General features: G+C 31.2%; 4 protein-coding genes, 1 long non-coding RNA gene and 1 pseudogene across 7 annotated transcripts; 2 read left to right on the forward strand and 4 right to left on the reverse strand.

Moving 5' to 3' along the window:
• Nucleotides 1–7,716: 7,716 nt before the first annotated feature.
• Nucleotides 7,717–13,421, reverse strand: LOC110652834 (transcription initiation factor IIB-2). Its single transcript, XM_058143882.1, has 7 exons — nucleotides 12,900–13,421; nucleotides 12,261–12,285; nucleotides 10,760–10,889; nucleotides 10,537–10,667; nucleotides 10,294–10,382; nucleotides 8,383–8,462; nucleotides 7,717–8,119 (listed from the first exon to the last, which is right to left on the reverse strand). Exons 1-7 carry the CDS (start codon nucleotides 13,250–13,252, stop codon nucleotides 7,986–7,988), a joined length of 942 nt encoding a protein of 313 aa, XP_057999865.1. The 5' UTR covers nucleotides 13,253–13,421; the 3' UTR covers nucleotides 7,717–7,985.
• Nucleotides 13,422–36,909: 23,488 nt separating this feature from the next.
• Nucleotides 36,910–50,355, reverse strand: LOC110655386 (kinesin-like protein KIN-14L; annotated as a pseudogene).
• A 6,889-nt stretch (nucleotides 50,356–57,244) lies between these two features.
• On the forward strand, nucleotides 57,245–59,444 carry LOC131178309 (uncharacterized). Its single transcript, XM_058143259.1, has 5 exons — nucleotides 57,245–57,875; nucleotides 57,993–58,150; nucleotides 58,294–58,535; nucleotides 58,601–58,682; nucleotides 58,806–59,444. Exons 1-5 carry the CDS (start codon nucleotides 57,245–57,247, stop codon nucleotides 59,442–59,444), a joined length of 1,752 nt encoding a protein of 583 aa, XP_057999242.1.
• Nucleotides 59,445–60,877: 1,433 nt separating this feature from the next.
• Nucleotides 60,878–75,707, reverse strand: LOC110637554 (chromatin-remodeling ATPase INO80). 2 transcript variants are annotated; one of them, XM_021787730.2, is made up of 23 exons: nucleotides 75,325–75,707; nucleotides 74,984–75,071; nucleotides 74,370–74,754; nucleotides 73,835–74,267; nucleotides 73,494–73,694; nucleotides 73,244–73,354; nucleotides 72,317–72,732; nucleotides 72,094–72,202; nucleotides 71,933–72,013; nucleotides 71,676–71,848; nucleotides 70,990–71,115; nucleotides 70,050–70,211; nucleotides 69,914–69,971; nucleotides 68,275–68,505; nucleotides 67,971–68,117; nucleotides 67,259–67,813; nucleotides 66,899–67,156; nucleotides 66,520–66,627; nucleotides 65,272–65,366; nucleotides 64,994–65,150; nucleotides 64,565–64,762; nucleotides 64,189–64,341; nucleotides 60,878–61,573 (listed from the first exon to the last, which is right to left on the reverse strand). In XM_021787730.2, the coding sequence occupies exons 1-23, from the start codon at nucleotides 75,382–75,384 to the stop codon at nucleotides 61,304–61,306; spliced, it is 4,575 nt and encodes a 1,524-aa protein (XP_021643422.2). In that variant the 5' UTR covers nucleotides 75,385–75,707; the 3' UTR covers nucleotides 60,878–61,303. The 2 variants fall into 2 exon arrangements, with proteins under 2 accessions (XP_021643422.2, XP_021643423.2); XM_021787731.2 differs by lacking the exon at nucleotides 74,984–75,071 and having other exon boundaries at nucleotides 75,325–75,696.
• Nucleotides 75,708–118,966: 43,259 nt separating this feature from the next.
• LOC110650002 (calcium-binding protein CBP) lies at nucleotides 118,967–121,125 on the forward strand. Of its 2 annotated transcripts, XM_021804779.2 has the most exons (5): nucleotides 118,967–119,490; nucleotides 119,730–119,776; nucleotides 120,270–120,445; nucleotides 120,537–120,555; nucleotides 120,785–121,125. In XM_021804779.2, the coding sequence occupies exons 1-5, from the start codon at nucleotides 119,052–119,054 to the stop codon at nucleotides 120,887–120,889; spliced, it is 786 nt and encodes a 261-aa protein (XP_021660471.2). In that variant the 5' UTR covers nucleotides 118,967–119,051; the 3' UTR covers nucleotides 120,890–121,125. The 2 variants fall into 2 exon arrangements, with proteins under 2 accessions (XP_021660471.2, XP_057999867.1); XM_058143884.1 differs by lacking the exon at nucleotides 120,537–120,555 and having other exon boundaries at nucleotides 120,785–120,927.
• Nucleotides 120,471–120,914, reverse strand: LOC131178631 (uncharacterized). The gene is made up of 2 exons (XR_009147570.1): nucleotides 120,774–120,914; nucleotides 120,471–120,631 (listed from the first exon to the last, which is right to left on the reverse strand). It is a non-coding gene; the product is annotated as an uncharacterized LOC131178631 (long non-coding RNA).
• Nucleotides 121,126–144,179: the final 23,054 nt, after the last annotated feature.

Raw genomic sequence — 144,179 nt, forward strand, 5'->3', positions numbered from 1 at the left:
TGTTTGCAGATGACACTCTTTTGTTTGGGATTACTTCTAGAGAGGAAGCTGTTACTATTCAATCTGTTATTCATAAATATACAGCTGCCTCAGGACAATAAGTCAACACTCAAAAGTCCAGCATCTTTTTTAGCAAACACACTCCACGGAATTTGAAGGCCACAATTCTGGATTTTTTTAGGATAAAAGGAAATGAAGATCTCAGATAAATACTTGGGCTTACCGACTATATGGGGAAAATCAAAATCTAAGGCTCTTAATTTTATCAAAGAGCACATTCATACAAAAGCTCAATCTTGGAAGCAGAATTTGCTTTCGCAAGCTGGGAGGGAAACATTGATAAAATCTGTTCTGAGTGCTATCCCTGTGCACTCTATGGCTATTTTCAGATTCCCAAAAGCTTTTTGTAACCATCTTAATAATTTAATGTCCAGCTTTTGGTGGGGTAGCAAAGAAAAGAAAAAAAAAAGCTGTGTTGGGTCAGTTGGGATAAAGCCTGCTCTTCCAAGTTTCATGGAGGTATGGCATTCAGAGATTTTGAGAAGTTTAATTTAGCCTGTTTGGGTAAGCAATTCTAGCTCTTGGTAAACAATCCTCAAAGTTTATGGGCAAATATCATAAAGAGTCTGTATTTTCCCCGATCTTTTTTCTTGCAAGCATTAAAGAAGTCTCACAGTTCCTAGGCCTGGCAAGGTCTCCTTGCAGGAAGAGATGTATTACGGGAAGGTTTTAGAATAAAAATTGGTAATGGCTATCAAACTTTGGCGTGGTGTAACCCTTGGATTCCAGCAACTCCAAATTTCATGGCCCAACATCCTGTGAATTGTCCTATTAATATCAATTGGGTGGCTGATTTAATTGATCATGACAAAATTCAATGGAGAATAAATCTGGTGCATAGTCTATTCTCTCCTATTTTGGCTGCTTCTATCTTGGCAATTCCTATTGCTCTTAGAGGAAATGAAGACATACTATATGGCAATTTGAGAAATCTGGGGTATACTCTATTAAGTCAGGATATGGGGTCCTTGTTAATCAAGGTAGCAAATCTTCAAGCTCTTACTAAATTCCTTCCAATATATGGATCAAGACATGGCATTTGCATATTCAACCAAAAATCAAAGTTTTCCTTTGGAAAGCCATTCTTAATGCAATTCCAGTCAAGGTAAATTTAAATATCAGAAGGATTCATGTGGATCCTTTGTGCTCTATCTGCTCCAAAGAGCTAGAATCTTTAGAACATGCTCTGTTTTGGTGTGACCACGCTAAAGCCACATGGTTCTCTACTCTATGTTCTTATAAACCAAGCAGTATTACTTGTTCTTCTTATGTGCAGTGGTGGCAATCACTTTGGGTTGCTTTTGGTAATGAGCCTCACTGTCAAGATCTAATGTGTGCTATAGCTATTACGCTCTGGGCAATATGGAAGGAAAGAAATAGAGCAGTATTTTATCATAGTTGTCCAGATCCTATTGCAAACTCTATGAGAATCAAACGAAATCTTGATGAGTTGCAACATTTAAAGAGTCTCTCGGAAGAGGCTTATTTTATTTCTTTAAGTTTGGATCCTCATCCTAGGTGATCTCCCCCTCCCATGGGGACTTTTAAAGTAAATTGCAATTCAGCTTGGACCTCAAAAGATAAGAGTTCAGTGGCTGTTGTTATGCGAAATCACTAGGGCCATGTTATTGATGGCTTGGCAAGAATCTAAAAATGCTCTTCTTCAATTGCGTCCAAAAATAAATCTTTACACTTAATATAATAGATAATTATCAATTGCGTCCAAAAAAATTAAAACTACGTGTTAGTTGTGGAAATTAAGTAAGCCCACTTAGCCAACCATACATTAATGACCTTTTTGATGGGTTCAATTTAATTCATTCCTCTCACGTATGGTCAATTAGATGTAATAAATTATCTTTAATAGGATGGCAACAGAGCAAATAAAAAGCAGAAATAGCTTCTCTTCGTTATTTTATGTAAGGTTGGGGTTAGAGTGGAGATTTCCTTAGTTAACGGGACGATATGAGTTTTTTAATAAGATTTTTTTATTTTAATTTATTTATATGATATAAATTTATTTAAATTATAATTTAAAAATAAGTCTTGAATATAATATTATATGTATAATATTTAAATATATAAAAATAAATTACTTTTAATAAAAAATAATATATTATTATTGAAATAGATTATGAGAATTTGTGGAAAAACTTTCTCCTTATTCTCATCCCACATAATATCAAAATTAGATCAGTATAAGGTCAATGAGATTGGATTCCAAAATAATTGCCTTCCCTATTCTTTATCAATGAAATTAGTTTTTCATTAAAAAAAAAAAAATCTTTGAAATAAATTAGTTTATCCAATTTTGGATATTATTTGAGATGATTACAGTGAATATAATAATTAATGAATATAATAATGTTAGTGTATGGTGTGATGAAAAACAAACAAACATACACACACATATATATATATATATATATATATATATATATAAGAAAAACAGATAAAACACATAATATTATAATAAATTCTTTTCAATATCAAATTACTAGTTTTAAAAATAAAATAAAAATTATTCTAAAAATTAAATAAATATCATATTCAATGATTAAAATTAATCTTAATAACTAAAAACTTAAGTTCGGTTATGATAAACTTCATTGATAATTTATCAATAAATTTCAAATTCATTACTACATTATAAAAAAAAAAATTTTAAAAAAGGTATTTGAGCATCAAATATTACAAATTCATTAGTAAATTATAATGAAAATTAAAAAAAAATTAAAAAATATATTAGTTAACGTAATTTTTTTTAACAAATTATATCGCTCTAAAAAAAAGGAAAAATGAGAAAAAGATGTGAAAGAAATCGAAAATAAGAAGAAAATTGAAGATAGCAGAAAATAAAGAGTGAAATTAGAGAGAAAGAAAAGAAGAAAAATGACGAAGATGAGAAAAAGAAACTGAAAAAAATGAAAAAATAATGAGAAAAAAAAAATATAAATGTGAGAAAAATGAATATAAGGAAAGAGAAGAGAAGAAAAGAAAAATGAAAATGATAAAGATAAGAAAAATGAATGTGAGAAAGAAAAAAATAAATAAAATAGAAAAAAGTGAATTTATATAGCATAATTTACAAACGAATTTAAAATCTATTATTTCCATTAGTAATTTATCAATGAATTTTAAAATTTATTGGTAATTTGTAAACCTAATCTTTTATGTCAAACATATTTCGTTGATACCTAATTCAACTGAATCTTAATAGGATAAATTTAATTAATATATAATCGAATTTGAAATAAGTTTGAGTTTGAAAAATAATATCATGAAGGGTTCAGATTTTATATATTAGATATCCGTTGCTCGAACTCATTTATATAAATATTTAACTAAATATATAATATATGTTTTTGCTATTAATATTTATAAGTTTTACATTTTTATTTTAAATAAAATAAAATTTAAATATTTTATGAAATTACTAAATTTTTAAACATAAAATATTAATAAAATAAATTTTTATATAAATTATTAATTAAAATATATCAAATTAAATGAGTTCAAATATTTTTTAGGTAATAATAATTAGATTTGGTACGAGTTTAAATAATTAATAATAAATTTTAATTAAATTTATAATATTAAAAATATTAATCAAAATTTAAGTATAATAATTTTTGGGAGTTCCTCGTTTGTTGCCATCTCAAACACTACCAATATGTTAATAAATTGTTGACTCAAATCTCTTGGTAAAATTCATTACGATTTATTCTTGTAGTGATAAATTAGACTAATAGTTACTTTTAACTTTTTAGGATTATTTCATTTCAATCTTTTAATTTTTATTTATTAAAATAATATCATTCTACTTTAATTTACATTAAAAAAAAAATCATTGTGACCTACTATAATAAATTTCTAATTATTAAAATAAAATTATTATTTTATCTTATTTTTTCCTTCTCTTTCTCTCTAAATCAAAATAAAAATTAATAAAAAATTAAAACAAACCACCAAAATACAAAAATACTTTTAAAATAATAATTTTATCAAATAAAATTATGAAAATTTTAATTTTTAGCTTATTTTCGGTATTTATAATTTTTTATTATTTAAAATATTAAAACTTTGCTATTATTAAAAATAAAAATCATGCTTTTTTTTTTGAAAAACAAAATTCAGTTAGTGTTAAATTAAAAATTATTGATTTATTTGATTGAAATTGTGATATTTAATATTTAATTATGTTTATTGTTTGGGCAGAGAATATCTCTGGCCCAAGGTGAGTTTGATTGGGTTTTTTTTATTTTTTATATTTTTTTAATTAAATTAAAATTTTTTATTAATAAAAATATGTTTATGAATATATATAGGCTAAAGATAAAATTTTTGTATTTAATATTTTTTATTTTAACACTAATTGAATCCAATTTTTGACAAAAAAAATGATTTTCATTTTTAATAATAATAAAACTATTTCATATTTTTTTAATATAATTAAAAAATTTTTAAGTAATAAAAGAAACTGAAAGCTGTTATTTAATAAAAAACAACTAAATTTTCCACAATCTTATTCAGAAAATTTATTGTCTTTTGAAAGTAACGTTGCATTTTAATGGTTAGTTTTAATTAATTTTTATTTTAATTAAGAGAGGGATAAAATTATAATTTTATTTCATCTTCGTCAAAGAGTTGGAGCCTTCTTCAACGACGACTCGGACGGTGTCGATTTGGGTTAGGGTTTTTAGGCGAAGTGATGTGGAGGGTTGGGTATCTAGTATGCTATTTGTGATGAAGGGATTATAGGAAGGGGAAGAAAAGAGGGGACGGCTGCGAGGCTTGCTTCTTTATGGCTCCGAATCGAGAAGGAAGATAGCGAGAGGCCATAGAAACCAATGGAAATCCACAGCTGAAACCTGAAGCGACAGTGAGAATTGGAGATGGCAGTGGGTCATTAAAACGCATATTAAGGTTTACGCTTTGTTTGGATGGGCGAGGAAAGGGTAAATAAAGGCATAAAAGGGTAAGTAACTATTATATCCTTTTCTTGAAAAAATGTGAGTTAGTAAAAGGTAAAGGTAAGTAAGAAAAAGGCTTATCATCTCTTATCATTCAAATCTCAATTTTTCTTACACCCCAAGCAAGAGAAGGTTTTTTTATTAAAAATCTAATTATACCCATTAAAAATAAATCTAATTTACCAATATAAACAAATATCTTTTTCTCTCAAGTGACTGTACCTAATCTTTCCGTTCTCTCTCGGAAACAATGTTAGTTTTATCTTTCTATTTAATTTCAGTTATTAAATCATTTGCTCTTTTAATAGTTTGTTGTAATTATTATTTTTTAATTATCAATTTTTTTTTCTAAATTATCAATTCTACAGAATAAATTTTTATCTAATAGGAAAGGATAATTTTATTTTTCTAATAATTATTTACTATTTTTTCACCTCTTTTTCAAACACAAAGAATATATGTTATCTCTCCTTATCTTTTTATTAATTCACTCATTTTCAAATATGAGGATTTTTTTATTGTAATCCTTCTTACTCTCACATTAATTACCCTTCCCTCACCCTACCCAAACAAAGCCTTAGGGGGAATGGAGGAGGACTTGGCACGTTCAGGGATTTCATTTCTAAGAGGGAAAAGGCTTTATTCATTTTGGGGAGAGAAAAGGGCTAGGCTTGGGGGAGGGAAAAGGACGTAGATAATGGGCTAGATGGTTGGATCTAGGTTATATATAAGCCTTATACAGAAATGGAGATTGTTTAGTTGGGGATAAGAAAGGCAACGGTGGCTTGCGGTGAGAACTTTCTTGTTAGGAAAGGGGGAAAAGGGAGAGAATTTTCAAATATGATGATTTTTTTATTGTAATCCTTCTTACTCTCACATTAATTACCCTTCCCTCACCCTACCCAAACAAAGCCTTAGGGGGAATGGAGGAGGACTTGGCAGGTTTAGGGATTTCATTTCTAAGAGGGAAAAGGCTTTATTCATTTTGGGGAGAGAAAAGGGCTAGGCCTGGGGGAGGGAAAAGGACGTAGATAATGGGCTAGATGGTTGGATCTAGGCTATATATAAGCCTTATACAGAAATGGAGATTGTTTGGTTGGGGATAAGAAAGGCAACGGTGGCTTGCGGTGAGAACTTTCTTGTTAGGAAAGGGGGAAAAGGGAGAGAATTTTTCTGTGGGGATTTTTTTTTAATTTTAATATATCATTATAAAATATAAATTTATTTATTAAAAAATAAATTATAAGTTAAAAATATAAGTTTTAAATATAATTTTAATTACATACATTAAAATTGTAATATTTAAACATTTGAATATGTAAAAATAAATTAATTTTTTAATAAAAAATAATAATATATTATTATCAAAGGTTATAGGGATGAAAAATAATAATATATTAATAATATATTTTATTTATTTATTATTAATTTTTTTTCTTACTCTACTTATTATTAGTTTATTTATTTATTCATAAATGCCATCCTTCTTTTCTTTTTCAATTTATAAATTATCTTTTTCAATCAAAAGATATTAACTGTTAAAAAAAATAAATGACATTGTAATAATTTTCAATAATTGAGTATATGTTTTATAATTATTGAAAATTGAAATTTTAAATTTTTGTAACTTTATACTCAACATTTTGAATAAAGAATAAAAATGAAGTGGATAAAAGTGATATCTCAATTTATACATATTATTAATTTAGCATGTAATTATTTAATTTATCATTAAATTTTAATGCAATCACTTTATTTTAATTTATTATGACATAAAATTATTTAATTTTTATTTTTATTTGATGAAATCAATAAATTTTTTTAATTATAAAATAGATTTTAAAAAATAATGTCAAAAATTCAATTAAATTATTAATATATTACTATATTAAAAGAGAGGGTACTTTCATTGTTTTTTTAGAACACTAAAACCCTTCATTATCTTGATGTAATCACTCCATTCTTATTCTTCACTGTTTTTTTTATTATTGTTTAATATGAAATATTTTATTATGCAATTAATATAATTAAACAATTTATCTTAATTATGCCTTTAAATTGATTTTTAAATAAAATATCTTTAAGATTTTTATGTGAATGAAATTGAAATATTTTCTTAATTTTTTTTAATGTAAAGAAAACTTCTCAAATATTGAAATGGCTTATTATAATGATCTTTAAAATAAAATTAAGAATTTATTTACACCAACTTTAATTTAATGATAATAAAGCTGATAATTATCAAATAAAATATAGAATTAAACATACTTATTTATATTATTGAAGAATATTGTGCCAACCTGCAAGTAATCATGCTTGTAAAATCTAATTCAATCCTAACTTAATATGAATATTATTTCCTAAACCTAAACTTCTCCCCAGCCCAATTATATGTTATCTGATTGGCATTGTAATGATCTCCATCAGTCAATATCCTTGAACAAATTAGAATACAATTGGAAGCCTGGCAATCTTTATTCAAAAACTACAGAAATTTTACCCCTTATGAAGAGAGAAGATTTAGGATTCAAGGCAGAAAGGATATAAATGAGCAGATAGACATGCAGTAAATAGAACAAATTCTACCAAGTAAGAGCCCACAATCAGGCAAGTTAAAGGATCCAGCCCAAATTTCATGCGATAGCTGACATAATTTCCTTGGCCAAATCTCATGAAAATGAAATGGTTCAAAAGTGGGCTTTGATTGCATAATACACATCAATATCCATTGACATGTTGGATGTTAATGCTCCTTCAAGCGTGAGTTAGAATTGAATGGCTTACATACTGTTGCTTTCCTATGTGTCTCAACTAAATCAGTTGTCCAGGAAAATTGAAAACAGAAGGGCCTTATACAATGATTCATGTCTCAACGGTTTCTAACATATTGATGGAAGGTTTCAAAACCAATTCAAATCGTGTAGGCATTCCCATTATTGTCAACTTTATAATTCAAGGACTGCAAAGATTCTTGAGATCCTCTTCTTTGGCAAACCAACTTGGTATTATCTTCAACACGTGAGGATAGAGGTCCTTGTAAGAATTTCTAATTGTTCCCTCGGCAACTCCTGTAGCACCTGAAATATCTGCATCAACAACAATATTATCAAATAACACGAATGTATCTGGATTCAGGTGCCAAAGATAATAACAGACGTTAAAAAAATCATGTCCAGTAATACTGTAAAATCGCGCATTGCAAGTAAATAAGTAACAACCATAGATTATCAGAACCAAATGGCAAAATCAGGCGACTTGGAAACATATGACTAAATCCAGTAATATAGTACATAAATATTTACATCAACCTCCTGTTCTCATTTGAAATAAAGGCATAAGATCATCAAACCTTTGAGACTAGGCTTCTTCTCTTCAGAAAGCTGAGTTATGATATAAATGACTGCTGCTGCAATTGATATAGGACTCCTCCTGCAAGCATTATAAGCAAATACAAAATATCAATAAGAAACCAAAGAAAGCATACACGCATGTGCGTAAGGAACTAAGCAAGGACAATCAGTTGAACAGAAATGAAAATACTGCATCCCCAGACAACATGACCCTCAAAGCTTTGCAAACAAAGCTTCAATTATTCTCCTTTTCTTTTAAATCAAGGAAGGAAAAATACATGGAAGATAAGAAAAAACACAAATTAATATATATATATATACACACACACACACACACACACATACATATCAATTGTGGCCCTCCTAAAATTAATGGGTAATATTTAAACCTTAACTAATTAAAAGTTTATTTTAAAGCAAAAAAAAATTATTCATTGATTAGAAACAACCAATTAAAAAAACAAAAAATATAGTGCACCATTAGAATTTACAAATCCACTTTCGCACTTTCTCTCTCCATCTAATTCTTAATTGTAGCAGAAAACATCCTCCAAAAAAGAAAAAAGAAGTCTTTTGGTCTTCTTTCTCCTTCAAATTAAAATCTATTGGCCTCTCTTTAACTCACATTTTTCAATCTCCAGTTTTTTAAAGGAAGAGTGGTTTATCTACACTATTACTCCGATTCAGAATTCCTTCTTGAATTTTACATAGATTGAACCCATTCCTCAAGCTTTGTTTTCTAAATTTTATAGGTAAATTTGTTTTCCTCTAACTAAATACTCTTCATTCCTTTTTTTTTCCCTCATTATTTTAGAAATTAGGATTTTCAATTTCTCATTTATAAGATTGTGTGATTAATGTATTATTATGTAATAGAATAAAAATTTGTTTTTTTTAATTTCACATTATTTTTTCCCCTCATAATGTGAGTTGATAAATTTTCATCATTCAATTATGCAAGCAACAAGAATTTAATATTTGAAGAATAATCAATAGAAGTTGAAATCATCATTTGATTGAATAGGTTTAGATTTTTATTTTACATAGTTTATTTATTTGGTTATTTGTTTCTTTTTATCAAGTTAAAATATATTGAAATCTACAACTATTGATTCATTTTTTTTTTGAAGGAAAAAGATTAAAATACCTCCCAGTCAAATGAAGAAAAAACTATTTCAATGATATCATTTGTTTTGAGCCCCGTAAAAGATTTTCTAGCTCAATCCTAGGAATGCACTCCTATCATGTTAACAGCAAAAACAGAAGACCAAAAATGAAGCAAAGGAAATCACCTAGCCTCACAGAACCCCACAGACCCCCATAGCAAGCTGGGAAGAAAAAAGAAAACTGAATTTTCAAAATCAGTATCTCATTCACTCCTACCCAAGAATGAAACTAAAATAGGATCCTAGCCTTTCCTTCATATAATTGCATTAGCTTTATGAAATTTGAGGAAATACAATCCTGAAATCAGACTTTTGTTAAATGGAGACCGCTTGGACATAATTCTATCAAAGACTGCTTTTAAAACTTTAGGCCAATGTCTGAGATGAAATGGATAGAGATGGAAGGGGCACTAAAAATAAAAAGGCCTTTAACAATTTATAAACATGCTCGAGCTTGGAGACAAAAACAATAACGTGCAGCCTCATAATGAACCTGAAGTAAATATTTCAATTTTTTTCCTTTGAAATCTGAAACTATTCATTTCATATCATCTTAACCCTAGAGTTCTACCAATTATACTAAAGCATTTCTACTTGTCCACCAAAAAGGGTTCTACAGGCTATGCACTACAGTAAACCAAGAGAAAACAGCCTGAAAGGGAAACTTCCTTCACTGATTAATTAAAGCACCATTGACTTTCTCGTTAATAATAAGCTACAGTAACACTGGAAGATTATGAGTACCTTATGTCGAACTCTTCCGACTTCTGCACAGCTTCTTGGGCAGCTTTCACTGCTTGATTATTCATACCAAGATTGGAACAAAAACGCCTCTGCATATCAAGTTGAGGTTAAAATTAGCAACAGTGCTAACAAAGCACTGAAACAACCAATACAGATCAATATGAAACATTGCACATGAACAAATAGCGAAACTAAGAGCACTCAAGCTATTCAATATAAAAAAATTATAAAAAAGGAACCCACCATAAAATCCCCGGCATGTATTGTTCCCATCTCCACCGACTGACCTGTCTCCAACCCCAGCTGTTTCACTATGTATTCTTTTGCTCGGCCAATTTCCTTCTTTGTGGCTCCATTGGCGACAGAGCAAATTTCTAGTTGAAATCCACAGGTTCAGGGAAGCTCAAACACATATAGAAAGATAAATCAGGAAGCATCCAGATGTTAAAAGGATCTTAGGCTGTACCCTTTACAGTTCGTGGCTTGTCTTCTTGTCGACAAGCAATGTAGAGGCAAGCAGCCAATAAGGCATCCTGATTTCTTCCTCTACTGGACTTTTGATCTTCCACCCGTTTATAGATCTCATTAGCCCGATCCTTCAGATTGTGACAAATTTATCATTAAAGGTACAAAAGAATCATCAAGGAAATCAATTCTCTAACTCGTATAAACAACAAAACTAAATAATACAAACCAAGCAGCAAGGGATCAAAATTGACAATTTCAAAAATATTTCTAGGGTTATAATCAGGGTTTTAAATAATGGAATTGGTTGCAGTCACAATGTCACTGTATCGGACTATAACAGTCCATCTCAAACTGTATTGGCCATTGCTAACAATTTTTTTTTTCAAATAAGCAACATTACTCAAATTTATAGTTTTACATCGATTTAACTAAATACTCACATATTCTCATCTAAAATAAATTATGTTTTACTCTTTTGTTCTCCACTTAACTTAATTCAACCAAGTCTAAATCCCAAATTAGTTGTGGTCGGCTAAAAATTTAATTTGGGCCTCATTCTACAAGGTGAAAACCCTACAAAATTGGGCATATGCTGCTGTCAGGAGCAAGCATACAGATTTCTATTCATAATTGATTAACTATGGCGACATTTTCTAGTGGAACTAACAATGTTTAAATTGAATTTTCAGTCTACATTACAAAATGGAAAAATTAAATAAAAAATAAAAAGAAAGTGATAAAATCAATTATAAAATGATCTTGTCAGACAAAATGTTACTTTTATCTATATTTAAAAATATAAAAGGTAAAAATATAGCCTCCATACGACTTCCAAAGAAAGCCCACTATTATGATTTTATAAAGAGGCCCAAATAAAAGCTATGGCTTTCGAAGAAGAGTTAAAATTTAAAACTAAGAAACTAAAGAAATAAATTAAAAGAAAAGAAGAAAGGGGGGGGGGGGGGCGCGGGCGGGGAAGCACTTGACTATATATTATAGATTCAGCAAAATCTACCACAAACATTACATTGCAGGATCAAATTACTTTTGCACTGGAATTATCACTCCCTATCCCATAACTATTGGAACAGAAGGCAAAGGTGGATTATAAGATTAAAATTTAATGGTAATTGTTGACACTAAGCCTGCAGTTAAATAGCATTGTTATACTGGATTTGTTCAAATTCTATTCCAATAAGTAAATGTGAGCTAACATATGACGCATCCCACATTGCAAGATCTAGAAAGGAATTAAAAAATATGCAGCCTTCTCTTGTATTTATGAGGAGAATGCTTTTGTAGTTCAAATCAGCATGAACTTCCAGTCATCTTGGAACCAGCTCCAAGGCCCACCCCCAATGAATAATACTCCATAAATAACAACAAAGTGAAGTTTGCAGCAAGTTACTAATTCCCAGTCAAATGGGTGGATATTTGCATTAAAGAGACGGTTAACACAATAGGCAGAAACATAAATATTGAATCGTTGAGTAGAATACCTTTATAGTTGCAACGAGTCCCAACCTGAAACAAAAATTTATTCACATTAGCAATGATTTTGCAATAGTTCATTTCTTTAACTAATTACTGAAATACAATATGATACCAATAATTTACAAAAAAAAAAAAAAAAACTTGTAAACAAAGCAAAGAATGGATTCTAACTATTCCTTCAATCCATAATCTTTCTTAAAAAAGGAAAAAAAAAAAGGCACTTTCTCACCATCATTATTAAGGAGATGAATTTCAATATCGTGAACTACAGACTTGAGAAATCAATTAATTTCATACAATTATAAGCAATCAAAAACCCTACCAAATTCAAGATCCAAATATAATTCCGCTACCCCTCTACCGAATTGCCCAAGTACAGAACAATTTCACATACTAAAGAAAACCCAAAACTGAGAACTCCATTGATTTACTTTTGCAAATTCAAAACGACAAGAAGCAATGCACTAGACTCGGTCATTTAAACTACATTAAGTCGCAATACTTAAAACTCAATCAACAGCCTTCCTTCAATATCTTAATACATGATCCAAAAGAACCTATCATAAGCAAACATTAAAAACGGCAATCCAGCATAATTAAATAAATCCAAAAGAAATTCCATTTCTTTAAGAGAGATTTGATACCTATCCGACATAGTAGCAATAGTTTTAAACGCCAAAATCAACCCCCGATCCGGATTGGAGCCTCTATTCTGCCAACGACCCAATGAAGATGAAAGGAACTCGCCGGAAGCGCCATTAGGCTTTGCTATCACGGTGGAAAGGCCACCGTCAGCCAAGAGAGGATTGGTAGGGCCACCTACACGGACGGGATCATTATCAGCAGACTCATTAGCAAAAGTTCTCCACTCGGAGGTCTCATCGATCGAGTGCGATTCCAACACCAATCCACATTCCGAACACACCGTGTCCCCCGCTGAATGGTCGAACACCACCTCCGTCTGCCGCTTGCAGTCGGAGCAGTACGCGTCCCCCATTAAAAAATTAAATTATGATTAATTTAAAAAAAAAAAGTTTTTTAGATTGTTTTTTGCTCTGTTACTGTTTCAATTTCCCATCATTTTTGTTTGATCGCATTCCTGTGAGAACTGAAATTGGGAGGAAGGAAAAGGAAGCGGAAGAACAGAAATGAAAGACCAGAACTTAACGGAAACAAACAGCGGTTATTTGTAGCCAGGGTTAGGAACTAGGAAATGATCAGGTGTGCTGTGGTTTATTTTTGTTATTTATTTTCTCAGAAAATAAAATATACTTTATTATTGTTTTTTTGCCAGGAATAAAATATACTTTATTAAGTGAGAGTAGAATATAAAATTAAATATAAATTAATATATTATATTTTATTATGTAGAAGGAGAATTCAATATTAAAAAAATAATAATTTAGTCTCACTTGATTTAACGACAAAAGATATATTACTCATTTGGGGAATCAACAAATTAAATTAGTAAGATAAAAAAAAATTATTTTACTTTATTTAGAGAAAAAAATATTATAAAATAAATATAATAATGTATGTAAATATGTAACAGCAATTGAATAAGAAAAAAAAATAATTTTATAAAATAATAAATTTTCTTTTAATCTTAAATCTAATATTATTTTCAATGAATTTTTTATTTTTTAAAAATGTTGCGTAGTTAAATAATTATTTAATGACTTGATCTCTCAGTTTATTCCACAATTGAGTATCTATAATATTTATTGCAGAAAATACTCTTTAATATTTACAATCGTAATAAATAATATTAACATCAATTTACTGAGTAAATGAACTAATAAGTACACCAATTTTTTATATACTACATGTCAGTTATCAAAATAATTAGTGTAACAATTATTAATTTAAATATTAATTATTATATAATAATAATTGTCAAAATAATAACTCTAAATTTATTATCATAATATTTTAAATATTTTAATAAAATAAAAATTATTTTAATAATTAAATGGATAATTTAATATATATATATATATATATATATATATATATATATATATATATAAAACTTAAAAAAAAATTGAGTGGGTCAATTGATTCTACTTCATATATCATAAATTCACCATTATTTGTTATATATAGCTTTGAATTCTTATTTTCTTAATTTTTATTAAAAAATAGTAATAATAATAGTAAAAATTTGAAAAATTCAGTAACATTTATAAAGCACATTAATTGAATAATAAGTGAACTAACGTGCTTCAATCTTCAATTTCATAATCTTTTTACAAAGTTAATCGTTCAACTCTAAATTTAATTCTTTTATTGAAGAAAATATATGTATTTATCAGTGATTTATTTTATATTTTAACAAACGTTATTATATAAAATAATTTTTTAATGAATATTATTATATAAGATACATATTACTTTCGTTCCATTTCAATGATATTTAAAAAAATAAAAATCCCACTTATTTATTTTTTTTAAAAAAATTAAGAAAGTACTATTTTTTATTTTATTTTTATTTATTATTATTTTTATACATTTATTTTTTCTTATTTTTTATATTTTAATTAAATATAAAAATATTTTAATTTATTAATTTTTTTCATAAAAATAAAATGTTAAAAACTTGAAGTGAGATGAAGGAAATATAAAAACTCTACGATAAAAAAGAAATAATTTCATTAAAAGAGAAAAATACAACACATATACACTCACATGTACCGTTGATCAATGTGATTTTTTATTTTTAACCGTTGACTGATGGGACCCACCGGTTCTGTCGTTTATCTATGTCGCACGTAGTTGTAGGGCTCGAAGCTCCGCTTGGTTTCGTGGTTGGCTCGTTACTGTTGAAATTAATTACAAAAACTAGCATCACAAATTAATGGGTATCTTTATTTGTATTTTTATTTTTTAAAATATTTTTAATATTTATGAAAAAATTAATGATATGTTAAAAATAAAAGAGAAATAAATATATTATTTTTTATGATTTATTGTATTACTATAAATAAAAGATAATAGCCAAATATCATTATAAATGTATTTTATCATTGACTCAATATGAATTTAAATTTTTAAGTTTTTAAATATTAAGATTATGATATTTTTGAAAATTTCAATTTAAAAATTATGAACCAACTATCAATGATCAACAGCTACATCATTTTTTTTTTCTTTAGCCCTTTCTTTATTTAATTTAATTGAAAATTCAGATTTATTTTTTTTTATATAAATTATCTGTTCAATTTTAAGTTCGGGTCTCCTTATTTTCTTACTAAAAATAAAAATGATTGTAATGTTTATTAACTTTATGCAATGCACCAAAACTTGGCAAGAGTAACCCAAATAGAACAAATGTCAAGTCTAATCCTATATGAAATTAGGCCTTAATTAGATTGAGATATAATTCAAATTGAGTAACATGAGCTAATTTGATGCCTAGTTGGAAAATGAGGGAGTGTGTTTTGGATGTTATGTGCTTGGTGTGTCTACCCATAGACTAGATTTTGTTTTGTAGTTTCTTTTTTCCAAAGGGGTAAAGCATCAAAATTGATGGGCTCTTATGAGGGAAAGGAAAAGGTTCACATGAAGAATCATGATGTAATGCTTCATTGTAGGTAGGTGCTAGAGGAGGATCTTGACCAAGAAAATTAAAACAATGCCTTTGTTTGGATTGCTTTCATCTTGAATTTATTATTTAATGCCTTTTATATTATTTTTTAATTATTTAAAAGTTAAATATTTATACTTATTATTTTTTAAAATATTATTAATTCAGTGATACTATAATTATCTTTAAAACTATAAAATTTTAAGTTTATGTCCCAATTAGAATTTATTTTATATATATAAAGACTATTCGGTGATATAGACTCTATAAGATTTAAATTTAAATTTAAATAATTAATGCAATAATGAGATTTGGAAAATAATAAAAGGTGTAGCAATTATAAACTCGATTTTATATGAAAATAAATTTACTAATTAAATATTTATATTTAGATTTGAATACTCATTATGCATAATTTAAATAATTTTATATAAAATTTAATATTTTATAAAAAATTAATATATAAGTATTTAATTTAATTACTAACCTCATTTTTATATAAAGTCGAGACATTCAGTAATAGCACATTTAATGGAAAATAAATGAAATGTGTGATGTTGCTATTTTTATTTTACAAGTGAAGAGACTTATTATTTAAAGGCCATTTAAATAAATCCTAATGCATATTTCAGTATATAAAAATTAGAAATTTGTGTTTATAAAAAATATATATTATATCTAAAAATTAATTTATAATATGGCTTTATTGTGGTTTAAAAATTATTGAAATGAAATATCATAAGGAAAAATAGTTAGTGATTACTAAGTTCATTATTTCTTCAATTATGATTTTTTTTTTTATTATAGAGTTGTTAGATATTTTATTTTGTTATTTGGACAATAGTACAATAATAAAAAGTATAATTTTTTTTATGAAAATATAAAAAATTTTAATAATTTTCAAATTGAGTCTATAAAAAGTTCATGAATAAACAATTTAAATGTTCTACTGGTTAAATTTTTTAAATTAAAATAATTACTATTATATTTTGTATAAAAAATTTATCTTAAATTTTCTTATAAAATATTGTACCTCAGATTTATATTCTTCCTCCATTTAAAAAAAAAATCTTCTATTTTCTAAAAAAAAATTATAAGTGATCAATTATTTCTTAAAAATTTATTTTATTAACATTTTGTTCACTTTGTAAACATTTTTTTATTACTCAAAACAATTCTAGATTAAAAATATTATAAATTTTATAAACATCCTCAACAAATCACCTTTGAAAAATTTTTTTCTGTCAATAATTTTGTTGGAAGAAACATTTTCAAAGTAGAAACTCTTTCAAAGAAAAAATTAAAAAAAAAAGAAGAGTATATTTCTAATGTTTTTCCAAAAAAAAATCCTAAAGGAAAAAAAATTATCTTGAATATAACAAAAAATATTTTATCCACCTTTTAAATGTCCATGCGTTTTTGTAAAAACTTTATTCTTAAAAAACTTTTTTTGAAAAAGCATTATAAAAATATTTTTTTGAAAATTCTTTTCTGGTGAAAACATTTTTTCTTTGAAATTAATTTTTTTGGAAAAAAAAATTGTTTAAAAAAATGTTATCTTAAAAGAAATTCACGAAAAAAATATTTTTATTAATGAAGGATGTTTATAAAATTTGAAATATTTTTGGATATTTAATTGATGAAAAAGTGGACAAAAAGATTAAAGGTCTGTTTGGTTTAACCGTTGAATACAGCTGATAGCTGATAGCTGATTATAACTGTTTTATGTTAACTGTTTGGTAAAATTATATTTAGTTGTTGCTGTTGATATGTGAAATGACTAATAAGGGTATATATCATATAATTTATTATATTATTTAAATAAATATAAAATTATAAATTTATTACATTACATTATTTATTTTATTATTAAATTAAATATATAATTATTAAATTAATAGATTATATTATTTAAATAAATATATAATTATTAATCTTTTATATTATATCATTTATTTTGTAACAACCCATATAAAAAAAAAAAAATTGCTGATGGGATTTTTGGCGTGTGGCAGTGGGTTTCCCACTGTCACAGCCAACTTTTCTTTTTAAAAAAAAAAAAAAAAAAATTCAAAATCAAAAACGGGAGGAGGAAGCCCCCCCCCCCCCCATTTTCTCTTCTCTCCCTTTCCTTCCCTCTCTTCTTCTTCTTCCTTTCTCCGGTGACCGGCCGGCGACGTCCCAAGCAGCTCCCCACCGGCCGGCGACCCTCCGGCGACCACCAGAAACGGCGGCAAGAGAGGGAGAGGAGAGAGAAAACGCGCGCACAGTGGGCAGCGGCTTTCCGGCGCGATTCCGGCTTCATCCGACGTCCGATCGAGGCGATTCCGGTGGCGTTGGAAAGCTTGTTCCGAGAGCTTTCTTTTGACACCAATTTTGAAGCAAATGGAGGTCGGATGAGTGAGATATGGAGGAGAGAAGTTTCGGGTTTTTCAAGCTTTTTCGTCAGATCTACGACGATCCGACCGTTGGATCGACGATCCGAGACCACATATGGACTGAGGAAGAGGAGAGGAACATGGTGGTATGATCAGATCCGGCAAATGTCGCCGGTGACCGGCGGCCGGCCACCGTGCGCGGTGGTGCCGGCGGTGGCCCGGTGAGCTATGGAGATGGTTCAACTTCCAGAGGCTTCCTCATAAATTTTTGGAATTTTTGAGACACAGATAAACTTCGAGTAAGACAATTTCTATTATTTCTCTGTCTGTGGAGCATAAATAAAGTGTTTCTTAAACAGGAAAAATTGGAGAAAAATTCTAAGAAAAATATATGATGAAAGTAAAATTATTTGGAGATATTCTATGGTGTTAGTTGAATTTTTGAGTGATTATAGAATATTTTTGAGAAATATGGATGGATTTTAATTAGATTTTTAGCATATGGGCATATAAGATTGTTTGAAATTTAGATAATTAAATTTTATATAATTGGTTAAAGCTTGAGGATGGAGGTTTAAATATGTGAATATTTAATCGGGTTGAATTAAGAATATATTAGCTGTTGGAAACTTATGGCATTGAGTAAAATTCTTGAATAAAATATTCATGGGTGACAAGAAAATTACAATTCATTTTGCAATAGTCTTATAATATTATTAAGGACCGCAGGGCAAAATTTTAGAATTTTTAGAGCTTGTTTGAGTAGATTTTTGAAAAATGTCAATTATATGGACTAAAACGTAATTTTTGATATTTTGAGTATTGTCGATTTGGAGGGCGGAGGGGCCATGTGATATTGATGAGATGTGGTTGGAAATTGAGAATTTAGAAGTGCTATTTGAGCCTTTTGCAGTTGGGTAGGTCCTAGGTATAGGGGAGACTGCCGGATTTTCGGCACGACTTAGGACGTATTTGGTCTTTTTCTTTGTTTGTATTGAGTCAAATTTATTAAATGATTGTAATAAAATTGTCAGGTGAGTCGATGACCTTCTTCCTCCGCCCAGCCACCACAGTGATTGTCGTCAAGTCTGTGAGTAGAATATTAATTTTAATTGTAATTTCGATATTATTATATGTTCAAGCATGCCCATGCATCACTTATATGCATATATTTATGTAGTTAAACTCTAGGCACGATTTATGTTGCATTCATAATTGTTGATGTGCCATGGATGTTGTTGTGGTAATTTGGAGCAGTGTGCGTGCGTTGGCGTGCTTGTGATGTGGTGTGGACTATGGATAGGACGGGGTAGTCACGGCTTGAGTAATTCGCTGGGACCCGATCCTTCGAGGGGTAGTCACGGCTTGAGTAATTACTGGGACCTCGATTTGGTTATTAAGTGGAAGTCCGAGCTTGAGTAATTCGCTGGCACCAGGTTGGATTTAAGAGAGCTGTATAGGGGATCAGCTCCCATATGTTATGATTGATACTACAGGGTGTGTGAGTGCTCCAAATTACCTTTTTGATGTTATGATGTGAAAATGATGTTGATGTTGCATTTCACTCTACAGGGTGCATTAGTTTTAGATAGTTATAGAGATTATGGTTAATATTGATTTTTTACTCTGTGAGTCGAACGCTCACTCCTGTTCACCACATTTTTCCAGGCTACAGGAGGAGACATTTTTCAGAATAACCTGTCCCTTTCCTCTCAGGTTATGAAAAGATTACTTAATTGTATTATTATTCTCTAAATTTGTAATTTAGGACTCCGCATGTGCTAGTAGTAGCATTAAGCCTATCAGAGACTGTATGAATTCAAGTTTTCATATTAATAAATGAAAAGAAAAAAAAAATTTATGAGTTTTAAATGGTTATAAATGAGGTAATAGGGTTGAACTGGGCTCTCGATTTTAGTTTCGAAAAGTTATGGTCTAATTTGGCCAAAAATGAAATTATTACAGTTTTATTTAAATTATATTATATGCATATTGGGTCTAAATTGTGGGCCTAGTTATGGATTTGAGGAATAGTTAGGCTTACTACGGCCTCGGGGCTTTAAGTCGCCTGTGTCCTAGTGGGTCGGCCCATAGGTTGGGTCGTGACAAATGTGGTATCAGAGCTTAGGCTCTAGATTCATGGGAAAGAATATACTTGGGAGTGTAAAAGGAGTCTTGTTAGGATGTTACATGCGGAGTATAGGATTCTGTTTTGTCTTTTTCTGTAATTCTTTACTTCTAGATTCTGCGTTATACCTCGGGAAATGTAAAAGTGCCTCAATTAGTGTCTTGATTTTCGTGGAGTACATAGAAATGTGAAAGAGAGTTAGTAGACATGTGAGGTCCCTCATGAGGATACGTACTCCAAGAAATGCTATGTTTTTGTCAGTATGGGTTTAAATGGTGTGCCCATTTCGTGCAAGGCACGAGTACATAAAGGTGAGTCTTGAAAGTACAGTTGCCCTAGATAAGGATGAGGATACCACTGCTGGCAGTCATCAGTGGATGACCCAGTCAGAATAAGTTTATGATAATAGAAGATTAAAGAGAGATAAGAAATTAGGAGACCTAGTCGGTCAGGACGTATCGTAGTAACTATACAATGTTCTCGATGTCCGCCTGTAGCTGCAGACATCTGATCGACATGAGATTATTGTGTAGAGCCGCGTACCTCCTGTAGTGCTTATGATGAGGATGTTTGCAGCAGTCTGCTTTGGTACAAGAATACTGCAATGCAGTTCTATATCTGCAGAGGAGTTGGAAACTCTTGATTAGGGGTCTAGAGTTAGAATATTGAAAGGTCACAGTTGGGTGATAACTAGAGTCAGTGACTCAGTTACCCCAGCATGAGCTAGAGTTACAGTAAAAGTTGCCATCAGACCAGAGGTTTCGGACTAGTTGCAAAGTAAAGGTGACACCTATAGAGTGAGACCGTCTAGTCTTCGGTATGGACTTTTGGATGGTTTTGCGAGCGATAGACGTTTTGCTTAGAACTTAGTGAGAATAGTATACCTTGTGTGTATTAGTAAGGAATAAAGTACAACCCTACTACCTAGGGAAGTTTGGAACTATGAATTGATGATTTACAAGCTATGATATGATAAGAGAGTCATTAATTTGACGTGGTTTTGGCAAGGTAGTAAATGTAGTACCTTTGTTGCAACAAGTTAGGGTATAGTCCTATCTTTTCAGAAGGGATCGAAAGTTATTATTAATAATAGTGACGAACAAAAATAGTGTCCCAGATGGGATGTAAAGTGTGGTAGAGAGTAGTTGGCTTGGGTATCCTGCAGAGGATACAAGTTCCATTATAGGAACCATATATAATCAGATCATGATGGATGTAAATCCTTTGAAGTGGATGACGGGTTTGGGTGCCCGGAACCTTAAGTTTTGGCTAATTGAGTAAACATGGATAATAATAATAATAATAATAATAACAAATAAATAAAATTACTGCAGAATCAGTTCTCGAGGTAGTAAGGGTATTATGTAAGCTAAAGGATAAGAATAGAAATCATACGATAAAGGTATGACTGCAATTTCCTGAGTTCCTTTCTAACTTCATATTGTTCAAAATAATAGTATAATCTAATTATAATAGTATTAAGAGTAATAAATTAGCAAAGATAAATCATAGAAGGCCAATGGATAAAGGAAGTGCAGAATGAAAGTTTGAAAAATTGATTGCCGATGCAATATAATCTAAGTGCTAGTGGAAGTACTAGCTAGAGTGGTCAAAGGACCAAATCTGAGTAACACAGATATGTGATAACGTGGTAGAGACTCTGGAAGATATAGTTAGCAGGTACAATTGTCATGTTAGGAAGAAGAATGGAACCAGGGATAGAATAGTCAAGTCTATTTTGGGTAAGACAAAGAAAATAAATGAAAGGACAATTCGAAGGGCGCATAATAAAAGGAACAAAGTTAAGATATAGGGTAGGCTAAGTGTTATTTTTGGCAAGGTGAATGACAAGGATGGAGAACCCAAAATGGGACCATATTAGCAAGAATAGTGATGGAGGTATGGAATACAATAATAATGAGTAAAAAGTAGAAGGTGTGCGATGATATTGCGGACTATCTAATTAGGCAGAGAAAGAGAAGTTAGTAAGCAGTAAGTTGAATAAAAGTCAATCTAAGAGATCAAATAGGTATGATGAGAGGAAAAGAATGATAGATAATGACACAGAGGCTTTAGGTTAGACTTTTGAGATAGTGAGAAGGTAGTTAGAGGTTCGTTATGAATGTCAGGCAAACATTTTTAGTGTGATCAACAGAATCACTTTGCAGTGAAGCAATAACGACAGAACAACAGTAGGGGTAGAATGAAAAGTGACAAGTATGGATGGTAATAAATCACTAGAAAGTTCAAGGATCAAATTAATGACCATATATAAGGGTGGAATTAGTGTTGGAAGAATCTATTAGTGAGAGAAATTTTTCAGAATTCAACAAAAGTTAAGGGCACAATATAAACGATGATAGATATGAATCAGAGGTCGAGTATAAGTAAAGTTAATAAATTATAAAATATTATGTCAGGAAGGACAATGGTACGGTAAAGGGTTCATGCAGATGATACACTTGGCCCTTGGAGGAGACTCTACCTGACTAGTTACATAAGATTGATAGAGGTTGGTCTAAGTACCTTAGTAATGACACAAGAGAGATTAAAAATTTAAAGTATAATGGGAGTGAGAAGATTTATAGGTATTAACCACTGAAGTCATAAGAAGAGTGAAGATCTCGAACAAGATGCCTAGATTAGGTGCTACAGGAAAGCTACTCATAGGATATCATGGAATAAGGAACATAAGTTATGTCATTGGGGAAAACAGAGATTATTAAAACAAAGGAATGATGACTGAAGTCACCAAGAGACATGTTGGGGCGTAATAAAAGTGAGGTAAGCACTAAAGTTGATTAAAGTTATGAGACATCAAGTCAAGAACGGTGAGGTATAGCGAATACTTAAAATGTCAGAAAATGGTCAATGAATAGTTACAAGAGTTTGAAGAATAAATGTTTTACCAATCCCTGCATAGCTGGAGGAGTAATGATTTCACTTGTTCCGATAATCTTCTTTTCCATATCTCTTGTTTCTTCGAAAATTCGAGGACGAATTTTTCTTAAGGGGGGAAGAATGTAACAACCCATATAAAAAAAAAAAAAAAAAAATTGCTGATGGGATTTTTGGCGTGTGGCAGTGGGTTTCCCACTGTCACAGCCAACTTTTCTTTTAAAAAAAAAAAAAAAAAAAAAATTCAAAATCAAAAACGGGCGGAGGAAGCCCCCCCCCCCCCCCCATTTTCTCTTCTCTTCCTTTCCTTCCCTCTCTTCTTCTTCTTCCTTTCTCCGGTGACCGGCCGGCGACGTCCCAAGCAGCTCCCCACCGGCCGGCGACCCTCCGGCGACCACCAGAAACGGCGGCAAGAGAGGGAGAGGAGAGAGAAAACGCGCGCATGATGGCGGCTTTCCGGCGATTCGGCTTCATCCGACGTCCGATCGAGGCGATTCCGGTGGCGTTGGAAAGCTTGTTCCGAGAGCTTTCTTTGACACCAATTTTGAAGCAAATGGAGGTCGGATGAGTGAGATATGGAGGAGAGAAGTTTCGGTTTTTCAAGCTTTTTCGGATCTACGACGATCCGACCGTTGGATCGACGATCCGAGACTACATATGGACTGAGGAAGAGGAGAGGAACATGGTGGTATGATCAGATCCGCAAATGTCGCCGGTGATCGTGGCCGCCACCGTCTTGCGGTGGTGCGTGATGGCCCGGTGAGCTATGGAGATGGTTCAACTTCCAGAGGCTTCCTCATAAATTTTTGGAATTTTTGAGACACAGATAAACTTCGAGTAAGACAATTTCTATTATTTCTCTGTCTGTTGAGCATAAATAAAGTGTTTCTTAAACAGGAAAAATTGGAGAAAAATATATGATGAAAGTAAAATTATTTGGAGATATTCTATGGTGTTAGTTGAATTTTTGAGTGATTATAGAATATTTTTGAGAAATATGGATGGATTTTAATTAGATTTTTAGCATATGGGCATATAAGATTGTTTGAAATTTAGATAATTAAATTTTATATAATTGGTTAAAGCTTGAGGATGGAGGTTTAAATATGTGAATATTTAATCGGGTTGAATTAAGAATATATTAGCTGTTGGAAACTTATGGCATTGAGTAAAATTCTTGAATAAAATATTCATGGGTGACAAGAAAATTACAATTCATTTTGCAATAGTCTTATAATATTATTAAGGACCGCAGGGCAAAATTTTAGAATTTTTAGAGCTTGTTTGAGTAGATTTTTGAAAAATGTCAATTATAGGGACTAAAACGTAATTTTTGATATTTTGAGTATTGTCTGATTTGGAGGGCCCAGGAGGGGCCATGTGATATTGATGAGATGTGGTTGTGGAAATTGAGAATTTAGAAGTGCTATTTGAGCCTTTTTGCAGGTTGGGTAGGTCCTAGGTATAGGGGAGACTCTGCCGGATTTTCGGCACGACTTAGGACGTATTTGGTCTTTTTCTTTGTTTGTATTGAGTCAAATTTATTAAATGATTGTAATAAAATTGTCAGGTGAGCCGGGACAGCCTTCTTCCTCCGCCCAGCCGCCACAGTGATTGTCGTCAAGTCTGTGAGTAGAATATTAATTTTAATTGTAATTTCGATATTATTATATGTTCAAGCATGCCCATGCATCACTTATATGCATATATTTATGTAGTTAAACTCTAGGCACGATTTATGTTGCATTCATAACTGTTGATGTGCCATGGATGTTGTTGTGGTAATTTGGAGCAGTGTGCGTGCGTTGGCGTGCGTGTGATGTGGTGTGGACTATGGATAGGACGGGGTAGTCACGGCTTGAGTAATTCGCTGGGACCCGATCCTTCGAGGGGTAGTCACGGCTTGAGTAATTCGCTGGGACCCTCGATTTGGTTATTAAGTGGAAGTCCGAGCTTGAGTAATTCGGCACTGTGTTGGATTTAAGAGAGTCAGATAGGGATCACTCCCATATGTTATGATTGATACTACAGGGTGTGTGAGTGCTCCAAATTACCTTTTTGATGTTATGATGTGAAAATGATGTTGATGTTGCATTTCACTCTACAGGGTGCATTAGTTTTAGATAGTTATAGAGATTATGGTTAAAATTGATATTTTACTCTCTGAGTCGAACACTCACTCCTGTTCACCACATTTTTCCAGGCTACAGGAGGAGACATTTTTCAGAATAACCTGTCCCTTTCCTCTCAGGTTATGAAAAGATTACTTAATTGTATTATTATTCTCTAAATTTGTAATTTAGGACTCCGCATGTGCTAGTAGTAGCATTAAGACTATCGAGATCAGATGAATTCAAGATTTCCTATTAATAAATGAAAAGAAAAAAAATTTTATGAGTTTTAAATTGTTATAAATGAGGTAATAGGGTTGAACTGGCTCTCGATTTTAGTTTTCGAAAAGTTATGGGCTAAGTTGGCCCAAAATGAAATTATAACAGTTTAATTTAAATTATCTTATATGCATATTGGGTCTAAATTGTGGGCTGGTTATGGATTTGAGGAATAGTTAGGCTTACTACGGCCTCGAGGCTTTAAGTCGCCTGTGTCCTAGTGCATCCTACCATAGGTTGGGTCGTGACATATTTTATTATTGAAATAAAAAATAATTATTTTTTAAGATAATTAAATAATTTTAAAAATATAGATAAAATAATAAAATAATTATTATTGTTAATAGAAAAATTTGTAACTAATTTTAAGTTTTTAGATATAAATAAATATTTTATATTTTATGTTATTAATAAAAAAATATTTTAATAAAGTTAAAATACGGTAATTAAAATATTAAAATTACAAATAAAAAAATAAAAAAATTAATAATATTAATTTTCAAGTTAAATAAAAAAGAATAATATGGTCAAAATAAAAAATAAAACTAAATCAGATATCAACTGATAAGAAACAGCTCTAAAAATAGTGCTAATACAAACTGCAGCTGATGGGTATCATATCAGTTGCTCATCAGCTATCAGCTCTATTTGTTTAAGTTTACCAAACACTATAATTTACTTATTTGAATGTCTATCAGCTATCAGCTGCACCCAACAGGTAAATCAAACATCCTCTAAAGCGTTAACAAAATTAAACATTACACCAATTAATTTAATTTGAAACTATAAGAATTGAATTATTTATTTTTTTAATTTAAAAATTAAATAATAATTTATCTAATCAAATCAAAATTATGCAAGTTAAGGCTAAGATAGCCCATGTTGAACATTTAAGGTTTTCAGCCCATTAGATGTGGGGTAGTCTTAAAAAAGGAAGAGTTTGATTCATGTGGAGGTATTAACTTCAATAAAATAAAATAAAAGGTAAAAAATCTCAACATAATATTTTATGAGAGATTACTTACAAAAATAAGCCACTTAACTTCTTAAAAAAATCGTCACATGTCATAATAAAAAAAATTAAATTAATATAATTTAAAAATAATAAAAATAATCTATTAATCAATTTATTTTAAGATTAAAAAATTAAAAATTAAATAGTATATATATCTTTATATCATTCGTTAAATACATAATTCTATTAAATATTATATTCTTATAAAAAAAATACTTACAAATAAATAATTAATAATTATTTAAAAAATAAAGATTTAATTTGATTTTGATAGACATATATTAAAGTTGAACTTTACAAAATAGATTGGCAAGTAACATATTAAAATACTTGACATAATTTAAAAAATAATAAAAATAACCTATTAATCAACTTCTCAACTTATTTCAATATATATATATATATATATATATATATATATATATATTGTTATATATATATATATATATATATATATTGTTATAACAAGCATGCAAATTTAAAGTACACACATAAATCGCACAATCACACAGTATTGAAGAGAGAAGAAGAATAATACAGGATTTAACGTGGTTCAACTGTAAGGTCTACATCCACAAGCAAGACAAGAGAAAAAATTCCACTATGATGAAAAGAGCAAGATACAATCAATCAGAACTCTCAAATCCTAACTCCAGTATATTTTTCGAATATCTCATAACTCTACCACAAAGGGTAGAATATTACAATATTTATACTGGTTTATACAGTGGGGGCGTTCCCCTGCCCCCCCAAGGAGATCAGTGGTGGGCTTCGGGCTCAAGCCTTTCGACTCATGCCCTCCACTACCACCACAGATCTCACTTTTTATCCTAATCGGGTTGCAACGCGAAATTTTTAGGTCGGGTCACAATTCGGTCCCTATGAAAAACATATCCAAAAATTCAAGCCATAAAAAATAACAATTCTTCCCCTTGGCTTGAATTATCTCAATTATCAACAAAATAACCGCAAAACACTTTGTCTTGCCATATGCCATCGCAAGGGCACTACTAAGCACTACAAATACCAATCAAGTCTAGGCAATGCCTAAACTTATTGACTGGGACTCCCTTGGTCATCATATCTGCTGGATTATTATGTGTATAGACTTTCTGCATAACTACAGTCCCCTAAGATACAATGTCCTGAATGAAGTGATATCTGACATCAATGTGCTTAGTTCACTCAAAGTACATCTAATTCTTTGTGAGATGTATTGCACTCTGACTGTCACAAAACACTGTTGCCTTGTTCTGTATCAACCCAAGATCACCCACCAAACCTTGTAACCATAAGGCTTCCTTTACTGCCTCTACTGAGGCCATATATTCAGCCTCTATGGTAGACAAAGCAACTGTTGCTTGCAATGTTGCCTTCCAACTGATAGCACTTTCAGAAAGAGTAAACAAATAACCTGTCAAAGATCTCCTCTTGTCTAAGTCCCTTGGCAAATCTGAATCCACATAGCTAACAATTGAATCACTCATCTTGGCCCTGTTAAATATCAGACTAACATCTGTAGTACCCTTCAAATACCTCAAAATCCATTTTCACTGCCTGCTAACGCTCTTTCCCAGGACACGCCATGTATCTACTCACAATACTAACTGCAATGTAAAATGTCAGGTCAGGTGCATACTATATCATACATGATGCTACCAACAGCACTCGAATAGGGAACACTAGACATGTGCTCCATCTCCTCATCTATTTTTAGTGACATGTCTGCAAATAACTTGAAATGGGTAGCAAATGGAATAGTCACAGGCTTAGCATTATTCATGTAGAAACGATTAAGCACTTTCTCAACATAGGCCTATTGAGACAAGAAAATCTTCCCAACACTTCTATCCCTGGTAATTTCCATTCCCAATATCTTCTTTACAGTACCTAAATCCTTCATCTCAAACTCATCACTCAATTGCTTTTTCAGAATGTTAATTTGTGACATGCTTTTAGCAGCAATAAGCATGTCATCCACATACAACGGTAAATAAACAAAGGAATCATCTGAAAGCTTCTTATGATACACACAACTGTCATATGAACTATGATTAAAACCATTACGAACCATGAATGTATCAAATCTTTTGTACCACTGCCTAGGAGACTGTTTCAGACCATATAAAGATTTCTTAAGCAAGTAAACATAGTTTTTCATACCTGGAATGACAAATCCCTCAAGCTAAATCATATAAATTTGCTCCTCCAACTCACCATGCAAAAATGTTGTCTTCACATCTAGTTGCTCAAGCTCTAGATCATGAAGAGCAACCATAGCAAGTAAGACTCTGATAGAACTGTGCTTCACAACTGGAGAAAACACTTCATTAAAGTCAATCCCCTCCCTCTGAATAAAGCTTTTTGCTACCAACAGTGCCTTATATCGAAGTGCTTCAACCCCTGGAATGCCATCCTTTTTCTTAAACACCCATTTGAAGCCTACCACTTTTTGTTCCTTAGGCAATGTTACAAGCTCCCAAGTCTGATTCCTGTGAAGAGATTCAATTTCTTCACTCATAGCACTAACCCACTAATCGCAGATCAACAAAAATAGCTTCTCTATAATTGCTAAGTTCATGCATATCAACTGGTTCAGCAACTGACAAGGGAAACGCAACTAGATTTGCATATGCATATCTCTGCAGTGGTCTAATCTGTCTTCTCTCTCTACCAGTTGCAATGCTCTATGGTTCCTATAGTCGTTGCTCGTGTGCATCCTCTTGTTGATCAGATCTTGCACCTCATTCTCTCAATCATCGACTAAATCCAAGTATCAATATCAAGCTCCACCGCTTCTCGACACCGTGATCCGATTCTCGCTATTGACTTTTCCTTTGACTATCCAATGAAGCGACTCATTAAATGTCACATCCCCGTTGATAATGAATCTCGGAGACTTTGGATCATTGCACCATAACTTGTAGCCTTTCACTCCTGATGCATACCCTAGAAATATGCATTTTCTTGCCCTCGGCTCAAGCTTACCATCTTTCACATGAGCATAAGCAGGGCAACCAAATACTCTAAGCTGAGAGTAATCAGAAGGTGAACCGAACTAGATCTCAAAAGGAGTTTTGCACTCAATAGCTGTAGATGGAGATCTATTAACCAAGAAACAGGCTGTATTAATTGCTTCAGCCCAGAAATACTTTCCCAATCCTAAATGTGAGAGTATGCTTTGTGCTTTGTCACAAAGCATTCTGTTCATGGGTTCTGCAATACCATTCTGTTGTGGTGTCCTTGTACAAGTGCAATGTCTCACTATACCTTCATTACTGCAGAATATATTGAACTCACGATTGCAAAATTCCTATCCGTTATCAGTTCTAAGGCGCTTGACCTTATTTTCTGTCTGCTTCTCAATCATCATCTTCCACTTTACAAAGGTTGAAAATGCCTCATCTTTTATTTTCACAAAAGATACCCACACCATCCTAGAGTAATCATCAATCAAAGCCATGAAGTACCTGGCACCGCTCTTAGAAGGGATTCTGTTAGGACCCCATAGATCTGAGTGGATACAATTCACCGTTCCTTTAGTCTTGTGCACTGCCCTTTCATCAAACTTCACCCTGGTTTGTTTGCCAAACACACAGTGTTCATAAAAGTCCATAGATTTTGTTTTCTGCCCGTCCAACAAATCTCGCTTGCTTAACATAGATAATCCTTTTTCACTCATATGACCAAAATGCATATGCTACAATTGAGTCTGATTCTGATTATTGCTTTCGAATGCTATTGCAGCTTCTCCTGAAACTGTACTGCCTTGAAAAAAATATAATCCTAAAACCAAACTGCTCTTCATGAGTACTATAGAGCCCTTGCACACTTTGAGAACTCCATTCTCTATGTGGTATCTGAATCCATGAAAGTCAAGTGTCCCAAGAGAAATCAGGTTCCTCTTTAATCCTGGAACATGCCAACACTCTATAGTTTTGAAAACACCATCAAACATCCTCAATCTGATATTACCAATTCCTTCAACAGATAATGCACGATCATTGCCCAAAAACACCTTGCCACTCATCTATTTGTAAGTGACAAACCAGTTTCTGTGTGGACACATGTTATAAGTAGCACTAGTATCAAGAGTCCAAAAATTTTTGTCCATGATCTAAACTCACGGATAAAATTTCTCCAGCACTGTCATCACCATCAGAATAAATAAAACTATCAACCACATTCGTAGAGCTTTCTGATTGCTTTCCCTTTTAATTTTTCAACTTGGGACAGTCTCTCCTGTAGTGACCTTGCTCCCCGCACTCAAAACAATTGGCCTTTTTCATTCTTGACTTAGATCTGGCCTTAGATTTCTTCCTGCTGAAAGAACCCTCCCTTGAATGTGTTTTTCCCCTGCTCACCAAACCTTCACCCTCAAATCTTTCTCTATTATTTGGAAATTTCTTTTTCAACTCCTTCGATTTTAGAGAATTAATAACATCGTCTAGTGAAATACTGTCTTTTCCATACAACAAAGTATCAACAAAAGTTTTATAGGAGGGTGGTGAAGAACATAACACAATAAGGGCCTAATCCTCACAATCAATCTCAATATCAATATTCTTTAGGTTCATAATGATTGAATTGAATTCATCCAGATATTCTTTAATGGGCGTACCTTCGCTCATTCTTAGATTATAAAGCCTTTTCTTTAGATACAGGCGGTTGGTCAGCGATTTGGCAGGGTATAACTCTTCTAATTTCTTTCATGCCGCAGATGCTGAGCTTTCACCAGCAATCTCACATAGGACATTATCAGCTACGATCATGAAAATCACACTCAAGGCTCTCTCATTTAGATGAGCCTTTTATACCTTCTAGAAAGTTGTCCTCGATTGCCTTCCATAGACCTTATAGGATAAAGAAAGATTTAATTTTAATATTCCACAGACTAAAACTCGATCCACCATCAAACTTCTTTATCTCATACTTCGTTAAAGACGACACCATCTGTAAATCCTAGGTTTTGTGCGCAAAGCTCTGATACCAGTTTGTTATAACAAAGCACGCAAATCTAAGGCACACACACGAATCACACAATTAGACAGTATTGAAAAGAGAAGAAGAATAATACAGGATTTAACGTGGTTCAATCGTAAGGTTTACGTCCACGGGTAAGACAAGAAAAAAAGTTCAACTATAATGAAAAGAGCAAGATACAATCAATTAGAACTCTCAAATCCTAACCCAGTGTGTTTCACGAATATTTCATAACTCTACTGCAAAAGGTAGAATATTACAATATTTATACTGGTTCATACCGCAGGAATGTTGTACTCTGTGTTATCTACCACCACAGATCTCATTTTTTATTCCAATCGGGTGACAATGTAAAACTTTATTCGAGCCCATAAAAACATATCCAAAAATTCAAGCCACAAAAAATAACATATATACATATATAAAATTAAAATAAATAATTTTTAAAATAATAATAATAAATAAATAAAATTCTAATAGAATTTAGACATTCTAAATAACTAAATAAAAAATGAGAATTATATTTTGAAATATATATATATATATATATATATATATATATATAATAAATACAAAGTTATATTAGTTGTTATTAAAAATGGAAATATTATTTTGTTACGTTTTTAAGAAGAAATATTAAAAAAATAAATAATAATTATTTAAAAAATAAAATTTAATTTAATTTTAATAATCATTTAAAAAAACTTAATTTAATATAATTTTAAAATATAATAAAAATAATTTATTAATCAATTTATCAAGTTATTTTAAAATTTAAATATTAAATGATTACAGCTTTTATCAAGTGTGAAGTGTTATTAGTTGCTATTAAAATTATAAAATATTATTTTATTACACTCTTATAAAAAATAATAACCATTCAAAGAATAAGATTTTAATTTAATTTTGATAGTCATATAATTATTCAAAATATTAATACAAATTTAAGTTAAATTTAACATAATTAATTAAAATTTTAAAATTACTAAATCTAATATGATTTTAAAATATAAAAAATAAAAGATAAATATTATATTATATTATTAAAATAAAATAAAAATAATTTATGAATGCGCAGACAAAACGACTAGTATATGTATATAATAAAACAAAGGACAAAACTTCTTTGTTTAGTATTTTTTTTTTTTATAGATTTTTTGAGTTTTTCTTCTATTTTTTCTACGTTTTGATTGGATCAAATAATATTATTTTTAAATTTAAAATTAATATTAATATTTATTTATAATTAATTATTACCTTAAAATCTAATCATATTAATTATATCAATAAATATTAAAAGTTCATTGTATCTTATATTATTTTTTGAAGTTGTAATTTTTAATATTTAAAATTTTAGTCAATATAAATATTATTCGAAGAAAATATTTAATATCAAATGTATTATTAATGTGGAACAACTTATTCGAATATATATATATATATATATATATATATATATATATATATATATATATATATATATATATATATATATATATATATATATATGCATTTGCCAAAATTAAAATTAAAATTAAAAAAAATAAAATTAAAGAAATAAGACATTTAATTTTCTTTTATGTGAAACTTTCAGTGTGAAATTGTAAGTAACCCTTCCCCTAAATATTAGTATTAACAATAGTTTTTTCTAATGGGTATCAAATATGCACATTTAATACACCCTATTAGCATAGGAAATTATAATTTTAATAACAAATACACTCACTAATAGGAAAAAAAAATATATTTATTATTAAAATTATAATTCTCATATTATTAAGTGTATTAAAGAAATCTTGATGATGCAACGAGTCTCAATCCTAACTGGATTATAAAAATAAAAATAAAAATTAAAAAAAAAAAAAACCTCTGGCCATATAGAGACTGATATCTCTTTGCAAAAATCATGGCAAAGATGGAGCGTCAGATCATCAAGCATGGTAAGGTATTGCTGCTTGCACAACTGTGGATCTAGAAAATGGATGAGAATTGGGAAGATAACTTGCATAACTTGGTGGTAATGGTAGCCATTAACTTGCCCTTTATTTCTTCTCCTGCTTAGGAACTCATCCATTTCATCCACACATGTATAATCAAATTCAACTCGGGAACAATTACTCTTTTGTATATATAACAAGATAGTTGGAGATTTCATCTTAATTCATTAAAAATAATTTTACTTCACTATTATTAATATGTTATATTAATAAAAAAAAATTAAAAAGTCAAATTAATCAATAGTAATAATAAAACTAATAAATTTTATTTAATATATATGTATTATTATTAATTATGAAAATATAACTAAAAAGTAAGATAAAATACATTAAAGTTTTAAGTATGCCACGTACCACAAGTCTAAACATGCCACTTGGCACACTCTAATAGCTGAAGGATGGACATGATGTAATCTCCTGTTAACCAATAATTTTTATAGTTCGTTCTTATATTTATTTTGGTCTTTAACTTTAATTTGTTATTAAAAAAATTTATGAGCTTTAATTTTATTTCACAAAATTTCTCCTAACTTATTATAATAAATTTCTAAGTTAAAAAAATAATAAAATCACTATTATATCCTTTTTCTCTTACACTTAAAAAAATATTAACCGTTTCAATTAAGATAGACCTATCACAAAAATATCGATGACATCACAATGATCTGCTTTCTAGAAAGGAAGAGGATTTACCATTCACCAAAAAGTACTAAAACTGCATTTATAAATATTACACTATAGTTTAAAGAGATTTTTTTTTTAATATGAAAACATGATATTACAGGTTAGAAGGATTTTTTATGAAACAAAATTAAAGTTTAGGATTCTTTTAATAACAAATTAAAACTAAGGAATAAAAGTGAAATACAAGGTAAAATTCAAGCACAGGCTATAAAAATTACTCCCTATTAACCTATATTACAGACTGCAACTTATGTTGTATAACATATATATAGAAATACATTTCTCACACTCGTAGTAAAATATGCTTTACACTAATATTGACCACTTAATTATCACATTCACTCTTCTATACATTCATTTTTGCTGTTTTCTTTATGGTTTTGGCATTGCAAGAACTTTCGTATATTCAGGTTTTTTTTATAGCTCAGTGAGGATTAACTATGTGTATCAATTGTAAAGATATGAATTTTTTTCCCTTCAATCTCTCTCTCTCTCTCTCTGTATGTGCTAAGAATTAATCCTTCTTCTACATTTTTGTTCTTAACTAAGTGTGTTATATTTAAAAGAAAAAGAATAACAACACACTACTGATAGCGCATCACACACAGCAGAACATGGAGTTTAATTATGTTACAGCAAGAAGATGATAACAAAAAAAAAAACCATTTAAGAAATAAAGAGTGCTAAAGAGTTATTTACTTTCAAATTCTGATATTGCAAATACTTGCTTGCACTGCCTTCTTAGTAGCCATTAACTCTGTTATGATCTTACTTGTGACCTATGAATCAAAAAATTATTAGTCCATTATAAATTCAGACGCAAAGAGTCTTACTTATTTAGAGAAATTCTTATTTAGATCTTGATTCAAATGGGATTAGGTTTACTGTACATATTGTATCTTGAATTCATGATGGATCTGATCGAGCAAGAAAAACCTTTATTTTAAATGCGCACCTAGAAAATGGATGAGAATTGGGAAGATAGAAGACCAACCTTGTTACTTACGTTTTGTAAGATCACTAACGCCTTGAAACTTGAATCTAAGCAACAATGAGCAGCTCAACAACGTTCTTTTCCATCCCTTGTTTAGAAAGAATTCAATTTTCTTTAACTTACAAAATAATATAACCGTGTGAAAATTGAATTAATTTTTTTTTTCTTATAAACGAATTATTATTATTTTCCAAATAAAGCCTATATATGAATCCATTAATTGAAATCAAGTGAGAATTAGTGATAGTTTGATTACCTGCTAATCCTGTAAGACATGTAATTTACTTGCTCTGATATCAATCTTGGCCATTGTTCAGTATTACCACTGAGAAGCTCGAAATCTCCTCACACTCTCAATTATTTTATTTATCTGTTTAGCTGACATTTAGCTAAAGGCAAGTTTTTTTTTTTTTTTTTAATCTAATTTATAATTAAATTTTAATTTGAAAAAATAAATTAAAAGTATTTATAAAATTTATTTTGTCTGCACTTAATTTTGTTCATTTATTTTGTTGATTCAATTATTGTGATCTAATAAAAGATGAAATTGTTGATAATGATAAAATTTAAGAAAAATAGACAGAAACATAAGTTTATGACAAAACTAAAATTTAAGACATTTTAATATATTTTGAATTCAAAATATACGAACCAAAGAATTTATATTAGAAAAAATAATAATTTACCCTTTACTTAACTATTGAAACTGCAGTTTCATTGGAACAAAATAACATCAATTATGAATCATGCAGTGATTTGTCCTAATCTCACATTCCTCATATGTACATAAATGTCATAAAATCTCTACTTGCAACTGTCAGTGTTTCCTAACTCAAAATGTTAGCGTCTTGTGCTTCGAGCCAAAGCACCACCATTGGCAAACGAGTTAAATTGAACACAGAGATTTGCTTCACTGTATGTTCTTCACTTTGTCTTGAGTTAAAGCCATTGCTTTGTTGTCGGGAGGGTATGTCCTGGTATTCCTTCTAGAGTCATCTTGTACTAAGACAAGATTTTCTTTAGCATGGACAGTGGATGGACTATTCCACGCACATAAGGTAATACAGAGTGAATCATTCAGTTATTATACTTACCAGAGTCAATTGGTTTTCCTCCAAGAGAAGATCAACGTGACCTGTTAGACCCTGATGCCTGAAATCCTGTAAGTGATTGCCTCCTCATTGCCCTTGCATTTGATGTAAGTGATGATTTCGGATAAATTTTAAGTTATAACATTACAGTCCCTCAACTTAAAAATGTAACATAAAATCCCATTAATTTTTAAATTTTGCACAGTAAAATCCCTCTAACCTTCAATTATCAGTTTTTCAGTTAGACGTTGGCCTGAACAGTTTCAGCATGGAGCTTAGTCAGTATTTCTCTTTTCTCTCTTAAGCTTTATATAAATTAAATCTTTCTTCTCTCTTTAGATAGAACAATTTTTCATGTGTAAAGAAAATAATTTTACATTTTGCATAAGAGAGGAGAAAAAAATGTTGACTAAACGCTATGCAGGAGCTATTCATATTAGTTTCTAACTGAAAAATAAATAATTGAAAGTCAGAGGAATTTTACTACGCAAAATTTAAAAGTTTAGGGAGTTTTATGTTACATTTTAAAGTTAAAGAACTATAGTGTTATAACTATATAAATTCAGGAACAGTTGTTGAAATTTATCTTGATGACTTCACTTCACTGTTGCTGTTGCTTGTGGCATTGATGGGTGACAGTACTTCCTTTGAATGCTGTTGATTCCTGTAATTTGATGTATTAAAAAATTTCACTCACATTTATGTCAAACAATGGAAAATATTTACAAAAATGCTAGTGAGCTTTCATTAGGAAATTTTTCCTTCCTATCTCTAGCATTAGCATACCCCTAGTTATGATTAATTTAGTAGAATACTAGCAAGCTTAACAAACTCAACTTAATTAAGCTTTTATCCTAAAGATTTGGGGTCGGCTATATGGATTCACTTTCTCCACTCTAAACGATTTTGGGTTAAATTCTCAGAAATGTGTAGTGCTTCTAAGTGTTGTACTACTCTCCTCCAAGTCAATTTAGGTCTACCCCTTTTTTTTCTTTCTATCCTCTAACCTAATGTGCTCTACTTGTCTAACTGGAGCTTCCGTATGTCTACGCTTCACATGACCAAACCATCTCAATCTCCCTTCTCTCAACTTATCTTCAATTGGCACCACTCCTACCTTTTCTCTAATACTCTCATTACGGACTTTATCTAGTCTAGTATAACCACTCATCCACCTTAACATTCTCATCTCTGCAACTCTTATCTTAGACGCATACAACTCTTTCAGTGCCCAACACTCACTACCATATAACATAGCCGGTCGTATGGCTGTACGGTAAAATTTTCCTTTCAACTTATTGGGAATTTTACGATCACATAAAACTCCCTTGGCATGTCTCCACTTCAACCATCCGGCTTTAATCCTATGACTAACATTTTCCTCACATTCCCCATCTACTTGGAGGACTGAGCCTAGATATTTAAAGTGATTACTTTGGGACAATACCACTCCATTCAAATTAACTCCTTCCCTATCACCAGTTTGGCTTTTACTGAGCTTGCAATGCATGTATTCTGTCTTCGTTCTACTTAACTTAAAACCCTTTGATTCTAAAGTACTTCTCCAAAGCTCTAGCTTTCTATTGACTCTTTCTCGTGTCTCATCTATCAGAACAATATTATCCGCAACCAACATGCACCAAGGAATACTCTCTTGTATATGTTTCGTCAATTCAACTAAAACTAATGTAAAAAGGTAAGGGCTTATGGCTGATCCTTGGTGTAATCCAATTGAGATTGGAAAATCTCTTGTGTCCCCTCCCACTGTGCGCACAATAATAGTTGCTCCTTCATACATATCTTTCAACACTTGTATGTACCTAATAGAGGTATCATGACGTAGTCGATGCTCCACAACTCTCTCTCACAACTTCATAATATGGCTCATGAGTTTAATTCCCCTATAGTTTGAACAACTCTATATGTCCCCTTTATTTTTAAAAGTAGGTACTAAAATACTCCTCCTCCATTCATCAGGCATTTTCTTTGAGTTTAGAATCTTATTAAATAATTTAGTTAACCATGCCACTCCCATATCTCCCAAACACTTGTATGTACCTAATAGAGGTATAATGACGTAATCGATGCTCCACAACTCTCTCCCACAACTTCATAGTATGGCTCATGAGTTTAATTCCCCTATAGTTTGAACAACTCTGTATGTCCCCTTTATTTTTAAAAGTAGGTACTAAAATACTCCTCCTCCATTCATCAGGCATTTTCTTTGAGTTTAGAATCTTATTAAATAATTTAGTTAACCATGCCACTCCCATATCTCCCAAATATTTCCACACTTCAATTGGTATTTCATCAGGTCTACAGGCTTTACCCACTTTCATTCTCTTAAGTGTTTCCTTTACTTCTAAAGATCTAATCCTTCTAGTATAATTCACATTCTTTTCTATTGTTCTATAGTCTATATTCACTCTATTACCATTTTGACTATTATTAAAGAGATCATTAAAATAATTTCTCCATCTTTCTTTAATGTCCTCATCTTTCACCAACACTTTTCCTTCTTTATCCTTAATGTACCTAACTTGATTCAGATCTTGACATTTCCTTTCTCTCCTCCTTGCTAATCTATAAGTATCTTTGTCCCCTTCTTTAGTTTCAAGTTTATCATATAACTTTTCAAAAGCCTGTGCTCTTATTTGACTAACTGCCTTTTTTGCTTTTTTCTTTGCTATCTTATACTGTTCATATGCCTCATTATTATCACATTTAGGTAATTTCTTATACCATTCTCTTTGTCTCTTCACTGCCTTTTGTACTTCCTCATTCTACCACCATCTTTAGTTTCAAGTTTCAGATCTTGATTCAGATCTTGACATTTCCTTTCTCTCCTCCTTGCTAATCTATAAGTATCTTTCTCCCCTTCTTTAGTTTCAAGTTTCTCATATAACTTTTCAAAAGCCTGTGCTCTTATTTGACTAACTGCCTTTTTTGCTTTTTTCTTTGCTATCTTATACTGTTCATATGCCTCATTATTATCACATTTAGGTAATTTCTTATATCATTCTCTTTTTCTCTTCACTGCCTTTTGTACTTCCTCATTCCACCACCATCTCTCTTTTGAGGGTGGTCCATGTTCTTTAGACTCTCCAAGTACTTTTCTAACTACTTCTCTAATCTTTGATGCCATCTGTATCCACATATCATTGGCCTCCATATCCAGCTTCCATGCTTCGGACTCGAGAAGCTCATTTTTGAACTTCACTTGCTTTACTCCTTTGAACTCCATCACTTTGTTCGAGCTACACTATTTCTTCTGACCTTACTTAAATTGTTCCTAAACTTGACATCCAAGACCACCAACCGATGTTGACTTGTTAAAGCCTCTCCTGGAATGACCTTGCAATCCTTGCATAGAGCTTTATTTGTCTTCCTGATTAAAAAAAAGTCGATTTGGCTTCTATGTTGCCCACTTTTGAAAGTCACTAAATGTGACTCTCTTTTTATAAAATAATTATTTGCTAGTATTAGGTCGTATGCCATAGCAAAATCTAGGATGCTTTTTCCCTCCTCATTTTGACTGTCAAAACCAAAACCTCCATGAACATTCTTATAACCTTGTCTATCACTTCCTACATGTCCATTCAAATCTCCACCAATGAAAACATTTTCTTCATTCGGTATGCTTTGCATTAAATCATCTGTATCTTTTCAAAACTTTTATTTACTCTCACTGTCTAGTCTTATTTGTGGGGCATAAACACTAACTATATTTATTGTTTCTCCTTCTAGTACTAGCTTTACTAGTATAATTCTATCTCCTACTCTTTTCACAGCTATTACTGCATTTTTCAATGTCCTGTCTATGATTATGCCCACTCCGTTCTTGTTTCTCTCATTTCTGGTAAACCATAGTTTGTACCCTGAATTACCCACTTCCTTACTCTTCTCTCCTACCCATTTAGTCTCCTGAATGCAAGCAATATTCACCCTTCTCCTTTCCAAGGTATCCACAAGCTCTATTAATTTTCCTGTAAGTGATCCAACATTCTAAGTATCAACCATGATCCTCCTCCTATCCTGCTCCTTCCTAATTGGTCTCCTTTTATGATATCTTCTATTGTTTTCTATGTCTATCTTGAGTTCTGTTCCACTAACTGTTCTACTATCTATCCTATGGACTAACTTCTTTACCCACACCCGTCCATGATGTGGGAACCCTTGCTCACTTAACACCACACCCGGGCGCCGGCATGGCGCGTCGCTTTTGGTGAACGCCCTACACCTTTGCATATTTCTCACTACACCCAGGCTCCGATGTAGCACGTCTTGAGTAGAGGATGCCCCAACGTTTATATTATTTGAATCCATATCATAAGGTGTGACGAAATTTTTACGCTGGTTATTACCTATCGCAACTCTCCTCCTTTATCCGGGCTTGGGACCAGCTAAGCGCAAGCTACTTAGGCAGAGTTACTAGCAAGCTTAACAAAAAAAAAAAAATGTAATGAACCAAAACAAATACGAGTCCACGCATACCTCTTTTCAGAGCCATTAATCAGTTTTCCAATGGTTTGCAAGGATTTCTTTATTTGAGATCCTTTTCCATTGGCACTACTAATCAAATTATTTTTCTAAAAATCTGCAGTAAGAGAAAGTTCATTTTCCATCATGATCTGAATGTTGTTTCTTGCTTGTGGTTCAGGTGCAGTTGGTAGCTGAACAAGTGGAATTTGTGTCCTACAGTGTGTTTTGACTGAGCGCTTCCGATAGGAAGAACTAGGACTTCTAGTAGTAGGAAGATTATACACTTGCATCGTGGAACTGGCAAAAGAAGAATGTCCATTCATCTTTGACTTTGCTTCTGGATCTTGAGACTGGCCATATTTCAGCAGTGTCACTGCCTCAAAACATGAGGGCATGCTTATGTCATCTGGTGCTACTTTTTCCTGGAAATTATCCTTCTTACTGTATCTTGGACCTTCCAAACTTAATCTTCTGGAACGATTTGGTAAAGAAGGTGTTTTTGATCCCTTTCTGTCTCCAAGATTTACAGTTTGAGACTTCATGTTGCTGCCATTCTCAATGCTCAGTCTCCACATGCGTGGAGGAGTTTGTTCTGACACAGCTTTTGGTTTCTCCGGCAGAGATCTTGGTTGCTTGCTTGCCAGTGCCTTCCTAAGGTTCTCAACCTACATACCAAGCAGTAAAATTTGTTAATTGATATGACATAGTGACCTTAGTGGCAGTTTCAACCATTTGATTAAATGCTAAAAAAGCAAAGAAAAGCTGTCATTATCAAATTGTCACTCACATAAAGCAATTTCTTTGTAAGTCACATATCAAATAGAAATTTCAAATGTATGAAGTCATATCAGATACAAATTTTCAAACGCATTTTGCTTCAGTAACCAACGACTTCTGTAACAAGGAGACCAACACCATGTTTATTCCAACGTACAAAAATGAACCATTTGGTGCCAAAACAATTTAAGTCACTTTTGCCATTATGGTTTGCCTGGAGCAGACTTCAAACATATAATCAACATATTTACCTGTTCCTTGAGTTGCATAATCTCACTGCTCTCTTTGTTTACACGAGCAGCACCAAGTTCAACTGTAGATACCCTCTGAGCAAACTGCAATGTACTGATTGTTTGCCCAAAAGAGTCTCCTTCTGGACTCACACGAGCAAACATCAATGTTTTAGCATGTCCACCTAGAGAAAATTTCGAAAAAGAAAATCGTCTGTGTAAATCGGATAATCAAAATACTAGGTTGGTGAAGATGATAGATAGAAGCTGGAGTTTTTGGAGGAAATGATGCTTATTACATAGTAAAGGGGAAAATGGGGAAAATATCATTTGGCTACCTAGAGTCTTGCAGGAGAAGTGTGAGTTTGCTGTTTCTGTAAGGGACGTGAGAATTCCTCTGAGCCAAGGCTGTGATAACATCTCCCAGACAGGAAAGAGACTTATTAATATATTGTGCTTCTTTGAGCTTATCTCCAGTAACTTCTGATTTATCTACTCTTTCACTTCCTGCAAGACCTACCAAATGCAGGCAACTACGAGGGGTGCTTCCAGATATATCTTTACCATGCACATGAACAGTCAGGACACTGCAGATTCGAGTTGAACAGCCCAAATTATTATGCGAAAAATATATTCAGATGTCTTGATTCTTTTCTCTTAAGTCTGAACATTGATGTGTTCTTTACTATTCACGTATTTCTTCATTTATTACCAATAACTGCAATACCAATGTTTTGATTCTTTTTACTGAACATAGATAATGTGTTCTTTACTATTCACATATTTCTTCATTCATTTATTACCAATAACTGTAATGCCACTTTCATCAGTTTCAGGCTTTCTGCAAAAGGAGAATTTCAAATTTTACAAAAAAACAGAGCAATTAGAAGGCCTGCATTAAACAGCTTCTGGAAACTAGCCTAGGTATCGACTACTTCGGTGGTTGACTGCAGTGGAACTGACAACTCGATTCACCTCACCAAGTTTCATCAGATTAAAAACATCAGTAGTGGACATTACAGTGTACATTCTAGCATCTGGAAGACTCAAGCCACTGTCACCACTGCAGCTCCAAATCTCTAACTTTTGCACAGTTAAGAATACATGATTACCAAACAACAGTAAATTAAGCCTTTTCTTCAAGCATACTTGTGCAAATGCTTATTATTGAGGTAAATAATATCTCTGTAATATCAAAATAACAAATGTGAAAGGATATTTAGTGGCTGATGTATCCCCTGAAAGAAGGTCTCGCACTTGCTCATTATATATTTCAACCATTTGAACTTGAATATCATAATTTATAACCTCCTTCCTTTCCTTAGAGATTTGAAAGAGGTCATTGAGTGCCATATAATTAATCCCCATATCTTTGATTGACCCACCTGATGGGCCACTCTGTCAAGATACAAGTTGATTAGAAATTACAGATAAGACGTATGAAACTTATAACAAGATGTCTGGCAAATGCACTTGAAGGAAGCCAAAATTATACATTTCCTGCAAGGAATTTTCACTGAATGCAATCTACTAAATTTGAATAAAGATCCTACCATGGTATATGTTTTCCCTAATCCAGTTTGACCATAGGCAAAAATGCAGACATTATAACCATCCATTACAGACCTAATTAACGGTTGGGTGTCATTGTATACCTCATCTGATAATAAGAGGCAATATGCTGATTAAAATTTCAGCACGTAAGCCATAAGATAAGAATAGATTATTAGGTAATACTACCTTGGGTAGCAGTAGGACCAAATACTTGGTTAAACTGGAACTTTTTCCTTCCATCTTTTCTGGGCTTTAATGGATCCAAGATCACTAGCGAACCATCCTTTCCAACAAAATATATCACGTTACTTTTTTTGCCAGTAATGGCTGGCCTAATTCTGCAGTAAACTCGAATGTTTCCTTTTAAATCCTGCACCATATTGCATAAGTTCCTGTTCTCTTTCAATACCCTGTGATATTCCAGAGCAGCAGCTGACATCTCCTGTAACTGGTATCCTGATCAAGTAGCAAAATGCAAGCACATTAACCTTAACATCTTTTTAACGTGAAAAAAAAAAAAAAATTGCTGATGTGCCCACAAGGATTAGAACTATTGAACATAAGACAGACTTTTCACACCTACTTATTATCTTATTCACATGGAGTCTAAAGTTTATTAAACAAAATGGAACTTATGGCAACTCCTCATGCAAGAACAATCCCATAGAAAAATATGCATTACAAAAACATTCCTACAAAAATATGCACCACAAGAAACATTGCCATTGTCTTTTTGGAATCTCGAGAATTCATAAGTATTGATGGTCAGGCAATACTTTAGAAGAAAAAAGACAGATGATAAAGGTGAAAAATCCTAGAGAATTAAATTATTGGACACAGGAAAAATGATGCTCGAAAGATTCATGATAAAAAATCTGATTATTCCGATGTTTACTTTGTAAGAATAACTTACTAAGCTCCCTCAAATCTGTCTGAAACATGGACTGTAAGTCTTCAAACTCTGTCTTTGTCTTTGTCAACAGGGATTTCAGATCCTGAAAGATGAAAATAACAAAATAGCTACAAAAAGCTCCTATCCGCATAAGTGGAAAATCCATAAACAACATTGCTCTGCCCACGCCTCTTACAGTTTTTTTCATTTCTTTCTATCTTATTAAATAACACTCCTACCTACAGATTTTTTCTAATACTTTTATGTCATGTTCATTCCTTGGCTATGCAGATGAATTTCCCATTACAACAAAGAAAAAAATTTGAAAAAGCTTCAATAAGGCATTTTCCTTTTAGACTTCAAAGTGCAAAATTTCTTGAAGTTCATGCATGAAGATGATATGCTGATATTAAATTCTTTCATAAGAATTATATTTATAACTTCCATGGAAAAAAAAACTTGATGAGAAGTATAGCATAAAGCTTTCCAGCACTTTTTTACTTTAAAGTCAACCGAACAGTAAACTAGATATAAAATTTTAATCCATTTAAAATAATTTTTTTTTTTTTGGGGAGGGGAACACTAACCATGAGTTCCTTTTCTTGCATTTGAAACACTGCAAATGAATCTGCAGTTACCCTTTCTTAAGCAAGCCAAACAACACTGCAAACAAGGGCACATCAGCAATTCAGAATGTCTTCAGAGGTTAATGATGTACCAACCAAAAATACTAAATTCATGCCAATGTGCTTGATACAATGTGAATAAGGTAAAATGTACCAATCAAAACATCTTTGATGACATTGAACATAAAATACCCATTTATGAGTGAAGTAGAACTTAAAATCTATGGGAATGTGGAAATTCGCATTAGTCACACATCACTTGTATCTAGCAAATCTACAATTTTTTGAAAGAAGAAAAGATTTATGGGAACTCCCAAACAAATATGCTTTGGTACAAGATGGAGATAAAGAGATATAGTTACACATTAATTTTGAGAAGGAAGTGCTCTAATATAAAATAATTGGGAAAAGAAGATGATTTAAGTATTTGAAGAGAAAAAAAAAAGGAAGTAGAAGGATTGGAATAAAGAAACAAGGAGAAATAAAGCACAGAGAAGGATTTTTTATAAGGTATATAGCAAATACAAATAACCTATGACATCTACCTACACTTACAATGCAATGCAGAATGTGAAGAATATATCAATTCAGAGGCTACTCTCAGATATTGGTGAAAGTAGAAGGTTATTAAGATACAAAACGAGGAAATCAAGTTATGGCTTGTTACTAAAGGTCAAAATTTAACAAGCAAGGGTCAATACCAACACCAACTTATGTATTTAATATAGCATAGTAAGGGTGTAGGATCCATGAACTATCGCAAATTTTCAAGATCATGAATCATCAAAACAAGACTCCAAACCATTATATTATAACTTTGAGAGTAGCAAAATAAAATCAAAACTCTAACATTAAACATTTCATAATAGTAGACTTCAGTTTCTGTAATATTTTGTGGACAACAAAGTATCAATTGAATTTTCCAAGATTCATTGAGCTTTAAACATTTAAGAAATCAAAGACAAAGTTTCAATACTAATACAGGATTTGTAATTTGTCTTAGCATATAAGCTGAGCAAACCAACTTTAAAAATAGCTTGACCTATATATTTAGAATAATTTTTGGGCTTATAAGTTAAGCTTGTAAGCTAGTTTGACCAAGTATTTTATTGTACTATCCTTATTTAATATCATAAATCTCATTTGATATTATTTTTTGTCATTTTAATAATAAATGTGCTTACTCTCTCTCTCTCTCTCTCTCTCTCTCTTTCTATATATATATATATATATATATATATATATATATATATATCACCTACTTATCGGTTACTTATAAGCAATTTACCCAAACATGTAACTGCTTAAAATTTTAAATGCTTCTAAGCTAACTTCGATAAGCTAAGCCAAACACCCTCTTAATAACTTATTAGATGCATTATAGGTATTAATTATATACAGTTACAATGAATTTAAAAACCATACCTCATAATCCTTGAATTTAGATGAATCCTCCGAAGGCACTAATGTTGAATGAGCTTGTGACTTACTTCTTTCTTTTAAAAAATTCTTGAACAATGATTGCAAGTGTTGGCAAAAGCAATTTACAGTTTAAAAGACTAAATGGAAGGAAATCCATTTTCAGAAAGCAAAGTGGTCCAAAGAAGAGAACACGTATTAATGGAAATATAAATGCCTATAGATTTGATTAAGCAATAAGGTAAGACGGAGAGAAGTATACATATTTCCAAAATTAACTTCTCAGTTCTTATTCTGGCCCTCTCAAAAAGAAGATTGTATGCATTCTTCACTAGAATAACTTTTCAATGCTTAATTTGGCTATGTTTGAATGGAGATTGTAGGCATTCTTCACTAGAATAAGCATTTTCATGGTTTTGTTTTTGCTGTGGGAATAACTTTAAAGAAATGGAGGTATACCGTTGTTTGCTATAGTTAAATGTTATGGCTCAAGATAGGATTATACTCACAAGTAAATTAAATTTCAAGGATTGTAGCTAATGCATGAACACCTTCATTTTTTGTTTCCCTTAAAGAATATATAGAAAGAAGAATTATCATCAAATCTCAATCCTTAATTTCTTTCTCTTTTCCTTTTTCCTTAAACTAGCAACACATGCATGTGTATGATGTCAAGATGCACTTCAGAGTTTAGAGAGAAAAAGAAAAGGGACTCCTAAAAAACTTTTCTTTTTTTTATTTCTTCCTTTTGCAACTAATAGTCTAATACTTAGGAATTTATTTCATTATCAATATTATACAATTCTTTTTTAGCTTTAGAATTAGGAATTAGCAAATTAATATTTATGCACCAAATGTGTTGTATATTTTAATCATGGTTTTGAAAATCAAACAAATTTAACCGAAAACCGAAGCTTGGTTTGGTTTGTTTCACTCATGAACCCTGATTTTCATAAACCTACCTTGAAATGGAATGAACCAATCGGGTAACTAGTGGATTGGTAAGCATGGTCGTTTTTAAACCAATTGGTGGGTTTGCTTGCTTATCAAATCAATTAGTTCGATTAATTATTAAAACAAAAAATAACGAAGGCGCACTAGAGGTGGGACTCGATCCCTAGTTGAATGGATTAGCTTCCAAAGACTATCACTTCAGCAACAAGTTTCGTTTGTCATTTTACTTCCCCCAATATATATACATATTAGTTTATTGCATTAATTATAAATAAAAAAATAATTGAAATAAAGATTTCTTTTATTAACTTAAGGCAATTGCAAAAAAAAAAATAAGAAAATAAAGATTTCTTTATTTTCCTAACTTTTGATTTAAATAGTTAATGGTATTAGTAATTTATATTATCAATGTGTTAAAATTAATTATTTTTTGTTTTAGTTTTTCTTTTTCTATTGTTTGACAAAATCTTAATATATTTAAAATTAATTTTTATTGATATGAATAAATTTATTATTATAAAAAATTTATTCTAAATATTTTTATTGTAAAATATTATCACCTAAAATTTCAATTAAGATTTTAAATTTATTCTAAAATAAAATTTAAGTAAATTTCTTTTAATTATTATTCATAAAATATATGAAACTACTAATTATAATAAATTATTATTATTATTATTATTATTATTATTATTAAAAAAATAATTTTATAATATATGTAATATTATAATAGTTAAAATCTGATTGAACCTTAAAACTTTAACTCTCTATTTTCACTGATTTAATGACTGGACTGAGTTTAAAAAACCTTGATTTTATGTAATTATCTAGCATCTACCAATTTAGTATGCAGACTCCCCAAGATTCTTATATAGAATATTCTCCATGTAATTATCCAGCAAAAATATTCTTAAATAAGAGATCTGCATGTGTTCATAAGGCTTTCTCTACACAATGTGCAACAATGTAAGAATGCAGGAAGGTTGCTTAAACATTTGGATCGTCAAGCATTCTATTGATTTAGATCAAACTGACCTCAGGGAAATTGTTCTGAAGTTTATCCTCAAAACAACCGACCATGATCTTGCTCAGTACCTTCTCCTTATCCTATAGCAAAGGAGGAGAAATTGGTAAAAACAACATATAATTGACTCCTTCAACTCCTCTTTGCTCTTGTATTTATCCATTGAATCAAAGAAAATTTCACAATTCAAACAGTTGAGCATTACCATGTTACCAGTACGGAAGGACATGAGAAGGTTGTCATTTATGTTTTCCTTTGTATCAGCCATATGTTCAATGAGCAATTTGGCAATGAAATCTACAAAGCTCAACGTTATTACTTGAAATTAAGGGAAAATGTATACCAAGGATAAAAAAAACCAGTCATAATCATTCAAAGACATTCCACTTCAAATTTAGTCATATCATATGTTCACTTTTATATCGAGTTTGTCAAAACACCATGAGATCTTCATTGATTAGCCGAGCCAGTTTTCCTCCTTCTGTCCATAAGGCATACACTAGCAATACTTGCTGGAAATATTGGGGGGTGTATAAAAAATATAAAAACCTATTCTTGGACCTTTATTTAAAAGCTTGAGCTTTTAGGTTGAGTTTTAATATGACCAAATACACATGAATAAATCAAATAGATAAATAAACAAGAGATGGCAAACATACCAGAAAGTTTCTGAATTTCAACATTTGCAGGTGGCTGTTTCTCTGATGTTGCTGGCATGTCTAAGCGTCTACAAGAGTCTGATGAGAGGGACTGAGAATTGTTCACATTGGCAGGATGCATAACCATGGGAGATCTGATAGACTTATAGAACCCATTTCCACCATTAATCTGCTTGCACTCATTATATAATTTAAGTGCTAAGATGCAGTCAACCACCTTAGCTGCTGATCCTGCCTCCAGTGTATCCTTTATATATTAAATCCAACAGCTCAATTAGTCATGTGTTAGTAGATGCATGTATAAACAAGTACATACACATATATACATAATTCAAGCAAATATTGTAGTGTCGTAGTTAAGTTACCCCTTTCAAGATCAGAAGTTTCAAAGGCAGGCACTTTCAACTCTTCAACAGCCACCAGAAAGTTCCTTACGTTTTCAAAATACTGGTAGGCTGGTAATGGCTGTGATTGTAAAGGCGTATGATTCTCCACAACCTTAAAATAATTTCCAAAGCAGATAATTAGAATATTGACAGCACTTGACTCAGTTTCCCATTAGTTTTTAAATGTTGAATTTTCTTTTTCAACATATTATATTAAGAGCATAACAAAGGGTAAACTATGATATCAATTAGATATATGAATATATGTAGTTACCTTAGGTACTGCCCCGGGATGAACCTTGTTAATAGCATTGCACAGAATCAAGCCATTTCTCAAGCGAGAAATGAACACTTTCTCTGATGGATGGCCTGATATGCCCAATGGACCCACAAGGCTTTCAAGCCACGCAGCTGCTTGGAATCGTCTCCAAGATGAAAAAGATAGGGATCATTTCAGAGATTTTTTGTTTTTTTGAGGACCAAAAGAAAACCCATTACAGAGATTCTTGGAACAAAACCCATAATACTCGACTAATTGTTCATTAAAAAATGAAAAAACAAAAACAAAAATAAAAACCACTAAAACGGACAAGTATAGATGAATACAATCTATATTTTTCTTATCAACCAAACAAAGAATAAAGAAGAAACAAGAAAGAAAATGCACACCTGCTTCTTCAGCTTTTCTTGAAGTCAATGTGTCATGTAACCCAGCTGTTGCACAATTCTCCATTAGCGCCTAACGTTCCTACTATTCCTCGCAGAAAGACTAAACAACTAACAATCAAACAGTATACTAGAAATAAAAAAATCGAAATTCAAAACCCAGGGCAAAGAAACCTTTTTTCCCAAATCCTTCAAACATCTATCAAGAAATTATCTTACACAGAAGAAAACATGCAGTAATCGATAAAACAGGCATATATCCATATACGTTAACACTTGAGATTCAACAGAACATACTTGTTGCCTTTCTGGGTTGCCTTTCTACTCAAATTGAATAACAGAAACCCTAAAAGATAAAGGAAAGTCCCAGAAAGGGAAGAGAAAGAGAGCAGCGGTAGGCACTCAAGAATTGTACAAGTTTTCTGTGCAACAATGCAATTAGAGCAGAGACTTTTGTTTCCTTTTAAACTTTCGGTTCGGGATTAGCCTCGGATTCGAACCTGAGGCTATGGGTTCGTAACGTTAACAAGAGGCTTTTTTGAATTCAAACCAGTAGGGTATTGTTTAATTAGCAACGTTGGTTATCTCATCTACGGTTGATATTGGAGCGTGTTTGACACGGTTATGAGATGTGAGTTTACTTTGGGGATATGGGGTCTAATATTGATTTATTTGGGTTGATTTCCGATTCATCTAATATAAGTTTCACTTTGTATGAAAATAAATTTAATTATCATTAAATTAATTATTTATATTAAAATATTTTAAAAAATATATAAATTTATATATAAATATTAAATTTAATAATTATTAAATTCATTTTTATGTATGCTTAAACTTAATCATATCCTTTGTAATATTTATTATCAAGAAAGTTTTATTTTCATTTAATGTGATAATTTTTTTAGCAATATATAATAAGATTATTGAAAATTTTAATTCATATTTTTAAGAAGAAATTATAAATTATTTCCTGAATTATGTCAAAATTATAAGTTAGTTCTTACTTTTTTTTTATGAAAAACAATTTACTTTCTAATATTTTTTTTAGCTAATTAATTGGTCTCTGCTATTAAATTGATCATTATTTTTTAAAAAAATTTGAAATAATTTAATTTTTTAATTATATTTTATTAATAAAATATAATTCTTATATTTATATGGCTTAAAGCTTAATTATAGTTTAATTTAATCTATTTTTAACTTTTTTATCTAATTTAATATAAAAATTTCAATTTAAATTCAATTTAGCCTAAAAATAAAGGAAATTAGGAAATTGAACTTCTTGATTTTTGAGTTTAAATTAAGAAATTTAGTCCTAAAATTAAAAAATTAAACTTTTTGATTTTTTTTTTACTTAATCAAGAAATTTAGCTCATAAATTTAATTTTTTTTACCAAATTAAAATTAAATTAAAATTTTTGGACTAATTTAGATAAAAAAAAATTAAAAATAAATTAAATCAAACTTCCCCAATAAGTATATAAATAAATTCAACATTTTTCATCTTATGCTTCCCAGCGACTAAAAAAGAAAGGTAAACATTCTATGTTAGTCCCCACAAGCATGCGAAAACATATTCACGCAAATGAATAGAGGAATGGAGGAGTGGAAGTTCCAAGACAAATAATTTTCTTGGCTGTCGTTTTAGCTCTCACAATCATGGAGAACCAAAGAAGAATTAAGAAAAGAAAGAATTAGAAAGTGATTTTGACCCCAATTCACAGCTTAGGGTTCTTATGGGATTGAAAAATTTTCCCAAACTTAAATTGTGTGTTTCAACATTCCAATGCATTTAGGGGTTTTTGAAGAAAAATTGTAAATCCAATCTTATGGATTCAATTACAATAATTACAACATATTCATGCAATATATTTTAGGATGTCCATCATATTTATTTTATTAGTCTTTAAATTAATTACATGTATTATATATAAATATATTTTCGTAGTTTAGATATACTCCTTATTTATAGAATATTAATACCCATAGAAGAGACAACTATTTAAGAGGAAAACCAAATCCAAGCCAAAAACTTCAACTTGTTTACACCTTTCTCCTCTCTTAATCTTTGCTTTGGTTTTTGGTTAACATACACATATTAGCTTTGTATATATATATATATATGTCTGTGTTTGAACCATTGAGTCCTTTCATATATACATATCCATATTTGAATCATTATGTCCTTCCATATGCATATGCATGTAAGTACATGGTTACATAATTTTTCTTCCTTTATTATTATTATTATTATTATTATTATTATTATTATTATTATTATTTCTTTGATCAAAGTCAAAGACACAAAGTATCGGAATTTAGAGTTATGTTATGAGAAAATTTATTTAAACCCGATTCATTATGAATTTAAAAAATAAATATATAGTATATCTTACATATATCTTACATGCGAATTTTATAGTATGTAAAATTTGTATCTTGATCATAATAAAGTCTAGATAAGAATTTTCTATAATGGAATTGTAAAAAGTTGATAGTACATTTGGTGAATTGCCAAAATTAGAACTTTATGATATAATCATACATTAAAAAGTGCGAAAGTTTAAGTATTTTTGGAAAATAAGTCTAAAAGGAAAAAAGTTAAAAAAAATAATAAAATAGGGAAAAAAAGTTAAAAAAAAAAAAGAAAATAAAATAGATTAGAAGAAGAAAGGGAAAAATTGATAAAAGGACAATAAAAGTAAATAAAGTAGGAATTGAAAAATAGCTTAAAATAGTAAAAGATGTGTTGATAGTGTAGGATCTCTTTACCTTTTCTTTTTTTTTTTTTTTACTTATTTTTATTATTATATATGTGAAAAAAAAATCTAAATTTATCAATTTCAATATATATAATTATTATTAAATTATATTTTTTATTTGTTAATAAAAAGTAGAGTGAGTAATATTTAATTTCAACCAAATAAATCAAATCAAATCACCATAATTCAATAATTTAATTCAATTTTTAAGGTAATTTGATTTTAATTTCTCTTCAAGTTAAAAGGTATACACATATAACTCTTTAATTCAATTGAGCAATAATGTCAAATCATTAATCCATAAGAATCTTATCATTACTAAATTAATTGAGCATGAAAATTGCAATTTTTTTTTTTGGCCTGTTTTTGGATCTTGTTGATTTTGCTCCTTTCTTACCAACTTTCTTCCCCATTGACCACAAATAACAAATATGAAGTTGTAACGAAGTACAAGTTCAAAGTTGAATGGTGAGATTAAAATATAATAATTTTACTACAACTTGAAATTAAGCATAAGGTTAAATTATTATTTAGTTTCTAAATTTTAGTAAAATTAATTTCTCTTTATATTTTTAAATCAAATTTATTAATTTTTAATATTTGATTTTGTTCGTTAAGAAAATATTATACTAATTTATACCATAATTTAATTAAGAGAGGAGAATTGCCTAAGTTTTTATAAAGGACACATTACTCATGTACCTGATGACATGAGAATGGGATACTTATGAGAGGCCTAACATGGATTAATGAAGCTAAGATACCATACTTATGAGAGGCCTAACATGGATTAATGAAGCTAAGATACCATGTTAAGAAAATGAATCAGAGCTAATTCACTTTCAAAAATTAACTCAAGAAGAAAAGAGTAGCCAAGACTTAATAAAGGGCATATTACTTTTATGTCAAACTAATATGGAATATTAAATACTTTAATGTCTTTATTTACCTTTTTTTTTTTATCTTTTTCCAATGGTAAAAGCAGTTAGACATAAAGCAATGTGAAATCTCATAAATATACTTTATTAATAAAAACAATTTTTTAAGGAAAAAAATTTTTTTTTCCAATAATTGTTCTTGAAAAAATATTTTTTAAGGAAAGAATATTTCCAAAAAAAATATTTTCAATGATTTTTTTTTCTATAAAAAAATTTCAAACAAATTTTTTTCTTAAAAAATAACAATCAAACAATTTTAACTCTCTTTTAAATATGTATTTTCAATTCTGACATTTTTAAATAATAAAAATTTTTAATTTTGAAAATTTCTTGAAATTTTATTTATTTTGAAAAGTATTTTCTTGAAAATAAAATTTTCTAGAAATATTTTTTTAAAATATTTTTATTTGAAAAGTTGTTTTTGAAAAAAAAAGTTGAAAACAAAATAAGGACTGGCTTATTAATTTTGTTAAATTTCAAAAACTAAAAAGCAGTTTAACTAAGAGTAATAATGTTTTTTCATATCTATTTAATGGAAAATATACAGTTTGATAGAAATTAATTCATTAACAAATTTAATGAGTGTTTGATTCATCTTTTAGATGCAATTGAAAGCTAATAAACATAAAAATGCATGCATTTTTTCATATAAAATAATTTTAATCAATAAGTTGAAGGATCCTCTCAATGAGCTCGATAACGCCGCCTCTACCTCCATCCACGAGGAGATCGATCAATTGCACTGAGCAATAAAAAGGTTAAGCTTCGAAATGGCTTGACTGAGGAGGTTTCTATTCTAGTTCATGACAATAGTTCTACTGATAATGGCATGGATCAGAAGCATAAGAAGTCCTCTAGAGATATTGTGATGCATGAGAGTAGGACTGGCGAGTTTCTGGATGATGATGATGTTTCAGAGGATGATTTCGATGGTGACGTAGATTTGAAGGATGACCCAGAGTGTCCTACTATTCGTCTCAGTAAAGTAGATAAGAGGGTTTTGCGGTAGCCATGGAAGTTTACGGTTATTTTCAAAGGTTCTAGGCAGATCTATTTGGTATGCGTATCTTCAAAATCGCCTTAGAACACTTTGGGGCCTTTCTTCGTCCTATGAATTGATAGATTTGGCAAATGGCTATTTTATGGCTCACTTTTCCAACTAGAATGAATATGAGGGTGTCTTGTTTTATGGTCCTTGGATGGTGGCAGGCCATTATTTGACAGTTCATCAATGGCATCCTAACTTTGACCCTGATTTGGCACAGATAGAAAAGGCAATGTTATGGGTTCGTGTTCCTAATTTACCTATTGAGTATTATTCTCATACGTTTTTATGGAGACTGGGTCAGAGGATTGGTGTTCCGATTCATATTGATGATACAACTCTTAGTGTGTCCCGAGGTAAATTTGCTAGAATGTGTGTTGAGGTTGACCTTTCTAAGACTCTATTATCTAAGTTCAAGTTTCAACGCAGGATCCGCAAAATTGAATATGAAGGGATTAATCTTATTTGTTTTGAATGTGGAGTGTATGGACATAGGCGAAAGGATCGTCCTTCTTGTGTTCCCCCTGGTGATGCCCCGGTATGTGGTGGTTCTTTAGAGCAAAACCATGAGAACACTACAACTGAATGTGCTCCTTCAGTGCCAGAGGTGGTGATTCAACCGGAGGTGATTGACAAATTTGGACCTTGGATGATTGCTAAGCGTACATCTAGGCGTAATTCACGTAAAGCAGTTACTAAGGAAGATACTGCCCCTAAGTCTAAGGGAGTGGAGAAGGGTCATTATATGTCAAAGTCGGGTACTGGAGATCAAAAAGCTACTGGTTCTAGGTTTTCAGCATTGTATAACACGCTAGTGGCAAAAATGGTAAAAAGGATCAAGAGGAATTAGATTTGGATGTTAGTCATCCTACTCCAAATCAGGATCCTGTACCAGTGACTGGATCTTCTGGATCCAAGGCACATAAGGGCATTTCTCATAAGGACTTTAATGGGAACTCCATTCGATCCATATAGACAGTTTCAGTTACTGGGCCAAGTCATCCAGGGTCAAAGGCCCAAATGCCTTCTACAGTGGTTATTGCAGATGGATCTCATCCTGTTTGGCCCGATCATGTTCTTGGGTCAGAGGGTAAACAATTGACTAGTACCCATAAGGTCCCTGGTACTACAAATTTTCATAATAATCATGTTGCTTCTTCGGCTGATTTAGTAGCTCCCATTTCTCTTTCCTCTCGCAAATCTATTATCACGGCGGCAGTGGGTTCGCATCAATTGGTGGTGGTTAGAGCTGGGGTTGGCGTTATTGAAGCTTGAAAAGTAAGTGATGGTATTGAGATTTTTTATCTAGATGGAGGTATGGCAACAGCTCCACCGGATGGAGGCTTCCATGATGATGAGCAACTGCCTGATTTAGGTATAGATATGGGTGATGGGGATATTTTCAATTATGGGGCTATTGTGTGCAGCCAAGAGGGGGTGGCGAGTAATTAAGTGGCTTTTTTTGCCCTGTCTCTTTTTGCATCTAAATTTTATTTTATGGATCATTTCTCCATTGTAGTTTGGAATATTCATGGTATTAGGTCTAGACGTTATTTGCATCTTTTGAAGGATTATAAAGTTTAAACCCTTGATTCTGGTGTTGGTAGAGCAGAGGATTTAAGGGAACAGAGCTGATGATATTTCTTATGATTTGGGTTTTGATTGTTGGGTACGTGTGGAATCTTTAGGGTTTAGTAGAGGTATTTAGCTCTTTTGGATGAATTCGATTGGCAATTTGTCTATTCTTCAATCGAATTCCCAGTTTCTTACGGTTCTTATGATTGATTGTATGGATAGGCGGTGGGTTTTTACTGTAGTTTTTGCTAGTCCTTCCGAGTATTATCGGAATTTTTTTATGAGCAAGTTGGCGGCTTTTGGGGCTAATCTTCAATTACCATGGCTCCTTTCTAGTGATTTTAATATGTGTATGAATCCTACTGAGACTACTAGTAATGGTGATTATGTGGGTACAAGGTGTACTCGGTTTAGATAGTGGATTGATTCCTTGGGTTTGGTTTCTTTTAATTTTTCTGGTCCTCGGTTCACTTGGTCTAGGGGTCCTTCTATTTCAAATTTTCAAGCAGTTAGGCTTGATTGGGCCTTTGCTAATGTTCCTTGGAGATTATTATTTCCAAATGCTTCTCTATCGCATTTGGAGCGCATAGTGTCTGATCATTGTCCTTTAATTTTGGATGTGGGGGTGTCTTCTTCGAGGTCTTCTTCTTCTCCTTTCCGGTTTTAGGCTTCTTGGTTGTCTCATCCGAGTTTTCTAAAAGTGGTTCAATCAGTTTGGAGGGGTCATCATTCCTTTGTTTAGGGTTTGGGTTCATTACAGACTACTTTGAAGTCTTGGAATCAGAATGTGTTTGGCAACATCTATCAAAGAAAGCATAGGTTATTGGCAAGACTTAAGGGTATTCAATGTGTTATGGATAGTGAGAAGCATGCTGGGCTTCAAGCTTTGGAATTGAAATTAAAGAAAGACCTTGCTTTAGTGTTAGACCAAGAAGAGATTATGTGGTTTCAAAAATCCAGGGAACATTGGATTATAGATGGGGACAGGAATACTGCATTTTTTCATGCTAGTGCGGTATTAAAGGGTTCGAAAAAGCACATTTCTAGATTAAAAGATAGTAACAGTAGTTGGGTATCTGATCAAAGGAGGCTTTTACATATGGCTATGGAATTTTATCAAAATTTATATACAGTTGATTCTATTGTCGCTGGTTTGGCGTCTCTACCTCCGGGATTTCCTGTTATTTCTTTTTCAGATTTGGAGTTTATTTCTAATCCATTTACAGCTAAAGAAGTTAAGTCAGCTTCATGGGATATGGATTCTTACAAAGCCCCTGGTCCTGATGGTTTTCAAGCAGTCTTTTTTCAGAAGTCTTGGGCAATTCTTGGTGCTGATTTGATTAATATGGCTCTTTCTTTTCTTAATGGTGGTGCTTTACCAGTAGGTGCCTGTGATATCCTTATTACTTTGCTCCCTAAGGTGGAGGTTCTTGAGTCTATTTCACAATTTCGTCCAGTAAGTCTATGCAACATGAGCTTTAAAGGTATTACTAAAGGGTTGGCTAATAGGATGAAGTGGGTGCTTCCTTCTCTTATTTCTCCTCTTCAAAGTAGTTTCATTCCTAAGCGGCATCTGCATGATAATGTTGTTATTTTTTAAGAGATTGCTCATTCCATGCACCATTGTTCGGGTCAGAAGGGTTGGATGGCGATTAAGGTAGACTTAGAGAAGGCATATGATAGGCGGCGTTGGGAGTTATTACTCGCCATTATGCAAGAAGTAGGGTTCCCAAAGCTATGGCAGAACTTGATTTTCAATGTTTGAGTTCTTATTCTATGAGAGTTCTTTGGAATGGATTGATCTCTGATGGTTTTGCTCCTTCTCGGGGGGTGCGGTAGGGCGACCCGATACCTCTATATTTGTTTGTGTTGGCCTTGGAGAAGCTTAGTCATTGTATTTAGGAGGCGGTTTCTTCTAATGCTTGGCATCTGTTTATGCATTCCCGTCGTGGTCCTGCTATTTCACATCTCTTTTTTGCAGATGATTTGTTACTTTTTGTTGAAGCTTCATTAGACCAGATGAGGGTTATTATGGATTGTTTAAACCTTTTTTGCTCTACATCTGGTCAACATGTTAATGTGGCTAAATCTAGTGTTTGGTTTTCTTCCAATGCGGATGTGGACCTACAGCAGAATATTAGCAAGTTCTCTGGTATACGGGTTTCGGAAGATATTGGTTCTTTTTGGGGGTGCCTGTGTTTTGTGGAAGGGTGGTTAAGGCCTCTTTTGATGTTTTATTGTCGCGTTTAGAAGAGCAATTAGCTGGTTGGAAGATAAGATATTTATCGTTGGTGGGTCACCTTGCCCATGTTAAGTCTATGTTGACTACTTTGCCTAACCATGTAATGCAGACTATTTTGCTTCCTAGAGCAGTCTGTGATGCTTTTGATAAGCGAGTTCGTCAATTCCTCTAGGGTAATGTTGGTGATCACCATCGTGTTCCTATTGTGAAATGGGAAACTGTTACTAAGCCTATGGATCAAGGGGGTTTGGGTGTGAGGACTTGTCGTATAATGAATGATGCTTTTCTAATGAAATTGGGTTGGAAGCTGCTTTCAGATGATGGTGCTTTATGGTGTTCTGTTTTAAGAAATAAGTATATGGCTGGATTACATGGACTTAATCATATGGTTTCGCGAACTACTTCTTCGAATTTATGGAAGGGTATCCTTTATTCTGTGGAGGCTTTACGAGCTGGTTCTTTCCGAGTAGTTGTGTCTGGGATGTTTACTGATTTTTGGAATGATGATTGGGTGGGTATTGGTCCATTGTTTCAAAATGCTCAGACTGTGGTTCCTAACCATCTTCTTTCCCTCTCTGTTTCTCATTTTTGGGATTTTAATGGGCGGCGTTGGGAGCTTATTAGGCCGTATCTTGATGAGCAGATTTGTTTAATGATAGAGGCTGTGCATTTGCAATCTAATGTTCAATCTATGGATGTTTATGCTCGGAAGGCTACTCCTAATGATTGCTTTAGTGTCAAATCAGCTTATCGTTCAATTGGTGGGTTTGTGTCTGCTGCTGCTAATTCTAAATGTGTTATGGAATGTTAAGATGCGACAGGGTATTCGAGTTTTTATGTGGTTGGTTATGCAGGGTCGGGTTCTCACGAATTGTGAAAGAGTTAGAAGAGGTTTTACTCAAGATCCTATGTGTGCTCTATGCGGTAATGCAGCTGAATCTTTATCACATTTGCTTAGAGACTATGTTTTTGTTCAGGGTATTTGGCGAGAGTTTATGTCAACCTCTTCTTGGATCAATTTTCAGTCCTGGGATGTGGATTTTGTGGCTTGAGCATGTTAATTTGCTGGAGATGTGTTGTTCTGTGTCAGCTTCTCCAAGTCAAATTCTGTTTGTCACGTGTTGGTGGATTTGGAGATGGCAGAATGAAGAAATTTTTAGAGGTTAGTCATTTTCCTTGGAGTCCAAATGCTTTGCTATTTCTTCTTATTTAAGTGGTATTATGACTGAATGTCGATGGTGCCTGTAAAGGGAATTTAGGTAGAAGTGGTGAGGGTGGTTTGTTAAGAGATGATGGTGGCAGGTGGCTTAAGAGTTTTGTTCTTCGTTTGGGTACCTATAACTCTATGCTTACTGAGATTTCTACTTTGCTTTTTGGTCTTCAATTGGCTTGGAATTCTGGGTATAGGAAAGTCGAGGTGGATACGGATTCATTGGCTACTATTCATTTAGTTTTGGGAAGCTCAGCTACTAATGCTCGTTATTCCTCTTTGTTGTTACAAATTCATAGATTATTAAAGCGATCTTGGCAGGTGATTTTATCTCATTGTTACTGTTAGGCCAATAAAGTGACATATGTTTTTGCAAATTTAACGGTGACTGTTGCAGACTATTATCAACTTCTGCAGGTCCCTCCTGCTATAGTTACTGATCTTCTGCATGAGGATGTGCAGAAGATAACCATGCCTCGCCTTATTCAGTCTAGTTAATTCTTCTGTTTATTGGGTGTGAACCCTTCTTTGTATCAAAAAAAATGAAAAAAATCTAAATGCAGGCTTTTAGCAAATAGAGCTCATAACTAATAGGCAGATGATAATATACTCATTTAATGATAACTGATTTAATTTTATTTTTTTATTTAAATTATATCACCTTTTTAAAAAGTTTTAATTATTAAATTGTATCTTTAAAATAATTTTTTATATCAAGAGATTATTTAAAATTATAATAAATAATAAATAAATGTAAAATATTATAAATATAATAATTATAATATTATTTTTATATATTTAAATAAAATAATTATATTTATAATAAATTAATAATTATATGACTATTTTAATAATAAGATAATACTCGGATATATTAACTATAATCTGCTACCAAACTAACAAGAGCTAACGGAGAACGTTGGCTGGTACTGCACCTGTTCATGGACTTTGACCCATTTGGCTCATAAAAATACTACATTTTTTTTGGGCAAGACATGATACTAGATTTTATGAAAAAAATAAAATAAATAATAAAAAAAAAAGTCTTGGCAGCTTGATATAGGTTGGGCACAAAATTTCTATTTCCACAAGGTATCCAGTAATAAATAATAAAGCCAAATTTCCCCAACCCACGGCTTCTGATTGTGGGCAGAGGTATGCTAGACCTGGAATATATACCAGCATAAATATGAAGTAAACACATCTACAAAATATGATCTTCGAACCAGTTAACCCAGAACCAAATATCGCCCTAACCCAAAAGCAAAAAATTTATGTACATGCCACAGCAGTGCTAAGCTTGCTTTCCCTGTATGCTGCTCCAGAATTATGCTTCGAAAACAAAAAAGCTAATAGTGGAAACCTGGTCCCTATTCTGAGATAAGTTGACCTGGCAGTCCACCCGTTAAACTACGCCTTGCTGCCCCATCAATGGGTCTAAGCTTTCTTTACTACATAATTTATGTATTTGTATGTGTAGAACCAAACTCATTCATAGGTGGATATTGAACCTGTGCCGAATCAACTACAGGTGTGACAGTAAATGCTGGTTCAAGATTTTCATTTACACTCTTCTTTGGCCTCTTTAGCCTCTTGGGTCTTTGTGATTGTGGATCAGCATTTGGCAAAGGATCATCCAATTCGTAGTCCATCAATCCGGAGTTTGGTTCGTTCATCTTTTGTGAATTTCTTGGATTTGGCAGAGTCTGCTTCTCAGAAGCAACTTTCCTCTGCACACAAGATGTTCTCATAAATAAAACTAAAACTGATAATTATTAATAATGTTTGCATAGAACCTAACTTTATGTTGAACCAAATCAAGAATATTCTTCAAAGGGTAAAGAGTACAAACCTCAGAACTCACTATTTGCCACAAGAATTAAATGTCCCAGAACAACGATGAAAAAAAATAATAATAACTTCTGTTGAATTGTCATACTCTATGGTGATACTGGGGGTAAAAATATTGAACAAGAAAAATAGGCCAGAGTTAGGATAAGCATTACAGCTCATCTTCTTGGCTCCTATATGAAAATTTTTAGCTGAGTTTCATATCATATAATTTTATTTTATTTATTTAAATCTCCTTTTCTGAGGGATGAATGTAATCTTTCTTCATGAGTGTGAATATAATTATAAGTTTTAATGGATTGAAAAAAAATAGTACTTCATCAACCGTGCAATGATACTTTCATTTTAGGATTAGTAACCAAACAAAACATGAAATTTAGCCAAAAATATTATTGTGGCCAGTTCTTTGAAGATGCATTGATACGGCAGATGGGCCTATTGCTACAATCATTCTGGCTGTGGCCACAATGTAATTTTTAGTATAAATGTTGTTTTCTTAGAATAATCCTCGTCTCTCTTTTCTCTCCTGCATTAATGGAATCCCCAATCCTCTCTCCCTCTCATATGAATGTCACTTTCTCATTTCATTTTTCATTACCGACTTCACTCATGAAGGTAATTCTAATGCCATTCCACTATCATTCACCAGCAACCACCACCATGCTAATCAGCATCAGCTTTGTCCCATCCCATCATTTAAGACAAAAATCAAGTTCAAGGCATCATGATAGTTATGCCTACTCTAATTCCTTAGGTCCAATCTATCCAAAGCTCTGTCCTTGCTACATGTATATCATAAATGTCTATGTTGCTGGGCATGAATGCAGACAAAGTTGTGAAGTTTCAAAGTAGAATCTCTAGGCAGCTTAGCAAGTTTTTGTTGTGTTGAATTTTGAATCATCCTCACACAATTACTCAATTTCACTCATAAAAGTGGAAATTGGGTCGAGTAAAAGTTGATTTAGGTCCAGGTCACTTCACGCACCGCTTTCAACAAGCCAGTTTTTTAGAGTTCATTTCAAATCATTTGGATTATTTTGGTCATTCTGTAAGTACTCTTGGATATTTTTTGCAATTATTAACTACTTTTTTAAAAAAAAAAAAAACCTATTTAATAATTCTGAATTTTTAGAATTTTTAATTTAAAATAAATTATTTTGGTTAATCTTGGGTTACTCAAGTTTAACCCTAAAATTTTCAGAACATTTTGCATTTGATGTAGATTCAAGTGGATTTTAACTTTTTCTAAATTAGTTTCCAGTCGAGTTAGCATGTTAGGTAAAAATTACTCAACTCTATCATTTTTCTCTAGGCAAATAGTTGCCCTTTTCTTTTTGGTCAAGTTTCAAATGAATTTTCCTTTCTAGTAAAAAATTTTTTTATAAAGAGTAAAATTTTATTAATCATTTTTGGATTACTATGTTGAGTCTTTGAATTTCCTTTCATACACTAGTTTGCTTCATTATTTTTATTTGAAACATTTTAGCTGCTGGTGAATTGAGGATGAACATAACAGAAAGCAAGAATAATTCAAGGTTAGTTGATGCAGTATTGAAAGATGATTAAACTTAGGAATTATATTCTTTGTAGAATTATGAAGTTAAAGAATTTCATTAGGCTTATGATTTCTTATTTATGGAATTATATGAGGTTTATTATTATTTTCCTTGTTTAAGTTTATGTAGAATTCTTAAATAGTATTGGTTTAGTATTTTATTGTTTCAGGATTTCTAATCCTAATTGCTAAACTCCATAAATAGGGCTTATGATCTCCACATATTTAAGATTTGATTATTATTATTATTAGGAATTAATAAGCGTTTTTGAGAATTTGTTTCTCCCTTTGAATTTTGAGAATTTGTATCTCTTGATTCTTATGTTCTTGTTCTCCATCATTACTTCATAATGAAAGTAAGAAAGATTAAAAGAATAAATTGGGACGTGTTTTAGAAAGCATAAAACATTGGTAAGGCTGTGGCCACAAAACTTTTGGTTGTGAAGGGTATGATGGCCTATGCTTAGTGTATTAGCTATAATTGAAACCATGGTCTAAAATCTTATTTTAGGTGATAATGATCATTAGAATAATACTATTCATCAGAGTTTTTTTTTTCCTTATTTTAATGCTCTGACCAATACACTTTGATTCGAGTAATATATAATCCGTATTAGGTTTGTTCATTTCCAAAAATAAAAAAGGACTCAGACCATTCAGATAATATTATTTGTCAAAAGAGTTTTTTTTTTTTTTTTTTTTTGATATAATGGATTTGCTATTAGTCAAATGTGGTTCCCATTCAAAGAATTGGCCACAATTGTATATTTAGACCAGTTTTTGTTTTTTTTTTTTTTTTCTTGCATTATGCCTATATTTCATTCATTTATCACGTCTTACAAGGACAAAATGGTCCAGTTGCTAAATATCTTGCAACAGGCAAATTGTGGAAAAAACAAATACATCTGAAAAAAGGTTTAAAATGAAAATATGAAATACCTTTTTGTTACTGGATTTTGCTTTCTCTGTATCCTGAGAATGCTCATGTCCAGTACCCTGAGCCTCACTTTCTGTCAAATCTTCCAAAGTTGCATCCCCTTCTGCATCAAGTCGTATGGCCTTTGTTGGCTTTTTCTTTTGTCTATCTTTGGCCTGACAAAAGATAATGGTAGAAAGGCATAAATATTTTGTAAGCGACTTTAAGGCTTCTTTTCTTGCTTTCTAGCTCTCACATTTTTCTCTCTTCCTTACTCCTGTCAATACTAGAAATTCACTGGTAGAAAAAGGGGCCAAAGGGGAAGTTGCACAGAAAAAATAAAATAACAGAAATTGATGGAAAAGGAAAATTAAGATAGAACCAGATTTAAAATCCCACCTGCACTGGAATTTCTCTCAACTTCTGCTCCAACTGGGCATCATCCAGAAGTAGTGATACAACATCCTCAGGGGCCAAAAGATCACCCTGAACATGACCACCTGTCATGACAAGCTGTTGGACAGTACTCTTCTGGCTTGCTCTTTGTAGAATCTTCTCTTCAACAGTTTCTTTACAAATAAGCCGGTAGACAGTAACCTACATCACCAAGAGTGCTTCACTCACTGAATCTAATACCATCTCAGATCACACTAAGCTGGGATTGTTTTTCATTTGACAAAGAAATTGTTTTGCATGTGTGCATGCACATGCATAAGCAGACATTTGAGCAAACGGATGCCATGTAAATAAGCAGTGATTTTGCAAAGGCTTTGAAACTATCCAAAATAAACTGAAAAATATGGAGATAATAATCAGGAGGGAACTAACATCTTTTGTCTGACCCAGCCGATGAGCTCTATCCATAGCCTGCAAATCTAATGTTGGATTCCAATCACTTTCATAAAAAATGACCGTATCAGCGGCGGTCAAGTTGATACCCAGTCCACCAGCTCTGGTGCTTAGTAAGAATACAAAAATATCACTCCTGCAACCCAAGAGAAAATTAGAATGATCGTCTCAAATAATTTTCAAATGAGTTGCTGAGAAAAGGAAATCAATTTTACAAATGATCTTCAAACAAACACTGCATATAAACAAATCACTACCTAAGCTGGAAGTCTCTGACCATGTCCCTTCGATCCATAATGGTGGAGGATCCATCAAGTCTAAGATATCTATATTTCCTATAATTCATGTAGTCCTGAAATTGTAAATGAATTAGCAACAAAACAAGCTTTCCACAGGAAATGACCAAGAACTAAAGTCAATATTGCTGTGAACAAAATTAGGAATCTACAATGCCTTCCTCTTTTCCAGTCTCTAATTTTTTTCATGAGATGCCTTGTTTTCTTGGCTCCTTAAAAAAAATATTTTACAATTTCTTTTTCTTTCCAGAAAACAAATACACTAATAAGAAAATAACCAATGAGGTTTTACTGTAGCTAAGGCCATGGGAATCTAAAGGTCCCAACATAGTTATTAGACCCGGCTTGGAGCTTGACTCAGCTGAGGAACCAGAACAACTGGTCATTGGTTCAACCAATGAATCACTAAAAAATTAATTAAATATATATTAATTAAATATCACACTGATAATATAAATAAATAAGTTTAATTAACTATTTTCTTTTAACTTCAAAATCAAACTTTTAACATTCATTAAGTAACCATGAATGAAGAAACAACAAAGCAACAACAGCAGATCTCATTTCAACCCATCCAAAGCCCTAGATGCCACCCTTAAGAAAAAGCATCAATCAAAATTTTGACCCCATCCTCTAGAAAAAAATACAGGGCAATGCACAAATGCCTCCTTCCCTCTCTTTCTCTCTCTCTCTCTCTCTCTCTCTCTCTCTCTCTCCATGGTGATTGAAGACAAAAATCCCCATGGCAAATGCATTAATTTGTAGCAGTAGCAAAAATTTTCAACACAACATTTTGGTTCATAAGGTACCCATTATTATTGATAATGGAGAGAGAGAAAGAGAGCATGAAAATGGCATGTGTTCAAGAGGGGAGAACTCGTGGAGAAGAGAAAGAAAAACAGAGAACTGGGGTTTGGCATAATTTTAGAGAACTTTTATAAAGGTATTTATGTCATTTCATTCAAATAGCTAATTTTTGAAACAATTGGAACTTTGTATATTGTGGCAACCTCGGGGATTTTGGTAATTTACCCTTTTATAAAATATTGCCTTTTGTCATCTAACTGAACATTACCTTTTGCTCTTTGCTTCTAAAAATAGCAAAAAGCAAGCAAATCAATTGGACAATTACAAACCATATCCTCTTTTCCTTCAAATAAAGTCAGTATACCATTTTATGATGTTTTCATTGTAATGGGGAAAAAGTACCTCAAGAATATTCAGCATTTTCGTCATTTGTGCAAACAATAGAACCCGGTGGTTTTCAGCTCGCAAGCGTTTCAACAATATATCAAGTGTTTGAAGCTTCCCAGAGTCCTATTTAGAAAATAAATGGAATCAAAATATAAGTATTCACGTGTGTGTGTGTGTGTGTGTGTGTGTGTGTGTGTGTGTGTGTGTCTGTATTGCGAAAATTATGGTTCTATTTGAGAGAGAGAAGAAAATGAGGGAGGAGGGGAAATGGGAAGTAGCCCACAACTTAGTTTCTCATCATGTGGACCCCACAATCCCATTTTCCCTCTCCCTCCACTTACCTTCCTCTCCCAAAAGAGTATAAGGGATACAAAAGAAACAAAGATCTTCATACCGTGAGTAACTTTGCTGGGTCAAAGCTTTGCATGGGAGGACAAGACCCAAATATCTTGTACGTCAACTGAAGAGCAGGTTGTGAAACTGGTAATTCAGAATCAATCTCTTGAACTAGAGGATGAGGGCCATCTGGTTTTCTGGGTCCATTAAACTCAGATGTACGTGCAAAACCAATTAACAACCTTTTAACCCAGGGTTGATGCAGCTCTTCATTCATTTTGTAAGCAAAATTCCTATCTGAGCATTGGGGGCAAATCTATGAGGAAGAGAAAAATCTAGATCAGTAACCTGCCATGAACTAACCAATTAAGTATTCCTCAATGATAAAGAAGAGAAATAATTTAAGAAATCCAGATACCGGAGGAGCTCTAGCTCGTGGGATGAATGTGTATGTCGAATGAAGAGGCTTGATGTTGGACAGAAGCCTGTCCTGATAAGAGGTGACTAAAGCCTCAAATGGACCATCAGCAGGCCCTGTTGGAAATCTTCTTCTTAAAACATTTGTCTCAGATCTAGATGGCATCAATAACATCCGCGTAACAGCCCTTACTTTTCCCCTATCAAGGTCATTATAGTGAAGGTCATTATCCATGTCTTCCATTAGCAAGTCCAAGATTGCATCCAAAAACTGACGGTCCCATCTCAAAATAGAAAATAATAGCCTCTCCATAAACGACCCAGTTGCCAGAAATGCAGCCTCTGCTGGTGACAAATCCATCAAATGTGTAAAACCAAATGTCCCACTCTTAACAAGCAAGCTATCGGAGTTTTTCTCTTGCGTGAATATAGACCGGTAGACATTTTCTGGGGAGAATATGTTAAAATGTTTCTGAAATAATTCTTTGCAAACACCAAGCCTAACCGCTGAACAATGTGCTTCAGTGCTTGTCTGGCTGTGCATTAGTTTTGGTATCTGGGGAGAAATGTTTTCAGCATGAAAATCAAACTACAGATTTATGTGCTTGAATAGACAATACTTGTGAAAGTGGGAAGCCTTTTTTTTTCTTATACAATGTCCGTGCAAAATAGAACTTCCTTTTAAGTTAAAATAGAACAGCTAAAGAAAATACCTTGTATGAAATAGGATTTTGACTTCCAGAATAGTGTATATCCTCCAAATCCCCAAAGGGAGGGGGAAGAAGAGAATTTGGTATCTCTCCAAAATAGAGATAGGTGTTTCCCTCATTCCTTTCAAATAACTCAGGATGATTACATACCTACAATAAAAAAATAATAATAGTAGTATAGGAAAAATTAAAAATTAATATGACATGCACGTAAATCACGAGTCTTTTATCGAACATAATTATACTATAGTTCAGATGAAAAGCGTAGAAGTAGAGTGCAAGAAAAGCCAATTAAAATATAACCTACCTTCCTCAACTGAATGACTATATTCATTAGATTCATAATTTTCTTCTCATTAAGATGTCCTCGATTCCCGTCAAACAGCTCGGCAAGAGATATCTTGTTCTTGATGGCTTGATAGAAAGCTTGCTGCCGAGAGCTTAACTTGCAGTGTACTGTAACCTCTTTTTTCTTGGTCAGCTCTGAAATCACATCTTTTTTTACTCTTCGTAGCATAAAAGGCTTCAAAATTGCATGCTGTCAAAGCAATGAAAACCAACAAGATTCAGATCCCAACGGTACAGGCAGCAGTATAAGTTCAGAACAGTTATAGGAATAGCAGAAAAATCCAGTAGATGCTAATTAGTGTATTTGTTTTTATATGAGAAAATTAAGTCAAGTGAAACCCATTCAATGAGGAGATGAATCCTTCTAGTCGGTAAATGTATAAGATGTAGATGATAGCTAATAAATTCCATTAGTATGAAAGGAACGCATTGAAATCAAACGATAGTTGAGACAACAAATTGAATCACATTTATGCCCTACAATCTTCTTGACATACCAGCTGGCTAATACATGATTTGTGGTTTGAACATTGACAAACATAAATTTAGAGGTGGAAAATTCGGACCAAAATCTACCAACCTACTTTAATCTGCTTAAGAATAGGGTTAAGATTCTGCTTCTTTAAAGCTAAAACTTCTTAAAAAATAGGTTGGGCCATGTGAACATTAGGTCAACTTCAAGCAACCACCTTTTCTTTTCACTCATGACCTCTGGGTCAGCTTTAAATGCTTTTGCTTCTCATCAGTTCAACACTTTTAGAATAAATACATTACCACTTGGTTCTCATTCATAATGAGTGAACAAACTATACTCCAATCTGCTGGAGAGAAATCACGTGGTATTCCAACAAGAACTCACCAGATCCATATAAATAATATAAATGGCTTATGGTTCTTATTAATGAATTGCCAAATTTTATCCAAAAAATAATAACAAATGAGACTCAACTGAACCCATTCAACAATGGAGAAATAGCACACATAATAGTAGAATTCACAAAAACAGACTCAATTTAATTTAGTGATTGAAAGAAAAATAAATGTAACTTGATTTTCATTACTTTAATTAATGTGATAGTGTTGCCTGGCTTCCCATGTCAACACTTATCTCAGCATAAATAGCACACTTCAAACAGTAAATGGTTCAATATTATGCCATCTAAGTTTTTACTTATTACTTCTGATCCCTTGAAATTCTAAATAGAAAAATTATAGTATTTATTAGAAACTTTTTAAAATCAATGTTTAGAGACTAAATTGAATTGAGAATTTAATTCAACAAAGTTATTCATTTATTTAACTAATTAATTAATTTCCAATCATATCTTCCAAATGTGGACAACCCCAAATTTTTTTGGGATAAAGGCTTAGTTGAGTTGAGTTGTGGACAAAATGATGAGATAACCACAAAGCTCTGGTGGATGGCTATAACTAATGCAAGAGTGCAAAGAACAAATTCTAGCTTGGAAAGGGTAAACAAAAGAAAAATATACAGATAAGAATCTGAAAGAAAAGTATTAACACCCCTTAAACTTTAGGTGTAATTAACAATTTATGAATCATGCTAGCAATGTAGCTCTCATTATAAGTATACTTACCAACCGATTAAGCTGATGCTCATTCAAAGTGCCCCCATGCTCTGCGTGATTTTCAATTCTGATAACACAAGACAAAAGGTTACATTTAGGTTCTTAATGTTTCAGAAAAATCATAGACCTTGAAAGGGACACATACCCTTTGGAAAACCACTCATTGAACTGTTCATGGCTGTCAAATAATGTTGGCATAATGAAATGTAGAAGGGCCCACAACTCAGCCATATTATTTTGGATTGGTGTACCAGTAAGAAGCAAGCGGTTACGACAATTGAAACTGAGCAGTGTCTTCCATCTTATACTGCCAAAAGTCACCAATTGGTTCATATGAGAATATAAAGGAATTAAACAAGTAAATATCTGTGCAAGCCCATACACGTCTCCAGTCCACTCCATCACATGAACTTACATGCATATCTTTTCTGAGATAATTTATAATGCAGTTTGAGAAGATTTTGTGCAACACTGAACTACCAAGTGATATAGCAAAGATTTCAATACTGATATTTAAACAATAAAAAGTTTCTGGACAACAGGTTTTCTTTTCTTTCCAATTTCCTCATTTTTGCATTCTTTGCACATAAGTACTCATATGCAATGACTATTTAGTGAGGCATTACTAAGGCACAATGAACTTTGCAAACCAAGACAACAAAGGAAAATTTTTTTTTTAAAAAAAAAAAAAAAAAAAAAAAAAAAAAAAGAAACAAAGGATGGTTTGTTTCTGCCTACAATTTCTTAGATTGACACTTGGATATCTTTTGGGATGGAGATGGTAAGTCTTGCAGGGTTTCTCCTCATAGGCTAAGTTATAAAGCTTGCTTTAGGTGGTCATCATACCTTTTAAGAACATGCCAGTTGTCTAACTGTCCATAATTAATTGATTCTAGTAACGAATATGAAATTGAAACTATTATTGATTGTGAGAATATTTTTGTGAAAAGCACATTCATTCACACAGGTTTTCAGTTAGAAGTGAAAATCTGTAAGGAAAAAGGGTTTTGCTAGAATAGGCAATAATGAGATCACTGTTTTAGTAAATGATCATAAATCAACAACTTTAAAGATAGAGTTAAAACCTGCTGGAACTTTTTATAGCCTGGGCTTCATCCAACACCATGTATTGCCATTTCACACGCTGGAAATACTTCTGATCAGACACTAGCAGTTGATAGCTGGTAATGAGAATGTGAAATCCAGCCTCCCTGGCAAAAGAAAATGTTTGATGAACATTAATCATAATAAAGCAAGACAAAAGCATTCAAGAATCACCGACTGAAGTGCTGGGTCAAGAACCAAAACAAGGGCAAAGAGTACTCACAGGACTAATTTGAAAGACATTGGTCAATAACTGATCAGAAATGATGCTAACATGCATATTTGTTCCATCTTTTATTTGATAAAAATTATTACCTTCCAAATTGTTTATCACTCAAAAAGGCATAACATCACTTGATTCACTTCCTGAATGCAGCCAACAACCCACTGGTTTTGACATGTTTGAAATATGTACAAAGAATACTGTTACTTTAACAATTGTTCCCATTTCAGACGTACCAGTTTATTTCTTCACAAATTGGTCAAATAAAAAAACACAAAACAGTTTCTATTCCTAATCACAAACTGAACAATTTTCAATCCAGAAAAGAAAATTATGACATAAATAGCACTTAAAAAAAATAAATAAATAACTATTCCCCAACCATATATCGTGATCAGGTTGACAAAGAATGCTAGTTATAGAACAATGTCAAAAGGAAATTACCTTCTGTAAAGACGCTTAGGATTGATGTTTTTCCGTAGTATCGTTCGCTCTTGAATGCCACCCCAATAAGGAAGGGTTTTCAAGTCAGGACAGAAACGGCTAATTTCATCAGCCCAGTTATTCAAGACAGAAGCAGGTGCAACAACAAGAAATGGCCCCCATATATTTTTCTCCTGAGTAAGACAATCAATTCATCTTACTACAAGTCAAATATAACTAAAAACATATAGACATTAAACAGAAACTAGAATAATTACCTCAGCCAAATGAGCCAAGAATGCCATAGCTTGGATAGTCTTTCCAAGGCCCATTTCATCAGCAAGTATACCATTTAAACCCTGAAAGACAAAGAGGAGGTTTTATATAAGGAATCCAACAAAGCATTTATCAAGTCTTCATGTAAAGAGTTCCATACAACCTGCTCATAACAATTAACCAGCCACTGAAGACCCTTCAGTTGATATTCTTTAAGGCTACCTTTAAACAACTCTGGTGTCTGAACAGTTGATGTAACAGGCATGGTGGAGCTGCAAAAATGGTGATAGTAAGTTAAAATTCGTGTCAAAAAGAATTGAAATGAAAATTTTTCTGCAGCAGCTTTATTTTACACACAAGAGAAAGCAACTAAAAGGAAAACATACGGGTTATGGAGATCTATGTTACTGGATCCAGCAACTGAGGCATCAATGTCAGCAGCTTGACGCAGCTTTGAGCACTCATTATCAAAAGCACTTGTTAACTTTTTCTGCTTAGAGACTGCATCTTGAGCAGCTTTCAGAGCCTCTTTTCTCAATTCAGCATCCTCAGGGTCTTCTTCATCACCAAGTCCTGTTCCAGAAGTGCTCAAAAGCATTTCTTCTTCATCTAATTTCTCATCTTCCACAGGCAAAGCTTCAGAAGGCTGTGAATTAGGCTTATTTTGCATGAAGTGACTGTAAAGTTCAGTTTGCTGAATGAGAAAATTAAGCCTTTGTTGCTGTCTCTTTGCTTCTCGAAGCTCCTGTTCACGCTTCAAAGCTTCTGCAGCTTCTCTCTCCTCCTTTTTCCTCACTTCTGCCTGCAAGTAAAGGGATCCAATATTTCAGAATTCCTAGGTTCAAAGCTATTGTGTAAATAACAAATAAAACAGAGAGATACTAAAACCAATTTAACAAAATTAGCATTTCACTTGTCAGTTTTGAATTTCATACTCCAGATAAATATTGATTAATCTGCATGGAATTTATGTACATTTGCATGTCTGTATCTGTGTAGTGACTCATCACAAGCCATTGCAAATAAAGTCTCCAGATTAATTATTAGGTTGGATACACACATTACCTAGGACCCAAGTCCTAATGAGCAATAATTCAGGTTGCATGTGCATTAACTCTCAAAACCATCAAGTAAATAGAAAAAGCAAGTCTTTCTTAGAGTACATGTGCAAATTGTATCCGAACATAACAACAGAAAGTTTAGATATAGGAAGGAAAGGAAAGAGTTATTGGCCACAGAGAAATATTTATGTTCCCTTAAGCATTTTAAACTACAATCAAACAAAGTCTCAGATTAATTATTAAGAAAGTTACCATCTCCTTATCCACTCGCTTCCAAAATAGCAGCATATCTCTAGCCAACTTCCTAGTGCGAATTGCAGCACCCCTCATCAGTTTGAGTGATCTACTAACCTTCAATTTTACCTGGAACATAACACATAAACCACCAGTAGAACATTTAGGACATAATACTGTAAAAGCTGGAATACGAAGATCAGATATCAACAGATTACTTTTTACAATAGACACAAATTATGAATTGCAAACAGCACAATATACCTACCTCTCTTTGACAGTTCTCTGAGAACCTCTTCGCATCAATCAGTTGCTTCCTATGGAAAGTAGTGAAAATTCTATGATGCTTTGGTACGTCTCTTCTTACAATGTTCACCCAAACCTTACCAATCTTCTCCATTTCCTCCCTCTCAATGACGGCAGGGTCTTTTTTTACCTTTGGCTTCTTGGGTAGACTTCGCTCTATGATCTGCATCTCAGGAAAAGAATGTATGGATGAATAAAAGAATTACATCACCAGCTTCACTTTGAATTTGAAAGAATAATAATGAAAATTAAAAAGAAAAAAAAATGATAAATAAGTACTGGTAGTTCAAAGGGGACACGGACCTCGTACGTATCTCCTTTCTCCAAAACCTTCACATAGTAAACCTGCAACACACCACCCTCGGACAAAATAGACCGTTGTATATTTCCAGCTGCTCCTTCTGGGATGGAGGAATTCAAAGCAGCATCAGATATTTTCAGACTGAACTTCTGGGCGGAGTTAGAAGCTGCCATTGCCTTCAATCTTGCCTGAAGTGATTCGTACTGGGACTGGGGCTCCCCCATCGCTGCTCTGCTTCTAGGTCCAAACCTTTTATCATTAGACATCATTTCCGCCAATGACCCTAAATCCAGGGTTCCCTTCAAGTAAAATTCCTCTACCCTGATGTCTGAGAAGCTTGGCAAGTTCAATGATGCTGCCAACTTATCATAAGAGGGAGGTATCCTATAAGTGACACCCTCACCAATATCCAAATAAGCAGGTTCATACGATATTCTGCAAATATTGGGGGAAAATATCCATTCAATGTCTTATAAGAAAGAGAAAGCAAGCATGTATTAAAAAATTTTATTATAACGCCATTCTGCTAAAACATACTTCGGTGTATGGTCTGGTTCAACATAGTCTCCACGCTTTTGGGGTGTAACATCATTGAGCCATTCTGATGTGGTTTCCATATCATACAACCCTCCTCGCAGCTCATTACCCAACTTCCTGGTCTTTGAACTACCCATACTGGTCCTTGGAACGTGAATCCCCATCCGTGTCAAAGCTGGTGCAGGACTTGATGAATCCTTAAACCTCCTTTTGTACTTCTGAATGTGCTCTCCCAGCATTGATCGATATCGCTCCTCCGTGATGTGTGTACCGTAGTATCCGTCTCCCTCCTCTCTGTCACTGTTATTAGACCGCTTCTTTCTCTTAGCTAAACTCAAATCCCTCTCCGAAATAGTCCCATTACCATAATTTTCCATTGCACCACCTACATAGAACCAACCAAAGTGCACAAACAATTCATTCACATACATATTACACTCCTTCCAAGTATACTATAATCTAACTCCAAAAATTTATATTCCAATAATACAGTAAGTGTCTATACGAAGAGAGTATAAATTGGACAATTATAGATCATAGAGAAGTGCAAAATCCCAATGGGTTCATGTAATCTCAAGTGGAAAAGGAAAAAAAAAATCAAATGCAATGAGTACCTTGGCTACCTCTGCTCTCATCCTGACTACTATTCCCATAATAATCAAAGTCATCATCCGGTTGTGGAACTTTGAAGTTCATCAAAGACTAAAAGCAAAACAAGAATAAAAAAAAACAAAAGTAACCCACAATGAAATCCACATACTCGGAAATACATAAACCCAGAAACACAGGAAAAAAAAAACACAATTCATCGAAATTAACCATACACAGCTAAAAAATTGAATAAACCGAATAAAAAATCCCAATTTGTTTACACATTTGCCCAAATTTCAAAGGACATGCTAGACAGAAATTCAAGAAAATTTAAAATTAAACGAAATTGAGAACACCAAAATACCTCAAGATTAAAGAGATTGGAATAAGAGAGTGAGTCCTTGGCTTGCCTCCTGTGCTCCATGACGCAGAGACCGCGGAGAAAATCTTAAGAAGCAAAACCCTAGGATTTTGAAAAGCATGGAGAGAAGCCAAGGCAGTGAGGGAAAAAGAAAAACAATAATTAGAAACCCTAAGGATATTGCGAGAGAAAAGAGGAGAGGAAGGTTAGTGTGCGTAGGATAAGGGGAGTTGAGAGAGAAAGAGAAGGACCGAAGGAGACACAGACGGTGTAGGAAGCATCGGGAGGTGTTAACGTGCGCCGGTTGGGCGCCATTTTGTTAACATGCACTGTTTTTTCTTTTATGAGTGTTGTGTGTTTCGTTTCTGATTTTTGCTGTGTATCAATTTTTTCCTGTACAATATTAATGCGAAAGCCCAGCTTACCAATCACATAAATTATTAAAAATACGAGTCTATAAAATGAATTAAAAATATATAAATGTTAAAAGTAAACTTATATTAATATCCAAATATTTAAAAAAACATTATAATAAAAAGTAAAATCAAATATTAAAATCAAATCATTTTAAATACGATATCATCGATTAATACAGTTTATTATTCTTAAATTCACAATATTTAATGTTAATTGTAAAAATTTTGATTATTGAATAAGTAATGAAATAATATCTTTAGAGTTTATTTAAATAATATTATGTTAATTATATATAAATAGGTTTAGAATATATTTAAGTATATAATGTTGTAACAATGATGTAAAATTCTATCTAAAAATCAATGCACGTTTAAAATGGTAATAATAATATAAAGTTTGTATTTATTATTTAATCAATGTGAAATAAATTATAATAAGTAATTTTTTATAAAAAGATAAAGATGTTTCATTAATAGAAATAATATACAAAAGTAAATCTTCGTATAATATTTTTTACATAAATGAAATTATAAAAAAATAATATAATAAATTTTTAAATAACATATTTAATCACAAAGGCATTGAAATTTTTTTTAAATAATCATTTAAATCATAAAAATTAACAAAATAATATTTTTTTCCTTAAAAAATAATCTCGATTGCCTCATAATTTATGATTTTACAGGTGTGCCAGCTACACAAAATTAGTTAAATTAATTTTAAATAATTTTAAAAGAAAATTAATTTAACTAATTTTGGGCCTGAAAATAAAAAATTACTTTTTTATTGTAAACAAATATATATCAACAATAGTGATAATTAAAAGAAAATTAAAAAAATAAATAATTAGCACAAAAAAAGTTAAGACTACATTTGGTAAAGCGTAATGAAATACAATGTAATTAATTATATAATGCAATCAAAATTATTATGTAATCTAATATAATTATTATTATATTCTTTTGTTTTATTGCAAACTAAAAATTTAAGTAGTATAATGTAATGATAATTTTTATTTTAATATTTAATTTATTTATAATGTTAATAATAAGTGGCAATAGTTGTAGTAATTGGTAGTCGAATAGTAGTGGTAGCTAAATGATGGTGGTGGTGGTAGTAACAGCAATAGTTAGATGGTGGTGGTAGTAACAGCAATAGTTAAATGGTGGTATAGTGGCAAGGTACAGTAGTAATGGTGGTAGCAGCCAGGTGATGGTAAATGTGACAATAGCTAAATGGTGATAACGGGGCCAAGTGATGGTAATAGTATTATAGTAATAATGGTAACAAAATGGTAATGGTAGTGGTTGTGGTGGTGATTGTAGTAGTGACTAGGGGTGAGCAATCGGTTCAAACCGAACCGAACCGAATTAAATTATCAAAACCGAACCGTTAATTTTAGAAACCGAACCGAAATTAGTGAAAAACCGAATCAAACCGAATCACTTTAATTCGGTTCGATTCGGTTCGGTTTAAACCGATCAGTTTGCTTTTTGATTGACTTTTTAATTTAGACTTGATTTTCAAGTTATTTGGTCTAATTTTAACTTTGGTTTGAACCTAATAACCATTAATCAATGAAATTAAATAATTAATATATATAAAATTAAATATAATTCATAAATTTTCCATAAAAATAAATTAATTCAAAAATCGATTCGGTTCGATTTAGTTCGATTTGACTATATAAATCACTATTCGGTTCGGTTCGATTTTTTCTCTTCAAAATCGAACCGAACCGAAATAACCGAAATTTTTATAAATTAAAACAGAACCGAACCGATTAACTTTTAAAACCGAACCGATTGAACCGAATTGAATCGGTTCGGTTCGGTTTTTCGGTTTGAACCGTATTGTGCTCAGCCCTAGTAGTGACAGAATGAGAATAGTGATGATAGTAGCAGTGGTTGCTGAGTAGTAATAGTGGTGATAGTATTGACAATAAATAAAAAAAAATTGAAACTAATAATCATGATTACATCCATTTTTGTACGTAATGATCATTACGTTACCTTAAGTATAATTAATTACGTTAATTGTCATTCCATTATGCCAAATTTTTGTATTACCAAACATTGTAATCAAATATGCAATGTATTTCGACATACCAAACATTGCCTTAACACTCACTTTTCATGGAAAAGTAACACGTGGCAGTACCATGAAAAAGTAGTGCTTACATTTCATAGAAAATATCTCGTGACATTACCTTGGTAATACCTACCTCTGTGCGTGTGTGTGTGTGTGTGTGTGTATGTATATATATATATATATTTGATAATTAAGAGATTGGTTTTATTTGTGTGTGGCTCTAAATTCTCTTTGTACAAAAACGAGATATTTTGTTTGCTCGATTCTATATGTGCATTTTCTATTCAAAGGTTGTATTAATCTTCATAGTTATAGAAGTTATAATTAAAGGTGTAAACCAATAAAGCCATGCCAAGTCAAACCTTTTATCAAATTGAGTATCGAACAGCTCATGAGTAATTTGACTTATTCATAGAGTGAGTTTTAGATTTTGAATTATGAAATTCAAACTATGTAATCTTGATTAATACTCACATAAAAAAAAATTTTAATTTTTCACATTTAAATTATAAATGACTATATTTAATAAATACATTTTATATATTGGTTATATAATAATTTTAAACAACATATTATTTTAAAACATTCATAAATAAAATAATAAATATTTATAATATATTGAAATACAATAACTAATATAAACATTTTTATAAACAAGCTTGTTCATGAGCCTATTCAACGAGTTTGCTTATAACTAGACTCATGAGCCTGTAAATGAACCAAATGCTATGAAGCCTCAAGCAAACTCATTTATTAAATGAGCCTAAAAATCGAGCTCAAGCTCATCTCGAATCCTTTTTCAAACAAGCTGAGTTTTTATCGAACTGAATTCTCAAGTAACTTGTGAACAACCTGGTTCCTTTACAACCCTAATAGTAATTAAAACCAATATCTAAACTCATTAGATTGAACACTCATTATTGTTCAATTTTTTTGCCAACTAATAGGAAGAGTCATTCATTATGAGAGTCATTCATTGTCACGACCCAAAATTTGGAGAGCTCAGCTCACCCTCACAATCCTCAAGGAAGATAAATAATCAAATGGGAGCTCAGGTTCCTCATCCAATGAAATGCTTATTTCATGCATCCAGGCATACCCATATAGTAAGTATACAACACTAACAGATTAAGTTATTACAATCTCAGAAAAGGTTAATTGTAACACCCTAGGCAAATCCCACATCGGCAAAACACGGGAGAGATGCTGGATTTATAAGTTGGTGGTTTGTAACCCCTAGTGACGCATTTTAAAACCGTGAGGGCTTCGGCCCAGAGCGGACAATATCACTAGTGGGCCGGGCCATTACATTTGTGGTATCAGAGCCGCTCCGCGTGCAACCTTGAGCGATGGTGGGGCAAACCTCAGCGAGGATGCTGAGTCCCATAAGGGGGGTGGATTGTAACACCTAGGCAAATCCCACATCGGCAAAACACGGGAGAGATGCTGGATTTATAAGTTGGTGGTTCGTAACCCCTAGTGACGCGTTTTAAAACCGTGAGGGCTTCAGCCCAGAGCAGACAATATCACTAGTGGGCTGAGCCATTACATTAATACACTACTGGTACATGCGGAGTTCTAGAATATAAATCAAGAAAATAAAAACAAAATCAAACTTCTTCTAGTAAATCTCCGAAAAAGAAAGTAGGTTATTCTCAAAAAGTTCACTTGTAACCTGAAGAAAAATAGTTAAACAGGAGTGAGTGTTCAACTCATAGAGTAATATATTAATTTTAAATATAATTTCTATAACTATCTAAGCCTAATGCATTTCTTTGTATGAAATGCAACATATACATACATATTTCCAAACAATTCAAACAATATTCGCATAAAAGATAATTTGGAGCACTCACATACCTGTGTGTCACATCAGCATATATATATATACATGGGAGCTGATCCTTTCTTAATTCCAATATCTACCAGTGAGGTCAACTTAAACCTGACTTTCTCTTAATAATCTAAATGCAAGAGTTAGCAAGATGAACTCAGAGCCGTACTTGTAACACCCCTATATGCATAGTCCTGTGCAAATCACTGTTCCGATGATTGATGTCGGTCTGGACAATTAAGAATATTAGAATCATATTTAAGTCACCTAAAAAAGCCCTGAACAGAAATTAATAGTGATTACCCGAAGGTTAAATATAGATAAAAAAAATAGAACATAAAAAGTAAAATGAGCTGGGGGTCACAGCGTTTGGTGACCGCACTGGGAAGTGACTATGAGATCAGTCAAAACCCTAATTTCATACAGGGCATTGTGACACCACAGCCCTAGGAAAAATTGCGAAGCTAAGGGAAATGTGAAAATCACAGAAAAAGATAAAGAACTATATCAAATAATTAGATCAAGGTTTCGGAAAAAATACTGAATTATTAGTAAACTGGATCAGACCGGTGAGGGGCAAATTGGTCAATTCACCCCTAGAAGTGACTCATGACCTAACTGTCCAATAAAATAGGAGAAATGAAAATTTTGAAATATATATTTAAATTAAAGAAGAGAGGAAAAAGAAAGGAAAAGAAAAGAAAAGAAAAAAAAATTAATGACATCATACAAGTGACCTAAGCATGAGGTGATAAATAATTTCCAATTTATTTGAAATTTGACCAAGTCAATATTAGAGATAACTACACATAAAATGAAAAAAAAAAAAAATTCAAAGACCCATCTTCTTCCACCCCTAGCCATACCCCTCTCTCCCTCATGTCACTCTCTTAAATTTTCCACCATGAAAGCTTATACTTAAGCTTTCTAAACCCTAATTTCCACCCTAAACCCTTTAATTTCCTTGAAGAAAAATTATAATTAAGCCTTGGAAAGAAGATTGAAGGAGAAAGAAAGAAGCAAAAGTTGAAAAAATTGAAGATTGAAAAGTTATACAAAAGTTAGTAATTAAACACTTAATTTCTTTTTAGAATTATGTTTATGTGTATGAGTTAAGCTTGAAATTGTGGAAAAATTAAATAAAATCAAGTGTGGTGGACCATTAGGGAATTTCGGTCATGCTAGGGATAAGTGGAAGTGATGGTGCTTAGTTCAATTAAACATAAATTCTTAGTGAATTGATGATAGATAGGTGATTTGTATGTGTGAATTGCATAAATTGCAACATTTGGAAAAAATTAGGGTTTTGAGGGGAAATTTTGAGAATGTAGTAAATTGATGTACTTTGACCTAAGTGAGGTTTAAAATGGTTAATTGGAGTTAATTGGCATGTGTTTGAATGTTTGGAATTGGATTGAAAATATTTATATTATTATTGGCATTAGCTTCGAGTATATTAGAGGTATATCCTTATATATTAGATTTTGATGTATGTATGTAATTATATGTATGTAATTTATTTGAGTAGTTGTATAAGAACTTTTATAATATTATTTTGGGTATATAATTAAAATGCAAATTATTGTAATATTCAAATTTATTTCTGAGTTTTGTAATGAATGTATTATCCAAATTTCTTCCTGAGTTTTGAAATCCATGTATGGTTTTCTCTATGCTAAGTATGACTCGAAAAAAAAATTGGATTGAGTTAATTGTATTGATTTGGGAAATGAAATTGAGTTTATTGGAGTTGTGGTTGAGAAAACATATTGGAAGTATTTTTCTTTTCAGGTTTAAAGAATTTTTTTTCTCAAAATACAACCGGCACTCTGTCAAAATTTGAAAAAAATTTTGTAACACCAGATTTTAATCGAGAATTTGATTTATAACTTAGTGCCAATTAAAGGTTTTTTTATACTTGATAAAAATTACCCACCAACTTAAAAAAGAACGGAAATTGTTTTAAAATCCCTTGTAGTATATTTAATGAGTTACCGGTAGGCGAAGTATGGTAATTCATTAGGTGTACTACGGGATCATGTTATATCTTACGGAGGAGTAGGGTGTGACATGTTTAGTGGTATCAGAGCAATGGTTTTAAAGTAAATTTTGAACTGTGAATTTGAAATATTTTATCGGTAAATACAACTACTCAAATGTTTGATACATATAGTACATTTACATCATAAATATGAACTAATGGAGAGAAATCTCCTTGTATAGGTTGTCCCGGGAAAAGAAGATTTTGTGAATAGAAATGGAAAAGAGATATAAAACTGTAGAACAACTAGTTACAGTTGAGGCACAAGGGGAGGCCTCAGCTTCTCAATGTGTTGAAGGCCCGATTGTACCAGTTCCACTGGTACAAATTACTACACAAATGGCCCAGCAAATGGCCACTTTCTTTCAACAAATGGCTGATAGTCTGTCAACTCAAGCCTAAGTATAAACCCAACCCCCACAAGGGCAACATGAAATAGAGAAGAGTGAAACACCTGGTGGTCAGAGCTCAAATAGAATTTAGGGAAGAGAAAAGAATTTGAGGAACCCTGAATTCATGGATATGATAGAGGCGGATCTTCAGGGCAGAAGCAATAGAGAACCAATAGGCAAAGAATCAAAAGTTCCTACCCTATCTGTGTCTGTGAGGTATGTGGCAAGTTACACGGGGGTATTTGTCGTAAGGCCACTGGAGCCTGCTACAATTGTGGTAAACGTGGACATTTTGCTAGAGATTATACTAGAGCACATCGATCTGCTCTATGAAGTTCACAGACAGCTGGTCAGGGCCGAGATAGAAATAAAGTTGATACTCCTCACAATCATAACACAGTGAATCAACCCGAATATAGTAGCACACCAGTCAGAGCGTCCACTATGCGCCAAGGAGAAAGAACAGAAAATTTGGATGTAGTTACTGGAAAGTTTTTAATTTTTAGAGGAAATAATTAGTTATTATTTGATCCAATCACTACTTATTTGTATGTTAGTGTTAGAATTATATGTTCTGTTGCTATTCTTTTACATGGGAATAAATTTTGATGCATCAGTGATTAGTCCTTTAAGATAAGGATTATGATATAATAAGTATAATTGAAATTAGTTTTGGAAGAGTTTGTTAGCGAAAAGTATTTGTTAGCACACAAGAATTTATAAAGCTAATTAGTTAGCCTATTTAATGTAAAGCAAGAGGATCTAAAAGTAAGTTACAATAATAAAATTGCTCTAGATGAGGGCAAAAATATTACTGCTAGTAATTGTCAATGGATATAGTAATCAGAATAAGTTTGGGATATTAGTGAATTCAAAAAGAATAAAATGTAGGAAAGTTTAATCTATTGGAATGTATCATAGTAACTATGCAATGTTCTTAATGTTTGTATTATAAGCTGCATATTACAGTACTGACTTGAGATTATTGTGTAGAGCTACGTACTACCCAATAGTACACCAAGATAAGAATAGTTGCCACGACATCTATTTTGGTATAATAATGCCAAGACAGAATTTTATTATTGGAAATGAGTTTGAAAATCCTATTCTGAGATTTAAAACTCTAAAGTTAGAATATCTAAAGGTTATAGTTATAAGATAGCTAGAGTCATTGACTCAGTTATCTAACCCGAACTATGATATGTCAAGAATTGCTATAAGACTAAAGATTTCGGTATAGTCATAAATTAAAGATAACATTGATAGTGCAAGGTCATCCGGTCTCGGATATGGGATTTACAATTATTTTGGTATTATTATGGATTTTTCAAATAAAGTTTAGCGAAAAATAGTATTATAATAGTATAACAGCATGCACAAAGAAAAATTTTATTCCCTTGAATGGGGTAGGATGCTATGAATGATCATTATAACTATAAAATGATGTTCTAATTAAGACAAGGATAAGATAAGAATAATTGGTCAGGTATTTCTTAGAAAGAGCACAATTCTATTATGCGAACCATAATGAATAGATTATGATGGGTACAGAACAAGAGAAAAAGGACAGTTCTGTATACTCCCTTCTTAGGGTATTAAAGGATAGGTTATTGTTCAGTACAAGAGGAAGTAATGATTGTAAATCAGTGAAAAATAAGCTATAGAATATCGATAGATAAAAGAAATGTGTAAATGAAATTTGGAATAATTGGCTCAAATGTAACAAAGAAATGTTAAGAATATTAGTAAAAGTGTTGACTAGAATGGTAAGAGGACCAAATCAAAGTAATATTGAAGTATAACGAATTTATTAAGGATGATAAGAGGTGCTAAATTTTTACTCAACAGTCGAGTCAAGGAATTGAGAAAAGGAAGGATGAAGCTGGTAAAAAGGAATGACATCCTGGAAAAAAATATATTTATTATGGTATAAAAGCGTAAATATCGCAATACGTTAAACAAATGCAAACAAGATGGTGTAAAATGGCACATAGGCCTAGATTCGAAATAAAGTTGTCAAAATAACATTTATGAATCTATGACCAATGATTAGCTAAGTAATTCTAATACGACTACAATGGTCATTCAATAAAGAAACATGAATCGAAATATTAAATAAAATAATAGTAAGAGAAGATTAGTGTTATACACACAAATTAAATGTTGTATTAGATTGTTAGAAGTCTTACATAGACTCAAAGAAAAGAAGATTATAAGAGAGAAAAAATAAGTTCTCACTTCATAGGATTATATGAAGTCCTAGAAAGAGTAGATCCATTAGCACACAGATTTGCTTACCTCTAAAATTGAAATGAATTCAAATTTAACTTATGACAAGAAGCTCATAAGAAACTTGGCACACGAGGTGAGCAATCAATGAGTAAATATTATTGGTTAAAATGCTACGGACCATCATTCAGATTATGAGGCTACATGAAAATGTGAGAGAGACATGAGAAAATGACACATACGGATGATTAAGGACTGACAGTGGGCAAACTTTCGAGGTCGAAATTTCTTTTAAGGGGGGAGAGAATTATAACACCCCTATATGCATAGTTCTGTGCAAATCACTATTCCGGTGACTAGAGTCGGTCCGGATAATTAAGAGGATTAGAATTATATTTAAGCCACCTAAAAAAGCCCTGAACAAAAATTAATAGTAATTACCCGAAGGTTAAATATAGATCAGAAAAATAGAACATAAAAATTTAAATGAGTCAGTGGTCACAGCGATAGGTGATCGCACCGGGAAGTGACAGCGAGATTAGTCAAAACCCTAATTTCGCACGGGGCATTGTGATACCACAGTCCTTGGAAAAATCATGAAGCTAAGGGAAATGTGAAAATCAAAGAAAAATGTAAAGAACCAGATCAAATAATTAGATCAGGATTCCAGAAAAAATACTAAATTATTAGTAAATCGGATCAGACCGGTGAGGGGCAAATTAGTCAATTTACCCCTAGAAGTGACTCATGACCTAACTGTCCAATAAAATCGGAGAAATGAAAATTTTGAAATATATATTTAAATTAAAGAAGTGAGGAAAAAGAAAGGAAAAGAAAAGAAAAGAAAAAAAATTAATGACATCATACAAGTGACCTAAGCATGAGGTGATAAATAATTTCCAATTTATTTGAAATTTGACCAAGTCAATATTAGAGATAACTACATATAAAATGAAAAAAAAAAAAAATTCAAAGACCCATCTTCTTCCACCCCTAGCCGTAGCCCTCTCTCCCTCATGTCACTCTCTTAAATTTTCCACCATGAAAGCTTATACTTAAGCTTTCTAAACCCTAATTTCCACCCTAAACCCCTTAATTTCCTTGAAGAAAAATTATAATTAAGCCTTGGAAAGAAGATTGAAGGGGAAAGAAAGAAGAAAAAGTTGAAGAAATTGAAGATTGAAAAGTTATACAAAGGTTAGTAATTAAACACTTAATTTCTCTTTAGAATTATGTTTATGTGTATGAGTTAAGCTTGAAATTGTGGAAAAATTAAATAAAATCAAGTGTGGTGGACCATTAGGGAATTTCGTTCATGCTAGGGATAAGTGGAAGTGATGGTGCTTAGTTCAATTAAACATAAATTCTTAGTGAATTGATGATGGATAGGTGATTTGTATGTGTGAATTGTATAAATTGTAACATTTGGAAAAAAAATTAGGGTTTTGAGGGGAAAATTTGAGAATGTAGTAAATTGATATACTTTGACCTAAGTGAGGTTTAAAATGGTTAATTGGAGTCAATTGGCATGTGTTTGAATGTTTGGAATTGGATTGGAAATGGAATGTGATGCTGTCCTAAATTGGGCAGTATGACCTAGGTCCCTTTTAGGGACCAAAACTATAATTCTGTCATCCTAATTGGTGTGAGGCTAATTGGATATAAAAGTAGACACATAATGCCACAATTTTTGTGTAGAAACTATGCCCAGAAAATGACATTAAGATAGTGAACAATTAGGTCAAATCCGGGTAATGTGCACTGCCACTGTACCAGACTAACTAAATGAAAAGTGTTTATTCATTTGGCTATAACTTAGTGTAGAAAGGTTCAAATGACCTAAATTTTATACCGATGGAAATCTGAGACATAGCACTACAACTTTTATGGAGAAAAACAAATCCAAATTCTGACCATAACCCATTCGAAAAGTAAGCTGCAGTCAACACACCAAAACTGCCAAAACCAGAATTGTGCTCAGAATTCTAGGTTTGAACTAATCCGGCCAGTCTTAGAAAAACAGGCATAGCTGGAGTTACAAAACTCCAAATAGAGTGATTTAAAAAGAGAATTAAAGCTAAGATGATAAGAAACAACTTTGATGAAGAATACTTAGCCAAATTCCCATAGTAACCAGACCAATGGAACAGTACAAAATAGTGAACCAAAACTGAAATTTTGGATTTACACCTAGGAAAATTAGAAATTGAATTTGCAATCAATGCCAATAAAATTGATACCCAAAATGTGATATATAGGTGCAATTAGAATTAATAAACCTATTTAGTAGGAAAAAGTTAATATTTTGACTTTAATAGTGTAATGAATAGTGACCCAAAATGTAAAATTTAAAGGACACCATTTTAAGTAAATTTAATGCTATAATTAAATAGGTATGAAATAAATTAATGATTTAATTATGAGATATAGTGCTAAAACACTGTAAACTGTGTATTTCAGTTGAAAAAGAGACTGGAAAGGGATCTTCGAGGAAAAATCGAAAATTGAAGTAAACTAGTCGACAAAGAGGTTTGTGCACAATTAGTTTTACATTGTTAAAGTTTTGTATATTTTATTTGGTTAAAGGATTTTAGTTTCTTTATGTATTATGTTTACCAATTAGTGAATTTATTTCAATGATTATTAAAATGTGTTATGATATAAATGAGTTTAATTGTGAGAAAATGATTAACTTATGATTTTATTCTTGATATGGATTGAATGAATTCAATTTGGAAGTTGTGATTGAAATGGGATTTGCATGGAAAAATAAAAATTTATGTTTTGAATTGTGATGAGTATAAAAATTATTGGATATTGGAATTGACTTTGAATTGAATTGTGTTGTGATTTATACTTACAAAAAGGATAAAGAAATTCATGATATTGTTTTATATTTCACTGTAGATGCTTGACTAGGTTGTTACCCGTCTCCCTCATTTGTTGAGGAGACAATGGAGTTAGCTTTGTTTTGATTACCATGGTACGTGTACATGCTTAGATTCTCTTCTTATTAGAGGTTAGATCTAAGTTTTTCATTGGCCCTTTCGGAAGTTGCATTATTGTGATGTGTACTGTGCACGATAATTCGACCTCCCCGACCATAGGGAGTTAGAATCCCGATTCGATCTCCCCGACCATAGGGAGTTAGAATCGCCCCAAAGATGGCCCTTACGGATTAGTCTTGCATAGTTAGTGAGATAAAGAATGGTTTTTGAATACTAAGGAATTGTGATTTTAAATAAGATTTATGCATAATTGATTTTATTGAAATTAAGATTTGTTTCTATAAATTATTGAAACTACTTTAAATGTTCAGTTATGATTTGATAAATTAAAATTCTTGAGCAGAGTCATTTTAAACAAATGATTTATATTATTGGCAATGAATATTTTGATTTTTGAAATTTTGATGAATTTCAAGATTTCCAAATTATTTGCTATAATTTTGTCAATGTATAGTGTATTACATTTTAAATTATAGTTATACACCACTGAGTTCACCACTCAGCGATAACTTTGTATGCTGTCACAGGTGAAAGTAAAGATAAAGTAGCTGAGTGAGATTTCCAGTAGCTGCACCTTGAAGACGCATTGGGATTAGCTTCGGGTATATTAGAGGTATACCCTTGTACATTAGATTTTGATGTATGCATATAATTATATGTATGTAATTTATTTGAGCAGTTGTATAAGAATTTTTGTAATATTATTTTAGGTATGTAATTAAAATGTAAATTATTATAATATTCAAATTTATTTATGAGTTTTTTAATGAATGTAATATCCAAAATTTTTCCTGAGTTTTGAAATCCATGTATGGTTTTCTCTATGCTAAGTATGGCTCAAAAAAAAAAAAGGATTGAGTTAATTGTGTTGATTTAGAAAATGAAATTGAGTTTATTAGAGTTGTGGTTGAGAAAACATATTGGAAGTATTTTTATTTTCAGGTTTGAAGAACTGTTTTCTCAAAATACAGCCGGCACTCTGCCGAAATTTGGAAAAAATTTTATAATACCAGATTTTAATCGAGAATTTGATTTATGACTTAGTCTCAATTAAAGATTTTTAATACTTGATAAAAATTATCCACCAACCTAAAAATGAACGGAAATTGTTTTAAAATCCCTTGTAGTATATTTAATGGGTTACCGGTAGACAAAGTATGGTAATTCATTAGGTGTACTACAGGATCATGTTATGCCTTACGGAGGAGTAGGGTGTGACAGTACTCACCTCAACTTATTCACATATGAGGATTAGGTCCCAGCGATTGAAGCTTCAGCTGTGACTACCTATCCTATCCATATTTATAATCACACCACAAGCACGCTAACACATGCGCACAGCTCCAAATTACTCTAAGGCGACATCCACAACAATTTTATCAAATAATATGCAATACAAGGCATGCCTAGTATTTAACTATATACATATATTTATAAGTGAATGCATATAATAGCCTGGCCCACTAGTGATATTGTCCGCTCTGGACAGAAGCCCTCACGGTTTTAAAATGCGTTACTAGGAATTATAAACCACCAATTTATAAACCCAGCATCTCTCCCGTGTTTTGCCGATGTGGGATTTGCCTAGGGTGTTACAATGCACCCCCCTTATGGGACTCAGTGTCCTCGCTGAGGTTTGCCCCACCATCGCTCAAGGTTGCACGCGGAGTGGCTCTGATACCACAAATGTAATAGCCTGGCCCACTAGTGATATTATCTGCTCTGGGCCGAAGCCCTCACGGTTTTAAAACGCATCACTAGGGGTTACGAACCACCAACTTATAAACCCAGCATCTCTCCCGTGTTTTGCCGATATGGGATTTGCCTAGGCTGTTACAATTTAGTATCAGAGCTGGACTCCCTCTAGTATGGTGTGTGGTGCGAGGACGCACCAGGCAGAAGCTGGTGGGCTTGTCACGACTCAAGGATGGGGTTGGGATGTGCTTGTTCAACCAGCTACGCACTGGGGTGGAAACTTTGTGTCCCACATCGGAAACGGGAATAAAAGATTTGGGCCATATATGTGGGAGCCTTCCTCACCTGGTTAGCGCGCTTTTGGGAATGAAACCTCCCAAGGGATAAATCCGTGAGGCCCATGCATTGTCCGCTCTGGGCCGAAGCCCTCACGGTTTTAAAACGCGTTACTAGGAATTATGAACCACTAACTTATAAACTCAGCATCTCTCCCGTGTTTTGTCGATGTGGGATTTGCCTAGGGTATTACAATGCATGGGCATGCCTTGAATATATAATAATATCTACTCACAGAACAATCGAAGATCATTGTGGATGCTAGGAGGAGGAGGAGGGTTGACTCGGATCACCTAAACAATTATATCCATAAATCTATCAATATTAAAATAAAATAATAATTTAAAGGGTCAAAGACATCCTAAATTTATGTAAAAAATCTGACAGAGTTTCTCCTGTACCTAGGACCTATATAACTTGCAAAGTAATCCAAATAACACTTCTAAATCTAAGGGCCTCAAGCCTGTATCACGACAACATCATACGGCCCCTCCTGGACTTGCCAAACCAGACAAATCTCAAGTAACTGCACAATTCAACTATAAGGCTTAAAACTAATATTTTGCAAAACCATTCAAACTAACCCCAAAAATTCTATAAACTTGCTCTGTAGTTCTTAGCAATGCTATTATACTATTGCAAAAGGAATTATAATTTTATGGTTACCAACGAATATTTTATTAATTTTATTCTAAACTTAATATTAGGCAAAAAGAGCAATTTAGAGTTCGGATTTACCTATGCCAATTTTGACAACTGGAACGCATATGAGGCATCTGAAATTGGTGGAAAGCACTGTAATATTGATCCTCTTCTGAAGTGGGTCCGATAGCTCACCTGTCCGGCCTGAAACTGCAGTCTCGATCACCGGTGAAATTTCCTCGAAACGAAAATACTTACGCGAAGTCCGCAACACCAGAAGTTAGAATATAAATTTTATTTAATTAAACAGACTCATTAAAGACCAAAAAAATCACTGTTAAGTTCATGGGACTCATCAAAATTTTGGTGTCAGAAAAATTCTAAATTGGTGTCATTGCGAAGCTTTCAACAAGTAGAGTGTGCTGGTGGTCTCGGATTTTTGGTAAAAATTATTGTTTGAAAGAGATCTAGCCCAGAAGTCAAAATGAACTAAAATTTCTAAAGCTTGATTCGCACAAACTAGGAAATGATACCGTGCAAACTTAGTATCTACATGATGCCCATTAAGAGAGGAGTGTTTTGATACTAAGAACGTTGAAAACGGTGACCGGAGAAGGAATTTTTGGCTGGAAAAGAAAAAGAAATAAAATGAAAAAGAGAGAGAGAGACAGAGGGAAGGAAAAAGTTGTTGGGGAGGGGGGAAAGGGGAGTCTGCACGTCACCTTTTAACTTCTTCTTTTTTTTAATCTTTAAACTTTTTATTTTCTTTCAACAATGTCCAAAATTCTTTTCAATATAGTCCAAAATACTATACTACAATTAAATTAAGTTTAATAATAATAATAATACACACAATATATTAAAACAATAATTTAAAATATATTTAATGTATGAATAGTAAAACTTTAATTAAAATCATTTTCATGTAATTAAGATACTATTTATTTTTGAAGTATAATAATATATTTATCATTTATACTATTAGTATAAAATAATATTATAATAAAATTCTAAGTTAAATACATTTAAAATTAAAATTCAAAAACGTGACTTTAGAGCTTTACAATAATTTCATAAGGGTATTTTTAAATAATAAAATAAATCTCAAAATAATGCAATTAATTAAGTGTTTATTTTCTTTATTTATTATTATTTTTTTTAGGGCATTACATGCATGCTTGTTTCTCGTTGGACTTGCTTAGTCTGGACATGCGTTCTTGCTTTATTTTTGTCATCCTACAGTGATTTGAGATGTGGTATTTGAATTATATATAAAATTTAGGTAAATTCTCGCTCCTAACTTTTAGGGTAGAGTTAGTGTCGCTCTATTTTCTCTATAATTTTAAGTGTTATTATTTCTTATAATTCTACAATGACATTTGTTTATTTATTTTAGGATAAAAAAACATTATGGGTAATTCTGTGAGGGTTGAGCTATGTGCCCATCTTGTGATTATGTATGGGATTGAGCAATATATGGATGAGTAAAAATAGGTTATAATTGAAAAACTAAATTGATTTGATTTTATTGATTAGTATTTTTTTTCAAAAAAATAATTTTTCAATTTGATTACTTTTCATTAATTAAAAAAAAAACTAGTCAATTTTTTCAATTTATTTTTTTTTTTAATTTTATGGGTTCATAAAATGTAATATGTAATTTATAAAATTTATAGTAGGTCCCAAGATTAAAAATATAGAAATTATAAAGGCATAACAAAATAGACCAAAACTAATAAATCAAACTGAACTGAAAATCGATCAATTCGGTTCAACCACTACTTCAATTTTATTTGATTATTATTATTCTAATTTATTTGTTCAATTTTTAGTTATTTCGAAATGAACTAACCAATTGCACACCCATAAAGTAGAGCTCCATCATTTATGATCTGCTGCATGATTAGATAATTGTTATTGCATATTGCCTTGTGTGTTTGAATTGAGGGTGAATTGAGCTCCTCTTTAGTTCTACATTTTTCAACTTTGCTCACATTTTTTTTTATCTCTTTCATTTCTATTTCCCATTAAAAGCCCTAAAAGGAAAAAAAAAACAGTTCCACTTCCATCTTCTTATTCACTTTTCATCCCTCATCTCTCAAGTTAAATTATAAAACTAGAGAAGAAGAACTCATAATTCACGTCTTAAATACGAAGGAAAAATTGTCGATTCACTCATCTCTATGAAAAATCTCATCCTCAGGTTAGCTTTCATCTTTTCATCTTAATATTTCTTTTTAATTTTGTTTTAGTTCTCTTAGATTTGGTTTCAGTTTACACAGATTAACTCTCTAATTGTGTAATTTTTTTTTCTTTAATATTTGTCATTTTTAGCCAAATTCCCAAATTATTTTATATCTATCTGATATAGCTCCCTACAAGATACACTTGGCCTAGAAACTCGGTTTCTTAGATAGAGCTCATGGGCTAAACAATATTAGCAGTTTGTCATAAGTAGATCGGCTAGCTCCACTCAGCCATGAGTGTAGCAGCTAACTCGGCTCAGCCATGAGTAGATCGGTCAGCTCGGCTAGCTTGGCTCAGCTACAAATAGATCGACTTAACCACATGTAGACAGAGATCAACCACGCGTAGTTTAAACCCGCAAAATAGAGCTTGAACTCATTCAGACAGATAACTCATCCAAACATGTAGCTCATCCAAAACACACCACTAAAGATTGCTTATAATTATGCATATCCCTCTAATTATGCTAGCTAATTATTACACAATTGACTTTCTATAACTTACCACCATCTAAAACCTTTATAAAGGAATCGCATCATGATAATAAGGTATGCTCTTCTCCCTATTGAATCTGATACAGTATTCTCATATATTAGTCCTAACTTGAGCGTCGGAAGGTACACACTGAAAACACCCCGATGGATCTCTAACCCATTTATTATTTTTTTTTTCAGGTCCATATCCATGAGGAATTTTCATGAATTGCTCATTATCCATTTATAATTCTTGCTATTTTATTTTAATTTTTTATTATTTTGATAAATGTAACCATGTAAAATTAGTATCAAAATTGAAAATAAATTATAGAATTAATTCATTGTTTCTATTGTAATAATAAAAAAAAGTATGTTTATGGTTATGGATGAATTACTTGTAAGAAAATCAATTATACAAAAACCCGCCATTGCCAGTAAAACAGATGTTGGAGATATTAATAGTGCTTATAACCATGCTTGGAGGAAATGTCAAGATTGAATGAATCAAAAGCAACATATTCAAGTTGCTTTTCATACACATTCTAATCAAGTTCATAAAGATTATCATACTCATTTAACTGCAACAATTGACTGTATTCGATTTCTCTTACAACAAGTTTTAGCTTTTCACAGCAATAATGAATCTGAGAAATCAAACAACCAAGGTATTTTTTCTTGAGCTTCTACAGTTTCTTGGCAATCGATAAGGTTGTTTTAGAAAATGCTTATTGTAATCTTAAGCTTATTGCTTATGATATCCAAAAGGACATTATCTGTGTTGCTTCCATTAAACCCACCAAACTTATCATTAATGATCATTGAGATGAGTTATTTGCCATTCTAATTTATGAGTCATAAGATATATCAATCAAAGAGAAAATAGCCATTGTTTTACAAAATGTGTATGTGAAAGGATGTTTAATTGAGCGCTTTTTAGGTATTGTTCATATTTATGGGACTTCAATTTTTTTTTTTTTCATTTAAATATGCAATTGAAACATTATTCTCAAAGCATGTATTGAGTTTATCGCTTCTATGAGGACAAGGTTACAACAAGGCTGGTTATACTAGAAATTGCAAATGAATTATCTCATGCTTTGCAAATAAGAGATCAAGACATTATCAATGCAATGGCCTTAGTAGAAGTGTCCAAACAATGAGAGATGATGGATGAGATTTTTTTTTTTTTGGTTGAAATTTCTTCATTTTGTAAAACTCACCATATAATTATTCTAAAAATTGATTATATGTTTGTAATTCGAGGGATGCTATGGCGTAACGCTCAACAAGTGACAGACATGCATCATTACTGGGTGGAATTATTTTATATTTTGATAGTGCATGTAACTTCAAGAGCTCGAAAATCACTTCACCAAGGTGAATACGGAGGTGCATATTGGCGTAGCATGTTTGAATCCAATTGATTACTTTCATGCTTTTGGTAAACGTAAATTGATTTGCCCTTGCTCATTTTTATTCGTCTGATTTTTATCAAGTGGGTAAACGTATTCATGTGTATTTTCATTTACATATTATATAAATATTTTTTATAACAAATTTAAAAAATTTAGATATGGATGAACATAAGAACAACAATCATTTTTCTCTTTTTTTATTCACCTCTCTTTTTTTCTTAAAAAAAATCATTTTAAACTTGAAAAATAATTTTCTTTACGTAGAATTATGGAATTAAAAATTCGAGAATATTTCATAAAATAAAAAAGAAAATCTCCTTAATTTAAAATCCCATTGAAAGCAAGAGCATGGAGTGTATGTCATGTGTCCTACCCCTCATCATAGAGCTTAATCATCAGAAAGGATATGGAAACTCAATTTGTTTTGGTATCTAAATATTGTTGCTATTAAAAGCTTAAAATAAGTATTTTTTTTTTCTTATTTGTCCTAGTTTTGATGTCAAAACTTTGTTAGTGTAATTTTACCATGGGATTGTTAGTGCTGTGTCACAACATGATAAGAATTTGCCAGACCTATAAAATTACAAAAATAAAAAAATATTATATGATTTCGCACATTTATTAAATAAGGTAATTTTTTAACAAAAATTTTTTTCAAACTTACGTGCCATTAGTAAATAAAAGAAATTACCTAGACGCTATTAAGGTAAATTATAATTTAGTATTTGAAATTTAATAAAACCTATAAATTAATTTATGTAATTTTAAAATTTACTTATTTAGTCATTGACATTTCAATAAACCTACTCTTAGCTAGATGCATATGGACAAAAAAGAGTTCATATTATTTTTTATTATTTTATTAATTATAAAATAATATAATATATTAATAAATTTTCCAATTAATTTTTTAATTTAAATATATAATATACCTAGAATATTGATAAAATAAAATGATAATATTATAATTAAAATAAAAATATTATAAAATTCAAGAACTATTTTATAATAAAATTTATATTATAAATTTATAATATTGTTTTATTATAACTAAAATAATAAATTAAATTCAAATAACTATTTTATTAATAAAATAAAACTTCAAAAACTGGATGAGGGACTAATTTGTAGACAAGGGCTAAATAGGTGAGATTTAACGATATATAAATTAATAATAGATTTCACTAAATTTTAGAGACTAAATTATAATTTATCTTAACATTTGTTTTTTTACAATTTCATTGCTTTTTTCTAACTAATGTATATATTCATGTGTGCATTTTCATTTACATATTTAATTTTTTTTATAATAAATATGAAATTGACATTTGGCATGGTTATAGATAAGAAATTTAGATATGAATGAACATAAGAACAACGATTATTTTTCCCTTTTCTTATTATTATTTTTTTAAAGAGGTACGTTATTGCCATTTCATAATAAGATTTTATCTTAATATAATAAAATTTTAAAATATTTAAAAATTTAATTAAGTAATTTTAAAGTAGAAGTATATGAAAGAATTTTAAATTTATATAAATTATAAAATTAGTTAAATAAATAAAATTTAAAATAAATTAATTTTTAAATAATGGTCAATTACATTTAATCTTTTACTTTTATAGTATAAAATTTAGTAATATATATAGAGGAATCCTGAATATCATTTTTGAAGCCATGTAAGAGGAAAAGTTTCTCATTTGCTAATCCACCATGACTCAACAATTCCATTCTGGCTTTCGATGTCAATTATCTTCTCCAACGTGGCATATCGAAAAATCAATGTTACTATAATTCTATTGGAATTTAGTTTTAGAAATATTCTACTAGTATAATACTATTATAAAAATTTAAAGATTATATTTATTTTCTTTTACATAATTTTTTTAAATTAAAATATAATTATAGCATATAAAAAATTTTTTATTTTTCTATTATTATAAGTATTGACAATACATTTTTTTAAGTTTATTAATTTTTTATTTTAAATTTATTAATTTTTTATTTTAATTAATTATTTTTTTATAAAAAATTATTTTAAGTTAATTTTATTTTATTCATTTATTAACAATATAAATTAACATAATTTATTTATAAACTTAATTATTAAAGTTTTAAATTTAAATTTATTTATTCAATAGCACTTAAATGACTATCCACCTTTAACCTGTTTTTTAAGTGTTTAAATGGCAAAATTATATAATAAATCGGTTATTCTATGTAAGATAGCTTATATGAATTGGCAAACCAATGGTGAATATACTACCAAGTTTTTTTTTTTTTTAATTTCAATAACTGCATTTATATATATATATATATATATCCATTTCTTATTGCTATACCATTCCACGTAATATGTTGATATGGTACTATTGTTTCATTATATAATTTCTCATTTAAATGACCATCTTTATCTAATTTAGAAACCGTAATGGTATTTTTGAACTTTTTAAAGTCATTGTTAAAAGTTCAAGGGTTTAAGTGAAAATAGCCTTTTGCCTTTTAATTATTTAATTAGTTAATTATTTTAATTAATCAAAATATATTTATATATTTTTATTTACTCCATAGAAGAAAAATCTTGGATCCTTCCATGCATTTCATTCAAAGCTTCATGAATTCTCTATCATAATAGTACAAAAACTAAGAGATATAAAGCTCATTCTCATGAGTCATGATCATAAACGAAAAGAGATTATAACAACTCATATCCCATTTCAAGAATTGCATCAACATGTCATTTTTTTTAATGCACGATGATTAGTCCTATTTTGAAAATAGATAATTAATAATTAATTTATTTTAGACTTTATTTATTTCACTGAAAGTAATTTATATATAAAAAAATATTTTTTTATAAAAAAATATTAAAATATTTTAGTTATTATTTATAATATTTAATTAATGATATGTGTTCATTTCATATATATATATATATATATATATATATAAATATTTTCACATTTTAATAAGATTTTTAAAATCATGAAAATAAAAAATAATTAAAAAAAATATTTTGCTAAAAATTACATAATTTTTTTATAAAAAAATAATTTCAATTGATTAATTTTCTTAAATGTTTTAAATATTAAAAAATAAAAAATATATTTTTTTAAAAAAAATATTTTTTGCCAAACAAATAAGCCTGAATGTGATTGGGTTTTTTCATAAATCAAGGGTAGTCAGTAAACCATTCAAATCTTCAAAATGAAGAAATCTTGGGCTTAATACATTCAAAATATTTGGGCTAAGCCCGAGTAGCTTGAGCCAACATGGTATTTTAGCACATGCTATTCAACCCAAAAGGCTAAAAAGAATCAAGATCCAGCGTATCTAACCTAGAAAAGGGAGTTGACCTACAGGCAAAAGTGAACACCAAAGTCTTCTTGACGCAGCGCAGCAGCAAGTGGCTCTCTCGCCCAGCCGGTGGATCTAATAAGTAATGCCGACGACGATCGCGTCTGGTCAGCGTCATGTATGCAAGTACAAAAATGCCCTTCCATTTATTAAAAATTGTTGTTTTTAACCAAATACTTTTTGGGCAAACTTAGGGGGTGTTTGGTTTACCTGTTGGGTTCAGCTGATAGCTGATAGACACTCAAACAGATAAATTGTGGTGTTTGGCAAGCTTCAAAAAATAGAGCTGATAGCTGATGGGTAACTGATATGATACCCATCAATTGCAGATTCTCTATTTTTAGAAATTTTCATCGGTGATAACTGATCTGGTTTTATTTTTTATTTTGACCATATTATCTTTTTTTATTTAACTTAAAAATTAATATTATTAATATTTTTATTTTTTTATTTATAATTTTAATTTTTTATTAATGTATTTTAACTTTGTTAAAATATTTTTTATTAATAACATAAAATATAAAATATTTATTTATATCCAAAAACTTAAAATTAATTATAAATTTTTCTATTAACAATAATAATTATTTTATTATTTTATCTATATTTTTAAAATTATTTAATTATCTTAAAAAAAATTATTTTCTTATTTCAATAATAAAATAAATGATATAATATAAAAGATTAATAATTATATATTTATTTAAATAATATAATATATTAATTTAATAATTATATATTTAATTTAATAATAAAATAAATAATATAATGTAATAAATTTATAATTTTATATTTATTTAAATAATAAAATAAATTATATGATATATACCCTTATTCGTCATTTCACATATTAACAGCAACAGCTAAATATAATTTTACCAAACACTTAATATAAAACAGCTATCACTTCTGAATATATTGGAAATCGAAAAAGTGTTTCCGCCGAAAACGCGTTTCTTTAAAGAAAATGAAAAAAAAAAGGAAAATGGGTAGGTTAAAATCCATCACTTCACAATATTTGCCAATAGAAAAGAAGAAAGAAGAAAAAGAAAAAGAAAAAGAAAGGGAGTACCTTCAACTGCAGCATCGCAGTTCGCAGCACAGGTAAAGATCACAACACCTTTCTCTTCTTTTCTCTCTGATCTGCCATATTCACTCTTTGATATGCCCTCTTCATCCTTATCAATAGAAGAAGAAGAAGAAGAAGAAGAAGAAGAAGCAGCCGAAGGGAGGAATGATAGTCGACAGGTAAAGATGGCCTTTCTTATTTTCTGTTCCCGATTGTGAATGTGAAGTATTAGGTTTATATTGGGATTTTATTAATTTATTATTATTTAATTTATTATTTTCCTTATTATTAATTTATTATTTTCCTTTTCTAATTTCTTTGTGAAACAATTTTATTAAGAAACTTTCATTAATTAATTACAATGTTATTCCATTAATTAATCATAAATTTATCATATTTAATATCAATTTTTTTCTCTAAATGTATATTCCATAATTAGATTTTTTTCAAATCAAATTTGAGGAGTTATCATAAATATTTTTTTTTTTTTAAAAAGAAGGATAAAATTTTTTTTTCCCAAATTCACTAAAAATTTTCAAGATTTGCCATATTTTTACAATCAACATTTTGAAGGAAATTAAGGACAAATGTAAATATATTTTTAAAGTTATTTTTAAAATTATAAAATTTCAAGTTTAAATTCTAATTAATAATAAATAAAAAAAATTCCAACATTCAAAATTTGTATTTTACATTAATATATTTTATATTTTTGTAATAATTTATATGTAATGTGTTTAATATAATTTGTTTTAATGTGTCATTATATTATATATTAAAATTTTTCATAATAATTTTTATAGTCAATTTATTCAATTCTATTATTTAATTCTTTAATCTTTTAATATATAATTTGCATTGTACTTTAATCTTTAGTATATAATTTGTTTAAATAATTTGTAAATTGTATAAAATTGCATTTTCTTTTTGTCATTTTGATAGGACAATATTTGAATGGATTCTTCGAACTCTAATTCTACCCAAGCAAATAGCACTAGTGCCACTTCTTCAAAAGCTAGGGAGGAAGAATTTAATCCTTTGTGGAGATATGTAACTAAACTTGAGAAAACCAGAGAAGGAGGGGGTAATTGTAAATGGATATGCAATTTTTATGGACAAGAAAAGAAAGGGACTTATACTAGAGTGAGGGCTCATTTATTGAAAATCACTGGAAAAGGGATTGGTGTGTGTAAAAAAGTGATGAATGATAGTATTTCTGAAAAAAGGAAACAGGAGGATGAGGCAACAAATAAAATTATCAATTCACAATCTAGGCAAGTTTCTTTGCCTATTAGTATAACTTCTGTTCCTTCATTGAATATAACTGAACCAAGTATTTCAGCAGCTTTGAAGAAAAGAAGAGTTAATGATTCTCCTCTTGGTAGAGCTTTTGACTTGCAAACTAGAGCTTAATTAGATGCAAAGATTGCTAGAATGTTCTACACTGGGGGTCTACCTTTTAATTTTGCTAGAAATCCTTATTATGTGAGTTCTTATTCTTTTGCTGCTAATCATGTTTTGGGTGGTTATGTGCCACTTGGTTATAACAAATTGAGAATCACATTACTTCAGCAAGAAAAAGCAAATGTAGAGAGGTTGCTTGAACCAATTAAAAGTACTTGGTTAGAAAAGGGTGTTAGTATTGTGAGTGATGGATGAAGTGATCCCCAGAGGAGGCCTTTAATTAATTTTATGGTTGTTTCTGAGTCTGGCCCCATGCTTATCAAATCTGTATATTGTTCTGGTGCAGTGAAAGATAAGCAATTTATTACTAATTTGCTAAAAAAAGTAATTGATGAGGTGGGTCATCAAAAAGTGGTACAAGTCATTACTGATAATGCTTCAAATTGTAAAGGTGCTGGAAAAATCATTGAGGGAATGTTTCCACATATTTATTGGACTCCTTGTGTTGTGCACACTCTTAATCTTGCTTTGAAGAATATATGTGCAGCAAAAAATTTGGAAACTAATCAAGAAACTTATGATATGTGTCACTGGATCACTGAAATCCATGGGGATGCTTTGCAAATTAAGAATTTTATAATGAATCATTCCATGAGGCTTGCAATTTATAATCAGTTTAGCCCTTTGAAATTGCTTTCAGTTGCTGACACTCGTTTTGCTTCTATTGTTGTGATGCTTAAAAGATTTAAACTTATTAGGCGTGCTTTAGAAGCAATGGTTATGAGTAATCAATGGGCACAATACCAAGAAGATGACCAAGGCAAAGCTATATTTGTTCGTGATAAAGTGGTAGATGAGGATTGGTGGGAAAAGGTTGATTACATCATTGCTTTTATTGGGCCCATTTATGACATGATCAAAGTTTATGACACAGACAAACCATGCCTTCATTTGGTTTATGAGTTGTGGGATTCTATGATTGAAAAGGTGAAGCAAGTTATTTTTGATCATGAAGGAAAGCAAGCAGATGAGTTTTCTCCTTTTTATTATGTGGTTCATCAAATTCTTATTGATCGTTGGGCAAAGAGCAACACTCCCCTTCATTGTTTAGCCCATTCATTAAATCCAAGATAAATTTCTAACTTACATACTCATCTTCTTGTTATAATTTTTTTTATTATTTTCTGAATTTATTTTCTTATTTTTGAAGATTTTATAGTGAAAAATGGCTTCAAGAGGGAGAAGGTAGAATGCCTCCTCATATGGATGGAGAAGTATCAACTGAAAGAATTGAAAGAATTAAATGCTTTAGGAGGATTTTTTCTAATGAAGATGAACGAATTAGAGCAAATGATGAATTTGTAAATTTTTCTTTGAAAAGTGGACCTTTTGCTAATCCTGATTCTATTGGAAGTATGTATGTTACAGATCCTAGGAAATGGTAGGCATTTTTTGGTTCTAATGCACCTTTACTTCAAAGGTTGGCTTTTAAAGTGCTTGAACAACCTACTTCCTCCTCTTGTTGTGAAAGATATTGGAGTATTTATTCCTTCATTCATTCATGTAGAAGGAATAAATTAACTCCAAAACGTGCAGAGGACTTGGTTTTTATCCATAATAATCTTCGTCTTCTGTCGAGAAACTTCTCCCAATATTATGATAAGAAGACAAAATTGTGGGATGTTGGTGGTGATCAATTTGGGAGTATGGAAGATGTGAGAATTCTTGAATTTGCCAACCTTTCATTGGATGAACCAGAGTTAGAGTCTGTTTTGTTTGATGAAAATGCAACTACAAGCATGGAGAAGGAGAAAGACAGTGAAGTTGAGGAAATGTCATAAATTTCATTGTCTTTTCTTTTTAACATTTGAATTTGCTGTAGTTAATATTTATTTCTTATAAGTATGAAACTTCTAAATATGTATTTTTATGGTTGAATTTAAATGTTGATTTGGACTTTATTTATTATTGAACATCTTTCATGATATATATATATATATATATATATATATATATATATATATATATATATATATATATATATATATATATATTTATTTATAAATATACCTCTAAATTTTTTATATTTACACGGTTGTGTTTCCTATATTTTTTAAAATACCGTTTTCCTGTGTCCGTTTCCGAGTTTCCCCGTGTCCGCGTTTCCGTTTCCGTGCTACATAGGTTCCAACTTGATCACTGTCTATAGTAACCCTATTGGAACAGAAAAGCTCATATGCTTTTGTTTCTCTATCCTAGCAAAAATCGGAAATCTTACCCTCGCATTCTACTATTGATAGGGTTTTGAGGTTATCAAAGTCAACTACTATGGAGGGTCTGGTCGGGTTTGTCAAGGGAGGAGGTGTTTTAAGGAAAAAAGTTGTTGCCCTTTTGTTTGTCGTTGGGTATGCTCTCTTTATGGGTTGCTCAAATTGAATGTCGACATTGGTACTTCTGTTGCTAATATTTGCATGGGAATTGGCATGGCGGTGATGGACCGTTATGGCCATTTGGTTGCTGCTTGAATATCTTCACCAAAAATTTCTGAAGCAGTAGGCATTCAGGAGGCTTTATCTTGGATCAAATCGTAGAGTTGGTCCAATATCATTGTTGAATCAGATGCCCCTTCAATTATATCTGCATTACAACAACGTTCTAGTTTGCTTTCTTCTTTTGGAGTTGTAATTGCAGATTGTAAATCTCTTGCATTAGAGATCTTTGTTGTTTTTTTTTTTTGTTTTTAATTTGTTCATAGGTCTGTGAACGAAGTAGTGATGTTGTTGCCCCTCCTTCTATCATTGATGCTTCGTACTTGGATTTGCCATAATTAAATTATCCTTTATTTTCTATATATATATATATATATATATAACTAAAATAAAATACCAACAACAAAATAAAAATTAAAAAAAATCAGGTTATTCTAATTAATTATATATATTAAAAAATAACAAGAACGAGAAGTATTAGGAGGAGGGTATTTAGATAATTTTAACTTTTACTAAACCTTTAACTTACTATATGAGGTAAAATAGGTAAAGAGAAACTTTTGTGAGACTAACACTAAAGTTTAAAGATTTTTTTTGGTAGCAAATCAAAATTGAGGAATTGACACGAAACACCCTTTAAAATTCAGGGACGTCAATGACTGCAAATTACCAGCATGCTAATAGATGGAGTATCAGTTAATTACCCTACTCAAATGTGAACACTGCTAATATTTTAAATATCTGAATTTATTTAAAAAATAATTAAAATTTATATTAAATTATCAAAATTCATTTTGAACACGATTATTATTATTTAAATAATATTTAAACATTTCAGTTTCATATATTTTAATTAATAATTTATACAAAATATATTTTTATTAATAATTTATATTTGAATATTTAATAATTTATAAAATATTTAAACCTTATTTATTTAAAATATAATATATAAAAATTTATAAATATCATTATAAAAATATATATCTTATATTTTTTTATCACTATATATTTTACATATTTAATTAATTATTTGTGTATATGAGTTTGACTAATTGATATCCCAATATATAAAGCTTAAATTCCACCCAAATTTGATAAGAATATTATTTTTTAAATTCGATCTTATCCAAAAGTATGTCACATATGACTCAAATTCGTCTTAACAAGATTCAATTATATCGAATACTCAAAAATATCTGATTAGTCATAATTTTTAGTTTTACAAAATTAACTGTCAAACCAATTAATTAAAAAATTGATAATAATAATAATAATAATAATAATAATAATAATAATAATAATAATAATAAATTTTGATCAAAACTTTAAGTGAATTATCAATTTTGGCTAGACTTTAAAGTTAGGGATTTAGGGTGCTGATGTTGTGTATGGCATGGCCAAAGTATTATAATTTATTATTATAAATGACGTTACTGACCTGACGGCTAACATAACATGAATTTAAATATTACTGTTGACATGGTAAAAAATATTATATGATTGGAAAATCGATTTACAAAACTGTAAAAACTTTATTCCAATTTGCATAGAAGTCCTTTATAACTCCAAAAATTTGATTCAACTTTTTAATTTTGAGGAAATTATATTTCAAATTAATTTTTAAATTATATATATATTATAATTTATTATTTATATCACTTTTATTTTTTACTATAAACTAGTTATTTTATTACATGCATTACATGCGTGCCTATAATTTATTATTAACTTATAAATATTTAATTTATTAAAATGTCAAACATATTAAACATAATTAATATTTAATATTGAATTATAATTAATTTATACCTAAATATATTAACAAAATGTAAATTAAATTTTTATTTATATAAAAAATTTAAGTATTTTGTTTCATATTTTTCTCACATATAATATACATGATTCTGTATAATTAGTTAATACATTTTTCACTATCAAAAAAACAAATAACATAATTATCAATAAACATATAAAATTAAATTTATAAATGATATTATACAAAAGTTATAAATTAATTAGGTTTTAATTTTTGTATAGACTATATATGTATAGGAACTTTTTATTTATTAAAAAAATTAATAAATAGTTATGTGTTTTATGATTTAATCATCTTTTCTTATAAGTAATTAATTTTATTGTTTTTGTCGATTTATAATTTTTATTTATATTTTTTATATAGAATTCTAATTTATAGAGTGCACATTGTATAATTTTTTTTAATTCTTGAGGGTTTAATAATAATAATAATAATAATAATAACTTCCATTAATAATAATTTCATATTAATTTTTAAATTTTATCTATTTTCCTTATCAAGAATTAAGAATTCTTCAATTTTTAGTTTTGTTTTAGATCTTATTATGACAGAAATTTATCTGAATTTGAAGTCTAACTAATTTAATATTGTGTGTGTGTGTCTATACATATGCTAGAGCAGCCAAAGAAGCAAACATCAGTACAATTGTGTCTATAAGAAGCAAAGCAAATGTGCCACTTTGTTTGCATCCCATTTAATGAACTTGAAAGAGCATTCATGAAATGTAGGCCAATAGGCTTTGATATCATCCACAATCAAACCCAGTGGACCTTGATTTTGCCCTCTATACCAAGTACCAATGCAACAATAAGCTCTTTTAAATTAGATTCAACATGCACCTCAGAAGCAGCAATAATCAAAGTTTGACGAACATCCCAACACCATTGCTTGTGGCTCAGCGAAAACAGGATCCACGACACCATCAGTGTGGGCACTTTGTCCGGTTGATACAATCTGGCAATTAACATCCCGCAAAACATAGCCCAGACCTGTTAAAGAGGAAGGCACCATAACAGAACCATCAACATTAAGGCACTGATTGGAAACAATACTTGGGTAAATTCATCCAACACCTTGTATGTAGTCTAAATGATCTCCATAGGAGAAGAAACATATTTCTGGAAAAATAATTTATTCCTTCCAGACCAGATACTCCAAAGCAAAAGGTTAAGCAAGCTAAGTCCCATCTAAACTTGAGCACACCTTTTCAGAGAAAGACCTAAAATAATCATGCGGGAAGGAGTCAACTTGTAATCCCAAAGGTGAAAGGAGCTAAATACCTCGAGCCCAAGGACATGTTTTAATTTAAAGACATGGGTATGTCATTCACAAGAACTGCCACACCAAGGACACATATTTGACTTCATGGTGCCTTTTTAATGAAGAGAGGCGCATGTGGGGAGGCTCCCATGAAGCATCCACCGTAGAAAAATATGCACTTTGGGTGGACCATGAAGGCTCCAGATTCTTTTGTAGTTAAAAGCATTTTTGAAAGTAGAGAGAGAAGCTGTTTGAGAATCTAAAATACCTTTAGCTACATGGTACCCCGACTTGACAGTGAACAAACCATTTTTCGCATGTGGCTAATATAATACATCATCAAGCAGATGAGAACTGAGAGGTAACCCAAGGATAGCCTCTCGCTTATGTGTAGAAAAACTCGCTTAATTAGGGTCATGTTCATGAGCTAGAGTTATTAATAATTAAATCAGAGACCTTGGCGTCATCAAGAAGCACACTATGAACTAAAAATCTCCTCGTCGGCACATTAAGGATCCAGGAATCAGACCACAACTTTATGGACTCCCCATTTCCAACCCTCCATCTCAACCCCTTATGTAACACCTCCCTTCCCTTTAATATGCTTTGCCAAATATAGCTAGGGCCATTTCCAACCTCTGCCTCTATAAAAGACCCATGTGGAAAATATTTGGCCTTTAGAATTTGAGCACATAGTGAAGTAGGATTTTGTAATTGTGGCCAACCTGTTTTGGCTAACATAGAAATATTAAAACATTGTGAATCTCGCAACCCTTATCTACCCGATTGCTTTGAAGAACACAACTTCTACCATGAGAGTTAGTGAATTTTCCTATAATTTTCTGTGTTACCCCACTAAAAGGAGGCTATCAATCGATCAATATCATCACAAATAGCCTTAGGAATGTGAAGCAACTCATTACATAGGCAGGGATAGCAAGGGCCACATTTAATAAGGAGTTCTTTACCCACCTAGGATAAAAATTTCGCCTTCCAACCCTTTAGCTTCTTCCAAACTCTGTCCTTCACATAGGGAAAATTTTCCCATCTGGATCTACCAATTATACAAGGGAAGCCTAAATAATGAGAATGGCTCACCACCCACTGCACTCCCAATGCATTTTTAACCACATCACATCTATCCACCGGAACATGAGAACTGAATGAGATGGCCAGCTTATCCGAAAGATTGATCCGCTGCCCCGAAACCTTCTCATACCTTTGAATAATCTATATTAAATCATATTACATTTATTATTTATATCTAAATTAAAGTAATAATTTTTTTAAGCAGATAAATTTATAACGGTGAATTTGAATATTCAAAATATTCTGTCTTTCTTATATATAACTAATAGAATTAAAATATAGTTTAATTTCTTATATGAAGCTAACAGTTCTTCAACTTTATTATTTTTATTTAATTTCTTTTTCATATTTTTCATTATTTTAGTATTGTTCTCCTTTATTTCTATACAAATGCAATTCACATAAATAATAATTGTAGCGTTTTAATGTTTAATCATGTTTATTACTTATAACATGTTAAATTAAAATAAGTTTCATAAATTAAATAAGTTTTATTTTCGCGCAAAAAAAGTTTTAAATTATTTGAGTGGCATTAAAATTTGTAATATCGCAAATAATATAAAAGAGTAAGGGTATTTTTGACAGTCACAATATTATACAATTAATTTAAAATATAAATTAAACATTATAAATAAAAATTTATTAAAAAAAATTATTAATTCGATTCAACCAAACTAGTAAAAAATTTTAACTAAATTCTGAGCACATGCAATGGCTAGGGCTATTATATTTAGAAGGTGGAAGGAAACTAGCATGTAAAATAATTCCAAAAAATTTCCCTAAGACTATCAAATTTGAATCTCTCTGAAAATGAAATCGAGATCGAGAGAAAAATTATTAATATAAATAAAGGCTTTATTTGTTCATGAAAATAAAATTTACTTAAAATATTAAAATATCTTTTATAAGTTAATTATTTTTATTATTTAATTTTAATATTGAAAAAAATAAAATTATTTTCTAACAATAGAAATACGATTGAAAATATTAATTTTATTTAATTTATAATAATTTAAAAATTTTGGATTATAAAAACCTTTTCTTTATATTGAGAAAAGATGTAGAAGAAAGGTAAATTATGGCACCACTCATCTCCATTTCACGATCCAAGAATTAGCCACTGACGTAAAAGCATTAGGTGGGTAAAACTAGTCATTAAACACATTCTATATATAGGTAGATTAACCAACCAAATGAGTCTTATCTGCATTCGGGTGTATACACTCAATGAACCTAAATATGACACATTGTATAAATTCATGATGGTTTTATTTAAAATCATGATAAGGCCTACTTAAAATAATTATTTACTAATTTTTTATTAGTTAGATGTATATACACCTGGGTGCGTATAAGAATTTTCCCAATCGACCATTTAATATAACACACATAAGCTGGGATTATTTAGTCAGTGCTAAATAAAGATTTTTTAATATGCACTTTTCAAGAAAAATCTTGTTTTTTTTTAACTTATAAAAAATGAAAAAAATGATGAGTGAGTATTCATCTCGTAAGTAATAAATAATATGCATGACAACTATAAAAGTTAATTAGAAAAGAAGTAGGGATGAATATGAGATTATTTGATTGATAATGAAATGTAATATAAAAATAAAAATGAAATGGATTATTATTAGAATTATGACTTAAAATTTTAGTAAGATTTTGAGAGACATTTTTCTAATTTTAGCAGAAGAAATATTTCTTAATAGGATAAAAGATTATTTCATATATTAGAATAGAACAACTATTTTAGTATTATTACTCAATTAAGTCAGATTTCTAGTTAGATTATGATTGAGAGAATTAATAATATAAATAAGATAATGGTGGAAAGGTTATTTAGCTTTTAGCTCATTGAATAAAGTCATCACCCATTATAGAGAGATTTGCCAATTGTTAAGGAGTGACTTTATAGATTGATGAGAGGCTCTCGCTCATTATATTCTCATGGAGGGAGAAAAGTTACGGTCCTATGAAAAGAAAGATATTTCAACCTAAGGTAGAGAAAGATATAGAATTTAAGAAGAGAGAATTTTTGTCCATTGGTGAGAGGTCTATTGCCCATATAGTTGAAGACACCCTTTGTGGTGTATAATACAATTAAAGTAGTAAATATATTAGGTTATATCTAGAGAAGACTGAAAGAAATTGATTAATATATTTACTATAAGTAGTTTTGATGTAAGGGTTCTTTTGGATGTAATTGGGTTAAAGGATAAATAACTTTGAGCTTATGATTAATTATTTATTATTAATGATAGTGAAAAATGGTATGCCCATAGATGTAATCCTATATTAAGAGAGTGAACCACATAAATTTTAATATTTTATGTGTTTTTCATATTTTTTTTATAGTTTATATGCTTTAGCGGGGCATAACAATAATGGAGTAATTTTCTAATAATATGCATAAGTAACTATATATTAATACTTAATATATTAACCCATGAGATTATGTACATTATTGAATTGTTGCTAGTAGTTAATTTAATTCATGCTGCCACATATAATTAGAACTATAATGCTATTTATATGACTTGAATTTTGAATATATTTTTATAGATCCGATTTGTGACTTGACCGAAAAGTTTTATATTGCGATTCGAATGGAATTTTTATGAGATCTGTGGTAGAAGTGAATGACACGGGCAAATATGTCTAAGCTTAGAGTATGGAATAGTATAAATATCGTATTTTCCGCTTTTTGCGATGTATTATGAAAAATTGGAGAAACATACTGGAATTAGGGTTTGAAAGTCATGAGTAATTATATTTTACTCTTTTCATCATAATATAACTTTTCTCTCGTGTCTTGCTAGTAGAGATAGATCTGACGGTTGAACCATCTAAATCTAATGTCCATTCTTCTTCTATTCTCTTTATTGTTATATTTGCGACTATATGTGTTTTAAATTTGTGTGTCTATTTTAACATATACTACTTTAGTATAAATGTAATAGCAACCAATTTAGCCCACAAAAAGCCATAAATATCACAAATAATTAATAATAAATATTGTGTAATATTTCAATTTTAATTCCTATAATATACATCTAGATTAAATGATGCATGACATGTTATTAAATACTATTAATATCATAAAAATATTATTTAATATATATTCATAGTGATTAACACTACAAAAAAATTGAATTAGCAACCAACCGAATCAATTACTAATTCATTAAAATCAGTTGCTAATTGATTTAGTAATTGATTTAGTCAGTTGCAATGAGGCTGGTTGTAAATAGCAATCCACAACCAAATCGGTTGCTAAATTAATTAAATTAAAAAAAAACTTTTGCTAAAAAAACTATTAGTTACTAGTAGCAACCGAAACATAATTAGTTGCGAAAATTTTAGTACCTTTAATTTTATAATTTTGTAACCATTTCGTAAATCGATTGCTATTTGTAACTAATTTAGCAACCAAAAAGTTGATTGTTAATTTAAAAAAATTATAAAAAAATAAAATTCTATATAACAAATAAAAAATTCAAATGAATAATTTTTTTAAAAAATTACTAAAATAATAAATTATTAATGAAAATTAGTACTAAAAAATTAATATAAAAATATTGTCAAAAAATTATTGATAATAACTATTATAAAAAATATTAATAAAAAATTAAATATAAAAAGATATTTATAAGACAAATTAATAGAAAAATTACCATATATATTACAACAAAAAATTACAAAAAATTAATACTACAAATAATTTATTAACAAAAAATATATTTGTATAAAAATTTTTATTTTATTCCAAAGAAAAATAAATTAAATAAAAAAAGATAAGAAAGAAAAAAGATGATTAAGAAGAAAAATTATGAAAGAAAAAGATGATGAAGAAAATAGATAAGAAATAAAAAGATGATAAAGAAAATGATTTTAAAGAAGAAAATAGTGAGAAAAAAAAGATAGTGAAAAATAAAATATATGAGAAAGAAAAAGATGAAGAAGAAAGTAGATGAGGAAAAAAATGATAAAAAAATAGATGAAAAAGAAAAAGATGATGAAGAAAATAAGAAAATAGAAGAAAGAGAGAAAAAAAAAAGAGTAGTAGGGAAGAAAATAAATAGTGGAGAAATAAAATGAAGAGTGATTTATATAAGCGAATTAGTAAGCAATTGTTAGTTGCGGTGAGAAGTTTTAGGAAAAAATTTTGTAATCGATTTGCAATGGATTGCTAATAGCAACCAAATTCAATCGGTTGCAAATAATTTACTAATAAAAAATATATTCATAAAAAATTTTATTTTATGCCAAAAAAATAAATTAAATAAAAAACAAGAAAGAAAAAAATGATTAAGAAGAAAAAAGATGAGAAAAAAAAGATGATTAAGAAGAAAAAAGATGAGGAAGAAAAAGAGGACGAAGAAAATAGATGATAAAGAAAAAGATGATGAAGAAAAACATAATAAAGAAAATAGATGATAAAGAAAACAGATGAGAAAGAAAATGATGATGAAGAAGAAAATAGATGAGAAAGAAAAAATGATGAAGAAAAATGAAAAGATAATGAATAAAATAGATGAGAATGAAAAGAATGAAAAAGAAAATGAGAAAATAGAAGAAAGAGAGAAAGAAAATGAGTAGTAGGGAAAGAAAATGAGCAGTGAAAAAGGAAAATGAGTAGTGATTTATATAAATAAATTAGCAATTGATTTTAGCAACCGATTGTGGGTTGCTAATTTTTTTAAATTAGGTAAAAATTTTTGGAAGAAAAATTGTACAACCGATTCACAATCAGTTGCAAAATCGATTGCTAATAGCAACAGAATTCAATAGGTTGCAAAAATTGGTTGCTGTTTAACAATCAATTCACAAATCAATTGCAAATTAAAATTAAAAAAATTGGATGAAAATTTTTTTGGGGGAAAAAATTAGTTACAAATCAGTTATTAATAGCAATTAATTTACAAATAAAAAAAGAAAACAAAAAATTGGCTGTAAATTTTTTGGAGGAAAAATTTAGCAATCAATTTGTAATTGTTTGCAAAATCAATTGCTATTAGTAATTATAAGGAATTGGTTGCAAATAACAATTGATTTTAACAACCGATTACAAATCGGTTGTTAACGTTGGAGTCAATTAAAATAATTTTTTAATTTAACAATTAATTCTCTGAATTATTTACTGTTGGTAACTGATTTTAAAATTAGTTGCTATTAGCAATAGATTTTAGAAATTAATTTCTTAATCGATTGCTAATAATAACCAATTTTAAATTAGTTGCTAATCGTATAATTAAGGTTTTTTTTTAATATCGATTTAGTAATCAATTATAAATCAGTTGCTAATAGCAATCGATTATTGAATCGGTTATTAAATTTTTAAAAGTTATTTTATTAAAAAAAATCAAAATTATAAATTGATTATAAAATTAGTTGCTAATAACAATCGATTTCAGTCTATTACCAAACTGATTTTTATTTTTGTGTGTAAAAACCGAGCCCTTCTATCAATAAGAGGCAGTAAGAATATTGAAACAGCCTTAAAAAAATAATGATCAAATAATTAAAAATATAAATTTAATAAATAAAAAAATAAATTGAAACACTTTTAAAATGAACTCTTTCAAATTTTGTTAATTAGCCAGAATAGTCAATCATAAACTAATTATCCATTCTCAGTGTCACAATCTCATAGCCAAATAACTTGTTGAGTCCATAGCAATGGCGGATATATTTGAGAAAGAGGGTTAATTGACCCCTCATTTTCTTGAATTTCTTTACATATAAACATATTTTATAGGCATTAACTCCTTATAAATTTAGCGATTGAACCTTCTCTTTAATAAAATTTAAAATTAATTAAGATAAAAAAATATGTTATGTATTTAAAATTTATATATTTTTTATAATTTTACTATAACTTTTTCAATAATAAAATTTATAAAAATAAATTGGTATAATTTTATATGTAATAAATTAATAAATGATTTTTAATAATTATCACATGAAGCAAAGCAGTTACAAAGCAATAAAGCTGAGAGCTAGAATTCAGCTAGAAGTTACTGAGCTGGAATTTACTTTATTCTAAAAATATAGTTTGTTAGAAATATTTAGCACATGTAGCTTGTGTCATATAGCAGTTACAGTTAGTTTTCTTCCCGATTATTTTCTAACTGGTGTATAAAAACATATCTTTGGGCATTCTATCGATGAGAATGAATTACAATTTCATTTCTAGAAACTTGTTATGGTATCAGAGCATTTTTTTTTTGGTAACCTCTGTTCTTCTTTGCATCTGAGATTATTTTCTCCTTCCTTCTTGATCAATTTTTGATTCTTCCTCCAGTTGATTCTGTATTTGCCTGCTTCTCTTTGATCTACACTCATGGCAATTGAAGCTGCTAATTCTCGATTTGGAAATTCAGCTCTTGATCATCTCACAAATCCTTCGAATCCATATTTCTTGCATCCTAATGAAAATCCTGCATTAGTTCTTGTTTCTCTTGTTTTATTTGGATCCAACTATCATTCTTGGGCAAGGGCAATGAGAATGGCATTGCAGTCTAAGAATAAAATGAAATTTGTTGATGGAACTCTTAAGATGCCAACTGCCACAGATCCAATGTTTTCTGTTTGGGAAAGGTGTAATACCATGGTAGTTTCTTGGATCACACATTCAGTATCTCAGTCCATAGCACAAAGTGTCCTGTGGATTGATGTTGCAGCAGATATATGGAAAGATCTTAAGGATCGATTTTCTCAAGGAGATGTGTATCGGATTTCTAACTTACAAGAAGAGATATATAGTTTTAAGCAAGGTGAACATTCTGTCACAGATTACTTTACTCATTTGAAAATTTTATGGGATGAACTAGAGAATTTTCGCCCTATTCCTCAATGTACTTGTGCAACTCCATGTATCTGTGAAGCTCTTGTCACTGTGTGAAAATATAGGGAAAATGACTATGTTATCAGATTCTTAAAGGGCTTAAATGATCAATTCGGCAATGTTAGATCACAAATTATGCTGTTAGAACCCTTACCTTCCATCAATAAGGTTTTCTCGTTGGTGGTTCAACAAGAAAGACATATGAATATAGGAATACTTACTGAACCAAAAGTGTTTGTTAATAAGTCTAGTCTACCTGGTTTTCAAAGGAATGTATATGGTAGGGGCACTGATACAGATAATAGAAAGTTTGGCACTATAAGACTTGTACATATTGTGGAAAACCAAGACACATAGAAGAGACATGTTATAGGAAGCATGGATTTCCTCCTGGTTTTAAATTCAAGAATTCTGGTGCCAAGATTAATAATGTTTGTACTGGTGATGTTGAGCAGATAATTGATTCTGATATACCACAAGGTGATCATGAGCATTCAAGTTGTAGTTTTACACCAGATCAGTATCAAAGGTTGCTAGCTTTAATTAAATAGTCTCCTCCCACTCCAGATTCTCATTTAGTGAACCAAGTAAGCCTCAGTCAAGTCATCCCTGAATCCTCTCTTCCTTCCACCATTTCTTATCCCTCTACTTCAGGTAATGTGTTTACCCTTTCTTGTACTACAAAACATGATATGTGGCTTTTAGACACTGGAGCTACAGATCATATTACTTTTTCTCTTTCTTGTTTCACTACCTATAAAAGAATTAGGCCAATCTCAGCCAATCTTCCAAATGGTAATAAAGTCATAGCTTATTTTTCTGGCACAATTCATTTTTCTTCTTCTTTTATACTTACAGATGTGCTTTTCATTCCTCAATTTCAATTCAATCTTATCTCTGTTACTAAACTTGCTTCCTTACTTCATTGTTGTCTAATCTTTCACTATGACCAATGTCTCATACAGGACCTGAGTACCTTGAAGAAGATTGGTACAGCTAGAGCTAAAGATGGTTTATATGCATTGGTAGATCCTGCCACACCTTCATTTCCTTTGTCACCTCCACCAGCACATTTAGTTTCTATTTCTGCAGTATATTCAGCTTGCAATCCTGCATTCAATCTCTAGCATTTTAGATTGGGTCATCCTTCTACTACTAGACTTAATGCAATAAACACCAAATATCCTGATGTTACTTCATTGTCTAATGTAGTTTGTGACATTTGTCATTATGCTAAGCAGAAGAAGTTGCCTTTCCTATTAGTACTATTTAAACAAATAAAATTTTTGAGCTTGTACATGTGGACATTTAGGGTCCATTTTCTGTAACTGCTGTTCATGGTCACAGATACTTCCTCACTGTTGTAGATGATTTCTCAAGGCATACATGGCTTTTCTTGATGAAACACAAATCTGAAGCATCTTTTTTACTTCAATCTTTTGTTCTTCTTGTAGACACTCAATTTTCAACAAAAGTAAAGGTCATTCGAAGTGATAATGGTTTAGAATTTTTTATGCCTCATTTTTACTCTTCCAAAGGAATTGAGCACCAAACAACCTGTGTTGAGACACCACAGCAGAATGCTGTAGTGGAAAGAAAGCACCAACACATATTAAATGTTGCTAGAGCACTTTTATTTCAAGCCAATTTGCCCAAAATTTTCTGGTCATATGCTGTTATACACTCAGTCTATCTTATCAATAGATTGCCTACTCCATTATTAAATAATAAATCACTATATGAAATTCTCTATACTACTCTACCTGATATACATGATCTAAAAGTGTTTGGTGCTCTATGCTTTGCATCTACCTTGACAGCCCATAGATCTAAGTTTGATTCTCGAGCAAAGAAATGTCTTTTTCTTGGCTATAAAAGTGGCACTAAAGGATATATTTTGTTTGATCTTTCTACAAGGGAAATTTTCATTTCTAGACATGTTATTTTTTATGAATCCATTTTTCCTTATAAATCACAGTCCTCTTCTCATTTTTCTACCTCTCCTATTTCACTTCCATTAGACACCACACTTTCTGATTATGATTTTCTTTTTTCTCCTTCTTATTTACTGAATTCTTCGTCATCTACATTACCTTCACAACATGTATCTCCTTCTTCTACTGCACAAACAGAACCTAGACATTCTAACAGAACTCGAAAACCACCTTCATATTTATTGGACTACCATTGCAATTTAGCATTTGCAGCTCCAGCAAATACAGGTCCAGGTATTCTCTATCCTCTTTCCCAAGTGCTTTCCTATGATTTCTTGTCTTCTCCTTATAAACACTTTGTTCTATCTACTTCCACAATAGTAGAACCTAGGTCATATTCACAGGCAATTAAACACGACTGTTGGAAGCAAGCTATGCAATCTGAGATAGCTGCTTTGGAGCAAAACAAGACCTAGGAGCTTACTGATTTACCAAGTGGTAAGGTGCCTATTGGGTGTAAGTGGATTTACAAAGTGAAACTCAAGGCAGATGGGTCTATTGAAAGATATAAAGCCAGACTTGTAGCTAAAGGCTATACACAAACTGAAGGTATAGACTACTTTGATACCTTTTCTCCTGTAGCCAAAATGACTACTGTGCGCTTGTTATTAGCTCTTGCTGCTGCCAACAATTGGTTTCTTCAGCAACTAGATGTAAACAATGCATTCTTGCATGGAGATCTTCATGAGGAGGTTTATATGGCCTTGCCTCAAGGATTTAAGGCTTCTAAGCCCAATCAGGTTTGTAGATTGCTTAAGTCTCTTTATGGCTTGAAGCAGGCTAGTAGGCAGTGGTTTTTGAAACTTTCTACTGCCTTACTCTTTCTTGGATATTCCCAATCTAAGTCTGACTATTCTTTGTTCATCAAATCCACATCACAATCATTCACTGCTATCTTAGTGTATGTTGATGATGTTATTCTAGCAGGGAATAATATGATAGAAATCACTCAAGTCAAGCATTTTCTTGATGATTCCTTTAAAATTAAAGACTTGGGTGACTTGAGATTTTTCTTGGGCTTAGAAATTGCAAGAAATTCTGAAGGTATTCTTATTAATCAAAGAAAATATGCCCTTGAGATCTTATCTGACATTGGCTACTTGGCTTCCAAACCAGCCAAAACTCCCATGGACTGTTCTCTTAAGCTTCAAAAGGACACAGGAGATGTTATTCCTAATCCTTCTTCCTATCGAAAACTAATTGGGAGACTCTTATACTTAACTACTACTGCACTGGATCTTACATTTGCTTGTTCAACAACTCACCAATTTTTAGCCCAGACTACTACTTTGCATCTTCAAGTTGCAAATAGAGTTCTTCGCTATATAAAGGCTTCTCCTGGTCTTAGTTTGTTCTTTCCAGCAAATTCCTCACTTCAATTAAAAAGCTTCAGTGATTCTGATTGGGCAGGGTGCATAGATACAAGGCGATCTGTTACTGGTTTCTGTATTTTCTTGGGCAACTCACTAATTTCATGGAAGTCTAAAAAGCAAAGCACGGTGTCTCGATCTTCTTCAGAGGTTGAATATAGAGCTTTAGCTACTTGTGAACTCCAATGGATTACATATCTGCTTCATGATCTCCATGTTCCTTTCACACAACCAGTATTGATTTACTGTGATAATCAATCTGCCTTATCTATTGCCGCTAATCCTACATTTCATGAACGTACCAAACATATTGAACTTGATTGCCATATTGTTCGTGAAAAATCTCAGCAAGGCTTAGTTAAGTTGCTGCCTATTTCTAGTTCTGCCCAGATAGCTGATATTTTCACAAAACCCCTAGCTTATACGCCATTTCACACTCTTCAACTCAAGCTGGGAATGCTGGATATTTATTCTCCAGCTTGCTAGGGGGGTATCACATGAAGCAAAGCAGTTACAAAGCAATAAAGCTGAGAGCTAGAATTCAGCTAGAAGTTACTGAGCTGGAATTTACTTTATTCTAAAAATATAGTTTGTTAGAAATATTTAGCACATGTAGCTTGTGTCATATAGCAGTTACAGTTAGTTTTCTTCCCGATTATTTTCTAGCTGGTGTATAAAAACATATCTTTGGACCTTCTATCGATGAGAATGAATTACAATTCCATTTCTAGAAACTTGTTAATAATTTATAGAGAGAGATATGAATTTAATAGCATTAATAATGATGTAATTTTTACTGTTTTAAGGGTATTAAATTTCTTCCGGGCTGATTATAATATATTAATTTTATATTTTTAATTTTTATACAATATTTTATTATATACTTCTTATATATGGACTAAAAAAAAAATTTCTTTCTAGATCTGCCATTTAACTACACAATCATGTTATTATTCAAATCCAATTATATATTTTGTTCCTATTTAATGTTCCTTAGTTTTTTAATAGATAATTATTTCATTATATAATTCAACTCTTTAAATAAAAAATATAAAATATAAAAAATTGCTAAATATAATAGGCGGCAAGGACAAATCTAGAAATTTTTATTGGTGGAACATTATATATAGGGAAAATTTTGTTTAACTTTAATTCATCGTGAATTCAAATATAATATACAACGTGAAATCCCCATATTTATATATATTTTTTTAAAATTTTCCTACACTTTTATAAAATTAATTTCATGATTGATTAAAAAAATAATTTCATTATATATATAAAATATAATTTTGTGACTCTTCATTAAACTTAAAATTGTTATAATTTAAATTTAATATATGAAAAATATAACTTTAAGGAAAGTGAAAAACATTACGTGGAAAAATAATTATTAAAGCACAGATTTAAATTTGAAGACAAATATTTACCTTTAAAAATAAAGGTAAATTCAAATTATTATATAAAATTTGTATCAATATATTCAAAAGAAAATTATGGGGCAGTGGGGCACTTGTCCCTACTCTAGATTCGTCCTTTTTATTTTTTTATTTTTTTTAGAAGAACTCCAGAACCGTCCTTCATAACAAATAAATACTTAAAAAACAAGAAAATTGCTTGTGTTTTGTATTTTTTAAAAGATAAAAATGTTTAATTTAGCTATTTATTTAAAATTTTTAATTTAGTTTTTTTTAATTTTTTATTTAAATTAATTTAAAAAATTTTAATTTAAGTTTAATATAACATAAAAATTAAAATATATTTACTAAATTTTTTAATTTTTTTAATTTCAATCAAAATTAAGGAGTTTAATTTCTGAATTTTAAATTAAAATTTTAAATTTTTTAATTTAATGTAAGAAATTAAGAAGTATAATTTTTTTATTTTTTTCAAGTAAATTAAATTTAAATTGAAAATTTTAAGTTAAATAAAATAAAAGATTAAAAATAATTAAATTTGACTTCTCAAGAAATAAAAGGTGTAATTGAGGTTTAAATTTTTTTTTTTTTTTAAAATAATGTCCATTGACATGAATAATTCGTGAAGCCGAATGGCATTTTGGTAATAATATAAAAAAATGACACTCATTTGTCAATCCAAAATTCCATATCATATATAAATTTCGTTTTTAACTTCTAAGCTTACCACGAGTACGTGAAAATATCTCAAAAGCCGAAAAAATAATTTCCCTCTGTCTCTCTGATCATGTCTGGCTATGCTCATCCTCCAGCCAGCTTCCGCTGCCGTGCTCCACCGGCACACCAACCACAAACTTACGCAGCCGATCCTCCAAACGGTGCGCCGGAACCTTCTCAGCCCTGCGATGCACCCTGCAGCGCACCACCTCCGTGCGACAAGCCCCCAAAGGACAAACCCAACTCCTATGCATCTCCACCCGCACCTGGCTATTACCCACGGTCAGCTCCATATGGAAGCCCGTTCGCCTCACTAGTACCCTCCGCTTTTCCTCCAGGGACGGATCCCAACGTCGTTGCGGGCTTTCGACTCGCTGATCAGGACGGCAGTGGGTTTATTGACGACAAGGAGTTGCAGAGAGTACTCTCTAGTTGTGATCAGAGCTTCAGTTTGAGGACCGTTCGTCTTCTCATGTATCATTTCACCAACACCAACACCAGGAAGATCGGTATTTACGGTTTCCCTTTTTCTTGTTTATCATTTCAAATTTCCGTTCTACCGTGAATATGTGCATTGTAGCCGAAGTTTGCTAGCCGTTTCTGACTTGCGCCTGGTGTTGAGAATACGATACTTTGCTTGAAATTTTCTCTTTCTTAGTTGCGCCACGAATACTGATCAGTATTCCTAAACTTAGATCTGACCCGATTTTTTTTTTTTTTTTTTTAATTTTTGAAATTTTTAATGCAGGGCCGAAGGAATTCACTTCGGTGTATTACAGTCTTCAGAACTGGAGGGTAAGTTCTTTTTTTTTTTTTTATATATAGACTGTGTTCTTATTCTGATTACGTGGGATTATATTTTTGGATAAATTATTATTTAGTCCATTGATTATGTTAAAATTAATGATTTGGTCTTTATATTTTTAAATTCATAATTTAGTCTTTTACATTTGATTCTGTCCAATTTTTTACCTTTGTTCATTTTCTTATTAATTTAATCTTAGTCAAGGAATTAAAAGGTGGTTAATGAGAAGCAAAAGTGTTAATAATTGTAAAAGTTTAGGGATGAAAATGTTTATAATGATAAACACTTAGGGATGAAAGTGTTTATTAAATAGCAAAGTTGAGAAAAATAGATGAAGGGACGAAATTGTATGATGAAATCAAGGGACTAATTGATGTATTTTTCAAAATATAAAAAATAAGTCATTAAATTTACTATATTACGGAGACTCAATAATAGTTTTCTCTATGTTTTTGTTAAATTTATTGGTGGGAATTTTTGCAGGCCATGTTTGAGAGATTTGATAAGGATAGGAGTGGAAGGATTGATCCTAATGAGCTGAGGGAGGCTCTATGCAGTTTAGGATTTGCTGTCTCACCAGTCGTTTTGGATTTGCTGGTTTCTAAGTTTGATAAAAGTGGAGGCAAAGATAAGGCCATTGAATATGACAATTTCATTGAGTAAGTTTTCTCAACATTATTAGGATTTGCATTTCTTTTTTATTGCATCAAAAGCTAAATCTTTTATTTTCACTTCTCTTTTGAAATGCAGGTGCTGTCTTACTGTCAAGGTGAGTTCTTTACTAATGCATGTCTGTTTTCTGCCACTGACATTACCATCAAACTTTGCATCCATACTCTGGTTTCCTGGAAATGAAATTCATATGTGTAACCTGAGTTGTGTACAATAAAATGAATTATTGAAATCTGAGTTGCTCGTTATCTTGGATGTGAACATGCATCAAAAACTGACTTCTAAATAAATTTTTTGTACAATGCTTTATCTTACTTCGATTTCAGGGCCTGACTGAGAAATTCAGAGAAAAGGACTGCACATACTCTGGTTCGGCAACTTTCACTTACGAGGCCTTCATGTTAACAGTTTTGCCATTGTTTGTAGTATGAAAGCTGATAGCCTTAAAAGGGTTTTGGGTTGTGAATTTTGAAGTTCTTATGCGCGACCCCCACCACCCACAACACCTATCGCTCCTCCCCCGACACCACACCCTCCTCTTCCTCTTTTTTTTGGGCTAGTGCATGCTCTCTCGATCTCTGCTTTACGAATAAATAAGCCAGCGTTTGGTAACGCTATGTAAAACCTTTTAACGGTTTAATGAATGTTAGTGCAGATTTATGTGTCAGTGCTTTCATTTGGCATCAGGGCATGTTTTACTTAACTTATAAAAATCAACTTATAAGTATATAATGTTATTTGAGTTTATAAGTATTTAAAATTTTAATTAATTACATATTTAATTAAAGTGCTTATAAGTGATTGATAAGTAGTTGATGCGTTTGATAAAAAATAACTTATGAGTATATTTATTATTAGAATGACTAAAAAGAATAAAAATTATGATGAAATTCTAAAAATTAAATAAGAATAATATAGTAAAAATACTTGATTAAATTAGCTTATCAGCACTAAAATGAAAAGTTGAGTCTTTTCAGGTTTTTTTTTTTTATCTTATAAACTCAACTTATGAATTCAAAAATTATCATAAGCAAACAGATTGGTCTATTTTTAAAACTTATAAGTATAAACTACTTTTACCAGCTTATAAGTTAAAACATATAATAAGCTGCATTATAGAAATTAAAAAATTAATCAAGGTTGTATTTAGCTTTATGATAATTTGGAATGAAGTAATATGGATAGGAAAAGGCATAAAGTTCAATTTAGCCCTTGGACTTGTAGACCTTTTCAAATGTTGTCTAAATTTTGCAACAAAGTTAGCATACAATTAATTCTATAATCTCAAAAATTGTTGTTCTAGATTTAGCCCCCCTCCCCCTCGTTACTGTTGCAAGACTCAGCCCTCTCCCTTTTATAATTGAAACACTCACAGTGTTGAATTTGTGATTTTTTTTTCCTTTTCAAATCACTAATTGTATAATGGAAATTAAAAGAAATTAAATAAAGGAAAAGAAAAGAAAGAAAAACATATATTATTTGGTCACCTTATGTAAAGAAATGAAAATGAAAAGAAATTAAATAAAAATAAATAAATTTTAAGAATTCTCCACATATATCGGCTGCTTACATAGAGTTTGGCTGTTGGAATCTATCAATAAAGTGACTATTAATATTAAATTTTAGTATTTAATTCGCATTCTTAGAAAAGTTCAACTTCTAAAATTGTATATTTTACCTCTAATTTTCATGTACATGGAAAAATACTTTCCCATCTTAAAAATGAGAAAATCACTTTTTTATAGGTGTAGGAAATAAATAAATATATATAAACATTAACATTCTCATTATTCATAATAATATTTTAAAAAATAATTTTTGTGTACCACAGAAGTGTGTAAACTATAAAAAAATAAAACAAATACACAAAATAATAATATGTTTGTGGTTCACCCTCTCCACATGGGGCTACTGCCACGAGCATGCCATCATCCTCTATAATCAAATAAGTAATCATCAATTACAAGCTCAAAGATATCTACCCATTAACCCAATTACACACAAGAGAACTCTCAAATTATAAATGTTCATAGTAAATATATTAGTTAGTCCCTCTCATTCTCCTCTAGACATAACCGAGTATATTTACTATTTTAACTATCATATAAACCACAAAGAGTATCTTCAAATATAATGGATAATAGTCCATTCCTCTTGGACTCTGCCTTTCTCCACTTTAGGCGAAATCCTCTTTCCCTCCATGGGACTGTAATGTTAGGTTAAAGCACTCTTCCTTCATGGGAATGCAATGTGCAAGAACCCCTCATCAATGGGCAAAACCATTCCTTAGCTATTGACAAAGCCCCTCTCTATAATGCGTGACAGCTCCACTTCATGAGCTAAAAGCCAAATAACCTTTCTACTATTCTTTTATTTATAGTGTTGATTTTCTCAATCTTAATATGATTAGAAGTCCCACTCATTTAGGAATAATACTAAAATAAGAGTTTTACTCTATATAGAAAATATTTATTCATCCAATTGAGAAATATTTTTTCTATTCAAATTAGGAAAATGTCTCTTTCCAAATCTTACTAGGATTTTGAGTCCCAAATCTAGCAATCTCCTCCTTGACTCAAAATCTATAAACAATTGCATACCTCGATATTCTTAGTTGTCATCAAATCATCAATTCTTCATGTTTGAGCTTGAACCCTTCAAATCTCCAATCTTCATCTTCATCTTGGATATAACTTTCTTCTTTCTTTAAAAAATCTTTGCGTCATTAATTTTCTTGATTTTAATTCAAGAGTTCCACCTCAATTTCAACTTTCCACTACCTTGAACTTGCATTTTCCATGTTACGTGTGCAACTTCTATATGTCACAGTAATTTTACCTTCAACCAAACTCACCAAGTTCATCCCCATTCTTTGATACCAATTGTTGTACATTGTGAAAGAATTTAAACTATAAAGAAACAAAGCAAACATACAAAACACTAATATTCATATGGTTCACCCTCTTCTCATAGGGCTATATTCATAGGCATACCATCATCCATTATAATCAAATAAGTAATAATCAATTACAAGCTCAAAGATATCTATCTATTAACCCAATTAAATCTAAGAGAACCCTCATATCATAACTGCTCATAATAAATATTATTAATTAGTCCCTCTCATTCTCCTCAAGACACAACCCAATATATTTACTACTTTAACTACCTTATATACCACAAAGAGTGTCTTCAACTACAATAGATAATAGTCTCTTCCTCTTGGACTATGCCCTTTTTCTACCTTAGGCTGAAGTCTCTTTTTCCCCCATGGAATTGCAATCTTAGGCCAAAGCCTCGCTCCCTTGCAATTGGCAAAGCCCTTCTCTTGAGAATTTAACATGGTTAAATAAGTTTGGCAAGACTCAAATAACTTCTAATAATGGTCCAAACTATCAAATTTTAGTGATTTTTTAAGATTTTGCTTTGGAGGTTAGAGTTATTTATTTTTCAAATTCTTTTGAATCAAATTCTATCAAGATATTTGGTTAGGGGATTTTCAAAAAGTTTTCTAAACATGGGGCTATCAAATGGAGCATAATACTTAAAGATCCTGAATTTAGTAGTTTTTTGTATTTGCGATCAAATGTGGATATCAAGGTTAGCACTCTTACCATTGTTGTGAGTTATTTATAGCTATATTGTCCTGAGATATGTGTTTGGGAGGATGAAGGGGGGATGAGAGGAGACATTTGAAACCTTGACCACTTGCATCACAAAATAAGTGTTTGATCATAGGACATCAACTATTGCTTTGCAAACCTTAGTGCTTTGATTGGATTCTTTTGGCAACTTGATCTTTCTACTAGATTCAAATTGAGTTGTTCTATTGAGCATAATTTATTTGAGATAATTTATTTATGATTTAATGGCATATACATTTTATTGCCATTTCCTAAAAGAAGTTCCTGTTATGGCACTTGATAGAAAACAAAGATAAGACATGATGTTGAGAACTTGAGATACTGTTTGAGAACTTGGCAAACTTAGTTGAGGAACTCGCAATTCTTTTTACAATATTTACATATTTACTTTGAAGCTTAGGAGTTGAAACTTGTCATCCAGAACTTATTTCAAGACATGAGAATAAATGTAAGGCGTGTTTGGCATGGTTGTTGGAGCTATGGTTAAAAAAAGTACCTTCTTAAATATGTTAGTTAGAGGGTATTTAAAATTTATTTAAAATTAAATTTGATATATTTTAGTAATAGGAATTTCGAGTTCTAAGACTATTATTTTCATGTGGCAATTAAAACTTTTATAAATGATGAACTAACAAGATTCCTCAATGAACTTACTAGATTCCTCAAAAATTTTCTTCTCTTATTCATTTGGCATTTATTAGTTATTAGTTGCATGCTTATCATCTTGTTTATTAGCCAACTGTTTGTCACTGCATTTGAAATTCAAAATTTAATTTTTTTTTGCTACAGTTTCATTAGAATTGGCTGTAATTCTAAAGGTGTAAATTATAGTGTCAAGTTGGTTTTCATAAAATACATTTTTAATTTGTGTTTTACATATCTCTTCTCTTTATTTTTTTGGTTGTTTGTTTTTGTAGGTTGGATAATTTTATAATGGAGGTTAGCTTAAAGGAGCCTAGTAGTTTGAATAAGACAACAATCGCTACATATATAGAGGTAGTTTTCTATTTTAAGCATTATGGATCTCAGCTTGTCTCCTTTTGCCCAACTTAGGATGTTATGGATACTAGTAGCATGATTCTTTAAGAATTCCGCCATTTTAACATTTAATAGTTCCTGTTCACAACTCGCAAGTCTTTTAGAGTATTCTTTCACTTCCAGAAAACATTTATGCAACTTGGTCAACTGCATCAAATTACTTATAGGGTTAAAATATATGCTTTTTATAAATATTAGTTTGAATTATATATATTTATCCAAAAAAATTTAATAATAATAATAATAATAATAATAATAATAATAATAATAATAATAATAATAATAATAATAATCCTTATTGGTATCAAAGCAAAACAAGAATGGCAAGAATGTTAAAATATATTTGCTACATAACTAAATACATTTAATAAGTATTTTTCATTTTTTTATTGGAGATGATGAAAATGATTAATTTAATAAGCTTACTTAAGTTTAGTTAAAATTTTAAGAGTATTTAATACATTTTTTGTTAGTAGATGAGTATTTTTGAAGTTATATATGTTTTAAGTAAGTTGTGATTTTGAATTATTTGTTTGAAATTTTGGAAATACTCAATATATAAATGAAATTTTGCTAGATTTTTTATTTGACATTTATACATGAAATTGATTAGAAATAAAATATTAACAAATTTTAAATTAAATGTAAAGTTTGTTTCAAGTTATTTGTGGATTTCAAAGTTCTTATAATTTGATTATATTTTTATATTTTAGTGCAGATGTGATTTTGCAAATGGTGAAGGCATTAGAGTAACTTTTTTTTTTGGGTGAAGAGTAACTTTTTTATTTGACATTTATACATGAAATTGATTAGAAATAAAATATTAACAAATTTTAAATTAAATGTAAAGTTTGTTTCAAGTTATTTGTGGATTTCAAAGTTCTTATAATTTGATTATATTTTTATATTTTAGTGCAGATGTGATTTTGCAAATGGTGAAGGCATTAGAGTAACTTTTTTTTTTGGGTGAAGGTGTTCAAAAGTAGCTTAGAAGACATTTTTTTATATTTTGTTTCAACCTTTATTTATTTTTAGTTATCATGTTGACATGCACAAATTAACTAAGTGTGATAAATTAATATTAAATCGATGTTTGAGATAATTGTCATGATATTATTGAGATTAATATATTATTTATTATTGTTAATTGCATATTTAAATTTTACCTATTTTAAAAATAAAATGATTTTTGTATTCCATATTGGTTATTAACCACTTTTTTTTTTTTACCATTAATAATTTTTAATAACCACTTTTATGGTCATTAATAATTTTTAACGACTATTTTTCATCATTGTTATTAATACTTAGTGTTCATTAGTAGTTTCTAATGGTCATTTAGTGTTCTCATTAATAATTTGTAATTGCCTTTTTTTTTGTTAATAATGTTTAATGACCATTATTTATTGTTATTGCTATTTTTCAATGACCAATTTTTCTTATCGTTAAAAATTATTAACAACAACATTAAAGGCCATTACATTGCAAAATAATGATATTTTAATTCAAATTTATCGACAATTTTCTCTTTCCTTAATAACATTAATGACTACTAAAATAGTCATTAATACTATATTTTTAACAACCGATTATTGTGTCCTCATTATTAGTATTAACGACAAGTTATGTAAAGTCTTCGTTAAACTTTTTAATGATTACTTAACATTTGAATTTTGCAATCATTAATTATTACTAACGATTACTTTTTAACTTTTAATGAGAATTTTTCCTCTCACTAAAGACCTGTTTTCTTGTAGTGGCATGAATGAGTTCTCATGTGGAAAGAGTAGATGAGTGAACAAAAAGTTAGACATTATGGTATCTAAACTATCATTTGTTTAGTCTTTGATAAAAACATATGCTCCATGGAAAATGAGTAAATATTGTAACTTGTGATTCATACCATATGTGTAGTTTGTGTCTATCAAGGGGAATACAAGCATGATCTTTACTTGATATTGTGTGAAACCCTAACCTAGTACCCCCACTAATATAATCAATTACATAACTACATAAAGCAGTTAGTTTCATGTGAGAATCAAAGGGTTGCAATGTTTCTTTGGTTGCAATGATTGTTTATTAAAAAGTATAAAAAAGGCCAAATAGCCATTTATCCCTTGTGTTTTTATTTTGTATTAAGTTATAAAAGTAGATAATATTTTTCCTCACTGATGTATGAAAGTCATAGAAAAATAGGGAGATGAGTGCAAATCTCCATAGTTTCCAAGATTGAAAGTTGCAGTAGACAAAAAAGAATAAGGCCTTTTATTTCTTGAATTTTGATTCTTTAAAGTATGCTCATTTCATCATATTAAGTTGGAGCAATTGATTTTTACAAATAAGGTACTCATCTAGACTATGAATAAATCTATATAGTTCATGAAAAATATGTGATTACATGGTTGACTATGTAAAATAAATATGGTGGAGATCTTAGGTTATGTGAACATGGTTAGAACCATGTGTTTATGGTTTTGTTTAATTTTCTTTTCTCATAGTCTAACCATAGAAAAATTGTATATTCAAGAGAAAATTGAAATTATAACCTGAAATGATATTGTTAAATTTTTAAATATCACTTTTGAATAACTCACATTTTTGGAAGCTACTTTTCTATAAAAGTTATTTTGAGTAATAATATTGAATTTTGATACCAAATGCTCCTAAAACAATTTTCTTAAATGGTTTAAAAATTTTCAATTGGCTTCATGTGAGATATTAAAAATGTCATATGGAACTTATAGCCTGAATATGCTAACTATGTCTTCAACTAGTTTCCATGGAAGGGAAGGCAAGAGAAAAGAGTGAGCTTGGAGCTCAATGAGTAAAAGCTTACTTAAGGGAAGAAAACATTTAATAAAATAATTATATATAAGCATATACAATGCAACAGTCACATGATGTTCATAGCACAAAATAGTTCACATCAAGGTAGTTCATGTCACTAGTGGTTCCATAACCATAGAATAATCATATTGTATTAGACAATGTGGCTAAAGATACAAAATTGCCTTTCCCAATTTCTCATATTTATAGGCATCTTGTCTTTGAAGTGTACACTAGATCTTTCCCCTCAAGGAGCCTCATGGATCTCACACCGCTACATTGGATTATACATTAGATCATTCCCTTCAAGGAGTTTATGAGTCCATTTAGCATGCATGCTTTTTCTTTTCTCTATTGGGGCTAGTGGGTCATCCATGAACTATCGGCACATCACGAATAACAACGCAAATGCGGCTTTTTGTGATAGTAAAACATATATGCAATTTCCCTAAAATGCAATATATCTAATAAGAACATAATTTCATGATGCATGAGCCTACATAGCATAGCATAAGCAATAAACTTAAAGAAAACATTTAATTAAAAGATTTTAGTACGTCCTACTTACTTAGGGTTACTGGACTGTATTAACTCACTTATTGCTACTCTGTCCATAAATCCTTTGAGTTCAGGTCCTTTATGCCTTATCTTCAAATCTAAAATGGTAGGGATTTAGAGGTTCTTAGTTTAGGGTTAAATAAGTTTAAATTATGATTAAGATTTTCAGTTAAGGCATGTTCAACAGCCAAAGCCTAAAAGTTTGGCAGCCAAAATTTGCCACGTATTGTCCTCACCAACTACTAGCCTTTCCTTAAATCCCTTAACTTCAAGTTCTTTATGCCTTATTTTCAAGTCTATAAGGGAAGGGATATAGAGGTTCTTAGTTTAGGGCTTAAATAAGTTTAATTTAAGATGAGATTTTCAGTTAGGGCATCTTGGTTACCGAAGTCTAAAAGTTCAACAGCCAAAGTTTGTCATTCATTATTTACGTGATTGTTCACATGAATTGGCTACCGAACATTAATGGTTTGGCTGTCGTACTCAGAATTTATCCATAATGCATACCTAGGGTTCCAACACCCAAATCCGAACATCATGTCCTAAAGTTCTCATCTAGTTCTGTTCTGCTATTTTAGACTTAAAACAACTAATAACATTCATTATTAACTTAAATCTTTAGAATTAAACTCAAATTTCCTAATTTTACATCAAACCCTAAAAACACACTAAACTGATTCTTTTATAAATTACTACCCTAAACTCATTAAACAGACTAAAAAGAAAGAGAAGACCTTACCTCTCTTTGTTGTGGCATCTAAGGAGGGATTTCACCAACTTCTTCTTCAACCTAATTAAATAAGGAGAGAAAAGGGTGTTCTTTACCCTTTTGAGAGGTTTAGGGTGTTTCTACTTCTTAAGGAAGCTAGGATAAAGAGTTTTGGAGCTAAAGGGAAGAGGAAATAGAGGGAGATAGAGGAAAGAAATGTAATATCCCATCCTCGGATAGCTCAAATATTTCTTGATTAGAGAAATATTTTGAAGAGTGTAAGTTGATGTGCCATCTAGATAAACTTCAAAGCTAGGCTTTAACTATTAAGGATCCACCAAGAGGATTCTAAGTTTCCTTGATAGTGCTTAGGAAGGGGTTTAAGACTTAAAAAGCTCTTTATTAATGCATATTTGAAAACTTTATTCAAGGTTTATCATGTGTCTTTTTGGTGATCTTTTTTAATTTTAGGTCCTTATGATTGTTTTGGGGGAGAAGTGTTCAAAGGGGAAATTCGATTGTCGAATTGCTAAAATTTGGTTTTCGAATTTCTAAAATTTGGTTTCCAAATTTCCTATAAGAGAGAGGGGTATAAAAGGCCATTTGGCCGAAAATTTCAAAGAGAAATAGGTGCATTCTCCAGTTTTTCTTTTCTCTCAACCTTTTCCTCTCTAAATTGATTTCACTTTGCACTAAATCACTTATTTCTTCCAAAAATGAGTTTGATTGATGAATTCTATATCTTTAATGAATTTGCAAGTTAGAGGTTCGAAGAGTGAGTTAGAACCCTTTAATAGGAGAAGTGTAGACTAAAGGAAATCTTTCAAATTTTCTTTTGTTTGGAGAATTGGAACTTTAAAGAGGTGTAAGTTACTTTTCATGTTTAAAGTTTTCTAAAGTTAGGGGTATTTAATGCTTATGGAAAGTTTTGCATACAAGGGGTGGATTGTGACCTTTACTTGATTATGAGTAAATTAATGAATTAGTGTTCAAAAGGGGTTTATTTTTAGTGAGACATTGAACATGCGTGTGTTTTAAATCTTGATTGAAGTTGAATTTCCCCTTTTTGGGAGGTTCGGTTAAGGTTGTTATTCAAAGAATATATATAAAGTTATTGGGATTTTGGTGTTTGTAAGTTTATGCCCTAGAGTATTATGTTAATGCATGTGGAAATTTTGACTTTCTTTCAGTTCTTCTTAATGTATTGTCTCATTCCTTACGTTTTATGTTGTGGCTAGGAAGGAATGTAAAGGATTTGAATTTTTTTGGTAAATCCCTTGGGTTTTGTCAAATAATGCATGCATGTGTAGTTTTTGAATTCTATTAAGTTTGTGAGTTATTCAAGGACTTCTAAATGTTGGATGTGTTTTGGGACCTTTTTGAGTGATTTTTTATTTTTTGGGTGATGTTGGGTTGCTATAATTTGGGTTTGTTCTTCTTGAAAAACCCAGGTTCAGTAGAAAGTTCAGTTGTTGAACTTGGTTGAGTGAGAATGGGGAGCAAATTGGTCACTTATGCCTTGCCATTGAATTCCTTTAGGCAACAACTTGCTTTCTTTGTTTGTTTGGGTCAAAAAACCTAATTGATTATTTCTAGGAGATAGTTGTCAAATGTTAATGTTCCTAGTATGATTTTAGGGACTCCAAGTTATAAAATTAATGTGTTTTGTGGTTCACCACTTGTTTAGAGTTGGTGATCAGAGTTAAGGAAGTTGGGCCCTTTAATTAGTCTGATGTCAGAGCATCCTAGGAATATAAATTAATCTCAAGGAGCACCTGGCAGATCAAAGGTGGTAAGAATAGTGATAAATCTTTAAGGGTGAAGTATAAACTACTTAATTAAATTTTAAAAGCCCTTATTTATTTAATTATTTAAATATTACTTTGAGCATAACCACACATCATGGAATGCATCCATATTAGGGTACAATGCATTAAACACGTGTTCTATTGCATTGATAATTGTTTGTGAAATGAGTTAGCTCAAGATCATCAAGTTCAAACCGCACTTGCTTCTTCTTCTTATTAGTAGCTTTGCTGTATAGTTTATTTTTAGCCTCAATGAGTTTCTAACTTGCTCATGTATGGACTTCACCATCTTTGCCTTTTTCTCCCTATCAACATTGGCTCTTTCTTGAACAGTAATTGGCATTAAATCCATTGGTGTGATTGATTGAAGTAGTCTATGCTTAGTTGAACGGTGCATACTTTGGTTATAGGTGAATTCAACATAGGCCAAGCATTCATCCCAACTCTTTAAATTCTTTTTGATGACAATTCTTAGCAGGGTAGAGAGATTTCTATTCACCACCTCCGTTTGCCCATCGCTTTGAGGATGATAAGCTATGCTAAAGAGGAGGAGAGTTCTAAGCTTCTTCCACAAAGTCTTCTAAAAATAGCTTAGAAACTTTGCATCATGATCTGAAATAATGCTTCTTCGAATGTCATGCAACCTTAAAATTTTTTGAAAGAAAAATTTAGCAATACGAGAAGCATCATCATTTTATGGCAAGGAACCAAATGAGCCATTTTAGAAAATCGGTCAATAACAACTAATATGGAATCTTTACCCGTTTAAGTTCTAGGCAAGCCAAGCATAAAATCCATGCTTACATGTTTCCATGGACGCATGTATAGCCCTTGCACCATCTCTTTGCTTTTAGCCTTCTTGCACGCCACACATTTTTCCATTGCCTTATGCTCATCTTTCATCATACTTGGCTAATAGAAATGCTCTTTTAAGGCTTCCAAAGTCTTCTTTTCGTCTAAATAGCCAATAAGACCACCTCTATGTGCCTCCCTTACCAATAATTCTCTAATAGAATAGTTGGGAATACATTACTTTCCCATTTTGAAGAGGTAGCCATCATATTGTTAGAATCCCTGAAAGGCTTTCTCTTTGTAAAAATCATAGATAGAAGAAAAATCCCCATCCAACTTATATTGCTCAATCATCAATTAAAATCCCAACAGCTTAGTATTTAGCAAAGAGATTAAGGCATACCTCCTGGATAATGTATCGACCATAATGTTGGAGTGTCCCTTGTTATACTTGATCATATATGGAAATGATTCAAGAAACTCCACCCATTTGGCATGCCTCTTGTTTAGCTTACTTTGCCCTTTTAGGTGTTTCAAGGACTTACAGTCTGTATGGATAACAAATTCCCTTAGCAAGAGGTAGTGTTGCCAAGTTCCCAAGGCATGGACAAGAGCATAAAATTCTTTATCATAGGTTGAGTAATTCAAACTAGCTCCATTCCACTTTTCACTAAAATAAACTATGGGACATCCTTCTTACATTAGAATAGCCCCAATTCCCATGCTAAAAGCATTACATTTTACCTCAAAGGTATTTGAAAAATCCGATAATGTAAGAATTGGAGTAGATGTCAGTTTCGCTTTAATAATTTCAAAGCTCTTTTGAGTAGCTTCACTCCACTTAAATTTCCCTTCCTTCTTTAGCATTCGGCTATGGTAGCCGTGATGGTACTGAAATTCTTTATAAACCTTCTGTAAAAAGAGGCTAAGCCATGAAAGCTTCTCACCTCCGAGATTGTAACACCCCTTACCCGATCTATAGTGTAGTCGAGCAAGGAATGCTACATTCTGTGCCGGAGCACTTTATCTTATGTTACTTTGTTTATAATTTATTTTAAAGCCATTTTATTTTAAAACTCAATTGTTATACTTTATTCATTATTACTTTATGTTCTTTTATTTTTTATATCTGAATATTTAAATGGAGAAACCGACGGAGTTTCCCCTGTTTTATTAACATTTACTGTATTACACTAATCACCTGTTTCAAAATTTCATCAATATCATCATATTTCCATCTCATAATCCAATCAACATTTTCTAATTCAAATCATACAAACATTTTCATCATAATCTCAATAAATTCCTCATATTAGCTCATATCAACTTTCAAACTCATATTATACATGCAATGATCAAATTTATTAATGTGCATCATATACAAACTCTTATACAAATTCATAATTTACATTACAATTTTAATATTTAAGTACAATGTACAAAAATAACAACCATGGCCTGGTGGACCCTACCAAAATGCACTGCAATGAGGAGGTGACACTTGACACGGGCTGCAGATCTGGACTCCCAAAAATCCTAGTCTAATGTCTACTGGACTTTATCTCCAGTACCTAAATCGAACGCGCTAAGCATTTCTGCTTAGTGGTGCAATAATACAATGAAAATATAATATACAAATAAAATTAATAATTTTAAGGTTGTAATACTTATGAGGAAAATGCATAATTAATGAATTATGGATTAGTTGAAGGCTAATTAAGATTTATAATATCAACTCCTTCTAGCATCCTATTGGTCGATCCTATAATAATCTTAAACATCATTTTTCATTGTACTGATCTTTGGGAACATTTATTCTATTGGGATCTTTCTTTTTCTTTATCTTATTATTCAATTTCTTTACCTTATTTCAATACATATTTAATCTTATTAATACTTTTCAATACCTAAGTAACCTATAACAAATTGATTGGACTGGAAAAGCGGGTAAACTAGCACTGGACACACTTATGCCTCAGGCCGTCATACCATGGGATACATAATGTCAACCAAGTATGCAACAGAATGGCTAAAAGGTCATAGTAGCAATCGGGCATAAAGCCATGTACATCAACATGTAACAGAATGGCTAGAAGCCATAATAACAGAATGACATGAAAGCCATGATAACAGAATGGCATAAGGCCATAAGCAGTACTGCAAATCAGAACCCTATTGGCATGCTAATCTATCCAACCCATACATAAAGTCTAGGCATACATGGATAATTGTTATTAATAAGTATTCACAATTCTCATCATTACTCTATATGTGTTATTCATTATATTATTCATGCTCAAAATAATTTCATTTCACTCATAATGGGAATCTAAGTTCCATTCACATGTCCATATAAATTATGTATTCATCAAATCATATGTGTGAAATATAAATCACAATTTAAGTCATTTGGTGTACATCTCAACAATTCTAGAATTTTGCATTTGGATTTCCTCTTATATTGGACCAAGCTACAGTGACAGTTTGGTTATACATTCTTCATGAAAATTATTCCTTTATGTCTTAGCTTTAATTTCCTTTTTGAATCATTCAATTTGAAGATTTTTAGCTCAAGTTATAGTCAATTTTCCAAGTATTGGTCCAGGGGCCAAAATTGTTTCTAGAACCTAGCGAATTCTGGAACTCAATTTTGTCCAGCCATTTGGACAAGTTACAGTCATAATTCGGCTTAATGTTCTTCATATGAGTTGTTCCCTTGTGTCTTATGGGTGCATAGGTTCAAGAATCACTAAGTTTCAGGTTATGTAGGATGAGTTATGGCAATTTAACTAACCTAGACTCATGAACCCTATACCTCAAGGATTTTAGGTTTAGGTCAGTCCTTACAATTCACATTTAAGGTTCTTACACTTAAAATTTGAGCAAGGTTTCTGACCAAAGTTGTAGCTCTATTTCTTAAGTTTTCAAATCAGTTTGGCTCATCCGAATTGGAGTTTTTTTAGTGAGAGTTAGATTCATTTACTATCTGGGTGTTAAATGGTCAATTACTCCAAATGCAGGAATTCTAGGATAGAGTTCCTAATTTATCCTAACAAATTCCCTAAGTTCCTTTAGGATCTAGGTTCTGGCCAAAATATCAAAATTGTAGTTTTAGGTCTTATGAGGAATTTGGCTTTTGAATCACTGCATTTGCAGTTTTGTAGGCTGAGTTATGGCATTTTTGCCACAACTGGTCAGGTACCCTAAAATTCAGGATTTCCAGGTCAAGTTTGGTTTAGGCAAATTTGATAGACTAAATTTGCCTAACAATTTGGTTGAGTTAGGGTCAAAAATAGGTCTCCTGGTCTTCATGAAAAATGTCCTCATATGTCTCAAAATTTCATAGTTCAAGAATCAGGTCATTTAGAGTTTCCTAGAGTAAGTTATGCTCAAATTACTAAGCACTGTTCAAATAGTCATTCTATCCAGGTCCAGAATGCCACATCCAGATTCAATTCAATTTTAGGGCAAGCTATGGTCAGTTTCTAGGCAAGTTTTCTTCATACCATTTCTAGTATTATGTCTAAGGTTTAATCTTCAATTAGCCTCACACCAATTGGAGCAGTGTAGCTCTACTTATAGCCACACAAACCCACTAGACTCAGAGGTCTAGAATTCCTGCACAAAGTTCACACTTCTAATTCATCAATTTAACTTAACAATCAACTTCAATTTGCAACCAACACACATCAATTGGTTAATATTTGACCTCAAACACTTCAATTGTGTATCATATCACAAAACCCCCAAATTTCCCTTCAAACCCTAGCTTCACAATCTCAATTTACATCACTTTCATGCATTTTCACCATATACACCATGTATATCACTTAATCTATGCTAGAATTCAAGTTTAAATCCCATTAAACACATCAAACACTTCATGTACATAGGCTGGCTGAATTTTAGGTCTTTCAAACATCCATCAATTTCATTATTTCTCATTTAATTCCATCATAATTCACCATAATTTCAACACTAAAGAAGAAAGAACAAGGGATTTAGCACTAACCTCTTTTAACACAATTCCAAGCTTGCCAAACTTTAACTTTCTTCTACTTTCTTTACTACCAAACACCTTAGCAAGGTTCTAGGACAAGTTTTAGTGTTGGGGACTTGAGGAAATATGGTGAGAATTCAAGTTGAGGTTAGAGAAGTTGAAAATGGTGGAAGATGGTGGAATGGGTGTTTTGGCCAAGGAAGGATGAGGGAAGAAGATGACCACTTTTTAATCCTTTTAATTATTTTGTCTCTTATTTATATATGTTTTCTAATTATAATTGGTTAAAATTTTTAATTTGATCATCATCTTGTCATGCTTATGTCATAATTGATATTTAATTTTTATTTCTTTCTTTTCTTCTTTCAATTACTCTTTTCTAATTGTATTTTCATCAAAATTCTATCATATTTTATTACATTAATTTCACTTAATTTAATTGATGTTTTGGTCAAAAGTTAATTCTCCAAGTGAAATGACCAAAATGCCCTTCATTGGGTTCATCAAGTTATCATCACCTTTACCAATTGGCACTAAATTTCTTGCATTCCCTTGACACTTTCATTGTCATAAATCCTTCAATTGGGTCTCAAATAAATGTCCCATAGGGTTCCTCATGAGTTTGGGGTGGTAACTGAACTTTCAGTTACTTCCCTGTAAGGTCACTTATCATTGGGACCTCCTGCTCATTTAACCAATTCGCACTTTGCTTCTTTCATTTTCTTTTAACTTTACTTGATCTTTATTCAATCAATTTATGACTCCTTACTCTAGTTTAAATGTAGTGCCAGACATCCCGGCTGTCCGAACAGACATCAGTCATCAGAACAGTAGAATGTACAGAACTACCTAAAGTGAGGGTGTTACAGAGATGATGGTTGGAATTGGCCACTTGTATTGCTTGCACCTTCTCTTTATCCACCTCCACACCATGTTTGGATACTACAAAGCTAAGGAATATAACTTGATCGTGGTAAAAAGTAAACTTCTTGATATTGCCATACAACTTTTCTTGGTGTAGGACTTCAAAAACTGCCCTCAAATGCTTGAGATGATCTTCAAAACTCTTACTATAAATCAAAATATCACCAAAATAAACAACTAAAAACTTGCTAATGAAGTTGCGAAGTACATGGTTCATTAGGCATAAAAGTGATAGGACCATTACAAAGGCCAAAAGGCATGACCATCCATTCATATAACCCAAATTTGGTTTTGAATATTGTTTTCCACTCATCCCTTTCCTTCAGTCAAATCTGATGGTACCCACTCTTCAAATCAACTTTTGAAAATAAAACAGGACCTTGTAATTCATCAAGCATATCATCAAGTCTAAGAATGGGATAGCGATACTTTATAGTGATTTTGTTGATGGCTCTATTATCAACACACATGTGCATGGATCCATCCTTTTTACGCATCAACAAAGAAGGAACAGAACATAGGCTCATCGATTCATGAACGTACCCCTTCCAATAACTCCATGACTTGCCTATGCAATTCTTTTATCTATTATGGATTGCTTTTATAGGCAGGTCTACTTGGTAATGTAACTTCGAGCACTAGATCAATTTAGTGTTCAATGCCACGAAGGGGTGGTAGTCCTTTTGGCATCTCTTTGGGAAAGACATCCCAAAGCTCTTTAAGTAGCTTAATCATAATGGGAGGAGCTGCAATATTTTTAGCTTTAAGTAATTCTTTCATAAGAAGAACAAAAACAAGGTCATGGTTAGTAATAGCATAAACAAGTCCCCTTGTTGAGGAACATGCTCTCTTTCTTCTCCTTCCTATTAACCACTTGTTACTGATGTAGTTGCTGAACCTGTTGGGGGCTCATAGGACCTAATACAATCTTTTTCCCATCCTTCATAAATGAATAGGTATTTATGAGCCCATCATGAATAGCCCTTCTATCAAATTGCCATGGCCTCCTTAATAATAGATGACTAGCATTTATAGGTACAATATCACATACAACTTCATCTTTATACTTGCCTATGGAGAAAGAAACAACTACTTGCTTAGTCACCTTAACATCATCATCATCATTTAGCCATTGTAATTTATAAGGATGAGGATACACTAAAGTTGGTAATTTCAACTTCTCAACTAAGGTGGTAGAAGCAACATTAGTACAACTACCTTTATCAGTAATAACATTACATACCTTATTGAGAATTGTGAATCTGGTGTGAAAGATGTTCTCCCTTTGTTCTTCTTCCTTTGTAGCATGGGCACTTAAGGTTCTTCGCATTATGAAAGTTTCCCCAACATCAACATACTTAATCTCTTCTTCTTTATCACTTGCCACTTGTCCTTCCTCTTCTTCACATGCTTCATCTTCACTTTCAAGCTCCAACTGTGTTTCCTTTAACACTATCACCCTCTTATTTGGATATTCAAAAGCTATATGTCCATGGCTAAGGCATTTGAAGCACTTGATGTCTCTACTTACCTTGGGATAGGCTTATTCTATCTCTTTCTCCTTGCCCTTGCTCTTGGTTGAGCTCTTCCCTTTGTCAGTTTTCTTTACGCCACCCTTGTTATTAGTAATTAGGGTACTAGTATTGGTAGGTTTTGTGAGTGTTTTGGTGGCAATGCTCTTGTAACCACCTTTCTTTTTCTGCCTCTCAACCTTGATGGCTAATTTGATCACGTCCTGTAAGAAGACATAAGATTGTAATTCAATAACATTAGCAATTTCATAATTCAGACATCCAAGAAAATCAGCAATGGTCTACTCTTGGGGTTTTCTTAAGTCACATCTCATCATGAGCATCTCAAATTCTTTCACATAATCTTCACTGCACATCCCTCTTTGGCATAGACTTTGGAGTTTAAGGTACAACTCTTGTTTGTAATACTTAGGTACAAATCTCCTCTCCGTAATTCTTTTCATCTCTTGCCAGGTTTCAACATCATCAAGCCCATCTCTTCTTCTTTGAGCTTTTACATTCTCCCACCACAAGTTTGCATAATCAACAAACTCAATGGCACCAAGTTTGCACTTCTTAGTCTCACTATAATCTTGATACTCAAAGATTTTGTTAACCCTTTGCACCTATTCTAAGTACTCTTGAGGAGAACTAGTACCTTGCAAAGTAGGAATTTTCATTTTTATATTGTCTTTTTAGCCTTGTGAATGCCTAGGGTGTTGCTGGTCATAAGCACCTTCTTCGTCATTTAGTTCCTCATACTCCTTTTCTTGGTTATAAATAACTCTACAAGCATGGTTGAGTCGAGGAGGGTTTTGTTGTTTCAACTAAGTAGTGAGATTGGCTAACGCTTGAGTAATTTGGGTGATTTGAGCATTTGTTTGCTCTTACATTCTATCAAGGCGATCTCGCAATTGCACTTAGGTTAACTCCATTTTGGTTAAGAATGCTGAATCTATTGAGATCTTCTGTAGCCATGATAGTAGGTTGCACTCCCTATGTGTTTACACTTGATTTTGGGACAAGTTTAACTCCCTCACATGTTTGCACTCTAAAGGCTTTAAAGTGTTGCTTAACCAAGGCTCTGATACCAAACTGATGTGCCTTGTGAAGGAGAAAATAAAATTAATTAGTTAATAAGAAATTTGGTTGGAATGAATCAAGGAACAAAAAATAACTTTGAACCACTAAAAATAAGCCAAGATAAAGCAATATAACACCAATATCAAACTTCAACAAAATTTGGTTAAAAAAGAAAGGATTTCCTTTTAGTGTTTTATGAATTAAGATGCAATAGTAATAAAAGAAAAAAATAAGAGGATAATTATGAAATTTAAACTTTGATAATAGTAATCTCGTTACAAAGAATACAATCCTAATGAAGAGGCCACACAAGAATCTCTTATGATAATTCAAAACTTCGCCATAAACAAATAATGTTTGATAAGATAAAAGAAGTAGCACTAGCTATTGTGATTAACAACTCAGAATACTTTTGAGCTTACAAGAGATAGCCTTTAGATAGGCTGATTACAAGCACTATAAAGGAAAGATAGCAAGGTTACTAAATAAGAAGTTTGAATAGTCTTCTAAATAAGGAATAATGTTGAATCTTAAAAAAAAAAAAAAACTGCAACAATCTGCCCATATGTTGATGCATGAATTTGAGGAGATTTGGTTAACTTTTCAGCCTTATTTCGTTCCTTATTTGTAAGATATTACAATCTTCTTCTGATTTCTTTGACTTGGTCAATTCCAAACAGCAAATGGGGCCTCTTACAAACATATGGGCTTGTTTTCTTCATGCTCAGCCCATTATCTCTATTTTAATTTAAGCCCAAATATTTTAACATGCACCCAACGCATAAGCCCCATGGACTTGTCAAGTCCAGCCCAACTTCTTTAATTCTAAATACAAGCAAACAAAGTGATAAGCTTGCTCTTGGACCCAATCAACAGGCCCTCGTATGTCATGCACTATGTGGTACATCAAATAAGAAAGTAAAGCAAATGAATATGCTCTTCTTAGGGAAACAACTTTAAGTAGCGATTTGGTTAACAAGAGAAAGTGTAATGAATCTTTCTAGTTTTTAGAAAAGGTACAAAAAGAACTTAACTTTGCTCAAGTAAAGTGAAGTATTGAGAAAATGGTAAAGCAAAACAAGAACAAAAAAGAAATTTTAGCATAATATACTTAAATGTTAAGGCTATTTCTAGTAAATTTTAGTTTTAATGGAGGAAATAACCTCCCTTTGACATTCCAAAGAGTTCCAATCCAGCATAGTGGGACCTTAGAAGGTCAAAGTCTACAGTCTTAGGCTTATTATGGATATCGACAACTTTAAGCTAACCCATTCCTTAGCGTCGATAATGACCAACTAGTCATGGCATCACAAAGTGGTATTAGAGTGTTTGGTTTAAAAGGTTGGACCTAAGAGCAAAAGATGTGAAGTCTAGAAGGTAAAATGGATAGTCGTGGCAAGCACAGTGAGATACATGTCCACAAAATTGTGTATGACTTAGGAAATCTCTATAAGGATTAGGGATGCTAAGCTTAAAGTATGTTATGTCCATGATGATATGATGTAAAGTACATGTGATTCTTAAGGTATTGCAGGTTCGTTCATTCTCTTTACAGAAAGAATGTACTCGATAAATTGACAGGTTGACCAATGAGCTCCTATGCTAAACTTAAAGTACGTTATCTCTCATCTCCCACCCTAGAGGAATACCTATGGTTATTAAAGGAAGATTTATGGAATGAAATAAAGAATTAAAAAAAATGAATATAGGATGGTAAGTGGTTCTTCCTCTAGTTATGGTAGTCAAAGGAGAAAGGATATAAGAAATGGAAATAAAAGGAGAGTAGGGAGGTCATTGGGTCTTGTTACTTATTATTAGGAATGGGAAGGAAGAAGACATTGAGGATTCCTCGTAGGTTCTTATAGAAAGCGCGAAATGCAAAGAGTAAGTGAAATATATAATGTGAGTGAAGAATGAAATAAGAATAAGAATGACAGTCAATGGATGAGGAATAAACAAAGAAATAAGTTAAAAAGAGGCGAGTGTTAAAAGGAATGAAAAGAAACGAAAAAAGATAAGAGAAGTGGGATGAGGTGTTTAATGAAGAAGAGGTGTTAAACAAATGAAAATAGAGGTGGAAATTCATGAAATGTTTCAAAGGAAAGGAAGAGATGAGACAGTAAGTGTGTTGGTGTTGACATTTTGAACACTAGAGTGGGAGAATGGGCAGGATTGACATTCAAAGAAATCAAGGGAGGTTAATGCTGCAAGAACCATTCTCCGCTCATTCTGAAGGCATCTAGGCCTCAAACAACATCCTCCAAGGAGTTATAACTTCTTGAATCGGAAGTGTTGCTCTATAAGGTGTGTAAGATGAGGGAATTGAGGACAATGTTAAAATAATATAGTGGAGGTTGGACTGTGTTGTTTTGAATTGTAAAGGTAAGGGCAACCTTTGCTAATGGTGTGATGCCAACCTAGTTATTTGATTAAGAAGTAAATCCAAGTCCAAATAGAGTTTTATTTGGCTATAGGTTTACCAATAGGAAAGATAAGGTTATTAAAGTGCACAATAGAAGCATAATGGGACGATTTTATGCTAGTAAAGAGAAAGTAAGCTGATCTAAAATAAAAAAGATGATGAAAGAAAGAAATATTGAAGGGAAAAATTCCAAGTGAGTGAAATATATAAGAAACAGAACAAGTAAAAGAATAAGTAAGTTAAAAGTATGAAAAGTGGTTAAGTAGTGAGTTTGGATGCTAGGAAAATGTGCAAGATGTCTAATAGTTTTGGAATAGCTGAGGATAGATATCATAATGTGAAAAAGAAGATTCAACAATGTCAGCTATATATGATGTGCCTCAATGTGAAGTGTTTCCTCGCATGATAGTGTTATGTGACTTTCTTCCACTATGTGATTTTATGTTTTACTTCCAAAAGAATATGCTTTCTCTGTGTTTACCCCTAGTTGTTGAACATTTGAGAACAAATGTTCTTATGGAGGGAATATTGTAATACCCCATCCTCGGATAGCTCAAAATATTTCTCGATTGGAGAAATATTTTGAGGAGTGTTAGGACTCCAAAACGTGACTAACTATGACTTGTTGTAATATAGGAATAACATTGTTGGGTCTAAAAAAGTGCCTTACTATGACTTATTAGTTAGGCAGTAGGAGTACATCCCTAAAACCTTGCACAGAGTTTGCAAGTTGCCCTTAAATAATATTCAAATTGATCATGCATTAAGACTTAAAGAAGCTTATTAATACATGAAAGAAATATTAATATGATGTTAAACATGATTATATTAGGTTTTTTCAATGTCTTACCTTGTGAAAACTAAAAGAACTAAAGAAAAGAAAGGTAGAAGATAAGAGAGTTGAGAGAGTAGCATGTGGGAGAGCTAGAGAAGGTGTGTGTGCACTACAATACTTACCACCTATAACGATGCAAAAAAACATTGGAAAGTATGTTACTGATACTTAAAAATGTGTCGTCTGAAGCGTCTTTATTTTCAATGTCATCAATAAAATGACTCAATTCAATTCAACTCAACTAAGCTTTTATTCTAAAAATTTAGGGTCGGCTATATGGATTTGCTTTCTCCACTTTAAACGATTTTGGGTTAAATCCTCAGAAATGTGTAATGCTTCTAGGTCATGTTGTACTACTCTTCTCCAAGTCAATTTAGGTCTACCCCTTTTTTTCTTTCTATCCTCTAACCTAATGTGCTCTACTTGTCTAACTGGAGTCTCCGTATGTCTATGCTTCACATGACCAAATTACCTTAATCTCCTTTCTCTCAACTTATCTTTAATTGGCATCACTCCTACCTTTTCTCTAATACTCTCATTACGGACTTTATCTAGTCTAGTATGGCCACTCATCCACCTTAACATTCTCATCTCTGCAACTCTTATTTTAGACGCATACGACTCCTTCAGTGCCCAACACTCACTACCATATAACATAGCCGGTTGTATGATTGTACAGTAAAATTTTCCTTTTAATGGTTGCACATTTCATGAAAAACTAGCAATGAATGAGATTTGCTAGATGAACTTGTAACTCAATTAAACAAACCAAAGGCCTAAATATAATAAATATATTATCACTTTTAATTATTATTGTAATAAAAAAAACAAAGAAAAGGCAATGATGTATAATTATGGAAACTATAAATTTCAGAACAAAATAACCTTTTGTTTAGCCCCGTTTTAACTATTAAATAATTAATAGAGGTGATTCAAACTAAAAACCACTGAATTCCACAACCAACAGCTGAATTTTCAAACAATATATAAATTTTCTAATTCATATAAAACTAAAATTAAGGTAGAGTTTCGATAAAATTAAATGATTACAATCACTTTTGTATTAAAAATTAAAGTTATATTTAATTAATAAAACATCTAAACCAAGATCCACTGATTCGAATAAAATGCTTGGAGCATCTCTATCATTTTCCTTAAACAGACAGTGATAAGCAAGCATTGGAGTGAGGTGATCACATAATCATAGTTTTCAAAAATCGCGAGTTTACTCATATTATTTTATGATTTTACGAGTTAAAATCATTAAAATAAATTAAAACTTATATAAAATTGTTATAAGTAAATTCGAGGTAAAATCGCGATTTCATTTAGTAAAATTGGATAAAAAAAGAACACGATTCTACAAGTTTATGATTCTACAAGTTTATGATTCTACAATTATACAATTTTGTATATTTAAAAATTTAAAATTTAAAATATTTTTTTTTAATTTATAAAAAAATCATTGTCATTTATTTATTTTAGCATCATTTCTAGATTTTTTTAAGTTTTAAAATATAGTAATAACTATTATTTTTGCTACTACAATTACCATGTATATATTACAAATT

This window comes from Hevea brasiliensis, chromosome 3 (genome assembly GCF_030052815.1).
Source record: "Hevea brasiliensis isolate MT/VB/25A 57/8 chromosome 3, ASM3005281v1, whole genome shotgun sequence".
Taxonomy (NCBI): Eukaryota; Viridiplantae; Streptophyta; class Magnoliopsida; order Malpighiales; family Euphorbiaceae; genus Hevea; species Hevea brasiliensis.

Excerpts from the sequence above, each read along its gene's own strand:
- LOC110637554 (XM_021787730.2), bottom strand. The coding sequence starts at position 75,384 with ATGGAGCACAGGAGGCAAGCCAAGGACTCACTCTCTTATTCCAATCTC. Across the intron at positions 69,972-70,049 it reads AATGAGTGGTTTTCCAAAGG|AATTGAAAATCACGCAGAGC; the intron begins GTATGTGTCCCT and ends TTGTGTTATCAG. Across the intron at positions 64,763-64,993 it reads GGCTGGGTCAGACAAAAGAT|GTTACTGTCTACCGGCTTAT; the intron begins GTTAGTTCCCTC and ends TTGGTGATGTAG.
- LOC110652834 (XM_058143882.1), bottom strand. The coding sequence starts at position 13,252 with ATGGGGGACGCGTACTGCTCCGACTGCAAGCGGCAGACGGAGGTGGTG. Across the intron at positions 10,383-10,536 it reads TACATGCCGGGGATTTTATG|AGGCGTTTTTGTTCCAATCT; the intron begins GTGGGTTCCTTT and ends CTTGATATGCAG. Across the intron at positions 8,463-10,293 it reads TCGGAAGAGTTCGACATAAG|GAGGAGTCCTATATCAATTG; the intron begins GTACTCATAATC and ends TAATGCTTGCAG.
- LOC131178309 (XM_058143259.1), top strand. The coding sequence starts at position 57,245 with ATGGATAGTGAGAAGCATGCTGGGCTTCAAGCTTTGGAATTGAAATTA. Across the intron at positions 57,876-57,992 it reads ATGCAACATGAGCTTTAAAG|AGATTGCTCATTCCATGCAC; the intron begins GTATTACTAAAG and ends TTATTTTTTAAG. Across the intron at positions 58,536-58,600 it reads CTACAGCAGAATATTAGCAA|GGTGGTTAAGGCCTCTTTTG; the intron begins GTTCTCTGGTAT and ends GTTTTGTGGAAG.
- LOC110650002 (XM_021804779.2), top strand. The coding sequence starts at position 119,052 with ATGTCTGGCTATGCTCATCCTCCAGCCAGCTTCCGCTGCCGTGCTCCA. Across the intron at positions 119,491-119,729 it reads CACCAACACCAGGAAGATCG|GGCCGAAGGAATTCACTTCG; the intron begins GTATTTACGGTT and ends TTTTTAATGCAG. Across the intron at positions 119,777-120,269 it reads ACAGTCTTCAGAACTGGAGG|GCCATGTTTGAGAGATTTGA; the intron begins GTAAGTTCTTTT and ends GAATTTTTGCAG.